The 144,179-nt window shown below is 41.4% G+C and overlaps 10 protein-coding genes and 1 long non-coding RNA gene across 11 annotated transcripts; 4 read left to right on the top strand and 7 right to left on the bottom strand.

Annotated features, from left to right (window-relative positions):
* Positions 1–9,867: 9,867 nt before the first annotated feature.
* LOC108162304 (mitochondrial import inner membrane translocase subunit TIM50-A) lies at positions 9,868–11,125 on the bottom strand. The gene has a single exon (XM_017296972.2). It carries the CDS (start codon positions 11,068–11,070, stop codon positions 10,021–10,023), a length of 1,050 nt encoding a protein of 349 aa, XP_017152461.1. The 5' UTR covers positions 11,071–11,125; the 3' UTR covers positions 9,868–10,020.
* A 26,546-nt stretch (positions 11,126–37,671) lies between these two features.
* LOC108161205 lies at positions 37,672–38,640 on the bottom strand. Its single transcript, XM_017295426.1, has one exon. It carries the CDS (start codon positions 38,638–38,640, stop codon positions 37,672–37,674), a length of 969 nt encoding a protein of 322 aa, XP_017150915.1.
* A 1,031-nt stretch (positions 38,641–39,671) lies between these two features.
* Positions 39,672–40,732, top strand: LOC108161206. The gene is made up of 5 exons (XM_017295427.2): positions 39,672–39,783; positions 39,854–39,919; positions 39,983–40,177; positions 40,228–40,386; positions 40,447–40,732. Exons 2-5 carry the CDS (start codon positions 39,875–39,877, stop codon positions 40,723–40,725), a joined length of 678 nt encoding a protein of 225 aa, XP_017150916.1. The 5' UTR covers positions 39,672–39,783; positions 39,854–39,874; the 3' UTR covers positions 40,726–40,732.
* Positions 40,733–46,312: 5,580 nt separating this feature from the next.
* LOC108162302 lies at positions 46,313–48,390 on the bottom strand. The gene has a single exon (XM_033393952.1). The coding sequence runs from the start codon at positions 48,263–48,265 to the stop codon at positions 46,406–46,408; it is 1,860 nt and encodes a 619-aa protein (XP_033249843.1). The 5' UTR covers positions 48,266–48,390; the 3' UTR covers positions 46,313–46,405.
* Positions 48,391–51,544: 3,154 nt separating this feature from the next.
* On the bottom strand, positions 51,545–52,439 carry LOC108162305. Its single transcript, XM_017296973.2, has one exon. It carries the CDS (start codon positions 52,337–52,339, stop codon positions 51,566–51,568), a length of 774 nt encoding a protein of 257 aa, XP_017152462.1. The 5' UTR covers positions 52,340–52,439; the 3' UTR covers positions 51,545–51,565.
* A 2,180-nt stretch (positions 52,440–54,619) lies between these two features.
* Positions 54,620–57,418, top strand: LOC108162301. Its single transcript, XM_017296967.2, has one exon. It carries the CDS (start codon positions 54,841–54,843, stop codon positions 57,334–57,336), a length of 2,496 nt encoding a protein of 831 aa, XP_017152456.1. The 5' UTR covers positions 54,620–54,840; the 3' UTR covers positions 57,337–57,418.
* A 17,094-nt stretch (positions 57,419–74,512) lies between these two features.
* LOC108162307 lies at positions 74,513–75,458 on the bottom strand. The gene is made up of 2 exons (XM_017296975.2): positions 74,715–75,458; positions 74,513–74,644 (listed from the first exon to the last, which is right to left on the bottom strand). Exon 1 carries the CDS (start codon positions 75,308–75,310, stop codon positions 74,876–74,878), a length of 435 nt encoding a protein of 144 aa, XP_017152464.1. The 5' UTR covers positions 75,311–75,458; the 3' UTR covers positions 74,513–74,644; positions 74,715–74,875.
* Positions 75,459–80,718: 5,260 nt separating this feature from the next.
* LOC108162306 lies at positions 80,719–81,389 on the top strand. Its single transcript, XM_017296974.2, has 3 exons — positions 80,719–80,883; positions 80,943–81,171; positions 81,223–81,389. The coding sequence occupies exons 1-3, from the start codon at positions 80,746–80,748 to the stop codon at positions 81,357–81,359; spliced, it is 504 nt and encodes a 167-aa protein (XP_017152463.1). The 5' UTR covers positions 80,719–80,745; the 3' UTR covers positions 81,360–81,389.
* Positions 81,390–113,055: 31,666 nt separating this feature from the next.
* Positions 113,056–115,036, bottom strand: LOC117188565. Its single transcript, XR_004472656.1, has 2 exons — positions 114,087–115,036; positions 113,056–113,307 (listed from the first exon to the last, which is right to left on the bottom strand). It is a non-coding gene; the product is annotated as an uncharacterized LOC117188565 (long non-coding RNA).
* Positions 115,037–128,932: 13,896 nt separating this feature from the next.
* Positions 128,933–129,658, top strand: LOC108161207 (ER membrane protein complex subunit 7 homolog). Its single transcript, XM_017295428.1, has one exon. It carries the CDS (start codon positions 128,933–128,935, stop codon positions 129,656–129,658), a length of 726 nt encoding a protein of 241 aa, XP_017150917.1.
* Positions 129,659–129,721: 63 nt separating this feature from the next.
* On the bottom strand, positions 129,722–138,618 carry LOC108162300 (protein teashirt). Its single transcript, XM_017296966.2, has 3 exons — positions 138,128–138,618; positions 130,130–133,583; positions 129,722–129,905 (listed from the first exon to the last, which is right to left on the bottom strand). Exons 1-2 carry the CDS (start codon positions 138,178–138,180, stop codon positions 130,646–130,648), a joined length of 2,991 nt encoding a protein of 996 aa, XP_017152455.1. The 5' UTR covers positions 138,181–138,618; the 3' UTR covers positions 129,722–129,905; positions 130,130–130,645.
* Positions 138,619–144,179: the final 5,561 nt, after the last annotated feature.

Genomic DNA, 144,179 nt, shown 5'->3' on the forward strand with positions numbered 1-144,179 from the left:
AGCTATTGATGGATGATGGCCTGCTGTCATTTTTGACAGATCTCTATGCTCCACAGCATAGCACCTCCCCCCTCGATTTTCCATCAATTTCTGTCTCTTTTTTTGCTGGAACCCGCAGCTGTAAAATCAACATTTCAATTAACTGCAAATTTTAGTAAACTTTTTCTTGCAACTAGACGGAAATTTCCATGGAAAGGCGGACGAAGTTCGTCAAAACCGAAAACTCAAAAGTGACGAACTCTGCGGCGACCCCTTCATCTGCGCAACGCCTTGCAAAAAAAAGGACAAGAAAAAACGCAAAAAGGAGAGAGAGAAAAGTCCACAGAAACCAGAAGGAAGAGGAGGGAGCAGAAGGCCAAGAGCTGGAAGGCAGAAGGTGGGAGGGAACAGGCCAAGAGCTGGAAGGCAGAAGGCGGGAGGAAACAGGCCAAGAGCTGGACCGAGTTGAAGGATATGCTGACGAAGTACAGGCACAAGATGGACAAATGGAAAGCATAAGGAAAAAGGGCAATATTGGACAAGTCCTACCCGCCGCACACATGCAACGGCAAAGGCTAACGAGTGGAGGTACAGGAGGACGGTCCTGCTGGCAGGAAGAAGGACTAGACATCCTCTCTGACGAGATGTGAAGCGACAGAAGGCAGCAGCAGCAGCAGCAGCCGTTGGTTTGACTTGAGATTGAGTTGATGACGAGAAAGATGACAAGTTGAAAATATTTCTAATGAAGGACCTTTTCCCAAACACAAAGGACATTCAGCCAGCCTCTCTCTACAAACACACACACACACAAGCACAAGGGTTTCGAATGGTATATACTAATGTATATCTGAACAGTTGTATATAGTAGTTCTCTGATGAGCAGCAGGAGGGTCAGAGGACTAGCGCCAGGAATCACAAGAAATAACAATAATAAGAGTTGATTAAACAACGAATGGGAAATGCTCTCAAGACCTTAAGAGGATGGTACTGAAAGATGAACCGATGAACGATGCTGCATGACCCGCGATTCATGCTGGAAAGACAAAATACTGAGTCCGTGGATTCAGACTCGGACTTTCGAATATACCTTAGAAACACGACAAAATACCAGAAAATACTAAAAACACCAGAAAATTTAAAAAAATACCAGAAATACTAAATAACTATTCTTGCTTACTTGGTAAAACACCTTAAAAAACGAAAAATACTACAAAATACTATAAATACCAGAAAATACAAAAAATTACCAGAAATCTATTCTTGCCTACATTGTAAGGCACCTTAAAAATACGAAAAATAATCCCAGAAAATACTAAAAAAATACCAGAAAATACTACAAAATACTAGAAGAACTAGAAACGACGTGAAGCAATGGAATAATAACAGAAAAATTTATTTAGTTGATTTTTAAAAAATTTCTGTATAAAAGGCAGTAAAAATTACCAGAAAATACTTAAAAAAATACTTGCGAAATATTTATATAACTGATACCAGAAGGCCATCATTTTGCATAACTATACGGCCATGCCCTCCTCTAAAATAAGAGCAACAGAAAACTAGAGGCAGAAAAAGTATAGTAAAAGAAAGCAAAGAAAGGCTGACGGCCGGCCGACTGAGCGACCAGTCTTTCGTCTCTTGTCTTGAGGGGAGACCTCACTCTGAGGCATGAGAAATTACAAAGTTACTCGCTCGCTCGCCTCCAGTTGTCAATCCGTTGAAGGATCTTTGTTATCTACTCCACTGAACATGCGGGTGGGGCACGGGGGGCATGGCGGTGGGGGCATGCCCACGCCCACCCTAAGACCCAAGGCAGGGCGACGTTTGGTTTGACGAAGTCGCAAGAGATGTGCAAGATGATGTCGCCGAGTGGATAGATAAAGGATTTTGTGATAAATGAAAAGCAAGTGGCGTATGAAAGCAAAAACGTAAAGAAAAGATGTATATGTGTGTGCCTCGGAGACCTTCTTGCCATCCTGCCACTGCCTTCGTGTAGTGTCCTTCTGGCCTCGACATCCCGTGCTGACAGCTTCGTCAACGACAGAGCTCTGGCGCTCACTTAACTTTGATGTGTCTTTCTCTCGCTCTCTCTCGCTCTCTCGGAGAGTATCTTTTGTCCAGGTTGCTCTAGTTCTTGCGGTATATTCCTGCCCTGGAGAGGGGTACGGCGGATTGACCACCTCACATTGGAGCCTGCATATTGATTGTGTGGGTTTTATTAGAGTGCTCGGGAATTAGTCGAGCAATTTGTAGGATGCTTCTCAATGGATTTCGTTGGGAGTTTTAAGATTCAATACTCGGGGTTCTATAGATAGGTATAACTGTTGTGCAGTGTTCGATTACGATACTTATCGAATGTCACTCTTCGATAAATTTAGTAACTTTTATTTATCATCGATACTTATCGATTAATGTAGCTTTTTCTTTTATAACCTTTAATTGCGATGCTTATCTGTTGACTTGTATCGATAAATAATAGATTATTCATTCGATTTCGATACCTATCTATTGAAATTAATCGATACATGTCTTTTCTAACACTTTATATCGATTCATTTGCCATTTATTTGGTTTTTATGTTATTTAAGCGTGGAAATGGGTTCAAATTTTCACATTTTCACCATCACCGCTTGTTTAAATCTACCTACCCCCAAAACAATTGTTCAATAAATTGAAATAAAAGCTTTTTAACCGCAAAACGAACGACATTTACAGATAAATATCCCGGGCATCTTCAATTATTATTTTCATTGGTTTTCCCTAGAATTTTTCCATCACGACGGAAGTCTGAAGAGTGTTGTCGAAGCCTTCAAATGTGTCTGCGACACGCGATGAAATGTTCCGGTTGCATCCTCATCCTTCCACCAAAATTTGTCCCATACTTTTCTTTTCCCTCTCTATTGTCTAATGCCATTTTCTTTTGCATTTTGCCTATAGCTTGGAGCATTTTTCACGCCTTCGTTCGAGACATTTTTCGTTGTCGTTGTTTTCATTGTCGTAGTCGTCGTAGTCGTAGTCGTCGTCGGCGGCGGCAGTTTTCTTAATTTCTGATTGAACTTTTCTGTTGACGGAATTGAGACACCATTTACCTCCACTTCCTACCGCATTTTCCTGCCTTCCTTCTGTTCTGTCTGTCTGGCTGGGGGAACAATTGTTTGAATGAGAATTTGTGGAAAACAGATGTGTTATTCCTCTACTGTTTCTCTCACCGCCAGAACATGGCAATTGTCTGAAAAAAACCGAATAAAAAGACAATATGGTCTGACTCTCATTCTTCTGTACTTTGTGTGGAAATGGAAAAAATTAAAGCTTGTAGAGACTCAATTTTGTCTACATTTTGGCCATTTTATGCAAATAAGTTCAATCACCATTCGCTCAATCAGACAGAACTCAGATGCGGCTCTTAGATCCGGGGATACGGACTCGGACTGGACCTTATTCCGATATAAGTAAAACAAACAGCAGGACAAGAGTTTGGCGAACTCTCGAAGGTTTTGATACCCTTAAATAGAGTTTTAATATATTATATTACTATATAATACTATAAAATACTACAAAAATACAAGATAAAATACCTGAAACAACAAAAAAAGTAGTTATGGAATCGACGTTTTTAAAACCCATGACCAGAGTTTTAACAGTATACAAAAAGTCCGGAAAATACTAGATAAAATATCAGATAAAAGCCTAAAAGTAAAATAATAAAAATGAATACGAAAAAATACTAAAAACTACCAGAAAATTCTGCGAAAAATATTAAAAAATACCAGAAAACTATGATTTAAGATTTAAGTATAAATTTTTTGTGAACAGACCAGAAAATGTTACAAAAATATAACAAATATCTAAAAATACTAGACAAATTATGAAAATGCATATCAGAAAATACATAAAATACTTAAAATACTAGAAAATACTGAAAATACTATAAAAATACTGAAAATATTAGAAAAATACTAGATAAATACTAGAAAAATAGAATGTGAAAATTGTCTTCCATTTATTGTGCAGAAAACCCTTTTTCCCAACCGAACGAGGGGCACAGCCGCATGTCTGCTCTCCATATATTGTATGTATCTGATCAAAACCATTATACCCTCCCGCAAAAGAGTATAAACAACAGAAGGCAGTGTGGCAGCTCTCGTCAATTTTTGTTCTCCGCAGCACTTTCAATTTATTTTGCTGCCAACCCACCAGTCCACCCAACAAGGAACCCAACCAAACAACCAACAACCATTCTCGCATCCTCCCTTCCTCCCAGCCATCCACCTACTTCTCTTATTTACCCTTTTGCCGCTGTCACAATCTGCAAACATCCATCTGGCTGATGGTCAGAGTCGTCCCGTCCGAGTGGGTCGCTGGTCAGTGCTCTGGCAGAGTGCGGAGCGTAACGAGAGTTCGTCTCCGGTTTTTGCCCAGGGACCCTCCTGAAGGATTTTCAATCGAATCTGTCAAATATCAGAGAACCTTCAATCAAAATGAAAAGCTTGGCGTCTCATTTTTCTTTTGATGCTACTCCCCGATGATGATGCTGATGATGATGGGGAAGATACTGTTGTTGGGTTGGCAGATGATGAAATCACCTTTTACCTCCCATCTCTTCGTTCCCCGCGCTGTCTCTCCCATCGGATGCGACAATGGACGTGGCTGACAAGAAGCGTACAAATCGTCACAGACACAGAGGACCCTCCACATACTCTGAGACTCGTGGAAACGCAAGGATAAATCATTGATGGCTAGAGAGAGAAAGTGTTCCAGACCACGATGTCAACCTTCGATATATCATATTTTCAATTTATTTTTGCAATTTATTCTAACTCGGCGGCGGCAAAAAAGAACAATTTATCGCTGAAAAAACTGGTCAAGGATTGGAGGATGGGTTTCAGAGATATTTTAGTATTCGTATTTAGTATTTTGGTATATCTGAGATTAAGTATTTCTTGGTTCTGCATTTGGAAATAATATATTTATATTATTTATATTTTTCTGTAGAAGAAATTAATGAGAAAATGTTATACAAATCTAAAAATACCTATCTTTGGCATTAATTTATATTTTTTAGTATTTTTCTGGATTTCTTACTAGTATTTATATTTTTTAGTAGTTTTGCCATTTCTGGGATAATTTCTTAAATATTTTCTGATATTTCAATGGTATTTTCAAGTATTTGCAGGTATTTTATAGTATTTTCTGGTATTTGCCACTAAATTCGGTATTTCTCTAGTATTATAGGACCATATCAATTCATTGAAAATTCTTTGTCTTGTTGGTATTTTCTGGTATTTCTTCTAGTATTATCTGGTATTTTTCTGATATTTCCCTGGTATTTTCAAATATTTTCTGGTATTTCTTCTAGTATTTTCCTAGTACAAATAAACATATTTTCAAGTACTTTCTGGTATTTCTTCTTGTATTTTCCTTGTATAAATAACATATTTTCTAGTATTTTCAAGTACTTTCTGGTATTTCGTCTAATATTCTCCTGGTATGAATAAAACTATTTTCTAGTATTTATTTTTAGTATTTTCGTAGTATGAATGAAGATATTAATGAACTTATTTCCTAATTATTCGTATGTTCTGAAAGTTCCTTCAGTTTCTACAATGTACACTCAAAAAACCTTTCCATTTTCTCATACGATCTCTTTACAGGCCTATTCTTTTAGATCTGAAACATTTTCGCTGATTTCATACGAAACTCACACATCTGCTCTCCATTCTTAGCTGTTTGTCATGGATTTCTGATTGAAAAACAGTCAAGATACAAAATATATCTGAGATAAACCATAAATATCTGGCCACAAATTCAATTTACGATCAACAATCAATTTGTTTCTTTCTGTGGTTTTGCCTCGACGATCGAAACGAAACGAAACGAAAAGATCGTTCAGGTTGACTTCAGTGGCCCCCATTCGTTAGGATCGATCGGTGGAACTCCTCCAACTCCTCCTCCACTGGCATATTTTTCAATTTGTTTATTTGCCGCAATGCCAGTCCGAAACGAAACCTCAACTTCTTGACATTGCCGGAGGTGAGTTTTGATTTCCAGTTCCCAGAGAGACGTGGATGGGGTTTTGGTTTTGTTTTTGGTTTTTCTGTCTGCGGAAATTGAAATTTGCTTACAAAGTGAAGGCGGATCGATTGCAGGCAACAGACACACCGACACACACGCGAGAGAGGGCCAGAAGACGCTTGGTTATCTTGGCACACTTGACAGGCACCGATCGTACTCGTACCACCTCTTGCCTCTCAAGAGATACGTACCTCTTGCCACACACACACAGTGGAGGTACTGCCTCCTTTGGGCTGCCTTCGATTGGGTGCAATTTTTATTGTTGGCATTATTATCGTCACATGTCGCTCACTAATTGATTTTTCTTGTCGCCTGCCTGCCTGCAGTCGTCGTCGCAGTCGTCGATCGTCGCCGCTGGATCGCTGAATGATTGCTGGGGTTGCAACTCTTTGGCTTTTTGCAAATTTTGTGCACACACATGACACTAACCCACCGACGACAGGCAAACAACATCAGCGGGCACTGCCACAATGTGTCAAGCTGTGGTTGCATTTATAAATTTCATTTCGATCACTCGCGAGGGGGCAACACTCTATCGATTCCCCCGATCCACCTCTCTTTTTTCGCGTTTGTTGCTTGTTTGTATTTGACATTTTGTCACTTAATTTGTTGTTGGAGCTGCCGATGCTGTCGCTGTAGCGTTGCTGCCACAGGTTGTGGTGGCTTAGAGCGAGCGACTGGGGGACTGAGGACTGCGGACTGGGTCTGTTGTGGCCCGATCGTAGATAGGGCCCCAGCTTTAATTGGACTTAACGGAAACTGGAGACCCCAACTGGAGTCCCCAAGAGTCCAAGAGGCATGCAACAGCCTTCCAGCTGCTGCTGCTGTGGGGAATGTCTCTTTTTCTGTCCGACTGTCCCGCCTGTCTGTTCGGTTTGTGGTGTGTCTCTCTTTGTAGGAATCACAGCGGTAGTGATTGTAGCTTGATTGTAGACCAACTCTGATCCTGAGAACTGATCAGTCTTTGACATGGACCTCTCCACAGAAGAACAGATCGTGAGAAAGAAAACTTTTGTGTATGCCAGTGACAGAAATATATTTAAAGTTGTTCTGCAGGTTGTATTTTCGGGGTGAACGCTTATAGGAATATTCATATATTGAAAGAAAGTACCTGGAAACCCCTGGGTATTAATCCTTTAATTTCATATTTCTAGTATTTTTCTGATATTTTAATAGTAGTTTTTGGGATATTTCTTTTTAGTTTGGTATTTTCTTTAGTATTTGTCTGGGATTCTTAAATAAAGAATATTTGAGATTTTTTTCTGGTCATATTTCCAGTATTGTTCTAGTATATTTTGTATATTTTCTCGTAATTGTCTGAGATAATTTAGTATATATTTTTTAGTATTTTCTTGGTTTTTTATAGTAAATTCCGGTATTTTATAGTATTTTCTGGTATTTATAGCATGTTTCTGATATTTACATAGTATTTATAAGATACAGAATTGTTGTTTTTCTAGTAATTTTTTAGTATTGTTAATTTAATTTTTGTTTTTTAATTTTTGTGATATTTTTGGTATTTGGTTAGTATAGTTTATTTTTAATTTTTTTTTTTACTTATTTGGTATTTTGTTCTAGTATTTTTGGTATTTCTTTCTATATTTGACTGAAATAATTGAATATCTGCTAGTGTTTTCCTTTCTTTTATAGTATATTCTGGAATTTGTCTGGTATTTTTATAGTATTTTTCTGGAATCCCACACCACCAAGGGGTACCATATAATTTTTTCACAATTTGTTTCCTTTTTTCCAATTTTGCATACCCTCTTTTCTGACTGTTCAACGCATGTCCCATCAGTGCAATCCCTTGCCATGATTGATTCTCCGCTTGAAACACTGTAATCTAAACTCTTTCGCTGCAACATCGTCTTCAGCGAAACACCTGCGTCATTATTTTACGGTATTGTCGCATATAGTCGCGCATATATTTCATTGATAGCCGATGCCCCCCGATGTTGCGCTGTCGCCAGCGACATCGATTCCACTCATATGCCCCCGACATGGTACACACACACACACACACACACACACACAAGACAGAGTGCCACGTTGTCGTTCGTTCGTCGCTCGTAGTTGCACATTTCTCAGACGTCACGAAAACTCCTGGCCCAAAGCCCCCAACCCAAATACTAAACCAAAACTAAAGCAATGCATGGCGATGGCGATGGCCGTTGGCCTGGGCGTCCCAGCCGAGATGGGAGACGATGGACCGATGCCTGGGATCCGGGTACGACAGGTCTTTGGTGACTTATGTTTGGCTGCCGCTGCAGCCGGCACATCCATCATCTATCAAAGATGAATTCATCTGCGTCAAGGCGGCCAGGGAGCAGGGCTGGGCATGCCCTGAATGTGCGGCAAACAATATTTATGAATAAATTGCATATACGAACGGGTCGAACACCTTCGATGGGTCTTCCAAATATAGAGTTGTCTAGTTTTCGAAAGGAAAATCTGTGAGTTATTATATAAATCCATAAACTATCGGTATATATAGATATTGTTGGTGGGTTGCTTGGGAAATATGGAAAAAATTATGCAGAATTGATCTCTGTGTCTAAATAAAAATTTATCGAAAACTATCGATAAATATGAGGATCTTTTTCCATTTTAATCCTACAAATGATCGATAGTTCAAGTTATCAATACGTTAGCACTGCTGGCAACCCTGTTTACCCACTGCCTCCTCCATTGATTTCATGCCCAAGCAACTTGTCAAACCATCACCTGGTCGCGCACTTTAGGTGGAGCAGGATGGAGGCTGATGGAGGAGCACATTCTGCCAGACGGACAGGCCAACGATGGGGAAGATCATTTGCTGCCGGCTGCAGGAAATTTCAGATTTATTATGGCACTTGCCATTATTTATGATTTGTGCAAAATGTAGTCGTATATCAAAGTCAACGACTGTGTGACATTATCCCGAATCGAAGCCTCTAATATCGACAATAATTATAGCAACTAAAATGGAAACCAAAACCAAATATAATTCCCATCGAAATGGCATCTTTCGATACGAAAACTGGGACGAAAATAATTGAAATGCTGCCCCCCATTATGGGAGGCGACATTCAAGTCGGAGAAAAGACATCAAAGTGCCTTCAATTGCATTGCCATCGAAACGATTCCGAAGCTAGCAAACAATTTACTATTGCATTATACTCTGCACCCAAATCGCACAAACATTCAGCTATACTTATGGTAGATACATACATATATACTGTATATGCCCGTGGTAGATGCAAGTTCTCTCACATAATCATAAAATGACTTGGAATGGAAAAAGGGGGCCAAAGGCAGCCCAACAGCAAAACGAGACCCAGAGAAGAAGTTCCAGCGACAGATTTATGCACTTGAGAAAAGCTTTTGCTTCGTTGCATTTGCCTCCTGACTGTGGGCTCCTCCTTCGTGGGGTCCTGTGCCTCGTTCTTGGGGGCCATTCCATTGCTGAAAATGTGACGGCGGCGCAATCGCCTGGACTTAGTTGCAATTATTTTTAATGTTGTTTACTTACTCTCCAATTGATGATGCCAATAACTGTTTCAAAAACTTTTCGTCCCAAATCGAAGCGAGGGAAAAATCTTCGGTATGGGGTACCAGAAATATTGCTGCAAAAATTGGCTAAAAAGCGAAGTATCTCAGAGAAACGTTTATGGAAAAAATACCCCATAAAAAGGTCTGTAAATTCCGTCTCCTAAACCTGTTATTTTTTATCGATAACATCAATTATCGATCATTTCTATGGCAAAAGCAGTGCGTAGAGAATTTCCACGGTTCTATTTTATAGTTAACTACAGTTTCCAGTGAATTAAAATGAAGAAATTGAGTTTTACAATCATAGTCATATATTTATCGATAAGTTCCAGAGAATAGAATCGAAGAATCAGTGTCATCAGTGTTGAAAACATTAATCGTCTAACTTCACATATCGATAACGAACGAAAAAGAAAAACATCAATGAATTTTGAGTAGTTTCTAGTTGTCGGTACCTCTATATCGTCCCAGAAGGCGGGTCGTCCAGTAACGTTGGGTTTGAACCGTCTTGACTGTGGTCTTGTCCTCGCGTTCCAGAAGCCTCCGCTGGTTCTCCCCGAACTGCGCAATGGGATCCTCGAATTTGTTATAATACTTGAGGATCTCTCGCACATCGCTGATATTTTTGCTGGCCAGGAGCTCCAGAAACGCCGTCAGATCGAAGAGCTGCACATCGTCATCGTTGCCCAGCCAGCGGGTCATGACAAAGGTGTTGTCCGGATGTTGGGGCGTGGCATTACGATCCCAGTCCACGACCACCACGCGACTCAGATTCCTGTTGAGATTCTGGAGTTTCTTCACGTGCTGCCCCTCCACCAGCTCGGTGTCGCCGCGCACCAGGCGATAGCTGATGTAGCCATAGGGATCGAGGGCGTCCATCAGGGGAAATGCGATCATGCCCTGCTCCGAGGTGTAGACCACGATCTCAAAGTATTTGCTGCACTTGCGCAGAAAGAAGTCGACGCCGGGCCGCTTCTTGAAGCGCCAGCCCGTCTGATAGGTCCAATCCAAGTGCACCAGAATGTCGTTGATCTCCAGGACCAGGGTGTACGGTGGCTGGATGTAGGGCGGCGGGAGTGTGTCCGGCAGCAGCTTCACGGGCAGTGGCTCTTCCAGCATTTTCTGATAGTACTGCAGGGAGTGCCACATCCTCTCCAAGAACTCCCGCACCCAAGGCAAGCCACTAAATTGATCTTCGATGGGGACACCATGCTGATCCATCTCCGGCTTTCCCAGTTCGTAGACGGCCCAAAGCACGGCACCGGCGAGGCTTCCGACCACCAAACTGTAGACGGAGATTCTCCTGATCCGCCTGAAGGTATTTGGATCTTCGTTGGCATTGGAGCTGCTTGTGGATTGGAGTTTCTGGCGGGGTTTTTCCTCTACAGGTGTCTTGGGTAGGAGGTTTTTCCCGCTGCAGCCACGGTAGATGTGGGTTGTTCTCATCCATAAACGTAACCCTCGCAAACAAAGGCCTCCATAGCCAGCCATGTTGAAAATTTTCAGTTGTAAATGTAGTTTTGTACACAATTTAGGTGTTTATAAATGGCAGATATTTCGAAATGAAAATATCGAGCATGCAAGGTGGTTTTGTTGGGGAATCGCACTAGCGATTGTCTAGCGGAATGTCCAATAACAGATTGTATGTCTTGTGCATGATTTTTTCTCAGAAATGGATCGAGATTGGGTTCCAAGCATGGGTCTCGGTCTCTGGCATCAATTTGGTCTCTGTCATGCAAAAGCAAGGTGCTTCGTTTTTGTACTCCTGGGACCGACTTCTGCGCGTGTATTTTGTTGCTGGGTTTTGCGGACCAAAGAGTAATTATTTAGATCTTATAGGCATTCTTAAGGACAGAAGAATGTGTCTTCTAGTCAGTCTTTTCGAAGCCTCGCCAAAGACTGCGTATATTGTTGTTGGCTTCTGGGGACCGACTCAGCTTCCCAAAAGCATTGAAGGACAGCCGAAGCTCTGAAGGTCTGTTGCGAAAGATAGTCCTGGTCTATTATGGTCCATCGAATGCTTACGGTTGGTTCTCAACCTCCCACATGATTTCTTCTTCTTTGTATAACAGCTATCCCTCTCGTTCTCTTCGTTTGATTTCAAAATTCTTTAAATAGTTTGAAAACCAAGAAATCTTTATGCAAAAATGCCAGAGGAAACGCTATAAGAATCATTGCTATTCGCATCTATAAAGTACACTATCTTTCCCCATTTTTTCCCAAGTTCATTTTCACTTTGGGAACTCCATCGTTTTTTGGGTTTAGCTTGGCCTTCGTTTTGCCTTTGATTCGAAAGTGGATTCGGAAATCTTCAGGGGACCCACAGCCAGTGCCTCATACCGAGGTCCTTCAGAGCAGCCACTATATATGTGCAGTACGTGTGAATTGCCTGGCCAAATGTTGTCGGTGGCATCCCCATTCCCATTCCCATTCCCATCCGTGTGTGTGCCTCTCAAGATGTGATTCCGATGGCTGGCTGGCTGGCTGCATCAGCCGTCAGTTTTCTCCTCCGCTGGCACTTGCCTCTTGTTATGCTCGACGCGCTTCCATCACACGGGGATGCCTCCGCCATTCGTTCGTGTTGCAACATCACGCACACCAATATACAATAATATCCATCCCATGTCTGACTCCACTCGGGGTCTTACGCCTCCTGACGTGTCAGGCATCGCAGGCGTCAAATGAATGTTTCATACCCCAGGAACGTGGACTCGAGGACTCATCTGTTCAGTGACATTTGATTACTTCCATCTATCCTGAAGTCTCTCTTGTCCTTCTGCCCAAATTGGTAATTGACAATCCAAAGAATTGTGATGCGTGCGGGATTATTTATGAAACATCACCCATTCCATGGCCCATTTCTAGTTCTTTAGGAATTAGTGCCCCGAATCCTGGGAATAGAGATCTATCCCTGGTTCCCCATCACGGATGTGTCACATCCCCAAAACATAAACAAGGCAAAGTTATGCCACAAACGAGTCCTGCTTCGCCACCGAACAGGAGACAAAGTTTGCAGCATTCGGGGAAATGATTTGTGCAGTTCGTGCGCCTGGCATTGCACCTAAATGGCGAAAGTAGACGGAGACCTCTCTCTGATAAACGTTTCGTCCTTTGGCCCCACAGTTGGTCCTAGTTGTTTCGCACCTGTCTGCTCTCCCCCGCCACCCCCCGCTCCGCTCTCAATCTGCCGCATAAATAGCGGCAAAGTCAAGAGCGAGACAGACCCCAACGGGCGGCATCATGGCCGATGAAAAATATGGCAAAGCGTTGGGCGGTAATTTGTGCAAATTATGTGTGTTGCTGCCGCCCCGCCAGAGTTTTCATCGTTCTCTACAGTGTGTGCACGTGCTAATGGCCAGTGGGGGGGCAATCATCATCCGCCTCGTTGGACGAGTCCTTCAAATCAACTCGAAAATGAAATCTCAGCGGCGCCAGCGGCCGCGCGGAGCCATTAGCATTTTCGGCTTTGGAATATTTACGCCCTGAGTGCGTGATCAGATCGTTTTACGGGGATTTTCGAAGGGTATTGACATGATTTCGTCATCATCAAGTGGCAGGGCAAGGCACACAAGGAGCGGGCATACCGAAGGACCTCGTCTTTGGGTCCAAAATTACTTTTAGCCAAATTTGAATATGATTTCTCAAGGGATTTTGCTTAAGAACTTAAGAACTTTATTAAAAGAGCTAATTTGTATTTCTTCTAACATTTCAGAGAGGATTTTTAATCGCGTTCCGGTGAGTACTATATCTTTCCTAAGAGATGAATTTTAAAGATGAAAAACTTATTTAAATTTGTGGTAATTTCCAAGTAAAGAAACCAATATTTTTATGATATATAATATCAAGAAAACTCTCCCTTCCTTTTATATAAATATTACTCGATCCCCAGATTTTCTATCGCGTTCCATCTCTTTCCTAAGAAATGAATCTTAAAGATTTAAATTTGTGGTAATTTCCAATTAAAGAAACCAATATTTTTATGATATATAATATAAAGAAAACTCTTCCTTCCTTTTATATAAATATTAAGCGACCCCCAGATATTTTTTGTGCCCCAAAAGTCAGAGAAAAAACGCGTCGCAATTGGTGTCTGATGGCGACGCATCGATTGTCGAAATGTCAGATGTAAAATTTTATTACTTCAATAACTTTACCGTTATGAGGACTTAATTTATGAGTCGCAGCAGCAGCAACAATGACATGAGACAGAACAACGATTGTGATGGGGGCTGGGGAGGGGGGAGGGGAAGGGGAAGGGGAAAAAGCAACTGCTGCAATTTTTGCCACCGTGTCCAGGACCTCTGTCAGTGTCTCTACTCCGAGTGCCTCAGTGTTTTTGTGTCTGTGCTGTGATAATGTCCTGTTTAAATGCAATAATTTCCACTGCAATTTTCCGCGGGCCACAACAGGACACCCTGCAGGACCTTGCCAGTTTACTACCACGTTTTGCCCCCCAAAAACCCCCCACCAACCATTCGTCCGCCTGCTGTCTGCTGGTGGCCCGTGTGACGACCAAATGACTGCCAGCTTGCATTTATTTATTGCTGACTGACGTGGCCCCCTGGTGCACGTGTACGGCCCATTGGCAGTGCTGTGGAGGTTTTTGGCCTTTTTTGAAGGAGGGTTTGGCGGGAAAAGTGCCGCGGGAAAGCGGAAAAATATAAAAAAATAGGTGGAAAGATAGATCTATCTGTGGATAGGAATTTTCATTGTCAACCTGCTAGCATCGGGGTCACCAAATTTCATTTAAGTTCTTGTTACTCTCGAAATATGGAGTCCCCGTTGAAATCTAGCTTGATTTTCCCACCCATCCAGTGGCACCTCTAACCGGGTGGCCTCACGATTCACGACTGTGGCACACGCAGGTGGCAACCCCACCGCCGCGACCTGCGACTGGGAGTGGACTCTGCCTGCCGCGTCACTCTGTCTAGTTTGGAGTCATAAAAACGAAAGTTATGACAACGCTCGTTGGATTTATGGGCATTTTGCAAAATTATTGTTATTTATTTTATTGATGTCTCGGCTTTATGCAATTGCAAAAATATTTTGCTGCATACATTTCAACGCCAAAGTGGAGGAATACTTCAAAAAGGGGACAGGAGAAGGAACAGGAGAACACTCTACGGCGGAGGATTTTCACGAGTGATTGCACCAAAGTGTCAATGTTGTGAGGCGACGCGAGAGTCGCAAATTGTGAGTATTTTGACGGAAACGTGTCATAAATATCACTGCATGGGGTCCTAAATCGTAATGTAGACCCTAAAAAGGGGGAGACTCTTGGGTTTTATAGGGAGCTTGTGACTGGTTTTGGGTTGGAAACAAGACTGGACCTCGTTTCCCTTCCACTTTTTAAATGTAATCTATTTCCATGCAATCGAGGACACAAAAACCCTTATTGATGGATAACAAATTGCAGGACTCGAATGGAGAGTGAGAGAGAGAGAGAGAGAGATATATTTCTAATTCTGAAACAAGAAGCAATGACACATTTCGACTGTTTGTCGCGTGGTATGCAAAAATCTCAACGAGTTGGCTGGCCAATAACTTTGCCCAGCCAACGCCTGATAAATGATGTGCCTCGGGATGTGTAGAATTTCCTCTCTATTTCGGTCAATCGCAGCTCTGACAGAGGACATGGGCTTGGGTGGGGAGGGGGAAATGAATGTGCGGGAAATTCCATCGGTTGACAGTATTGTGTCCTCGGCGACAAGCAAAATATGTGGCCAAGATGTCACAGCAAGCAAACGGACAAAAAAAAGAAACGCAGCTACAGAATCAAGAAAGAAATCCAAGGCAGAGTCCGAGTCGAAGACGAAACGATATGTGGCCCAACCCTTGATTCGTGGGGGACCCCCCATCGCGTTTGCCTCGCTTGATTTTTGCATGTTTTCTGTGGCACTTCTCTCTCTGTGTCGCTTTGACAGCGCGGACTGTCGGTCCGACCTCACTTTTTGTCTCTTATATTGTTTGGCGTTTTCTTCTCTGCGTTGTTTTTTTTTCTATCGCTTTTTTTCCCATCCATTTGGCTTGCTTTGACAATTCGTGAGGGCATGGGGCAGTCCGCGCCACACATTTGAATTTTATTGGCCTGGCTGTCAAGCGATGAGAGAGAAGGAGTTGAAATTAAGGAGACAAAGATACTGAAAGATTGTTTAGGAAGAGAAGAAGCTGTTTCTATAGTGCCTATATAATATAGGAACTTTAACAATCATTTCTATAAAATATCGATAAAATATCATTAAAGTCGATAGCATGTCGGTAGAATATTAAAGCTTTCATTCATGGTGAAATATTCCTAAGTTATTTCTAATAATTGAGAGTAAAAAAATCATTTAAATATCGATAATACTTCAAAAATGTATCGATATATTCTAAGCACTTGCATTCTCGGCCAAACAGAAAGATACTCTACCGTTTCTCGAATAGACTTATATTTTTAACTGTTTTTTTTGTCTTTAAACACTCATCGGGGTCACCAAAAGCTGTTCTATTCTCTCTAAATCTATAGTTTTTGGCCAATCAAGTCGGAAAGTCTTATACCTCTACTATTATCCATAAAAATATACGGTTAGGGGTCCCAAAAATGAATGAAAACACGCGATCAATTGTGTCGGGGTCACCAATTCGTATTTATCATCACTCTGAGTCGTTGAATGGTTATATTAAAGTTGCTAATTGATTTCTCGATCTCTCATAAGAGTAAAAATGTATTTCTTCTCCAAAAAAAACTCTCCCACGCTCTGGGGAGTGGAACACCAGTCACACTCCAGTGGGATAGTATCGTGGCAATCGCATTGAGAGATCTTCTCGCTTCTCGTCTCCCATCGAGAGGCAAGCGGATTGTTCCAGTGTGCCACCGCCTGGCCTGTCAGTAGCCCCCTCCTTTTGCACCTACCACAAGGTTTTCGGTTTTGGTTCCTCCAGCACTTTTTACAAACAAAACTTTTGTCACCCGCATTCGTATTTTTTGTTTTTTTTTTTGTTTTTTTCCGTTGTTCGTTCGGGGGAACATGTTGCAATGTAGGCGTTGCAAAGCCACCGGTTCCTGCCACTGTTACAAGCGGCAGCAAATTCGTAGCTTGTTCTTTTTGTCTGTTGTTTTTGTTAACAAATTTGGTGGCTGTCATGTCTCGGTAAGCGAAAAGACAAACAGCGGAGTGTGTGGGTGATATATCATTTTATTAGAGGTCCAACTGGAGGCAGAAATCAGGGAGAAAAGAAGGTAAGTTCTGTTTTCCAAATGATTTTCTAATAAACATCGAACGTACCCCCGTTTCGATCCGAAAGAACAACTTTTTAATCAACTTTCACACTGCTCGGCGGTGTTTGTTTGCTGTGTGTGAGTCAATTAACTCGAATGATTGGAATCGTTTTTGGGGCTGGAGAAAATACCACTTAAAAAGCTTCTAATAAGCGGAGCAGCAGACCAGCAGTCCTCGAGGGCAGGACAACCACGGCGGCAGAGACAACAGTAGAGAATGGGGAGGACAACAGAAGCAACCCTAGGGCTAAAGGAAGGACCAGGGAAGCATTTTGCATCATAGTCCCATTGTCATTGGTGCCGGGGGGAGACTTCTGGCTGTGACTTTGGCCTGGGCCGTGGCCGTGGCTGTGGCTGTCGCACCCATCAAAGTGTTGTCACTGTCAGTGCGAATGTCACAGACACATCAGGGATTAACGCGATGCGAAGGAGGCGAAGGAGCAGCCCGGAAGCCGGATTTAAGGGTTTATGCGCGGTTGACAAATACTCCGCATCGGTTTGCAAGGGAAAGGAACCGAGGAACAGAGGAACAGAGGAACAGGAGCTTGGAACGCTTGGACAGTAGTCGTTGGAGACGAGGAGCACCTGCCTACCGCCCACAATATTATAAGCGTTTGCACTGAGAGAACTCTGAGAGAAAAGGCTAGAAGAAAGTTGTGCCTTAGAATATTAAATCGCTTTATTTTTCAGAAAATGATATAAGGCCGTGAAAACGGTCTAGGGACAAGGCGCTTATTATTTATATTTTCGCGAACTAGAATAATATATTTAGTATCCGTATACTGATTACACTGTGATTAAACACACAGCAAAATGTATTTTAGGAGATTAAAAATACTTTGTAAAAGAAATATTTTTTTTTATTGCACAAAACATGCTTAAAAAATCCCAAAAGTTAATAAAAAAATTAGGGCAATCGAGGCACCTATTCAAAAAAATTTTATTTCCTAGATTACCAGGATAAAAACTAAAAAAATAAATTAAAAAACGTTTTCGTCGGGGCACATATACAAAAAAATAGTATTTCCCGAATTATTAGGATTAAAACTAAAAAAATCATTAAAAAAAAAAACGTTTTTGTTGAGGCCCATATCCAAAAAAATTCCATGTCCTAGATTACCAGGATAAAAACTAAAAAAAATAAATAAAAGAACGTTTTTGTCGAGGCACATGTTCCCAGAAACCTTATTTTACACAAATTTCCTTCATTTTTAGTGGAATAATCGCTTGCCGCAACAGTCGCAACGTTTTTTTCTATGCACACGCGTTCTATCGTATCTTTTGAACCGTAATTTCTCTCAGTGCTCTCTTCGTCATGTCCTGTAGGCAAACAAAACGATGTCAACCGCAACAACAACAACAATAATGAGGGCAAACATCAACAACAGACAACTCCGGCGACGTCAAAGGATTGTGAGGAGAGATGGGAGGGCATGGGCTTGGGCAAACGATGGGTAGCACGTCTAGTGCCCATTTCGTCATTACTTCAACCACATTTACATGTGTCAGGGCAGGCAGCAGAGGCAGCGAACCTTTGAAGCATCAACCGGGGCCAGGCACCAAACGATGTCAACGCTGGGCCAACGCCAACGCCAACCCCTGTCTGACCAGAGGAGAGAGTGGGAGAGGGGGAGAGGGGGTAAGAGGGAGAGCGGGCGAGTCCTTTCCATGTGCCACCACCCATCTTGTCTATCAAAGTCGCTTCGCGTGGAAAGTGCTTTCAACTTACGGGGCAAATGCCGAGAGCCGGGAAGGCATCTTCTCTTTTGATGCCACGCATCAGAGTTGCGCCCATAGGGTTATTGCCTCCTGCCTCCTGCCACCACTGCCACTGCCGACTGCCGACTGCCTGCCTCCTCATTACGAATGTCCTGTGGCATTGTCAACATGTCCTACGCATTATAAACGAATTACTGTCGTCTCCGTGGCTGGGCTTCCTTTGCTCATGTGGAGCTTGGATTTGGATGTGGCAGAGCGCCGGGGAGTGTGGCAGTGTGGTGTGGGGTCGTCTGTTTTGAGCCAAGTTTGGTTAATCGCCGGTAAATTTAATTAGACATTGGTGTGGGGCTAAATGACGGTAAATAAATGTCTGACAATATGCAGAAACCGTAACGGAATGAAGGGATGGAGGGATGGAGGGTCACCCCCTATAAGGATGATGGGTCCCTTCCACTTTTAAGCCACTCAGAAAGGTAAATATGAGGTAATGAGTAGTCATGGGACATTTATGAATACTTTAAGGCAGCGTCTTTCATTAAATATTCAATGCCTGATTAAACACCAAAGAAACGATTGGTTAATCATTAAAACCCTGTCATGGAATGTACGAGCAATTTCAAAACACAAAACCAGGCGCCAACCAAGAAAATTAAAAGGAAAACCATTTGTGGAGTTACCTGAGCGATAAATAAATACATTTCAGATAAATAGCCAAACATGAATGCAGTCACAGAGTTGTGCGTTCTACAAGATTGAAGACACCCCGACGCACCCGAACCCCAAGCCGAACCCCGAACCGAAGAAAACCCGATATCATGTTGCGAATTATGAGTTTTCCCCCCCGCCCGCCTTCACACATGCGCCTCTCGCATCGCATCGCTTTTTTATCGCCCATTCGCGCACTTAATAATTGAAAAGGAAGCAGCGATCCGGTTCATGCCGCACCGTTCCTCCTCCTCCATGAGGCAGGGGCACCTCCAAACGTCGCACAGCACCAACCAAATGTTTGTCGATAAATTTGCGGATGTGCGAGTGTCTTGTGCGTCGCGCTCTTGGCGGATGCCATCACTCGCCCGATTGCCAGGCGCCGTGCCAGTACAGTGGGGCAAAAGCTGGAATTAGGGGAGTGAAAAAAAGAGATGGGACTGCAAAATGGGCTCTTTTTGTTGGAGTATTTATTGAATGCAGGGGTAAATTAATTTCAAAAAATGTTTGCATATTTAAAGCAATTGTGCCTCCAAAAATTAACGTTAAGGGAGTTCTTAGCGAATTTCTAGAACGAAAATAAACTAAATTTATTTCCATTTAAGATATATTATCCCATGAAATACAAATTACTCCACTGTTCATGGTGGATCCCCTCTACCGGCCGCTTTTGGGGCATCGACATCGTCATCAGAGCTCTCTGTTGCATTCTGCAGCATGCGGTTGCTGCTCGTTTGGGAAATTTGAATTTGATTTTGTAATGGGAGGAGGCGGCAGAACAGAACAGAACAGAGAGCAGAAAGGAAGAAAAGAGTAGACTAGATGAGAGAGGGGTGACGAGGGGGGACGAGAGGGGCCGACGAGGAGAGGACGTTGGGCAATCTGCGCGGCGGCGTAAAAGTTATTGACAATGGGATGTATCTGTCGGGTTGGTGTCATTAATGGCGAATGCTTTATGATCGCATTGCCAATGCAATTTTCAACACATTTTCGCGCGAGTTTTTCCGCTGGCCCACCCCACACCCCACACCCCCCCTGTCCCGCCACACCCGTCTGGCTGCCTGCTGATGATTTTCATGTTTATTGAAGTGTAGATATTTTTATCTATTTTAGAGGCGCAAGTGTTTATTTCGACTGATTACATGGCACCCCTGCATCTGCCTTCGGCCTCGGTCTTTTTTTCACTCAAAGAATGTTTCACTGATACAATTATGGGTCCACAAAATGCATCTCAAGGCGTCAGAGATGTGCGGCGGTTCCTTTGTCCATACCATAAATTCTTCTTTGTAATGGAACATTAGCTAAATTTAAGATGAAAACAGATTTCATTTGATTCGTTTGTGCTTGGGTTTCGCCGAGTTCTATTCAAGGTTAAGCGTGGGTGAATGATTCACAAGAATTTGGGGTGGAAGTAGTTCATTTAGAGGTGGGAAATTGTATGGGATTATGCGAAGGGGAGATTGTAGCAGTAAAATTGGGAGAAATATTTAATAAAATATAAAATATATATAAAGATGTGTACACATATTATAAAAAAAGAAAATTACAAAAATTAATTATATTAAATTATATATGTATATATAAAAAATATATATAAAAAATATATAAAAATTAAAAATAATAATAATACAAATAAAATAATGATTATAATAAAGTAATAATATCAGCAAAATAATAGTTATAATAAAATAATACAAAATACCAAATAATATACTAAAAACTACTAATAAAGAAGAAATATTTCTAAAAAAGACCAACAAAAATTAAATTAAATTTAATACCAGAAAAATACTAAAAACACAACATTTTCTTCGGGTTTCTATTCCCAAACCACATTTTATAAACATTATAAAAAATAAATAAATAATAAAAGTAAAATAATAATAAATAAAAATAAAAAAATAACAAAATAATAATGTTAAGAAAATAATAATAATAAAAATAATAATATTAAGAAAATAATAATAATAAAAATAGTAAAAAAAATACCACATAAAATACTAAACTCGACTAGTAACGACGAAAACATCCTAAAAAATACCTAAAAATTTTAAATAAGAATAAGAATACGACTAAGTATACGGCTAAAACACCACTTAAATACCAGAAAAATACTTTAAACACATAATCTTTCTTTCGAATTTCTATCCCTAAGCCACATTTTATAAACATTATAAAAATTAAATATATACACAAATACATAAATAATAAAAGTAAAATAATAATAATAAAAAATACCACATAAAATACTAAAAACGACTAGTAACAAAGAACAAAATCCTAAAAAATACCACAAAATTGGAAATAGTACTAAGAAAAATATTAGCGACTAAAATACCACTTAAATACCAGAAAAATACTATAAACACACAACCTTTCCTATATATTTCTATCCCTAAAATGCACTTCTCCTCCATTAACTCAAAAAAAAAACGAATCTTAAAGAAAGGGAAGCTTCCATCCAGATGCAAGGTGTTTTACGCTTGAGGCCATGTGCCATATAGCAGGGAAACTTTTAAAGAACTCACATTATGGATAGTAGATACCTCGAACCCAAAAACATTCGCTGATGCTGATGCTGCTTCAGCTTCTGCTCCTGCTGCTCGCTGCTTCCCAGTGTCCACATGACTTTGTTTGAAGTAAGTTTTACAGGGGCCAGGGCATCAAGTAAACAATTTACGACAACGCTGATGATGACGTTGCCAGAGGGAATGATGCTCCTGCTGCTGTTGCTAGAGCTCCTGCTTCACTCCGATGATGAAGACAACTCCAGCGGACGGACAGAAGGACAGAGAAGCAGCTGTTGTGCGTCCGGAGAGTGTCCATCGCACTTAGCACCCAAAACACTTTCCACGCGCGCTGCACTCTTTCTCTCTCTCTCTCTCTCAGCTGCTGGTGGAAACTATGTAGTATTTGGAGAAAATCCTGCGGCGCTTTGTGTAAAAAGTCGGATTCGTTTCAACGCCTCTCTCTCTGGATGGCTATCCCGTATCTTCCACTGAAACGTCCCTTGGGGGTCCGGTCCTGTCCGTCTCTCTCTCTCTCTCGCAAAAAGCATAAAAGTCAAATGCACTTGCCGCCTGAGCCGCATGCCTCCGCCAATGATGCAGAGTTGTTGCTGTTTCTGCTTTAGCGGTTGCTGAGGGAATCATTTTTCAACACTTCATGCATTCGCCGACATAATGAAGTGGCCGCCGCCATCCGAGATCTACCAAAACTCCATTCCTCTGGCCATTCCATTCCATTCTCATCTCCATCGCATCGCATCGCAGCCCAGCATCGCCATGCCATCATCATCGTCATGAAGTGCATTTAGCCACAATATCCCTTTACGCGGATTGGAATAGCCTCGAAGTAAAGGGGTATTATGATTTTGAGTGCGGCTAAGCGACACTGGGAGAGAGCAGAGAAGAGTCAAGCCTGCTTATGTATTACTTTTGAAAAGGGAATGGAAAGACAATAAATAAAGAAGAAAAAATACTACAAAAATAATAGATACTAAAAAATACCCAACAAAAATAAAAACGACTACAAAAATACCGAAAAAATACCGTACAGAAAGGCAATAAATAATGAAATACAAAATACCAGAAAAAGAGGAATACTAAAAAATACCGAACATCTATAACAAAAAATAAAAAATAAAATAAAATACTAAATATACATAAGATTTACTCCGTCTGGAAGAGTAATATAATAAAAAATAATACTACTAAAAATACCACAAAAATGAGAATACTAAAATAGGCCGAACAAAAATAAAAACACTAAAGAAATACAGAGCAAACATACCATAATATTCTACAGAAAATAGCAAAAAAAAAAACTAAATAAAAATAGGACTCCAGACTCCATTTGGAAGAGTATCAAAAACTTCAGCCACCACAAAGTTCACCTTTCCAACTCGCTTTTTTCCTCGTTTTATTTTTGTCCTCGTTTTTTTTTCTTTCGCACTCTTTGCTGACTTTTATTATTTCACTTTGCCTGTTCTTGTTGCAACACTCGGGAACTGTGTCCATCTGTTGGCTTCATTCTTTCGTTCCTTCATTCCTCAGACTTGGCGGCAATAGATCATTGCGGTCGGCTGAACTTCTCAGCCTCCAGCCACCAACGACTGGGGGTCTCAAGTACTCAAGAGTCGACTCGCCCGCCAGTTCCTTTCGTTCTTCTTCGCTTTTTGCCTCAGAATTTCTTATTCAGTATGACATTCGCTCTTGGGGCGACGTTTTTTTTTATCCTGGCACAATTTTCACAATTGTTTTGTATTTATTTAGGTTAATCCTTTGCTTTTTTTTTGTCATCCCACTCTTTTCTGTTGCATAAATCCGCTTTTTATTTCAAATATTTGCACGCTCCGGTTTTTTGTGTATTTTTTTTATGGCGAATTCAAAAATTGTTGAGTTTTTTCCGAGCTTTTGTAATGCAATGTACACATCAAAAGTTGAAAGTTGAGGATGAATTACAATTAGTAAACATTTCACAAAGATTTCACACACAGCCATGACACTCATGAAAAGCAGACAAAAGCATTACGCTTTTGTCCGAATTGAAAACGGGTTTAGTTTTTGATTGGAATGTGTTTTTGAAATGATGGGGGATTTTATTAGTTGATATTTGGTTTAACGAAAGGATTTGGAGTTTAAAAGTGTAAGAGACAGATCTTTTGGGATAACTTTTGAGCTTTTTCTAGTATGAATATTCAATGAATTGAAGTAGGTTTTCATTGGCTTTGGATTTTGAGAATAATTTCACTCAATATATTCACTCAATTTCACTTATATATCGATAAAAATGAATTATTGATTGATAATCGATGATAATAGCTTATAGATATCGACAACTAATTGGTAATTCGCACTAAAATGTCGAAAAGTCAGTCAAATTCTGCATCTATAAATCGAAAAATCGAGCATTTGTTGAAAATATCAAAAACTTATCGATGTACGATAAAACTTAGTGCAATTTTTGTATCAATAGGTCAAGATTTATCATCTTTGAAAACTCTACTCTACTCTTGTAGATTATTCTGATATCCCCATTCCCCTTTAACAATATTCAAGACAGAAGGTCACCGCAAAGTATGTATAAGTCGATAAGTCGAATACAACCCTGAAATGCTCACCGTTAAGACAGAACCTAATCTCATTCTGCAAAAAACAACTCTTTTTCATTCATGTATATATGTCTTGTACATTTTTTTTTAACTGAAGTCATAATATAGTAAGGAACAGGTATTACCCCCTAATTTCAAGTCAATGCCAGAGAAATGTCAAACCCATGGGAAATGGAGGGAAACACACAGTGACAACAACAAAAACAACAACAAATGGGGAAATATCTCAAGGAAAAAATGAAAAGGGGGAAAAACAAGAACAACAAGTACAATATATAAAAGAAAAAGCCATGAGAACGAAGGCAGCACTTCTGACAGTGACATGGACATCACTTACAAAATGGAAGTCGTTCACCTCCACCTCCACCTCTCGGATCTCCACCCGTCCCTCCACTCCGTCCACTCTTGCGCTGCATCCTAGGGATACATGTATAAGTGCAACCACATCGAGTGAGACAGAGACAGAGAGGGAGTGTGTGTGTGTGTGTGTGTGTCGTCCTCTGCTGGACACTCTATTTGTATTTCCTCTGAAAATTTATTGTAAAACTTAAAAGTTTTGATGGAAAAATGAAATAAATAGTGACATCACTAAAAGTAAAGAAATTATAAAGTGTCACCGGGGATGATAAGTGGGGCTACAGCAACAACAACAGCAGCAGCAACTGAAGCAGAGTGACATGCAACAGCAACAACAACAAGAACCAACATCCAAAGTTGATGCAGGAACCGTGAGGACTTTAATAAGGACACTGGACAAGCGAACGAAGCGGCAGGAGGAGAAGACATCGTCGACATCAGGCGAAGCTGTGGCACATGGACATAGACGTAGCACAAGTAGACATAGAGGTGGACATAGACGTGAACGTTGGACAGATGGGGCCAATGGACAATGCGGCTGAAATGGAGGCCAAGCGCACATAAAGGAAAGACGGCCATTGCTGTGATCGAGTGTATCGAATGTAGGGAGTGATTAGATAAGGTTTTACAGAAAGAACTCTTTAAGAGAAGAAAGGAAAAGATTAAAAAGAAGAGAAGCCTGAAAGTGTTATCGATGTTTATCGATTTGTTTCGATTTCTCAATCGATTATTTATTTAAGGACTGACACGAACGCGCCAAATATTTATCGATTGTTTTCGATTCCACAATCGATTATTTCTTTAAAATTGATATCTTGTATAAAACTGATAAAAAATGATAAATATTTATCGATTTCACAATCGATTTCGACGGAATCGGGATGCTCAAAATTGCGCAGAATTAAAAGGTTTTCTTCCCCATTTCTAAAAATTCAGAGCTTCCAGATCATTCTTATATGACAACAGGGATGCCACCCCTGCCAAATTTTATTATATATTTATGAAAATTTTCCAGAAATTACACATTTATTTTCAAATGGGGTTTTCGTTCCAATTATATACGTATATATATTATTTTTAGTTTTCGTGGAGCATTTGCCCACAAAATAATGCACTCTTCTGGGGTGGCAACACTGGTGAGGCAGCAAATTGACTGCTTCAACGAATCTAAACGTCAAAAAAAAAGGGAGAGAGAAAAATAGTTTAGAGAACTATTTAAAGTTTTTGTCTATTTCCAGAAAGGTTTTTGTTTTATTTTTCTGCCGTTTCTTGTATTCTCGAGCTTAACTCTTGAAACATTTCAACTTTCACATATCCTCAGAGGACATCAAAAAAATAAAATGCAGGACATTCGCTTAAAGTTTTGTCCAGAGTTTTCGTACGTTCTTCTCTCGTTGCTCTTTCTCTATGGTTTTTTTTTGTTTTATTTGGTTGCAACGTTTACTTTCCATCATTATTTAGCACAAAGGAGAGGCGAGAAACCGCAAGGGACAGGGAGGGCAATGATGAACGGCGACGCGTCTGCTTGACCAAGGGACCAAAGCCCCTAAAAGAAACCCCTGAACTACCACTCTGACAGCAAAGCGTCTAAATTGTACGTATTTAAATGGGTTTCTGTCTCAGGCAGTCCATAAAGGTTGTAAATAGGGAACATCTATGGGGTTTCGATTAATTTACTAAAAATCAACTCACAATTTATTCAATTTTCTATATTAAAACTTTTTCTGATAAGCTTTCAAAAAAGTAATCTTTATTTTATATAAATTTCCTTGACTTTTCATAAGCTTTCGATAGGAATTCATTAGAAAAAGAGGAAAATAAACCTCAAGAGAGGAGGAGGCCCCAACCCGAACGCAGTCTGAAAATTCCAATGGTCTATGCTCTGACATGTCGTGTGATTTCGATGGGCAAAAGTTTAAAGCAGACAGAGAGGACTTGTCGGACGAGGTCTTCCCCTTCGAAATACTTGTCTACGATCTAGGAAGCGTTGTCCGTCTGTACGACATTTTTCACTTAAGCTGACATTTATGTAGTCCTCTGTAGTCGGAGAGCAGAGCCCTCACATGTGGGGCCACACCTTCGATTGGCTACGATTTGGGGGGGTTCCCCTCAACTGTCAGTCATGAATGACCGTTTACCGTTATTAAAAAATTACATACTTGAGCGAAAAGAGAGAAAAAAAGCTAGAAAAAGCAGAAAAATAAATTCAAAAGTTTTCACATGCATGGGAGTCACAGGAGGAGGAGGAGGAGTTTCAGGGGGGGATACCAGTGGGAAGAGGAGTGCCAGGGGGAGAGTAGTTCCACAGGATGGAACGGGACATTGGGGAGTATTGTGACGCTTGACATGTCACAAGTTTATAGTGGCTTTTGACAGCTTTCGGACACACTTCTTCGGCTCCCTCTTTGGCTCCCTCTTTGGCTCCCTTTTTTGACATGGAAAAAAAGTTCTTGACGTTTGACGTTTTATATTTTTCTTCCTGTCCTGATCTTTGGGAGCAGCGCCGCACTAGCACTCCACTCTCGCTCGCAGGTACAGTCTCGTCTCGCCTTGTGCTCGTTCCATTGCCACTCATTCCCCTCTGAAAAGTTTTGCGCCTCAACTCCTTGATGATGATTTTGCGGTCACTCGTGTTTAATCCTTGGAGACATGTGTCGAACACGAATTTCGTTTGCACTGGAATATAAATAATAATTTTGTAGCCATAGGAAGGACCCACACGAGGGGAGCACACGAGGATGTGTGGGGACCTGAGGTCCTGGGCCATATTTGCCACAGACAGCTTGTCGATCTTTATAATGTTGTAATTGAAAACTTTTTCCTCTCCCTTCGTCCTTCGTCCTTCGGCTCTTGCTTTTTTGTTTCCCCTAGAAAAAACATTTCTTTTAAAAATATTTTATACTTTTGATATGTCATGCTGGCTGAAAGCTGTCGAGTCGACTCGAGAGTCCTGCCGAGTCCTGAGGACAGCAGCAAATTTTGTCCGAAAAATTTGTTGGTGCGGGGGGGCCTCACGGCTCTCAAGTTCGTTTCGTTGCGGCGTTTGTGGAGGCTTCAGGATTTCCCACACAAATGGGTGAAGCGTTCTTAATTGAAATTAAGACATTTTTTCATTATTTATTTAAGGAAATTTGTAAACGGCTGAATGTAAATTGAGAACGAAGGCTTCGAGCGGTGAAAACAAATAAATAAAGTGGATTTTGATTGTCTAAAAGAACTAGTTCTGTTCGGTACAGAAAATTGTCCTTGAAAATGAGGTTAGAGGGTTTTGAACTAGTTCATAAGATAATGAAGGGACTGTAAGTGCTTAAGAGTAACATTTTTTAGTTGCGAAGAGAGGAACACAACAATTTCCGTGAAAAGAAGTGTAGAAAGGGCTCTAATTTGCTTTGTTTCATTGCCAATGGTTAACTTTTCACCATTCCCTTGCGAACTAGTTCATTAAGAAGGAATATTTTCTTAGAAATTGAGGCCGAAAACTTCCTTTTCTAACTCTAAATGATATTCTCTACCTCTAAATGCTTAGCCCTCCACTTTTAATGTACTCCAGATCAAGTGGCTTTTGAACTAGTTCCACATACATATGTATGTTTGAGAGACAAGACGTGGAACGAGTCGGAGTCAGAGAGACACGGAGACACTTGTACAAATGAACATTTTGCCGAAAAACAGTTTGTCGGTTGAGTGACAGTCGGCAAGACAGCCAACACAATGTTCAGTTTTCGGTTTTTCAAATGTTAAGATGGCAAATGGCAAACCCACACACACACACACAACACACACACACTCGACGGGAACTGCATTCGAAACTGCAGTCCAAACTAAACACGTTGATATGTCAAAAAGTATTTTTAGATTTTCGCAAGCAACACAAAAACTGCCAATAAATGCTGTTGGCGGGCGGATGCACATTTTTGGGACAAATGATGGAAGGGAGTGCGAGCAGAGGTTGCCCAGAGACAAGCAACATATAGAAAATACTTGTAGGATATTCATCTGGAAAGGCACTCTTCAAACGGAGTTTGACCCGCAGGAGAAGGAGTAACCCCTAGAGGCGGAGGAGGAGTAACCGAGGACGAGCCAGGAAGAGGACGTTGTAAAAGGAAGTTCATTTCATGCACATGCTAGCATCCGAAAGATTCTGTGTTCCATCAATGGCCCGAAGTGTGGTATGAAATGAGCAAAAGTCTAGAGTAAAATATTTTATTTCATTTGTGATTCTCAAGTGACCGGAGAACCATAGAGGAGGGACAGATAAAATCCCTTAAAACTCTTGTACTCTTGAAAAATAAAATAAATATTTGACATTTTTAAACATTTGAGGCTGTCACTGGGTCTACCCTCTCACTTCCCGGTCTAGTCGTGAAAATGACAGGCCTACAAATACATTTAATTGTGGGTCACCCAGGTTCTTGGGGTCTTGTTATCTTTGTGGGACCCGCAGTCATTGATTTTCAAAAAAAAAAAAAAAAACCAGACTTCCACTGACTGATGGACTTGACATTATAAAAAGGAGTAAAGTTTTCCACACACTCCCCGCTGCCGAGTAGTGAAAATAATCACAGACTAAAGGCACCGAAGACAACGACAACGAATCGAAGTACATTTCTGGGTAGTGGCTGAGATTTTTCGGGGATGCAGAGACTTTAGACGTTAGACAGAGGACGATGGCCATTCGGTTGACTGCAGACTGCAGCAGCAATTAGATGGGAAAGTTTCAATAGACAGCTGGACACTTGAGTGCCATTGCAGGAGGCAGCCGGTTGGATTGATGGAAAGATACTCCGTTAGAAATACAGATTGATGGGTGAGGGGATAGAGTGGGTGGATGCTTGGATGGATAGACAGTTGATTGCCAAAGGAATGAAAACAAATGGACAGGATTTTAATATACAGAAAAGGTACCCTACAGAGTGTGTGTTATTTATCTATAATGAAAGTAGTGGACTATAGAAATATCTCTTAGAGCCATCGAAAAATATGATCCAAGTCTCAGCAGAACGTCTCGGTCAGGCCAGGCCACCGATTGTAATGATTTTGGTCTGTACACTGACCAAGATGTTCCATGAGGTAGCAAAAAGCAGTTCCAGCCTCTTCTCTGTCTTGGACTCCTGAGTCGGTCCCTAAGATTCCAACAACAATGTAAAGAGTCTTTGACGAGGCGTAGAAAATACTTACTTTTCGGTTCGAAGAATCCAACAACAACATACAACGCGGAAAAGTCGGTCCCAAGCAATGTGCATTGCTTGGGCATGACTCCTTCAATTGAAGACTCGAATGGTTCGAAACGGAATAGCCAACAGTACAAGAACAAATTCTATGTCTTGGGCAGAACGAGGCATATTTTCTCAGAGCCTGGGACCGATAATCGGTTCCAAGTAACCCTAAAACTCTATTAAAAACTAGAACTATGTGCCTTAAGTTTTAGAGAGTTACAGGGCCGTGCTCCATGCGCTAGATCTGTAAAAACAATGAGATCCCTTGCGCATAATATTGTTTCCAATTTTAAACTCTGTTGGGAAAACAAAGCCCCAACTCTTAATGCGATTAAAATTGCAATTGTGTGTGGGTGGGTGTGTGTGTGGATAAAACCCCTCTATAAGCCACTCCCCACAGACTCCCATAATTTGTGCCTCCACGCGAGAGTTAAAGCCTCATCGAAACATGTAGGACATTTGGTTATTAGTCCGGACGGTCGTTTGGTCGTTAAATGAGCGACAACTTTCGGACTGGCGGCATCATTACCGCGGCATTAATATATCACATGACCAAAAGTCGTTCCCCCCGACCCGCACCACCCCTCTGCAATTGCGGTGGGCGTGTGTGTGTGTGTGGGCTCTGGCTTTGGCTCTGGCTCTGGCTCTCTTTTTTTCGCGCTGTCCACCATTATTGGCAAAAATTAATTAAATATTTTCCAAATGAATGATTCAGCAGCGTTACAGCAGCGGCATCGCCCCCCTCCCCCCTACCCAGAGGGCAGGTCGTTGGTTACCCACCGAACCGGATAGATGGGGCGGGGGGGAACCAGGGTACCCACAGAATCATCAGATCATCAGAAGAGTACTGTGGGCGGGGGGGGAGGCGCCTCTCAAATGCAGAACTGCATTTGAATTATGTCAAATCCATTTTGTTTTAATGAAACGTTGATTGTTTCGCAATTAATTTCTCTATTGTTTGGACAGTAATTATTATTATATTATAATTTTCCATAGGATAACAAAATCCCCCACAAAAATACGATGCAGAGGCAGATAAATAAATAGCAGATATTTATGTGTGGTAGAACCAAGCTCTACAAACAGGTAAAATATTACATTACATTTCTTTGAATACCAGCAGCCATCTTCCATATTTTGACCATTGAGGAGACTGGCCTCTTGGCCAACGCCATCTTTGAATACAAATTCCAGGAATATGGGGCCCATAAATCGTTTACATTGGTTCGTCGTTCGTCAGTTAATTTAAAACATGTCAGACAACCCGGACAACTTTGGACAATTGATTGACGTTTTAAAAGTTTAGGAGCAGCAGCAGCAGCATCAGCCGAAGAGGAGGCGTTCTTGCAAAACAACTACATGCTACAAAAAGCTGCACACACACTGCAGCACAAGTGGAGAGTGGAGAGTGGAGGCAGCTACAAGACTCTATCAAACTGGACATCGGCCAACTGTTGGCCACTCCTGCCCCCTGCCCCCTGCCCCCTCCTGACCAGAGACCAGACACCAGAGAGGAATATTCGTATATGTACAGTGACGTTTTGGAATTGCAAAGAGGCCGAACGAACTGCGAGGCCGGGCAGCGGGGTTTGTTCGGGGGGCTTGGGGCCGAAGTAATTTATTTATTTTCCATTTGTCTTGACGATGAGCAAACGAGCCAAGTGATGGCCCCGGCCACGCTTCGATGAATGGCGTTGGCGTTGCCATTGCCTGAATGTGGATGTGGTTTAGGCTTTTGATGCACTTAGTTAGGCTTTTGGGCAGCTAAAACGAGAGATATCCATGGTTATAAAATGGAAAACAACAAAAGGTCTATTTATAAGAAAAGGAGACTCGAATACTCTGGGGATGATGCCTGATTTCTGAAAGGAAACATCTTTAGTTTGCTTTAAAGCATCCATCTATCTGGCCATCCCTCTTGACTGTTTCCTGCCATGAAAGGACCTGCCTACTTCATCAAAATCGAACATTATTGAGAGCACAGCAGTCTGTGGCGCCTCCTCGTTGAGGAGGAGGAGAAGTGGGGTAGGATGTGGCGCCCTCAAGCCATCACACACACATCCATCCATCGTTGAGCAGGACGACAGCTGCAGTAGATTGCCTGGGCGAGAAATCGAGAGAGGGTAAGTCCAAGGACATGCCAAGACGTTGGACGATGGATTAGAGGATGCTTCCGTGCCTCGATGCAGAGAACGAGAGAGAAACGCAACGATGCGAGCGTCATCGTCATCAACTTGGACATCGCCCCTCGCGTTATCCTTTCTTTTTTGGATTTGCTGTTTTGTTATTTTTCATGTCAGTCAAAGAATTGGCAACGGACATGGCCGATGAAATATGCTATAGACTATAGATATATCTCGAGAGAGAGAGGGAGAACGAGGGACAAACTTTGGTCCGAAGCACATTGCATCAATATTGAAACGTCAACATCAAACTCTTGCCCAACGGCCAAATGGCGCACACATAGAGACAAAGGACGAGAAGGACGAGAGACCCCAAAAAAACGAAAAACCTGATGAAGAGTTCACATTTTTCTTTGTATGATTTGACGAATGAGGCTGTCATCTTGCATTGGAAACTTCTACTTCTCTGTGTATCTCTTGGATGTATCTTCTGTGTCCACTCTTCCATCTGCTTTTCTTTTGAGAAAAAATGTTGACCATTTCGTTTGATGCTTCGTTGAGAGGCATGATGAAAGAGTCTTCAACAAAGAGATGAATCTCATTTGAGCTTGTGGCAAGAATAGATGCCTAGTTTCCTAGTGCTTTCGGTATGGGAATGTCTTTAAAAGCTTTAAGCCACAAGTACAGTCAGACAAGGGAATATTTCCCTGCGGAGTATGACAATTTCCTCAAAAAACTAAAGTACAGTCACCACGAGAGCCGTACCTTTTGTAGAAACTGTACCTCTGGTGTAACCCTTCCTCCTCCTCTCCTGATGCTGTCGATGGCCGACAAGGGAAACATTTTATAAATGTCTCAACATTCATCAAGATTCCTTCGGAGCGCCACTCACGTACCGCCGCCTGACCCGCGCTGATGGCTACCCATGAATGATGCAATAATTTTTGTAACCTTCAGACACGAAGCCAAGAAGAAAAATCAAGAAAAATTTGCCTTGGGAATTTAGTTTGTTGAGCAACAAGAAAGGATGCGATGGCGCATACGTTTTGTTTTTTTGAGAAATGCTTGGGATGCTGATGCTTGGCTCCGTAATGTATGACGGCTGGTCATCCCACGGACGGGATGGGGCTTTGCAGACCGGGTCTAGGCGTCAACCGACCCTCTGTTGTGTTGTCCTCCACTCGCGGAGCCGTGGAGCCGTGGAGCTTCCTTCTCGTCAACTTTCGAGCGCGCGACCGTCCAGCCCGTCAGTCAGTGGCGCATCTCGGGGCTCTGTTAATGGCTTCGGTCCATTATCTCGTCATGTTTGTTACGAAATTTAATTACTCTTATTTATTTTTCACTGCCGCATCGTCGTCGTCACCGTGGCCCCGTCCGCGCTTATGATTTTCCGGTCTTGATCCAAAAAATGTGAGCGCAAAAATTAAATGTGAACAAAAAAAAAAAAAAAATGAAATTAAAAACACTTTTTGCATAAAGAGAGTGTTCTGTCGTCCTTCACTTCCGCCATTCTCAGTCTAATGTTTCGTCAAAAGAGGAAGGACTCGCAAGGACAACAGTGCACTTGACCGTTAACCCCCCCCCCTCCCCCCCACGCAGCGAAAGTCGAGTACTTTTGGGGATGGAGTGTGGCTGTGATTTTGATTTTTTTTGGAAAAATCTAATAATATTTTGCGGCAATTAAGTGTTTTCCATCGTTCCCATCAAAATGCGAGGTTAAGTGGAAGGAAATTAAGGGGAACGATGGGAATGGAACACAGATAAAGGTTGACTGGAATTAGAGGTGGAATAATGTGAACTCTGGGAACATAAATTTAGGGTTAAGGGGAATGAAATAAATCAAAGAAATGGAAAAGAAACACTCAAGTCCTTGGTTTTCATTTTCTTGACATACTTTTCTGCTCAAGACTTTCCTTTCGTAAGTGGAAACTATAGAATATAATTTAATACACAGATCCTTTAATTTTGCTGTTGCCTCAATCTCCATCTCCTTCTCCCTCTCTGCACACCTCCCACCGTTTATGTTGATTGCACAATCCTTTTGAAATTAAATGCCCAAGCCACGATGGAGATGCTGACTAAGGAAACTGCCGCTGCTGCTGTTCCATTGACCAACAGAGTTCCGTAGCCCCGTGTCCCGTGTCCCGTGTCCTGGACATTTTCCTCCGCCGTCAATCTTCTGCAGTCTCTCTCCCGTGCATGTCCATCATTTGCTTTTGTCTTTCGGTTTTGTTTGCACACGCCATTTCTTGCACAAAATCCTTGCAACCTTCCAGTGCCTCATTCTGCCAGCTGCCACGCCCCCATAGCCCACCCATACAACGCCCACTGTAGTCGTAGCCGAAGTCGTCGTCCCTGCAGCTGTCAGTCAATGTGTCGTGTCACAGTGTCTCTCCATCTGTCTGTCACTTGCATGTCTGTATGTCTATTCTACGTGACATCAGGCGAGCGAGCGAGCGAGCGAGCGACTCTTCCTCCTTCCGTGAATCCTTCTGTGAATCCTTGGCTCCTTGCTTACGGATCTGCCGTCTTGCTCAAGTTTTACTTAGCCCGAGAGCACGACGGCAGCAAGGAGGTCTCGGGCCCCGGAGAGTGAAGGATGCTCTGCAAGCGATGGATGGATTTTTGGATTCGCAACTTGCACTTGGATTACAAGTCTGATTTTGATGCGTACATGTTTGTCCCGCTCTCGGTGCTGGCACGGGGGCGGACCGGAGTGAAGCCCCAGGAAATACATATTGCACTTGCAACCGGCACAAGGCAGGAGCGGAACCCCTTACCCTCCCCATCTCCGTTATGGGTCAACCTCACACAAACATAGAGCGAGCAGTGCCAGAACGGGAGAATGGGTAGAGAGAGCTCAAGTTTTCTTATGCTTTTGTCTTTGTGTCCTTTTATTATTTTATTCCCTGGCCTTGTTATGCTCTCTGAAGGAGAGTCTCACGATTTTCACAAGTGGTTTGTAGGGGAGAGAAAATTCGACTACACGCGTTATGCCACAGCGCCCCTCTGCTTGTGTTGATTCTCTTTTCTGCAAACGAATCTGCAATATGCGTCTATGACATATTTTTTGGTATTTTCTAGTATTTTATTTAGTATTTTTCTGTTGTTTTTCTAAAAATTTGTGTTTTAAGAAACTTTACTAAGATTATTTTTTCTTTCAAGATTTTACGGTAATGTCTGATTTTTGGTAGTATTTTGTAAAGAATCTTTTTGTGTCAGTGTTTTATTGGAATTTCTAGTATTTTATGGTATTTTCTTTTAAGAAAAGCTTTATGTTCCAGTATTTTATAGTAATTTGTAGTATTTTTGGTATTATTTTTTGTAGGAATCTTAATTAAGAATTTTCTGTTCCGGTATTTTAAAGTAATTTATAGTACTTTTTGGTATTCTTTTTTTAAGAATCTTTATTAAGAATCATTTTATTCCAGCCTCTAATAGTAATTTTTAGTAAATTTTTGGAATTTTTTGTTTAAAGAATCCTTAATAAGAATCTTTTCGTTCCAGTATTTTATAGTCATTTCTAGTATTTTTTTTTTAAGAATCTTTATAAATAATATTTTTGTTCCATTATTTTATAGTAATTTCAAGTATTTTTTTGTATAATTTAAAAAAAATCCTTATTGAGAATCTTATTGTTCCATTTTTTTATGGAAATATCTAATATTTTTTGGTATTCATCTAGTATTTTTCTGGGTTTTTTCTATAACTTTTGATGGTATTTTGTGGTATTTATTTTTGGCTGTGTTTCCTTTTCCTTCCCTACGAATGCTGTTTCTTGAAGTGCATCTAAATCTTCGGCTTCGCAAAACCTATCCTGCCATTCTTGTTTTAATTCACAGCGTCTGCTCTTGCCGCGTCATCCTCTGGGCTGGCATTCTTCTTGCCCGAGACTTTGTCTTCGTCTACGTCCTGGTTCTGGTTCTGGTCCTGGTCTTGCTCCTGCTAGTAGTCGTCTCCGTCTCCGGCGGCAACATTGTCTCAGAATGTCGCATCCTTGGATGCTAGGATGCTGCTCACTCACTCACTCACTCACAGACGACACTCACACATGGTGTGTGTGTGCGAGAGATGAGATGTGATGTGAGTTCGGAAGCCTGGAAAACTCTGGGAAGCTCTTGCACTCTTGTTGTTGGGTTGTAAGTGACATTTGCAATTTTCAAAACTATTGAATGAGTGACAAGTTCTGCAGACACGATTGAAAATGACAGTTAACTCTAGACACTGGCAAAACGAGTGACTCGGCATTGAATAAAATTGGAATTTACATACAAAATATAGCTGGTAAAGGAAAGCAGACCGAAAAGATCGCTGAGTATTTAACACTTCTAAGCAAATTAGGGAGAGTGTATAGTTCTAATGAATAATACCAATAAAATAACACATTTAATACGAAACGACACTACGGATGATGACTCACTCGACCATTAACAATTTCATTTCATTTGTCGCATCGAATGAGAGAGAACGACACCGACCCGCTCTGTCTGTCCGTCAATGTCAACATCAATGTCACACCCCGTCGCTGGACACAGGACCAGACATTTGTGACAAATAATTCAAACCGCATTTTATAATGAATTTCCACAGCCAGAGAGACAGAGAGAGAGATCCAAAGCCAGGGCCAGAGACAGAGCCAACGCCAGAGAGAAGGGTGTGGCATTGCAGTTGGAGGACTGCTGCTGCACCTGATATCAGCAGCCCCCATATTTGGATGACATTTGCAGCGAGATTTATGCGAAATAAATTCCAGCAAAAACTGATAATCACATTGATGAGCCTTGCTTTATTTTTGGATTCGGTTTCGGGTCTTAAGTGCCGGCCGTCAGAGCGTCACTCACACACTCATCATTCGGCCATAAAGTGATGGTTTTATGGTCCAGACAGCACCACACATTGCGTCCGGCTCTCGGTGGTGACTGTTAAAGGTTGAGCCATCATAAATATTGCCTTCATGGATCTGGCATTGTCTCGCGAATCTCTGGAGATGGAGAGGGTGTATGGATTGATGGACTTTGAGTTTGTTTTATGAAGATTTGATGATCAGAGAATGGATTTCAAAGATCATGGAATTGATATTAATAACTTATAGATTGTACCCAAAAATGTACTGAATAAATAAAGGATCGATAAACTCTTTAAGGATGTACAGTACCACCCAAAAGGGGTTTTCTAAAGAATAGTACTTTTAAGGACTATTTAAACTTTAAAAAGTACAGCACCTCCCAAAAGGCGTACCCTACACTATTCTCAATCTATAGAAACATCAATCAATTATTACCCATCACAAGGAAAAATACAGTACTGCCCAAAAGCAGTTATCATCAGAGTTATCTTCATTTAAAGCTTGATGCAGCATTAGTCACGGAATGCCATTGGTTTTTTTTTTTTGCCTGCAACAGGTTTTTGTATAACCCGGGATTCGGATACATTAAGACGACCCAAAAACAAACAGAAACGCAAAGAAATATGATTATTACTGATGACAGGTGCCGATCATATTCGATTAACATGTAAATAAAACCAAAAATAACTTGAAAATTTTTATTGGAATTTATATTTTGGGCAACAAAAATCGATTAAGAATGAGGAAGCCTTTTAGCTGTCCAAAAAGGAGATGGGTGATGGCTCCTCCACTTCGACATTGGCCTCCGGTTTCGGGGCTATATGATGGACCAAGGGGAAGACAATGGTCTTGAACTGTTCGTAGATCTTCAGGGCTTCAAAGTGGAAACCATTATCGATTAGGGCATAATTCTCTTCGGCCTGGAAGTACTGGTCGATCGGCGACAAGTCCACATTTGTGCAATTGAAATAGAAATGTGGAGAATTGATGGCAGCCACAATATCGAAGGCGCGATCCATACCCTCGTTCCAGATGGAAACAGAGCCGAAAGGTGTCGGGTCCCTGGCGCATATATCGATGATGTTCTCGCTCTTTTTAAAGGTATGCAGCATGATGACACCATCGGAATACACGCCCAACTCATTGGCATTACAGTCGGTGAGCAAAACGGGGGTATTACCCGATGGATCGATGACATCCACTTTGGCAACGAACTCCATCTGCATCTCATTCACCACCTTCAGGGAACTCAAATAACTAGGATGCACCGTAAGGGGTGCCTCTTTCTGCAAGGGCTGCAACTCCGGCCGAAGGTGCTCCAATATATCCGCACGAATGTGCTGCTCCACAAAGACCGTGGACACGGCATTCGATTTGAATGGATTCCTGATCGATTCGATGAGGAAATGCATGGCACTGTTCCAGTCGCCGTCCTCAAAGATGATCATCAAGTGGGGAGAGTGCCCCAGCTTTTCTTTGCTCTTCTTTTGGATCTCCTGCTTTTCGGTTATTGTCGATCGTGTGGTCCATTTGGCGATCTCCCCGAGAGAATCCATCTCCTGAGCGTGTTCTCCATCTTCGGCACTTGTATCGCACTTTAGATTGAAGACCATATCGTAGGTAATTTTTATTAGTTCATCCGGCTCTGTGGGCTCTGATGGGAGGGATGTTTCCTTAAAGGAATCGATTGATTGGGCAAAATAATTTATTTTATCCGACATGGTTTTGGAATACAGAAAGCAAAGGAATATTTGAATGAATGAATTAAATGTAAAACAAATAATTCAAAGCATACAAAAGCAAAAAAAAATCATGCCTTCGAGACTGGGGACCGAAAATGAAGCAAATTCGAAAACAAAATACGTGGAAGGGTTTTTTTTGCTTCTTCGATTTGCTGTTGAACGAACCATAATTATAGGGGCTCTATCTAATGCAATTAAATATAACTAATCGCAGCCTTTGGGCTTTGGAAATACCTTTCAATAGAGCTTTTCTTTTTCTGTGGGCTCTTTGGGGTTTCGGTTTCGGTTTAGCCTGGTGGATATTATTTGTTAATCGCTAAATTTATGATCAAATGTGACAGTAAAATTAAAATATCACAAACAGATACAAAAATTGACCAAAAATACACAAAACATACAAAGCCCAGGGAGGATGCAGAGGAGGGGGGAGGGCGGGTATGGAAGCTGCATTTGTGGATTTGTACGAAAAATTAGCATTAAAATATTATAAATATTTTGGCAAAATATTACCCCCATACACGAGGACAAAGAGCATGCGATTATGAAACAACAAACAGCGCATGTAAATTACAACGACAATTAAAAACATTTAAAACCACAAAAGATATATCCTTTTTTAGGGGAAATCTCCCCCGTCCCACCCCACAAAACTAGTTTGAGGGACATGCATGGACCATGGGACATCAAGTGCAGCGGCAGCAAACAATACGAATACGAAATTCTGCTAACGATTCTGCCATTTACATATATCAAGAGTAATTATAATAAAATGCCGAAAATAAAATTAAAATTAATATAGAAAGCCGATTATAAAATCCTGTTTATACAAACACATATCCTCCCCCGCCGCCACCCCTACCCGTATTTCGTGTGTTGCAACAACGACTGTCAAAATCTAGCAAATCCCATAAATCAACAATGAAAATTGTGCACAAAAAAGGAGACACAGAAATGGCAAAAACAAATACAAAAAAAAAAAAAAGAACACAGGAGGCCAGGCCTGAAATTTGTATGAATAATTGAAGACAAATACATTTTGTGTAATGTTTAAAAACGAATATCTGCACAGTCGATACAAATGAAGGAACAAATCAGCGATGTTTGGGGATAAACCAATGATTAGTAAGCTACGATTTTTGTTTCCGAATTGCTTTGCAATTTCTGTAAGTCTTTAAAATATTTCGAATTCAAGGATTTCAGAGATATTCCAAGAATGTATTTCAAGACGTCTATGAAAATAGTCATGGTAGCATTTGCGGTGAGTCTTTCATTGAAGAAAACAATCCCCTAAGCAAACCCTAAGAGGAGCTCCACTTTTCAGTTGCTTTTGGCCGTGACATTTCGCATAACTCTGCCTTGGATCCTTCGACTGGATGGTATAATCTATCTGCAGAACTATACCGCAACTGCCATCGAATTTTATCTGGCCATCACAAGTCTTATTGCGATTATCATAATACTATTTTTAGTGAGCTTTCTATTGCTAGATTTGACGTCTGATTGGATTGCTTTGTGGGTAGGTTGAAGTGGATTTAAGACCTGTGTTCCATTTTTAACTGAGAGTAGTACATACCGCTGTCAATGTGGGCCATGTATTGGACCTATTGCACATTTTTAGGAGGCCTCAAAAAACTCCAACTTAAGGCAGACATGGAGGATCTAGCGGAGAAATGGGTGAAATATATCAACACAAATGACACCTACTGGACGGAACTTGAATTGAAGGTAGTAGTACATGTATTACTTGTGAGATCTTCTGGTAATGAGTGTTTTTTTCCACTGTAGCTTCACTGTTGTGGCTTTGATGGACCCCGCTGGTACATGCATTACCTGCGTAGGATCCCCCAATCGTGCTATAAACCCCATCTTATAACTCAGGGGTGTCAAAGTATACTCCATGGCACATTTGATTTGATTCACACCATCGCCTTTATGCTGTACATAACTGCAATCTTTCTGGAGTACTTCATTCTGGTTTTTTATGTGGGTTTTCTGTTTAAAAAGAGATTTTCGATTGTGTTTCAAAAAAAACCAATGAAATTTTTAGGGAAATTAAAAATATAAGAATATTCATCTATGATATGGTATTATTTTTGGTATTGGGAAAGGGGGATGAAGGGCGTCATCCAGCAGCATTCATCGGTCCTAATTTGTGAGCGATTTCCTTTCCACCTTTCTGCCATCCTTCCATCATATCTTTCAATATTTATGGGATTTATGTTTTTAGAACTCCAATTCTTTTTATCTATCCCTCGGAGTGTTCGGCAGGAACATAAAACATTCAGATGACAAATAAAATAAATTGAAATTAGCTTCCTCTTTTGTTGTTGAATAAAATTAATATAAATTTTCGCACATTTTTAATTAATAAATGTCAAATATCGTCGCCCCATCGCGCCTTTATTTATTTATTTGTCTGATTTGTAAAATTTTCCTATGCATTTTTTCTGCGTCTCTGCTGTGGCATTTCATTGGAAAATTGATTTTGTTTTCTCTGCGTTGTAATGGGGCGACACATGATAACAAAAATTTTGCTGTGTGAAAAATTGTTTCGAAAGAAGAGCAGAAGCGGAAACATACTTTTGGGTCGTACTCTTTGCAGCGGAAACGGAAGTCAATATTAGTAGGCAGAAAATGTGCATTGGATATTCCGCAAAATTTCCACAAAAACGTACGCGAACAATTTTTGACAATTGCATTCGCAATTATTAATGGTCGATCCCCCCGAACGGATTCTTGTGTTGTTTTAGCTATTTTATTTATATAGATGATATCAGGAAATCAATTTTGGCTAGAATTTATGACCCAAAAGGCAATGGCATTGCCGGTCGGTATGCGGTTTTTGAAGGTAGATAAATGGAAATTGCTTTCTGATTAGGTGCTATAACAATTGCTGAAAATAAAATTGTGGTCACGGGGGTGGTTTGTAGAGTATTTTTTTGGTGTGGAAAATGAAATTTTTAGGGAATTTTAAGAGATCTGGAAAATTAGGTTTTAACGAATTTCGAAGAACCAATCGATTAAAAAATTAGAAAAATATTAGAGATCTTTCTGGTATTTTTCTAGTATTTTCTAGTATTTTTATAGTATTTATCAAAGCCGGTGGAGGAGTATTTATCTGGTGTTTATTTTTTGTAATTTCTGGTAATAATTTTCCTGTTTTCTCACATTTTCTGATTTTTTGTTGAGTCATTTATAGTTGGTTTCTAGTATTTTATGTGTTTAGTATTTTTCGGTAGCTTTTCAGTATTTTTTTAGAATTTTCTGGTGCTTATTAAGGGTTTGTTCTATAATTTTTTTTTTTTTTTGTTTTTCTTCTAGCTATCATCTAGTACTTTTTCGATTTTTTTCTAATATTTTTTTCATCATTTTTCTGGTAACCTTTCCTAGATAACTTATTTAATCTTGTCCTAGATCTCAGTACATATGTATAATGGGGACACTAAAATGGTTAAGCAGACTCCTTTCAAAGTTCAACAGATCTCAAAATATCCACAAAGGGTTTCCATGCCACTTTTCGCACTTTCCTCCTTTTCTAATCCTTTATCGAACCCTTTTTACTGCATTGACAAATTCCTGTAGCCACTCTCGCTATCATTTTTATGGGGGATACAACGTCAAAAAGTCAGTCATTAAACACGTGAACGATCCGGGCCAAAAGCGACGACTTTAACGACTCCAAGACGATGTGGCATTCGCTTTGATTGATTGCCCGATGGCCCCGCGATTTGAAGACTGTTAACTCGTGTCACACTTTAAATTTAAAAATACTTGTACACCGCATCGTGGGCGATAAGTAAGAGGGCCATAAATACATCAAGCGAAAAGAATTTCTTATAAGTTGTAGAATATTTTGTTGATGTGTGTGGCTGGCAAGTGTCAAACATTGGACGACAGGCAGGCATCAAACGCGTGGAGAGACTTATCATTTGCTCATAAAAATGTCAAAACTATCCACACACTGACATTGACTGATGACAGTGCGCCCTGCCCTGCCCTGCCTCCCACACATGCCACCACACACATTCCATTCCATGCCATGCCATGCCATCCACTTGGGTGGAAGGTTCCTTTCCTTCCTTGTGTGGCAGGATGCCAATGTTAAATGCTTTCTGTCGGTCCTCTCCTTTCCACAATGTCACATATTCCAGCAGCAGCAGCAGCAGCAGCATTGCCATCATTCAACACGCATCCTCATGTTGAGTGATTCCCATTTCATCCTTTTTTTGCAGGACTCTTTCTGCATTCATCCAACCAACCAACCAAGCAACCAACCAAGCATCTATCCATCAATTGAGTGATTCAGAGAGAGAGAGAGAGTTGAAGCTCTCTTGAAGCCCCATCATCAACCATAACCAGAGGGGGAAGAGTCGGGCAGGGGTCTCCATGTCTCCATCTGTGTGTCATGATTCATGGCTTCGATTGAATTTTGATTGACAATATCGCAAGCATTTAAAGTGTCTGTTTCCGCTTTTCTCCGTGTTCTATGAATATTTTTTCTCCACCCTGCAAGGAGCCCATGGAGCGAGGAGTGGAACTTTGACGAGGAAGCCTTTGGTTGAAGTGATTTTAAAAATCATTTGTCATTTGACAGATGAGCATTTGATTGACTTGAATGACTGTGGATATATCACACAAGTTGTGTATATTAGTCGGGGCCAGGGATAACGGGATAACGATGTGGATAACAGATCAATTAAGTGAATGATTGGATGCAAAACTGGGTTAAAATAGATAGTTCTTTAATTTACTAACCAATAATGGACTTTCCCAAGTAATCTCTTATTTTGTTTGGGCTTTTCCCCCACATAAGAAATACAACCCTTTTGATATGTGTGTCATCTACCCCCCCGCCACCCCCCCACCCCCCCCCCCCTCCCCAATCCCCCGTACACATCAATTAGCGATAACATCCACACCTACAATTCTGCTCTAGCTGTGGGGACCCCCGATTTTGACTTATTTATGAGGCGTTACCAATTCTAATACGAAATCAGAGCAATTTGAGTGATTACCTGTTTGACAATTTTGGAGATTTATGAATCGATAAATACCGCCTGATAAGAATAAAAGAAATATTGTTTTAGATAGAGATGTATGTGGAATTTCCATTCGTCAGAGCTTCTCTAATGAAGAAATTCCATCCCGGTTTGTCTCAAAAACTCTTTGCTGTTTTCCATTAATCTGCGATTTTTTTGTTTGGTTTAAATCAACATGTTAAATTCTCATTTGAGCAAAAATTCACTTGTCAATTGCCACCACAGGCGTTGTGTTCATGGCTTTATTTTTTTTCGCAACAGTCACGCACTTTTTCGGGGGCATGCATCACGAGGCGGGCATTTCAATTTATTCCTGTCAACGGCGACGGCGACGGCGATTTTCGGTGAGAAAATGCTGTCCATTTTAGGACATTTTTGCATTAATTGAAAGCGAGTTTCCCACGCAGCAAACCAAATGGTTTTTAATTATTTTTTTTTTTTTTTAATTTATAATTTTTTGAAACAAGGATCAGGCAGGAGCCCCCACCAGTCCCCATGGGTTCCGCAGGATTGTCCGCAGTTAAATAAATTGCAAATTATTACGTATTTTGGTGTTGGTTGTTCCTTTGTGGCATTTATTTTAATTTTAATTCAATTGCATGTCGCTCATCTGCGACTCTCTCTCTCTCTCTCTCGCCCTGTGGCGCCTCACCTTTCTCTGTCCTGTGGCGCCAACGTTCGACCGTTGGACTCTTCAAATAAACTGACATTTTGACGCAAATTATCCACTGCGGGCGATGGCCACGGCCAGGAGCCCAAAAGCATCCCTAGACTGACTTTGAGGCTTAATCATTTGATTAATGAAAAAGGATTTTCCACTCTTCTGTATTTAATTTTCATTCAGCAATGCAAAGGCATCAGGAAATTATGGAAGTGCTACGAAATTTAAAGCAAAATTGGAACGTAAATCGTAAAAAAAAACAAACACAAAAATTATAAACCAAACAAAAGAAGAGACGAAACGCCAAATGAAATGTCATAAATTCCATTGAACGAACGCCATTTGATGACAATAAATATCAAAGCTCATAAACTCCAAAGCTAAAGCCAACAACAATCGGGGACTGGGGGAAATCGGGGCATTACGCCCGACAACAGATTTAGATCTAAAAAAAAAGGCCAAACCACCAGCGGTCCGGAGGAGGTGGAGAGCATCATAAACCATTTGACATTTTATCAGTTCGTCAAAATTCGTGAAATGAAACTGAAACTAAATCAGAGAATGGGAGGGGGAAGGGAACGGGAACGGCACTATGTGGAGTAAATAGAGATGGTAGAATGAATATGAATTATTTCCAGAGTCAATGAAACGTCTCCCTAGTTTTACCTGTATATTAATAAAAGAATATCAGGGTTTCCTTCCTTTCTTGCTATATAAACATCTCATAAGCGAATAGATATATATTTCGAATGAAACGAATATAGAGTATATAGATCCGTCAATATAGCATTACAAACATACGTACATTTATATTACCGATTATATATAAAAAAAAAACAATCTATTGCAGTGATTCTGGTATTTTTAAAATTAAATAAAGCTTTTCGATATTTCAGAGATTATTGTTTTTTTTTTAAAGCCAAACGGCCAAGAATTGTTTTAATAATGTAGCGTTAATGTTTACTTTACGATGCAATTATAGAAATTTTTATTTTTAATATTTTTTAAAATATTTCGTACATATTACAGTTATTTTCAATGGAGACATCGGACTAAATGGATTTGAGTTTGAATCAAATTGAAAAAAATTGTTGAAGTTCTATATAATTATTATAATTATTATAAATAATAATTAAAATTAAATATTTTCATATTTAAATTAAATATTTTATATTTAGACTCCATATATTTTCTAAAAATTTAATACATATGTATATTAAATATAAATAAATAAATTATTATATATTATTATTATATAATTAATTAATACATTAAGTAATATATATATTAATATATTCAGGCGGGTTCCGTTTTTTACCCAAAACGTTTCGTTATCGTTTTAAGGTGTTGTTGTTGTTGCCCTGGACAATTTTTTCCGAGCCAAATTTGAGATTGGGGTAAATTAAAATTATTTATAAAGAAAGCAAAAGCCAAATTACCCTGATATAGGTGTCAAGTTTATGTTAATGCATCAATAATTCATCTATTTTTTTTCCTTTTCGTTTCGTTGTATTAAAAGCCGTCAACGAAAATATTTTATGTTTTATGTGTAATCAAAAGTAAATCGGGAAACTTTTGGGAATGTGAAAAACGGAGCCTGGCTGATTATATTATTATATATTATTATATTAATTAATTAATTAATCTATACAATTATAAAAGGGTAGATTAAGTAAGTCATATCGGATATACTAGAAAAAGTCAATCGGAGCTAATAGTTTGTTCAAAACCGGATCTAAATTCTCTCGAATTCTCTTCTCCGTCTCCGTTCCCCAATCCGGAATCTGGACCCTCTACTACAAAGAGCACAGCTAATGTAACTCTTCGTGACACGACTATCAATACACGCTTCCATCGCTAATCTGAAACATGTTTTGGATGGCTTTTGTGACTCGTTCTGTTCAGGTGATAATTTTGTTGCTTACGGAAACACCAAGAAATTTTGAAATGTTTTATTGTAATTGCCGCCATGGAAGATCCCCAAGTATTCACAGATAAAGCCTTTCAGAGTTCGACCAATGCTTTTAATTGATGGAAAAGTTCTTTAGTTTGGACAATAGCAATACATTTTGATGCTCGTCTCGTTGACACAGAAGGACTGACTGCGATACTCATTCACTCGCGTGATGGGTCCCGACAAGTGGAAGGTGTCCGTGAGCCGTGCCGTGCCCTCGAAGAGTCCATCCCCTGGGATGGTGCTCACCCGCAGCCGCAGCTCGTAGACGAAGGAACTCTCGCCGAGATCCACGAAATATGCAAGCAACACCTTGTAGAGCCGCAATTGTTGGCATTTCGCGTGGGGAGCGATAATTTGATTGATGGAAGCGATCAGGAAACGAGCAGTACGCAGCACAATGCCATCGTCGGTGGGGATTTCCGTGAGATCGGTGCAGGGGCAGTAGTGCGATGGTATGCCAGCCGAGTCGCAGTTCCGGTTCAGGGGCAGCGGCAGAAACAGACTCACGCCCCGGGGCACCTTCTTGGGGGGATAGCCACGCAGTGTATCCGTTCGATTCTCCACATGCTGGTCCTTCAGAAGATTCAGATCCATCACATCCTTGAGGGTAGCATGCAGATCAAAGGCTGTGACCAGGCTGTGGGCATTCTGCTTAAAGTTGTCCATGGCAAAGGGATATTTGGCCTTTAACCAGTCGGGATATATGGCCAGAAGAAAGGGCTGCGACTCCTCCCGCATGCCACTGTACGTCAGGCGATATTTTCCGGAACGCAGTCCATAGTCCGACATGAGGAGCACCAGAGTATTGTCTAGGATGTCCATCTCCAGGAGACGCTTCAAACGCTTCACGTAGTCCATATCCAAGCGCCGGGCATAATGATAGTAGTCCTTGACGCCTTGCGAGTGCCAAAAGAGCGAGAAAAACGGAGCAGTTTGCATGTAAAACGATAGTTTATCGATGAAATCGTTCAAGACATCGAAAAACTGCCGCCCTCCCGAGCAGTGGATGAGCTCGCTCGCATCGATGCTGTAGCGCGTGTGCTTGTCCATTTCGAGCAGCACGGGATGCAGATAAAAGTCCGTCGGTTGATTCCGGAAGCCAGCTCTTCCATCCGTGAAAATGCCCTTGGCGGTGTCCTCTCCATAGAACGTGGAATAGCCAGCATCCTTGAACTTCTCCCAAAGAAGGCCGCACTTATCGTATGTTGATTTATTCGCCGAAAGACAACGTTCCTCCAGCTCATCGCTGCGCAGCCCACTCAATAGGGGAACCACATTTTCATAGGCATCCAGACCCAAGCGACTGTACCCCAGGAAGAACGTGTGCGGCACGTAGTCCAGGAAGCTCGTCAAATGTGGGAAATTCCGTTCGAAATGCATCTGAGACAACGAATCGATGCCCAAAATCATGACAGACAAACGTTCGGGTCTCTTTTCGTATGGTCGGGGTGTCTTTTCCTCTTCGAACGGCGGTGGAATAAAGAATATAACATCATTGTATTTGACGACATTCTCCTTATTCCGGCATTGTATGCGATACATTTGATGGCCGGCCTCCACTTGAATGGGTTCGTTTTCATCGCGACTTAGATTGAACTCCCTCTCCTGATGGTATTTATTCGAGCGATGATCCTGGCGTTCTATTTGCCAGCATTTGCACTGCAAATCCTCCTCTATATTGCTGGCCTGCAGGTAGTTATTGTCATCTTCATATAGCGGAGAGATCAACTGCGGTCTGCTGCAGCCCAGGACGTGTATGGGCTCCACAAATGGCACGGGTTTCTTTGGATGTGCCAAAACACGGACTCGACAGCCGGGCGTATTGATTAGAAAGCGATTGAATATGACTTCTGGTTCCTTGCCGAAAATATCCGCGAGATATTCCAGATTGAACAAGCACATAAAACAGACCGCTATGAAAACCCAAACGAGGCGACGAGGAAACATTTTATGTTGTCTGATTACTTTTTCACTTTTGACTGAGAACTGGATTTGTATTTGGGGAGAAAATTAAAGGAAAAATTTAAGATAATTGCAAAATCAAGGCCTACTACACTTGGAGAAATTTGGAAAATTTCTAAAGAGAAAACTTGAAAATAATGGCATACTAAACTAAAAAGTTTTTATGGGAAAATTGTGAAAGAAAACTAGAAAATTCCGGCCTCTATGTCATCAATTTTTGTGAAATTTTTGATGCTAAAGAAATCCTTTTCTTAAAGAAAAAACCTGCAAATAAATATCCCCTAAACTTTTTGGGAAATTTGTGACGCTTTAGAGATGGTTTTAGAGGTACCTGTGCATCGACAAAAACGTTTCTTCTAGTGTAAATCCATAGAATTCAATAGAATTTGTGCACTGCAATGCATTTTGTTATTTCTTATCAATTATAGGATCAATTAGGAAATTTTTGATGCTGAAGTAAGTCTTTTCTTATAGAAAAAACTTGCAAATGTATGACGACTATCCTCAAAGCTTCCCAGGAAATTTGTGACGCTTTAGAGGCAGTACCTGTGCATCGAAAAAAACGATTCTTCTAGTGTTAATCGTTGGAATTCAGTAAAATTTGGACATTGCAATGCATTCTATTATTTTCTATCAATTAATGCAATAATTTCGAATGCATTCTGCCATTGAATTAATAATTTCCAGAACAAAAGCTGGCCAAAAAAAAATTACATTTATCCCGAAAACCAATTAAAAATCCCCCAAAAATGATTAGAAAATAACAATAAATAAATTAAGTCAAACAATTGTTGATCCCACATTACGATAAAGGCAACAGCAGAAAAAGAAGGGAGGGGGGGAAAGGCGAGCAAATAAATTAGAGGAAAAAATTCCCCGTTTTTTTTAATCTAAATAAATAACGAGTGGGAGAATAACGGTAACGTTAGCACATGGGAATTTTAGGCGCCATGTAAATGCGTGGCCTGTTTGTCCATTTAAATTATAAAATCTAATCACCTTTGTTTAAAATTTAATGAATGCAATAATTTTAGAGGATTTGCAGTCGGAAACCATCAACGATGCGGTGTAGGGGAGGGATTTGAATGTGTGTTGGATAATTGGCGACAGACGCCTAAAAGGGCATAAAAATTAAACAAAAACAAAACAAATAAAAACGGATTAAGCGTAGAGAGAAAAACAAAAAAAAAAGATTATGAAAAAGCATAACAAAAGAATTTTTGAGTTTTATTTGTATTTATCGCTCGCGTACATGCAAATAACCAGCCAACAAATATTTGAATGGTTTCTCTCCCAACCCCCTCACCCCGCAAAATATTCGTATAAAAATCGAGCAATTTATTTAACAAATTATCCATTTTAGCGGCGCTATTTCGCTTTGTTTTGTCAAATGAGGTTAATTTGTGTTTAACCTGACATGTGTGCAGGTCCTTTCTCCCTCTCTGTGGGCCCTCTCGTCCTCCTTCCGCCCTTTTTGCGGTCTGCAGTGTGGGTAAACGCAGTTTGTGCTTTTGGTCCCCATTGCCAGTGTGGCCAAACGGCAGTTAGATGGCCGTCAACATGCCGCCATTTTACACAAATTGGTTGGCACAATGGAGTCTATAATGGAAAGGAGAGAGAGGCTTACAAGGGGGGCTTAGAGATCAATAAAATAGAAGGGTATCTGTGGATTGTAAAAATGGGCATTCCTGTCTTGGGAAAATATAGTGTTTGGTAATATTTTGTACAGATAGAACCCTTATAGGTATTCTAAAAGTGATCTAATCGAAGTACTTTTAAAAACTTTAAACAACTTTATTATTTTATTATTATTTATTAAACTTTATTACAGCTTTTATCAGTGAATTTTATTAAAAAATGCATTATATTGATGGAAAATAATGTACAATTTTTGTAGAATTGCAGAAGATCAAGAATATCCAAACATTATCGTTATTTAAACATAGATAGTGTAACCTTAGAGTAAAATTCTTCACCAAAAATGTACATCTTCGTAGATCCAATGTAGATCCATTTCTATAAACGACACACATATCATTGGATCGTTGAATCTAAGCTTTGTTTGCTTTTTACAATAATTTCCTAAATTTAACCTCCACAAAACAGACATAGTTTTAGTTAAAATTATTATATTTTCAATCATATCTTTCATAAACCTTCCAAAACACTTTCCTTTGATTGTCCAAAGTTTGTGCCTCGACAAAAACGTGTTTTTATACCCGATACTCAAAGAGTCGAGGGATATATAAGTAAATCTCAATATTTTTATATTATTTGGAGATAGATCGCGGTCTGCATTGGCTGTCCTACCAAAATAAAAATACCAAAAGAAAGAGAGAGCATAGGCGGCATATCGGCGCCGATAGAGCCTACAACCAAATGGCAGGAACTATATATACATATACATTGATTTCTACAGGTATATATACATTTATATACATTTATCCAATCCAAAATAATTGCAATGGACATGCCAATGGGCGCCCCAGAGAGTCCATGAGGTCGGAGGTCGGTAGCCTGAGGCCTGAGGTTGAGAAGGCGCAGGTTTTGTTGTCTGGTGTGACGGTGCGTTGACGTTGTCATCAAAATAAAAATTAATTATGCATTCTATGCATTCGCGTGCATTTGAATTGCTTTTGTTGTGTGGGTTTTGTTTGCTGTGTTACTGTCATTTCCCGCACTTTTTCGAGTGCGTTTTTGTGCGTGCGGCACGGGATTAATGTGGCATTAAAGCACAGTGCAGCGTGTCCACCCCGCCCCGTATACAGTACTTTTTAGCAATCCCGGATTGTGGGAATAACTGTGGGGCAAATAAATTACATATATAATAATTAAGCAACAGCAAACGCCACCCCCCCCCCCCCCCACACACACACTATGGCGGCGGGGGGCAGTGCAATTTTTGGGGGCACACACACACTGTGGTGGCGCCACACTAAAATGCATTTGTGCATAGGAATTAATTACGCATAATGACAATTTGATAAAATTGAAAAATTACATTTTATTTCAATTGATTTATTGTAATTAAAAATTCTATGAATGCGGCGCCCTGTTTTCTGTTCTGTACAGAATACTCGTACAATTTTATCAGTTATTTCCATTTGGCAGCATTGTTATTGGATGATTTGTAACCCCCATTGATTAGTCATTGGACAAAAGTATTCGCATAATTAGTCAAACGATATATTCATGGATATATTTATCCAATTTATTCGTTACAGAGAATCAACAACAGAGCAGGCGCATTTTAAACATCAGAAATCAACGAAAAAGTAGTCAAATTTAATAGAAGAAAAAAATTTGGGATAACTTCTCTTTAAGCCATTGAAAGAAGCCGTACTTTTTGGGTGGAACGACGTCCACAGGAGGCTCAACCTTGACCTCCTCCGGCTCCGACGACTGCTCCAGCTCCTGCTCCAGCTTCTGCTCCAGCTTCTGCTCCTCCTTCTGGTCCTGCTCTTCCTTCTGATTTGGGGCCTCCTTTTTCTGAATGGTAGACTCCATATCTATGCAAAACGAAGCCGGCAAGTCCGTTGGAGTCACAGCATCGGCCATGGGTGGGCCACCATCAGTGGCGACAGTAACCTCGTCCATCTCTTCTATGGCGCCCAGAAAGGCCTTCAATGCCATGGGATTCTCGGGCTTAACGCTGACGCGGATCTCCCCGCCATAGCCAATCTTCTGGCCATCGTAGCTCAAGGCTATCCGACAGTCCACGGTGGTGTGGTACTTCAGATACATGACGTTCGTCTGGGTGAAACCTCTGTTCTTGATCGGGCCGATGTCGTTGAAGAAGCGATAGACCCGATAAGCCCGTTCCAAAGGGTAACCGCTGATGGCGATCCAGAATTTGTTGAGCTGCTCGCCGGTGTCATCTTTCTGGTCGGTGTCCTCTGTCTCTTGAACAGCAACCTCCTCCTTTTGGGGTGTACCTTCTGGCTCCTTGAGAACCTCGCCCAACACTGTCTCCAGCTGCTGGACCCTCTCCTTGTTGAGTGGTGTCAAAAACTCATCATTGGAAGGACTTTTCTTTGCTTCCCCCGAAATGGGATTCATTTTTTAAGTTTTTTTTTTATTTTAGTTTTTTTTGATTAGTAGAAATTTCAGTTGCTTATGCACTGGCAGTACAATATCGAATGGGGCTTAGTGGGTTTTAGTTGGGAAATGAAATTTAGGTTTAAAGAAAAGGTATATTGATGGGGGAAAAATATTTAGAACAGACTTTCAAAAATAAAACAAAATTTCTCACCCAATTAGGAATTCTCTCACATCATGTAAAATAATTATTACTTATGATTTTCCATTTACTTTGATAAGTTCACACCAGAAAACAACCTGACAAAGAACGTATAAACGATCCCTGTAAATACCAGCAAAACCAGCAATTTTCCATTTCCCATAGATAGATCACAGATCATTGGTTTTTATCAGGTCACGAAATGATATAGATCTTTGATCTGGAAAGATTTCCACAATTCGCGGATGATTAACACCCGATGGATATCCCGTTTTTAAAGGAAAGGATGGAAGATCACAATCCATCAGTTCGCACCTGAGTTCAATAGGGGGTTCAAAGGGCAGCCGCTGGCACTACTGGCACTACAACAAACAAATAAACAAATTAGAAACTCATTCGATTGTTAAAATTATGATGAGAACCAACAAAGAGTACAGGTTCGTCTCCGTTTGAAGTCTCGCCACGGAAGCAGCCGCCTTTAATCTTCGATCGGCTTTATTGCCCCCACAATCGTTGCAACTGAAAGACACTTCCGTGTCGGCCTCCTTTGTGGCACGTTGTGGGTGGCAACACGCCCGGCAGCGGCGCCTCCAAGTCAAGTATTACTTGTATTTATATCATGGCTAATTTTTAATATTTTATTGAGACTTCTGGGCCTTTGAACTTCGATTGGTGTATCTTTTCTTTTGGGGTTTCTGGAACCTCTAAAATTTATGTACAATCCGAAATACCTTTCCACAGACGCTGAAGCGATGCTCATAAATTTTCTAAAATTATGCGTAAATAAAGCAAAACCTCGTGTGTGTGTGTGTGTGTGTGTGTGCGCACCGCCGTTTGATGTTGTTGTTGCAACGCTTTAGTGGTTCTTTTATTTGAGTGGAGGTGGGGTGTGTGCTGTGTGGAGCGTGTGGTGGGGTCTTCTTTGGTTTAACCTAAATCATATATTGATATTTAGTATTTCCTCGGCAATTGAAGAGTTTTCGTACACAAATTTTAGGAAGAAATTCATCGTTTAATAGAAAATGGAAATTTCTTAATCTTTAGAAGAGTTTAAAGAGCTGAATAGCATCGGAAATGAGTGGTACCCGGTACACGGGAATTTCGAATATTTTCTTATATTTTCACTCCCATAAAATTATAAAATTCTACATTTTATTTGGAATAATTAAATCAAGCACCTTCTAGCATTCGAGACTCTTTTTGTTCATGCGGGGAAGAGTTCTTCCTGGTGCCGAGTGGAGGGGGGTGGGGAGTGAAGGTTGGAGGTCGTACGTCGAGTTCGACGTTGGCGTTGGCGTCTCTCTGCCGCTAATTTGCCGGCAAAAGTTGCATGCATCGCGTGCTCCATTCTGCATTCGTGCGAGAGTGTGAGTGTGTGTGCTGCTTTGTTTGTGTTGGAGCGCGCGCGAGAGAGAGAGAGCGAACGTGAGAGAAAGAGCATAACCAGAGAGAGAGAGAGAGCGAGAGCAGGCTGTTCGCTCTCGCTGTACTTCCCCTTTTGCAGAGACATCTGTTCCATTGCCAGTTTGTTCCACATATTGCCCCGTTATTTCCCCTTATACAGCGTCCTACGCTGATGGTCTCTCTGTGTGCGCTCGCTCTCGCTCTCTCGCTCTCTGTGGTGCGCTCTCTCTCGCTTCGCTTCGCTTCGTTTTAGTTTTGTTTCTTTCCCTTTCGCACCACCGTAGATAGTGCTGTCTCCCTTGTGCACCCAATCGTTGTTTCTTTTTGTTTTTTTATTTGTTTTATTTTACTTTTGCTTTGCTTTTGTGTTTGTGTGTGTGTGTTAATTGTTGTTGCAGCAGAGGGAAAGGCGGCAGGGGGTGTGCGTCCCATTGTCATATTTTATTCGGGTTTTATTTTTTGCATTCTTTTATTTTTTACCCTTTACCTATTTTTTTCTTTCTTTCTTTTGGCATAATATCATTGATGGAGGGTCAGGTGGATTGCAGGCCTGTTATAAGGTCTATAGATCAAAGATATCATGGATCTCTGTTGAAGAATAGATCTTCCTCTTCGGACTTACATATATTTTGTAATAAATTATCTCTTAAATTGTATAAAAAGACTGTCAGAAAAATGTCAAAGGTTTGACAAAACAACAGAAAATATGGAAATTAAATTAAATATTAATTAAAATAAATTAAAACAATCATGATGTTAAGGATCCACCAGCCAAGACCTTGGAGATTCCCGTCCGGTAACATTCCCGGATATCCTCACACGATTTAAAACTCCATAATTCTGTATTTTATAATCATTTGGGATGACAGGTTCGGTAAAAATACGTTTCGACTCTTTTTACTAACAGAATTACAAAATGGTTTCCACGAATAAAATAATTGGCGCCCCCGAAATGTTCGATTTGGGCCCTTGCCTCGAACGATACAAGCCCACGCCGGCCGCCTGTCGGTGTCATTATCATCCAGCCGTGTGGCAAGTGCCTTCACCGAACATCCGAGCGCCGATTAAGAAAATGAATGGAAAACTGAATGAGAATTGTCTCACGGACAAGCAGCGTTGGTTTCTGATCAATCAAAGTATTATCTCTGCTCTGGGCAAGATCCTCGGACGACCGGCAGATGTGGTCTGTGAGTTTCTGTACTCCCTGACGCTGCAGAACTTTAGCAAGGTCCTCAATCCGGTTGGACATCCATGGAGTACGTGTCACGTGCCGCTGTCGAACTATGACACGTGCGATTACTACATGGGGATCTTTGATAGCCAGGGCAACCTAAGGAATCCCTACCATCCTGAGTCCCTCAAGAAACTCATCCAAATAATGCAATCCGTATTGAGAGAACGACCAGATGCGGATAATGGGGCACATGACGCGCTCTTTGGAGATGTAATCATGAGACGAAGACGTGGGAAAAGCAGAGCAAAACGCGCCGGCATCGGTCCGGAGAGCGCTGCCCAGGACAGGGGCCAGCGGAGGATCCAGGAATCGAATGAAAGAGCTCAGGAGTTGGCCCGAAATCTCAACAGAATTGGCACACATTGCGATTGGTATGAGTTCCGGGAGCGCAAGCCCCCAGAGTATGGAATTCCCTGCTTTGGAACACCCTTTGGCCCCCCAAATGCCTTTGGACCGGGCGCTGGGATCCTAACGCCCGACAGGGGCGACCCTTTTGGACTAAAGGGCTCGCCGTGGGGCAGAGGAGGACTCAACGGAGGACCCTTTGGGGCCGGAAGAAGACTGTCCGAATCTTTTAGTATCCCCTTCGATGAAACTCTTTTCAAGGGACCCGACGGCCAGGTATTACAAGCCGATCAGGATGGTAGCGGAAGAGGATTTAGTAGGGACGAAAAACCAGGATCCTCTCCTCGCGGCAAAGAGCTCTCCTCTCTGATCGATGGCGTGAATAAGAAGACGAAGCTCACCAAGGACTTGGACACTCTGATAGATGCAGTGACAGGTCTCGACGTGGAACCGAAACAACAGAAAGATATTACCAAAAGCAAGCGCCTGCAGCGTCGCTTATCGGATGAGTATAACGAGATTACGAATCCATCAAGCAAGGACCTCGAACAGGACCTCGAGAAGGGAAAGGGAAAAGCTACGGGAAGCACGAAAGAGGGCAAAGATAAAGCCAATGGACAGCAGAAGAGTGGAAAAGGAAAACAGAAGGAGGGAAAACTGGAAGGCTTCTCCAAAGATGGAAAAGATGCAGCCGATGGTTACGCGAAGGATGGAAAAGGGGCAGCCGATGATTACTCGAAGGATGGAAAAGGGGCAGCCGATGGCCACTCGAAGGATGGAAAAGGTGCAGCCGATGGTTACTCGAAGGATGGAAAAGGTAAAACCGATGGCTACCAGAAAGATGGAAAAGGCAGAACCGATGGCTTCTCGAAGGATGGAAAAGGCAGAACCGATGGCTTCTCGAAGGATGGAAAAGGTAAAACCGATGGCTACCAGAAAGATGGTAAAGGTGCAGCCGATGGCTTCTCAAAAGATGGAAAAGGAGTAGCCGGTGCCTACCAGAAAGATGGAAAAGGTGCAGCCGATGCTAGTCAGAAAGAAGGAACAGATGAGTATAACGATATTACGAATCCATCGAACAAGGACAAGGATAACCTTCCAAAAGGGGAGAAAGGTGACAAAGGTCAAGCAAAAGGCCGACAGAAGTACGGCAGTCAGGATAAGAGTAAATCGGCTAAAGATAAAGCCATTGCCAAAGGGGATCCCGGTAATCCGGCGTACCCCGAACAAACGGATACAAACGTAGATAAAGTGAAAACGAAAGCCCACTTTTCATCTGTAATTAGAACATCGCAAAGCAAATCCATTGGCCATCAAAGTTCACAGGACTACAAACGGAAAACCCCATGGCCCGACAGCGATAATTTAGACGATTTTAAGGAAAAAGTTAAAGCGAAAAAACCAAAGACCAATGAGGGAGGGGCCACAAAGTCCAGTAAAGCTGCCGCAAAGGCCAAAGAGGCTGCCGCAAACATGCCACAGATTATCAAGAAAAAACCAGGAAAATCCGGCAAAAGATATTACTACGGAGAGCCAATACCCGTGCTTGTGCACGAACCCTTTGATGTAAGCAAATCCTGGACATGGCTGAGGCGCCACCCGAAGCCGAAAAGAATCGGTCCCGGTGGTAATATCGGAAAATCCGGCAATATCCATCGCTATCGCCGCAGTTCCGTGGAGAAGCAGATGGCCGCTGCCAAGGCCCGGGTCTCCGTGCACTCGACATATTCCACCTACAGTGACACGTCGTACGGTACCCTGCCAATGTTCGGGACGAGTGTCTCCAATAGGAGTTCGAATTCAAAACAAAAACGTAAAGGACATTCGAAATGAAAGAAGTCCGCATTAGATTTGCAGAGAATATTGATATTTTTAACACGATTGTTGACCATTTTGTACATCTGTCAGTGAAACATATACAAATTATTAAATTAAAATTAAATTAAAAAAAACAATTTTAAGAATTTTATAGCTGCTTAATAAGCGTTAAAAACTGTTTTAAAGCCACGATTTTATTACTAATTATTATTATAATTATTATTTTATGATCTAACTGATTTCAAAAATCATTGGGATGGAATAATTATTATAGATAGAATGCCGCAAAAATATTTCCCTAAGAGACGGACATTTTTTTTTAGTTTATCAAACGACTGATTATAATCAATAATTATATTAACTTTAATGATCTTAATAATAATCTTAGATTATCTCTTTCCCAAAACAAGTATATGCCCTTGAAAGGACATTTTTGAAAAGAAATTAAATTTATTACAAAAATTTAGTTTAATTAATTTTTAATTTAAATCTAATTAGTTTAAATCTCATATCGGTTTTTTTAAATTTATATTGAAATTCTAAGACTTTTTACATATTTGCGTATTTTATTGCATTTAATACATATTTTGGTGAGTTTATTTTGTATAATCTAAAGGATACCCTAATTTACCTAAGAAAATTATGTATCTGTGAGATACGTATACGTATCTTTACCTTTTTTTTTGTATTTTAGAGGTGTCTTGGACTTTGGTTTTGTATCTGTTCCCTATATTTTAGTATCCCATATATACTTTCAGATCTTAAAATATTTATGCACATAAATCTATGCGATTGCATTTCTAAAATTTGTTTGTATTTTTGAGTGCAACAAATGCATCCACAACGTTATCTGTGGTTCTATCTCTCGTGTTTCCATTAAACCAATTAATCAAATCTCATAATTCACGAAATGGAAAAGCCCGGCAATAAATATGTATTTCCATAAACAACAGATCACACAATTTTTAAAAGAATATTCCAAAAAGTGAGAAAAACCCTTAAGGGCTTACATTCGGGACACACAAAATGGAGAAAAAAAGGCACACTATAAACTGTTGTTGGGCTTTAAATTTGTAATAAAAATGCATTTACACCTAAAAAAAAAAAAAAAAACTCCAAACAAAAAGAAAGCGGAAAAAGCTCATGGAAAAGCGGATAAAAATATAGAATAGAACTGGGGAAAAACAAAAGGCAATCCAACACTAATAATTCGCTTTTATTGAGTGTTTCTGGTGCAATAAAAAACATTTTTCGGTTGAGGATTTCCCTGCCTTTTGGTTGCTGCCGCTGCCGCTGCCGCTGCGGGTCGTAAAAGATTTTTTCGTAAAGATTTTATTGACCAGCAATGCAGGCGGTGGGCAGCCCCCCACCAAAAAGATCATGCAACGAACGGGTTGCACCGCAACGAAGAGGGAGGCCTCCTATTAAAGAAACTTAACGAGCCAACAAATTACTACACGTCATAAAAATCAAATCACAAAAATATACACAAAACACGCGGTGCTCGGGGCTCGGGGCTCTGTGGTTTGTGCTAAAAATATAAACACCGATGACTCGATGACTCTCCAAAAAAAAAAAGGAAGGCGACACGGCATGTCATTATCAAAATGATTTAAAAGCACAGTTGCGGTGGCATTTAAGGGGATTTCCCAGGGACGGGAGGCAAAAAAAGAGGTATTGGAGGTCACAGAGCAGGAGGACGCCACGCTGGGAGAGAGCCAGGAAGGGTAAGCCACGCTGGGAGAGAGTGAGGCTAAGCCACGCTGGGAAATAGAGGGAGGGTAAGAAAGAGTGGTACAGAGATCTTTAGATATTTAAATATTTTAATTTAAAAAAAATATATATAAAAATCCCTAGATATGTATCTATCTATTTGTATCCATTCTATCTATGTATCTTTTGAGGCTAAACTCTAGAAATCCGACAACCAATAAACAAAGTCAGCAATTGGACGTAAACAAGATCATAAAACACCAGGAAACCAGCCACTACCGACTCCTTTATCCGTTGAAAAGTCATAAGGAACGACACCATCCTTTCAGAAACTTCTAGCTATTCCTATCATGCTTTCTCCTGTCAAAAGTGAACCCTTTGCCACACCCACATCCTTTCAGCGAGTCGCTCTATCCACCGCCAGCGTCAAATGTGAACGAGTATGTCGCCTGTCAGCCACTGACATCATAATAGTGTCATTGTCATCAGCCAGAGAGGACTGTGCAACCAATGCAACATACAGCAGCACTCAAATGCCACCAAAAAGAAAGAAAAACGCAGCCCAAAAACAGAGGCTCATAAATCAAAAAGAGCGAGAACCAAACAAAAACAATTAGAACATTTTTGGGCAAAACCTAAACGCAGATCCAGAGATTCAGCAGGAGGATATATGCCCCATATGCCCCATATGCCAGGCATAAATAAACGATGATGCATGCAACCAACGAGAGAGAGAAAGGACACGCAAGGACAACGACAACGACAACATTTCATCAACGCCAAACGAGCGAAACGTTTATCAACTGCTCAAAAGGCCATTAAACGTGTGTGTGTTGCAACATCAACGCCCCCCAGGGCAGTGGGGGATACCACCAGGACGCAGGACACCACAGAGTAGCAGGCAGGACGAGGACTATCTGGCAGGACATTCATCAAACGATAAATTGAGTGAATGACTTCATGATGGCGCTGCAAAAGGGGCGCACTTCCCGTCACTTCCGCTCAGACAGACACATGGAGATGTTGCACGCCACGCCCACTCGCACAGTGCCACCCATTTTGGTGAGTGACTGTCGGACTTAAATTGCCATCACATCCTCGAACGTCCGGCGTCCAGGCGTTTGGCAATTGTTTCTCTCCTACGATTGGAGCTTCGCCTTGTGCCTCCCTTTTGGCCGGCTCTTTTTGGCTGATTTTCGCCTGCACTTTTGCACATCCTTTTGTCTTCAGTCCTTGTGCAGCAGCCACGTCCAGGCCAGCCTTGTGGCAACATTCGTCCATCTATCCTCGGCCGTTCGTCTGCTCGTCCGTTCATCCTTGGGCCACATTCATCATTGGCCGCTTGACGTGACGTTAGTGTTTTAATGGACTCCCCACTTGTCTGCTTTGATCACTGCAGGACCCACATATCCTTCTGCTGCTGCTGCATTGTTTGTCTACGTGTTTGGTCTGTCAGTCAGAGTGTGGGGGGTTTTTTATGGCTCACAGAGAGTCATTTGCATCTTTATTTGGTGTCCAAGGCGCCAAGGCAAAAACGATTGTGGGAAATTGCATTGAAGTGGAGGAAAACAGAAATATTGGCAACAAACTTGCAGTGGAATCCTTTCATTTAATGAGCTTATATTCCATCAACACATCATTCGCGACTTCCGTGACATTAAACCAGGCGAGACGAGTCGCCGCATTCGATTTTAATCGCTGCTAATATAAACTAAGTGGCATACTTAGCCGTCCCCCTCCCCCTCCCCCCGCACTATTGGAGGCTATAAGGCCGTAAGCAGGCTGTATGCATGGCATCTTCCCATCAACGACAACACACGGCCTGAAAATTATCTAATGAATTTTCACTTAATCCAAATCAAAATGTGCCGCACATCTCTTGCATCTCTTGCATCTCTCGCATCTCTCGCATCCGTTTGCATCTGTTGGTAGGCATCTTTTGCTGCTGCTGCTGCTGCTGCTGTTGTTGTGTCGTTGGCTGTCATAATCCGATCAGCCAGGCGGCACAGGCGAACATGGCCCCGTCCCAGAGGGGTCCCCAGAAGAGGCAGGCAGCCACATGGAGCAGCAGCAACAACATCAGACGATGACTCTCTGTGGCTGTTGGCACCCAAAGATATGATCTGTGGCGATCTCCTCCGAGATGCTGGGATGCTCTCTCCTTCTCGTGTCTTCTGTCTTCTTGTTGATATTCATTTAATTTCTTGCTTATAATTCGCATGACAGATATTCAGGCATAATTAGAGATTAATTGTTCTATTCATAATTGGTCTTGAGTTGAGATTTCTGCGGACACGACGAAAATTACAGTCAAGGTGTGGGGTGACTGGGGTGAACCCAACTGTCAGAGGGCCCTCGCCGAATGACAGCAACAGTTGCCTATTACGAATCATATTTAATGTGATACGAGTTGTTGGAATTAGTGGCAGAAATAGTCAGGAGAAGCTACAGGGGAGCTGGAATGAAGTGGGCCTCATTGAAAACTTTGAGGAAGTTCCATTTTTCAGGGAAATATGCACAATGATGGCATATGAGGTTGGATGAATGAAGCAGAAGATACAGGAAAGATTTTCATGTGTGCCTCGACAAAAACGTTCAGGTTTTCGTTGAAATTATTAAAGGAACTTCTAAACTTGTATCTAGAGATCATTTTATTATTGTGCCTCGACAGAAACGTTTTTTCTTCAATTACGAATGGAATTGGTACACTTTTTCTTCGAAAGAACAACCCAAAACTGCTTCTTTAAACATTTCAAGCTGTTCCTAAAATCGTTTCTCAAAGGAATAAGCTGCAAAGCGTGTCTGTGCCTCGACAAAAACGGTTTTGAATGCATGAGCTTCAATTTTGTATAAAACCTAAATCTTTCAAGCACTTCCTAGTATATTTTTTACAAGAAATAAGTTCGCAAACCGATGTATCTCTTACTCAACAATTGCATTTCCAGAACACTTTGTAGACAACAAAATTGACAAGACAAGACATGAACATGGACATATCCATAGGATATCCTTGGCCAATTCCTCTTTGTGTTCTTTCGTTGTGTAATTTGTGTTATTTGCCCATAAAGTTGATGGTTCCATCGTTTGTTTGACATTCCGCAGGACCGAACAGGACAGGACATGCCCAAAACGAAGCGTGGGGGGGGGGGGGAGAAAGGACTCTCGCAGCAGTAGCATATTTTATTTCTCCTAATGACACAGTGCCCGCACAAGGACCCCGAAGGACCCAAAAGCCAGACGAAGGAGAAGCGCACATAAAATGTGAAATTTATGCTCGGGCTTTCCTTTGTTTTTACTCAAATCGTACATAGATTATACAGGAATTATGACGAGCGCGTGTCTATCCATCGAGCAGCAGGACAATGGACGCTACAGCGACAGCTTGGAGGACGGTCCTGTGTCCTGTGCCCTGGGTCCTGTGTCCTGCGCGCAAATAGTTTTCATAAATTAATTTTATTTCGCTTGTGGAGCCATCATCAGAGGGAATGTCCTCACAGGACATTGCCGGACTCCTCTGTTTTTCCAGACACTTCAATATTTCTTATTCCTAATTGTGCGACAGTTTTCTCTCGTTCCTCGTTTCTCGTTTAGCTTTTCGTCTTTTTTTTCTTGCCCCCCAAAAAGTTGACGTAAATTAGAGCACTTTGCGTCGATTTGCAACGATTTTCGGGAGACAGGAACGGGGAACGGGAAAGTTATGTTCTGTATCGCAAAACCATAAATATTTATATTTATGGCAAGCAGGGAATGGTTATAAATTGGCACAGAATGGACGGAATGTGTCTAGAAGTTTTTGGGGATCGGTGTATTGGGGGATTCGGGGATTGGATTGGGGATTCGGACAGCGTCGTGTATCTCTGGATTTTGTCATTTTTTTGTGGATACGTCAGCGAATTTTGAAGAAATGTGTGGCAGACTGTGTATATAGTCGATGATCTGTGGGGGGGCTACTGTGGAAGGTCTATTGGTACTCTTGAAAGAATGTTTAGAAATAATTTTTTTAGAAAACCTTAAAATAAAGCACGAAACCAACTTACTCCTTAACCAATTTATAGCTAATTTTTGTGGATCTTATTTTTGATAATAAAGTTTGAACCTGACGAGTGGTGCTGCTGCATGACGCGCGACATTTTATATGAATAATTAATGAGGAGAATTAAATCTAAGCTTAAGTAAATGAGCTGAAAATATATAAAAATTAATCAAATCTACTTCTTAGTTTTAACTGTATCTTAATCTTAGATTTATCTGGTATCAGATTCATAAAGCCTATCGAATAACGTTTCTTGTCTATTACTGATGATTGTTTATATAATTTATAGTTTATTTATCATTAGACCCCTTTAAAATTTAATATATAATGTTTCTAGCAATGTAATGTCAAAAAATATATAAAACATAGCCCTGTCTAGAATTTCTGTATTAAATATTATAAAATGTTACCATATTTGACTTTAGAGCGTGAATTAGATACAATATCCAACGCAAAGTCTACTATAATTAAATCATAAATACATTTTTTACTAAAGTACAATTTATTTCACTCTTTTTCAACAGTGTTCCAACTATTTTTCCTACAAAAAAGTGTGAAATTTTGAGATAAATCTTAAGAAGATACAATAATTGATGTAAGTGAATAAAAACCTATTCTATCAACGTCTTACACGATTTGAAAATACAAAATTTGTATTCTTTCCAACACTAGAAAACTTCCACTAAGATTAGGTCTCCTATAATCCCCTTCCATTTTAATTATTTATATATAATAATTATAAAATTTAAAGCTTACAGAAAAATGCAAGATTAGATGCTATTATTTTCTTCTCCGATTTGTGTTTTAAAATGTATCTTTAGCATCAGTATAAATACCTTTACCGTGGAATAGTTACCCTTAAAATTAGGTGACAATTTTAATACCCATTCTGGGGGCTGCGTTCTCCCAAATCTCGTATCGTAAAAATGAATTTCTAGTGCCTGGATATACCCAAAGCGATACTCGTAACAGTGGGAGCTGTTGGAGTGGATCCGAAGAGCAGACCACCGGGCAAAAACCATCATTTCAAAATAACGTATCGTAAATTTTCAAGTTAACATCAAAATTGTGAAAATTATGTACAATTTCCCAGTAACAGAAAGCGGCAGCCACAGTAGCAGCAGCAACGAGGGGCAGAGAGGGAGGGAGGGAGAGAGGGAGAGAGAACATTCATAACCAAATTTATTGCAAATAAGAAAAATGTCCGCCATACGATAGACGGACAGAGAAAGAGGGAGACAGAGAGGGAGAGGGAGAGAGACAGAGCCAGAAGATAGACAGGAATGTAAACGAATGGAATGGGGGCGAGAGGACATGGACATGGACGACACGACGACTGGGAGCTGTGGACATCGTAGTCCTCACAAGTGGCCAAGGATTCGAGTCCTCTTGCGTTGTAGTTTTCCCCTCCCCCCTCCCGCTCTGCGGTCAGCAGAAAATGTAGAAAAATAGATGAAAAGCAAAGCATAAAAAACATAAATTCCATAAAAAAAAGAAGAAGTAGGGAAACGCCACAGAAAAAACAACAGAAACAAAAAAATGATGAAAGACAAACATGCGCCACGAGGATAATGGACAGAAGGCAGAGTCAGCCAGCAACCAGCAACCAGAGGAAACAGACAGAGAAAGAGAGATAGAAAGAGAGAGAGAGCGGGAGAGACAGAGAGTGGGATAAGGGGGCAGAAAGTATCGGGGACACTTTTGTGGGTGTTTGTGTGATGTGCGCACAGGACCAAAAACTTTCAAGGGGTCGGCCATCGGGTGGTTTCCATCAAAACAAACAACGGGGCCAAACACTTGACGAGCGAGCACCGAAGCTACCGCCACCTCCCGCCCAAAGGATGTACAGAGTCCTTTCCTGGGGTTGACCCGAAGTCCTGCTAAAGTGTGCTGGAATGTCCAACCCCTTTCCCTGGGGTGGAAATGGTTTTTTGGAAAGCTTCTCTTAGCTTCTATGTAAAGGAATCTTGGAATTTCTAGAGAAAATATATTTGAGATTGCGTTAGGTTAGGTAGGGAATATCAAATGGTAACGCGTTGAGTACGGTATACATATGTTTATCAACTAAAGCCAGACCTGCAACAGACCTATTTTCATTATAAAAGTGTTCGAAATTACACTACGATAGAATGAAAGACAGTCTGTGAGCTAGAGAAGCTAAAAATATATTTTTCTAAGTGCATAGATACTTTTTAGTGTGTGTTTATGTTCAGAGATACTTTTTGATACTTTCTAAGTGCGTGACTACATCTAAAACTGGTTTAAAGACGGGCAATGATCCTCCCTTAGAGAGTGAATAAATTAAGTTCTATGCAAAAGTTAAGGTTTCCAACTCCAGGAACCCCTCAGCTATACAAAGACCCCTCAAAATGACTTAAAGGTAAGTTCCACGTTACTATGATCTATTATATTCCACACAAAGATCTTTCTTGAATATCTTTCTTTACAAAACCTTCACATTTCTTAACTTTAAGATGTCCCAAAACGTATCTTAATCCCACACCCCCAGTCAACAATCATATCTTTAATAATTCCCCCTTTATTTCCACACCCAAAGTGAGCCAACACTCCATTCAACTACAAACCCAGATGAAATGTCAAATTAAAAACGCAAATCCTGGTCCTTCCCCCCCATAAGTAGCCTTGAACCGTACAAAAGGGATGATGGAAAGGGCTGCATAGGGTGGCTAAACAATGAAGTGTCGACCGTAATTACACGTGCCACGCCCACCACTCTCAGACACACACACATGAGACTACAGCCCATAAAAAGGCACCTAAATGAAAAGCCCTCGAAGTGACAAACAACGGAATTGCTATTTTAGAAACAAACCCACAAAAGAAAAAGAGAGTTGAAATTTTTTTGCAGATTTTTCAGCTATATCAAAAAATTGTCAGCACAGTGAAACCCGCCCCACAAATGCCTCCCAGAGTGCCCCCCAATGCTACATGTCAGGGGGAAAATGTGAGTTACATTCTGCAGCAAAAATTTGACACTTGATATTTTGAAAATTGCCAAAATGGAAATGGCCTTTTGAATTTTGAGTAGAGCACATTGCCATCAAAATATGTATAATACGAATGGCACACAACCATTTTCCGATTTATTTCTAATTAGAGACAACTTTTTGTTTTGGACATTGTCAGCGTTTGTATTTGTGGGGGTTGGCGGGGGGTTGGGGGGTTTTTGGTTGTTTAATGAGTTTCAACATTTGCTCGCAGCTGAAATTATTTGACAGTTGTCATTTTGACAGTATCTAAGCCAGAAATTAGAAAGTGAAAAGCGGTTTAAATTGGCCAGAAATTAACGAAAGGGGAATGCTCTAATATTTAAAGGGGGACGAAAAGGGAAAATTGATTCGATAAATTTAGGGAAAGGCGAAGGAAATTAGTGGATTGATCATACTTTCTTAGTGCGTTTCTATATAAAGACCTACAAATCTAGGAGAAGCGGAGTAAACGAGTCGAAATCGATATTTTCGATAATTATCGATTAATTAATCATTTCTTAATGCTACCTGTTGGTATCCATAGTTATCGATAAAAGATATTTTATTTAAATATAATTAATAATAATAAATCGATAAATATTTAATCGACCATCGATTATTATTGATGATAAATAATTATTATCGTTTATCGTTACCAATTAATGATCGATAACACTAGATAATGAACGATACATCTTCATAATTATTCTTAGGAGCATATAATGATCGATAATTATCGCTACAACGATAACTCTCAAGTATAGTGCTTCACCATTGAGTCATAAGTTTCCTTCTCTTTCTTCCGTTCTGTCTTTGTCGCTCTTTGGTCCATCCGTCCGATCGGTTCTTGAGATATCTTTTTTTCTGTATGACAAAAGCGCCGAAAAAGCCATTAAACATGTTGTACCCCCATTAAGATCCATTCATTTAGCCAAATTAATTAACTTGTTGTTCTTAGCGACACCAACAATTACGGGGCTCGCGAGAGTGAAAAGAACGCTTCCATCATCATAAAATATTTGCTCGATGATGCGTGAAAATTAATAAAAATTATAAAAAAGAAAATATTGTACATTTTAAAAAGCATTTCTTGGTGTTGGATGTGCTTTTCTCTGGCTCTTTTTTTGGACCTGCCATTAAATCATAATAAAAAACGATAATTGCGATTTTCACCCGAGAAACCATAAATTAAGTGCCACGCATGCGACAAGAGAGAGTGTAAGTCGTGATTCAAATTGACGTGTCAACAATTAACATAACTCTCTCCAGAAAAGCCAAAGAAGAAAATGCAGCACCCACGCCTTTGGATTTCCGCATTTTCGGGGTTCGCGGCTCTTGAGTTCGCGATTCGTCAATATCTCTGTCGGCGCCTTCGTTAAAATTCGATGCCACAGTCAGTGGCATTAACCAGCAGCTGCAGCAGCATCGTCATCCTCGACATCCAATGGTTCTGGATTCTTGTTGGTTCGAAGACTCTTCGGTTTTCCTCTCCGTTGACAAACCATCCGTCAAATGCGTGGGCTGTGTGCCTTCACTCTTTGGCATTTCTCTTGTGAAATGAGTAAAAATATTTGAAAGATAAATAAACCAATAAATCATTATGTTTAAATTGGCATAATATTTATTTTAGTGGTAGTTCTCGCTTGAAAATTCAAATGGAATGGTAACATGTGTTATGTGGGAAATTCTAGGGGCCAAAATCGTGGCATGTTCAAGTGTCAGAATGTTGAAAGTTTACACGGGATTTAGTTGGGATAGACAGCTGACTAGCGCGGGATTCTATAAGAAAATACAACAATATTAAGTGGGGGATTTTGTATATAAATAAAGCATTTTCCTTAAATAAACTAATAAATAAAGTGGGTAATTTTTTAAGAAATATTTTTAGAGTATTTATTATGAATTTGTGTCTATAATTTTTCCCTATTCCCACTTTATGCCCTAGAATTTTCCTTGATTTTCTTTCAATTTTCCCCCCCATTTTATTGCCCATGATTTAATGTTCTGAATGGGGGGTTTTGCCTGCCATTCAAAAAGTGGGAAATTTTGTATGCCAAATTTAATGTTATACTTCAATAAAAACTTCTTGAAGCCAGACGGCTGGCTGGCTGACTGGCTGGCTGTGCAACATGTTGCAACGTCCGCATTCCTGCATCGAACATTAATTTACAAAATATTAACAACATGAAACAGCAAACAAGACCGATGCAGAGATGCAACAACAGCGCCAACTTTTTATTAATTGCAACCAAGCGACACACACAAAAATATTCACAGCAAATAAACTGTGTTGCCCCGAACGGAGGAGAGAGCGAGAGAGCATGGTGGGGCATGCAACACATGCTAATTTTGTGCCTCAGTCAATGACAAGTTCTTGTCAACCTACAGAATGGGGGAGCAGCGAGCGCCACTGTCGCCGAGTGGGCCAATAAATAACGTAAGTGAAAAACAAATGGAAAATATTAAAAACTGACGGATGCCTGCGTTCGCGAGCAGCAGGAGAAGAAATGTTGCACAGAGGTTGCCCCGAGCTGGGGGCATGGCACTGGGCAAGGGCGAGGCATAAAACAAAAGCGAAAGAAACGGCCAGGAGGCGGCCAGGGAGGGCCCCCAGAAGACAAATGCGAACAAGCTGTGCGCATCGTTGGAGGCGAACAGTGGTGCAAGAACCAATGAAAAGTGGTTCAAAGACGAAAGCTTGAAAAGGCTAAGGAAATATTGAAATAATGCAAGAGTTTTCTGGGCAAAAACTCCATGCCTTGTCCCACTGTTGACACTTGGGGCGCAAAGCGTTTTTCCTTTTGCTTTCTTTGCAATTAATTTTGCATGCAATTGAGAAAAATAGCATGGAATGGCTTTATTAGTGCACTATCGAATGAACATCGAAGGCAGGCAATGGCCAGAGAAAGAGCCACAGCCAGAGCAAAGGAGAGACCTAGGGAAGGGGTACACAGATAGAGCCAAAGTCGATGTTTGATTGCCGCATATTTGAATGTTGATGAGCATGCAGCCCCCCTCGCCCCCAAACCCGGGTCCATTGATGGCCCGTGAAAGGCATTTTACATAATAAAACGAACAGATAAACAGATCGCAGGGGCCCCCCCTCCACACTTCTCTATGGCTCATCTGTTGGGGAAAATTTGAATAAATATCCAAATTGCTGTAAATCACAATCAAGACCCAATCGAATCGTTCGATGGAGAGACGACAGACACCCACTATTTATAAAATATCCATCTCTTCTTTTTGGGGACCCCGACGATGTGTCGCCGCCGCAGTGCCGCTGTGCCGCTGCGCCGCTCTGTCGTTTCGTCATTGAATTTTCTGTTGCTTTCTTTGGGGCCGAAATAAAACGAAAACTTAACATATTTATTGCCGCGTTTCTGTCATAAATTTGCTTTATAGAAGAGCATTATCAAATTGACCGAAAAACATTTCATTATGGGTATCGAAGGCAGAAAAGAAACAAACTAACAGCTCGAAAGTATCTATAAACAAAAAACTACTAAAGCAATTAGTTTGAGTATCTGTAGATGTGGGCTGTGGCGCGAGATACATCTTCAGAGATGGATTGTCTGAGAGATGCAAAAGATACGAGCATTCATTCTGGCGAATCATTGTCGTCATCTTCTGATTGCCGCTTGGGGACTGCCACTCTGGGGCATGGGTTGCTGCCATCCCATAAATAATCCCACAAAAATAAATGCGACGACACAATTTTTTGGTTTTCTTTTTTTCTTGGGTTGGTTTGAATTTAAAACAACTCATAAATCGAATGGAAAAATCGTATAACACGGCATTCGCCTGCTAAGAATTCATCAAAAAATGTTGAAAAATTGTGAAACTTTCGCGCTGCGATCATGTGGAAATGGGATTATGTTGTGCTAGAAATATATATATTAATAATTCCATGATTTATGGTGAAGGGGAAATGTATATTTAAAAAGAAACCCCATCAAAATGAGTGGCATTTAGGGGTCTGAATGATCGGATAGATTTTCGCTGTTGAAACATAGAAAGGTGTGAGAAAATCCATCTACTTTTTCTAAAATATAGGTGAAGATCAGAGAATAGGTAATGGATAGTAAGAGACTTTAGTTCTGTAAGAGAAATTTATCTAAAAAGTTCCTCAAAAGTACCAGAATATCTCTGATCCATTTCTTAAAAGCTTTTTAGAAGAGGTACATATGAAGGAGTATCCATAGCAACTCGACTTCCGTTCTTTTTTTTGAGAAATTGTTCATAAAATGTATTCTTTTTCGAGCAGAACATCTCTAGGGATTGCACTGATCTTCCAACTTTCTATCATCTCCCCAAGACTTTCTCGTTCATAAACTTTTTTGGCAGAAATTTGTGTGATTCAGCGACTACCGAATGCCCGATCGAATCGTTTCCAAAACAAACTACTGTTCAAAATCCCCACATATCATATCGAATTTCATACAAATTTAATTTTGTACGGGAGCTTCTGTGTCTGCCTCGAGAGGCTTTTTGTGAATTCAGTGAAGCAAATTAAGTCCCGAAGCGACCATGTGGTGGTGCGGTGGTGTGGGAAACCAAATTTGAAATGCCGCCACAGAGAGCGAATAATACAACAAGAAAAACAATAAAATTAGTAGTAAGAGTGAAAGGCAAATCAGATGATGAAGAAGTGTTCCTTAATACCCATGAATCTTCATCTCCGGTTGGGGTTTTGGAGGCCCAAGAGTCTCCAGAGTCTTGACTCTTGTCTTCCAGACGAACTGACATTCAAATTAAATTGGATTAGCCGAGCGTTCCCTTGTCAAAAGAGCAAAGCAAAAAAAGCCCCAAAAAAAAAAAAAAGATCCCCTAAGAAGAAACTGCAGAAGAGCATACTCCAAAAAGTGAAGAGAATTCTGCAGACCGACGACTCTGACAGTGACATATTTTGTGACAGCTGATGGAATATGCTTTGGAGTTGGGTTCCGTCTCGCTCTCTCGTGGAGATTCCCTCTGAATGAATGACTGATCCATCATGATGTGGCTCTGTGGCTCTGTGGCTCTGCAGCTTTTACCAGTGTCAACTTTTTTATACTGGAAGCTGATGTGTCGGCACCATTTGATCGCATCGGAGCTAATCCTTTTCGCAATGACTTGACAGCAGATGCTCTGCCGAAGCCGAAGCCGAGGCCAAGGCCTCCTCATTCTCTTGCTTTGGTTCTTAAATTTCGCGGTGCCATCAATCAAGAACTGGATGCTGGATGGATGCTGGATCGTCGCGCTAATTAGTCACTCAGGCATTCAGTCCGTCAGTCTCCGTCATTCATTCAGATATCAAATTATACCACAAAAAGCTCTGTGGCCTGTACTTAGTCGCACTCTAGTGATCAATCAATGATGATTAATGCAAATGCAAGGTCAGCACAATCTCCCTTTCCCTCTCTCTCTGCCTCTCTCTCGATCGATGTCCGGTTGCAATCGCCACACACATCAATCATTCATTAGCCGCTCAAGTTGTCAGGTTTTGTCGCTGATTATAAAATCGTGAGAAGAGATCTCTCCTGCTCGCTGCTAGTTGCCTGTCGCTTCGATTGCACTTTTGATCCGCGTACAGTCGCTGCAATCATTTTATGCACACCACAGCACCAGATCGAAAGATGGAAAGAGCCAAAGATCGTTTCCTCATTGCAATTAGTTGCTCGCTGGCTGGCCTGCTCGTGGACCTGACTCTAAGATAGGCTTAGCTAATTAATTTGATAATTGAATGGACATTCTAGCGGCATCCGATATGATATGATGGACAGATAGTCAGTGCCAGTCGCAGGCCACTCTCTAACTGAAGACTGAAGACCGTATAGAGTTACACGAGATCAAAGTCAATGAGAATTTCCATTTGAGAAGAGTGAAGGCTGTGAAGGCTGTGAAGGCTGTGAAGGATGAAGCCACATCTTTGATTTCTTCGCAATGATCTCAACAGCAGCGAAGTAGAAAGAACACTGGTTTTCCCCCTCCTTTAAGATCTCTTCTCAAAAGTGTAACACATTTTCCTTGTTAGCCTCTCTGGGGCCCCCCCCCCTCTAGGGCTGACTGCCTGCCATTCTGCCATGTTTCGCATATCCCAAAAAGTCCGAGATTTATCTTTTGTCCTGCCATTGTATGGGATCCAGTTCTGGAGATCTCATAGCCCCTGTGTATTGTTCCATCATTTTGGGTAAACCCTTTCGCTTGTGTCCATCCATAATATTGATGCTCTCTCTCTCCACTGATGATGCTCCACCCGTGGCATTGTTGCGGCTGTTGTTGACATTTTTGGCGAGCCACCATTCCACTTTTGAATATTGCTGTCCCCGCTCTGGGGCCTTGACTTGGGGAGTAGGTGCCTTTATTTATGTTTATGGCTTATGAGACACGACGACACTGCATTGCATTAGCTAAGGTTCCACCCGAAGCCTGATCCAGATGCTCCTGCTGCTGCTCCTGCTCCTTCCATGATCCAGGCTCCACAAAAAATAATGGCGCACAATGTGATTTTTCCCCGGGATGACATTTTGGTATTTGCTAAGCGCGCGCGTTCATGTCTCATCAGCTTGTTAGGGTTTACAGAATGCCCTCAACTTGTGATAGAGGTCCAGGAATTGGTTACTGGAGATGGAAAGGTTTCAGTGACACGAAAAGACACGAGGGAACCGATTGTGGCATGCGTGAGGGGAAGCTGATGACAGAAAATGGGAAGGATTTATATTTTGGAATCCAATTTATAGAATTTTCGATGTAGAGGATTTTATTCTTCACTACTATCATATAGATCTAAGCGATTTCTATCGTTTGTCATCGATTATTCCACTTAACAATCTCTAACAGGAGTTGCATGTTTTCTAATAGCGTTTTAAATTTTATATATTCTAAATTTGTATACGAATTTATATTGTATTTCATTTGATTAATTTTTAATCGATAGATTTTTTTAACTTTTCGATGAATTGGTTATTCCAATTTCCATTTTATTGCTAGATTTACTGAATTTTCGTATGTAGGATTGTGCCTCTGATCCCATTTCTCGATTGTTATCGATTACTTATCGATTTTTGCTAGATTACTCCTTTCTACCATCTCTAACAGAGGTTATCCCTCTTGAATTATATTCTTCAATATGTCTTTAGCTTTCTCCTTTCCCTACATTCAATCCTCTAGCCCCACTTTTACAACAACCTCCGTGACTGTACTTTTCACGCTACCATCTCTAGCAGAGTAATTCGATCGATTGAGACCAAATAAACGAGCAGGCAAGCGGGAGACAGAGAGACAAAGAGAGAGATGTCCATCGCAATTGCTGGGCTCTGGTGGTAACTGAGTTAGTAGCTGCCTCTGCCTCTGGTTCGAAGAGGCACCCGATCCTCCCGATCTCGGATCCGCAATGACAACCCGGCAACGTCGTCCCCGGAGCCTCGTTGTTGTTCCTCGCACGCGTGCGCATTTAACGAAATTTATTGGAGTCTTTGCTCTGGAATTTTGGGCTTGTGTTCTCTGTCTGTCTGTCACTCGATGGCTGCCCGAGAGCTTCGGTTTTATTCAGCAGCCAGCAGAAGCAGCAGCAGCAGCCCAGAAGGAGAGCAAGAGCAGCTCCCATTGTTTGATCCGATCGATTCCTGAGCCTGAAAACGCATTCGCCAGAGCCAGAGAGGCAGAGACTAGAGTTTTTGTGTTTTATTTGTTTTTTTTTGTGTGGCTCTCTGCGGCTGCTGCTGTCCTGTCAGACGCTGGCAGCGGTTAAGGCATCCCCGTTGAAGTTTTTTAAATATTTTATCAGTCGCTTTCGGAGTTTGGTGGAAAACGCTGATAAAGATCGCGCCACTTTTTTGTGGTGCCCCCAGGCCCCAGGGTCTTTGCGGGCTGCCTGCCTGCCTGCTCTCTCACGTAATGAGTTTGTTTCACAGCCTTTCGCGAAACACACAAAAAACAACAAAAGCCCCCAGAAAATGAGGGGCAAAAAAAAAGTATTGTCAAGTATTGTCAGGGCGAGTCGTGTGTGACAATGTGATTAGTGGGCGCTAAAGAAAGGATTTTGTGCATAGAAAATCAATTTTGATTGGGTTTAAAACGGTTTTAGATTTTTGTTTTGATTTATTATAGAGTTTGTTAGTTGTAATCGATATTGTGGCCTTTTTATGGGGTTTTAATCGATTATTGAAAATTGTTCTCTATATTATACAGATTTTTGTTTTATTTTTAATCGATATTCTATCATTTCTGACAAACATTTTGAAACGGAACTTGATTTTGGGTTTGATTTTATTTATTTATTAATTATTATATTTATTTATTATAGATTTTATTAGTTTTAATCGATTTTTTGGCAATTTTATTTTTGTTTGCCTTTTTTATTTTTAATCGATATTCGTTAATTTCTGACAGAACTTTTGAAACTGAATTCAATTTTTGTTTTAATTTTATTTATTTATTAATTATTATATTTATTTATTATAGAATTGATTAGTTTTTAATCGATTTTGTGGCCATTTTATTGGGTTTTAATAGTTATTTGTTTTTGTTTTATTTTTAATCGATATTCTGTAATTTCTGACAGCATTTTTGAAACGATAGAATAATCGATATTTTACAATTTCGGCTGAAAATAATTTTTGTGTAAGATTTAGTTATTTTTTTAGATTTTTCTATGTGAGGTCTCTCTACCTCACCTTTATTCTCCATTTCAGGATTCACTTTCTCTTTTTTCTCCTTTTACTTCTTTCCTGCCTTTCTTCTTCTAGCTCTCCATCCCTTTATCGAGCTACGTTCTTCTATCTCTCTTCTTCTTGCACTCGTTCTTCTCTGCTTCTTTTTCTTGTCTCTATTTCTTCTAATCCTCCTTCAAGTGGGTCTTCTCTGCTGCCTTTTCCTGGTGCTCTTGTTCCTGAGACTCCATCTTGTCGGACCCTTTCTCTTCAGGCAGTTGCTCTTCCTTCTTCTTGTTCTCTGCTTTGGTTTCTATATCTTTTTGCATATTTAATGCTATCGGAATCGAAATCTTGGATATTTTCTCCCCTGGGACCATCACATCTCCCCTGGAAATGGGCTCCTCTCCCTCGTTCAGGAATGTGGCACAATCGGAGAGTATTAGATTCTGATCACGGTCCGTGCAGCTAAGGATTCCAATGAGAATGAGCTTATCCTCGAGCACCACTCGAACGGTCTTGCCCAACAGTTTCTTGAGGAACTCCCTGCCCGGCGAAGCTGTGCCCATGGTCTCATTGGTGAAGGATGTCGGATGGAAAGCTTCCTTTTTGTTGGACATTTTCAAGCGTTTGAGGATGAACTTCGGAAAAGATTTGCAATGAATTTCGGAAAAGGTTTGGAATGAATTTAGGTTTTGGTTTTGTCAAACGGAGAAATACGAATCCAAAAAGGGTTTTGCTTTGATTGAGAAACAGTTTCTCCGTAGCCTACTGCCTGCCTGGCTGCCTCCTGCCTGCTAATTCCTTGACAACACCCCAAAAGGCATCCTTTTTTAGGGCAACGTCTGGCGGGATATCTGTCTACAGATCTCCTGCCTCAGAGCTTCTTCTGTTGGGGACAATGGACAAAAGCGCAAGAAAAAGTGTCGCCATCCATTTTGGACTTGTAAAAGTCCATGCCCCATGATCCACAACACGAATGCCTATACACAGACATATATATGCTGCATGCTGCATGCTGTATGCCCCCGAGAGTCCGATGGTGTCCGTCCTTTGATGACCAAAACAAACTGAAAGCCGGCACAAGTCCGCAGTCGTCTGCGCCACAGTTCAAAGTTTTTGAAGGGCCTGCTGCCCGCTGCTGATGCCACTGCCACAATGCCACAATCTTGTGGCGCGTTAAGGTAGCAGCAACACAAGAACGAAACGAATCGCGAGGCAAAACAAAAAGAAATCAGGCTCCACAAACAGATCTGTGATCTCTTCGCTGGCAAAAGTTTCTTGCAAGTTTTCGCTGCCGTCTGAATGTTTTGCCTACACTTCTTCGAGGCCATCAAGGCAGGCGAGGCAGTGCCACAGCCACAGAGGCAGCAGCAGCAACAGCCGCAGCAGCAGCTTTGCGTTCGGCACAGATCAAATTGGATTTACATTGCTGGAATGGTAAGGACGGAACGGCGGAGGCTTCCGAGACATTGGCGATCGATCGCATTTGATATATTCGGCTCCTCGCCGAGGCCCATAGAGAGCTCTGCTCTTGCAGCATGTGGTGGCAATGGCGATGGCGTCGTCGTCTCCAGTTTGGCTTTGTTGTCCATCCGCTGGAGGGGGGTGGGAAGGGGGGGATTGCACGTTGCAATACCAGCAATTGCTGCTGCTGCTGCCTGGCTACACACCTCCTCCACACAGAAAAAGTCTCTGGCGATCATCGCCTTCTCGTGCCTCGCCTTTGCCTTTGCCTTTGCCATTGCAGTGTTTATGTCGTTTATGTGAAATATCAGCTGCTCATGTTGAGAATGTTTGCTGCCGTTGCCTCTTGTTGCTGCTGCCACTTTTTTTGTGGCCAGCAGGCAAAAACTCAGTCAACGTTTTGTTTATGGCATTGGCAGCCATTGGTCAACCGATTGCTGACTGCCTGCCGCTTGAATTTCAAATCTTTAATCGGCCATAAAGTAAATTATTGTGGAAAAGCTGAGGAAAATTATATGCTTGGAAAAATCAAACTACTTTTTTATGCATACATTTGCACTACATTTTGCACTCAATAAAGGATTTTCCACATCGATATTGAAGGAGTGTTCAGTCGGGTGTTGGAGGGAAGTCTTTGATTTGCATAGTTCTCGTGGAAAATGGGGTGTGCTTTGGGGGCTATATCTTTAGAGACTTGCAAAAGTGAATTTTGGAGAAAAATATTCAGAATTATATGGCAAAATGTTTTATCTAAGATTTAACAACATTTTCCCAAAGACACAGAGATTTTTGAATAATTTTCAGAGCAAATAATATTATTTTATAATATTTTTTCCTTAATCACAAATTTCCACGCCACTAATCAGCTAATGCCCCTGTACCACCCACAAATGTTGACCTTCTTTTCACAAAAACATGCCCAACCTTCACTCCAAAACCCTCTTAAGTTGCCCTAATTTCGGTGTAAACAAAACGCCTCTTTCAAGAAGCGTAGCCGTGAAATCACTGCAGAAAAGTCAGCAAACTACCTGCCACAACTTTCACCAGGCAGGAGGCTGAAGTCTCGTCTCGCGTTAATCCGCACTAATCCATCAGCTACAGAGATACTTTTCTTCGCTGGCCGATGTCAATGTCAAAATATTTCCCTCCGCCGAAGTCCCGCCGTGAAACGTGTGTTGGCACAACAGTTGCACATTTGCATGCCGTATCCGATGGACAGAACAAAAAGATCCACTGAGGAAACGACAACTGATTTATGAGCTGCAGGATTTCACTTTCATTGCAGGGCCGGCCGGCCGGCCTGCAGCCCATCAGAAAAGGGATCAGGGCCTCCTGTTTAGAGTTCTTTCCTTTTGTGTGATCCGTTGTCTAGTCCTGCCTTCCGCTTTCCCTCGTAAATCACTCAAACGCTAAGTCTGCCGGCCGCCTTGACACTTTCCCATCAAGACAATGGCGAAATCTTTGTCCAGAGTTTTTCCTTGGGCTGCTACCGAAGTGAAAGTGATGTTGACGGGACGTGGGCCCTGACTAATTTAAAGGAAATTCTATTGTGGCATTTGTTTTTGGTAGGTAATTGGTATGGGTTTTGGTTTACGGTTTTGTTAGGTAAAGTTTCGTCATAGAAAAAGAATTGAGGAAAAAACTAAGAAGCGAAGAAAAGAAAGATTTTGGCCTGCAATGACTGCAACTTTAAGTGGCCCAAAGGGAAATCGTAGTCGAAAAAAGCATTTTACAAGTAAATCTCAAGGAAAAGAGAGAACTACCTCCCAATCCAACCAATGAAGGACTCTGCCATAAGGTAGATAGATCTCTAGGGGTTTTTTTATGTATCTCAAACTGAAGAAACTCTAAAAATTCTATATTCTGGATCTTTTTATCGGTAGAAATGTAGAAGATTTCCATGATTTGTGGTACGGGCGCGAGGCGTTCTCTTTTGGGCTTTCCTTGACCTCAGACCACGGCTTCGTCAATGGTTGGGTCAGCTGAGTCGGTCCCAAGAATCCAACAAAAAGTAATTCTCTTCTCCTTTGGGCTATCCTTCGCCTCTGACGTCGGCTTCGTCTGTTCGTCAATGGTTTGGGCAGCTCAGTCGGTCCCAAGAATCCAACAACAATATACACAGTCTTTGACGAGGCGCAAAAAGGAATAACTATAAGCCATGTCCTTCTGTCTATAAAGAGGCCTTTATCTCAAAGACTATGAAATCTAAAAGCTTCGAATAATAATAGATTTTTATAAAGAATTTCACATAATTTTCCCACTCCCTAACGTTCCCATAAATCTACCTATAAACTGTTCCAATTGTTCCAATCAAACACCATTTCATGATAAATATTTTCCACCTTGCATTTTCCATATTGGGGAGGTGATTTTCTCTTGCACCTGTTGTTGTTGCGGCTGTCTGTTTGTTTGTTGGTTTGGCCTTTTGTTTTTGCGCGTGTCTTAAATATTTTTGACAAACAATTGCCGGCGGTTAATTTTAATTGGATTCTGACAAAACACCGAAACCGAAACCAAAAATCAACAGAAAGAAAAATCCTTTTAATAAAATTAAACATCAAACATGGCGATGGCGATGGCGGTGGCGGTGGCGGTGGCTGCTGGATGGTGGATGATATTTTTTGTCGTATTACCGCTGACAGGAGCAGGATTTAAATTAAAAACCCGCCAAGTCCATGGGCCAAGATCAAAAGGCATCAAAAATTGTTATATGCCAAGAGGCAGAGAGGTGGAAGGAATCGCAACCAACGTGCCAGCCCGCCCACCCACGCACCCATGCGTCCGGCCCCCACCGAAAAATACAAAACCAAAAACTTTTACGTCGGCGGCAGTGGCGGCGGCGGCGGCGAAACGGAAACGGAAATCGACGCGCAAAAGGTTGCAGGTGTCATGTGACAAGGTCGAAGGGTAGTGGCTGCTGCTGGGGCATGCCACGCGCACAAATTTGCGCGCAGATTCACGAGAATAGGTGGGAGGTAGCAATTGATTAACGCGAATCGTGTGCCTCCCCCTCAAAAAGAAAAAATATATACAAAAAAAATAGAAGAAACAAAATCAAATCAAAGTGTTGAAGCGGTTAAGATGCTGCAAAGGGTTAAGGGTTGCTTGCTGCTCCTGCAGGTGAAATGGGGTTAATTTGTTGCGTCTCCCAGGCATATGGCGCCGCTCGTCTCTCTCCCTTTCTTTGGGAATCCAAAGAATTAGTCCCCAAGGCCCAAAAAACAGAAATCATTAAAAAAGTTCAACGAGTTGTCTGGCCTTAAATTAAGGACAAGTGAAAGAGGGAGAGAGGGGTGGAAAGAGCGAAAGAGAAAGCGAAAGAAACAATTGAGTCGAAAAGCCAGAGGCTGCTGCACGTGGGGCAGCAGTCGGCTGGGGAGGGGACAGTGATTGGGAGATGGAGTTTGAGAGGGCGCCACATTGAGCGCCATTTACGAGTGACAGCGATGCCATCATTTTATAATGGTAGATTCTTAGGCGATTGAAAGGGAAGGCATAGAAGAGGCGGGAAAAGATAATTCGTGGAAAAGAAAGTGTTGGTAAACGTCCTAAGAAGAGAAATAAAAGCTCTAGAAGAAGAATAAATATAACGCTTATCGTGAGTTAAAGAAGAACAGATCTCCAAAAGAAAGAAAAAGCCATCAAATATAAAAACAGTGTTTGTAAGCATATTACAGTGTTGGAAAGAAATATTAAAATGATTGGTAAACATTCAAGAAAAGAGAAGAAAGGTAGAAAGAATGAAAGGCATACAAATACCAATAAAAGTGAGACAAAAACCATGAATAGAGGAATAGTATTGGTACGCGTCAATCAGTGTTGAGGAGAGAAAAAAACAAAAAGAAGTGACAGTAGAAATGGACAATAAAAATGAGACAAGAACCATGAATAGAGGAATAGTATTGGTAAGCGTCAATCAGTGTTGAAAAGAGAAAAAAACACAGTCACAGTAAAGGAAAGACTAAAAGTATATGTAAACGTCATTCACTCAAGTATCCTTCAGTTTTTTAGGTCTGGTAGAGGAGGGGGTAGTACTCGTATTCCTATATATTTTTGTGTGGTTTGAGGGGTCGTCTTGAGGGTTGGCATAAGAGAACTATTAAAGTGTTTTATGGTTCTCGAGACAAGGCGAACCGAACGAACGAACGTACTAGCAAAGGGCTGGGGCTGGGGCTGGGGCTGGGTCTGGGTAGAAATAAATGGCAACGGGGGACCCTGCCCTCCATTAGCCCCCCAATAGGTTGAGGTAGCGTAAGATTTAGAGGTTTACCTTCGGCATTTCTCCTTCTTTTCGGGGGTTTTTCTTTGTGGTTTTCTTTATCTCTTACAGACAGCCAACCTGAAGACTGATGTGTGTGTGTGTGGGTGTGTGGGTGTGGGCGGATTGCAATTTCTAGCTGCAGTTTCAGATACAAATTTTTGTCGCTTATGAAAGCCAGACTTTGACGGGGATTCGATGGGCGAATGGAATGTTCCCCCCATATGTTCTTTGTTTTGCCACCACAAAACAGATGCTCAATCGAAAGCTGCAATTTCCACCTCAAATAATCAGTACCTCAGAGACACTCCAACCGAAACCAAGTAGGTCATGAGAAAGTCTTTAATTTTATTCGAAATTTTAACAATATTGTGCCTCACGCATGGCCGAACTGCCAAGAACTGGCGTCAGGCCATGTACGATGGCTGTTTGGAACCTTTACCCAACAAAAACCTAGATATATGGCGTGTAAGAAGAGAACAATTTATGGTAAACTAATCAAAATATAACACCCTGTAATTAAATAGCTGCCCAAACACTGGCATCGCCAGTATACGTATCCGCCGATCTACATGAATACCGTGTGTCCTGCAGAAGATAGTTATGTGTATTTGTCGCTGGAAAATCTAGCCAATCCCCCATTGAATTATTTTCCCCTACTGCCAGTACCATTTTTATTGTGTACGGACTACAATCATTATGCGGTTTTGGTGTTTTGTTATGTGGAGAAAAGGGAACAGGATTTTCAAGTGTTTTGTGAGTGATTTCCGATATACTGATGAAAGTAATCCTTCATTTTACTTGTAGATAATCAATCCATGGTCTTGACTGTGGAAAAACGCCCAATGGAGTCGATTATCAAAAAAAGCCAAATATGTCTGAAGCAGTTTCCGGAGTTTAAGTTCTTTCAGAATATGACCAAAGTTCGGTTTTTAAACTGCTAGGAGCTCAAATTAAATTCTTCTTTGAGTGTATTTTTTTTGTGGACATTATCCTTTGAAATAATTCATTATGCATCACAATAATTTACCAGGATCTTTCGTACCAGAGAAGGAACTCCCTCTTGTGGGGGGCTAATTCATTCCGCGAGGCAGCTTTCCTTTTGGGTTTCTTTGGCTGCCGTTTCCAAAACATTTAACAACAGAACCTGAGCGGGGAAAAAATAAAAATAAAAGTGTTGCTGCTCATTTAACCCCAAACCCTGTAGCTGTAGCTCACTGTAGCAGCGAGGAGCAGACACAGGACCCAGGAGCCAGCGAACCGCATTGAAAAGTACCTTCAGAGCTCAATAATTTAACGGATTTCGGCCGGAGGCAAGAAGGAAGGACTCTCCACAATGAGAAAATTTTTGGGAAAACATTAACATTAGCCTAAAATATTGTCCCATAATTTGCCGCGAGCGCAGCACTGTTGATGGTGACAATGCCACACGGGGCGGACGGCGGGCGGCGGGCGGGCGGTGGCAAGGACGGTGAAATATTTCCAGAGCCAGCAAATGAAGCCACTTGCTGGCAGCCCTAGAGAGAGTGGATGGGTCGTTTGGGTGGATGTTTTTTGGCGACAATTTTAAAATGCCAAACGGCGGCAAGCGGGCGTTTATCAAGCTGAACGACAACAACGATTTGAAGGAACGAACTGCCACAGGAGCAGGACTGGCTGCGGCAGCATCAACCCTCGAAGCACATTTCCAGTGTGCCCATCACTCAAGTCACAAAATTAGGCAATTAAAAATATGCCGAAGGCGCTTCTCGGTCGCAAATGAATGGTCTCTCAGGCGGAGAGGAGACATTAGAGATAGCTTAGTGGGGGGAGGGGGAGTGGGGAGGTCGGTTTTTGGCACGAACGGAATGGGACATAGCTTTAGCATATGAATCATCGGCTCAAGGATGTGGTGTTGGGAGTTGGTGCCTGCATATGATGCCATCCCATCAGAAGGGAGACGAAAATTGCCAGAAATTTGTGGTCTACCTCGGAGACAGCTGTGGGGAATGTTTGCGGGGGAAAGAATTAGAGATGGCAGCAGATTTTGATAGACAAATTTCTTGGGAACTAATAGAGTGGAATGGTTACAGATTATAGGTAGAAAGAATTGGAGTTTTTAGGAGAGACAATTATGAAATTTAGGCAGAAAGATCTGTGGTGTGCATCGACAAAAACGTTTCTCTAACAACAAATGATGCAATAATTCAGCCTAGAACATAACTAGTAGTCCTGATTGCTCTCCTTCCTTCTATTTTTTCCCCTATCTCATGTTAAATGATTGAAAAATTGAGAGAGATCGGGATCTACCGTGCATATTCGTACAAAAAACGATACCAAAAGACAGAGAGAGAGTGACAGAGAATGATATCATGCGCTTACGTATAAATACGGATAAAATTATGTATATTTTATAGTTTATCAGTTTATATATCATATTACATATGTATATACTGACTGGTTATGGGGTATAAAAGTAGAGCCGCGGCTCTTGCCGTTCAGTCCACAATGCAGGATCATGGTCCAAGCTAAAGCTTCTAGATCAAAGATCAAATCAAATTCAAGAAGTTTTCTTAAAGAAGTTGAATATTTCAAACCACAACTCCATGGGGTCTACTTCCAGAAGACCTAGGACCAATCCCAGACATCGCCCTATCACTAAATGTATCACATCTAAAACTGCTCCCTATACCGTCTCTACTACTACTATCTGCCCCTTAAATCAATCTAAGAATACTTCCCTAAATAATCCCTTACATCAAACTTTTGCCCCCTATATAATCCAATTTAAGCTGGGGTCTTCCGGTTCCCGGTTCTTCCCTCATCTCCCCCCATCTAATATGCAATTTGTGGAAAGTACAAGGCGCAAAAACTTTTGGATATTGAAGCATTTCCAGCATTTCATTTCGTGCTGTATCAACAGAAACCTCCTCAAGGAGAGACGTCAAACACAACGTCATCTTGCGTTGACTGCCATCAGGGCCAAAAAGCGTCAACGGAATGGGCCATAGAAACTAATGGGGTTTACTTGGGCCACACCCACACTTTCAGACCCAATTCCTTGGCCCTGCCTGGCCTGGCCTGCCTGCCTGCCTGCCATTCCTTTAGCAATCCCCTACTCTAGCAATCCTTTTTGTTGGCCAAGAAGACGATTCTAAATTTTCGGCTGTGCTCCGTCACAGCTCTGGCTCTGGTTCTGGTTCTGGTTCTCGTTTTGGTTTTTGGTCTGCTCTCGTCAATAAATCGTGGAGTGCCAGTAATGATGCCAGGCTCTTGGCACAGCTCTGGGCATAGCCCTCCACTCTGCGATAGCAGCCGTTAATGTCAGACGAGCGAAAATATATGGGGCCAAAATGTTGGTGTGGCCTGTACACCCACCTCCACCCCCCACTACACCCCCTTCTGCGGAGCGTCTTCAAAGTTGTGAGGGGTTTTCCGTCTTGGGCTTGGGCTTGGGCTTTTGCTTCGACCAAATGATGACTGCGCTGATGATAATGATGACGAGAGCAAAGGCAAAGGCACAGCTCCTCCTCCATTCACTTCACCCTCCTCTCGTTCCTTCGTTGATCAAGTCAGGAGGTCCGTCAAGAAATAGCACCCTCCCTTGTCATCCTCTTGGGGGTAGGTTGATGGCTCCCTGGATTTGTTTTATGCGTCATTCGACCAAATATTTCCTGCTCAAAGACCTAGGAGGTCATTATGCCTGGAAGCTCTCGGCTCTCGGACTTTTCGGACTCTCATCATTTATATAAGGCACTGAGAGCGGAGGAGCCATGCCATTCCCGTTGTCAGTTGTAGAAGGATTTACGCTAGCCAACGGAAGACGTCCTCCTCTGTCTCTCTGTCCCTCTCTCTCTCTGTGTGTGTGTCTGAGTGAATTATGGCTTTTGCTGATTTCTTTTTCGTCCTTTTTTTGGTGCAACCTCCTCACTGTTTCACAGTCTTTCACAGGACTTTGGTTTCTGTGTGCTGTGTGGCCCACACAGTGGCAAATTTATTGACAGATATAATTTCTTATGCGTATAATTATAAATTCGGCAATCATTAGGCGGCCAGCGTGCATATATCACGTTAATGGCCAAACTGCCTTTCCACACACAAAGATTGAATACACAGCCAGTCAGCCCCCAAAAGAAAAGGCTAAAAAGGAACCCGAGAGATAGACAGGCAGGCGGATGGATCGACAGATGGATGGGAAGAACCAAACCAACGCCAAACCAAAGTTATGTCCCCAAAAAGATTTATCGTTGGAGCCAACCAAATGGCTGCCCAGATATCGATTACGGCTGCTGCTTACGTCAGAAATATCAGAATAGCATAAATATTTATTAACTAATGACCATTCTGTGAGGGCAAAGGGGAGTCCCTTTCCCTGGGACTCTCTGTATGGTTTCTCTGGGGGAATTTGGTCACTTTTACTATAGGAGAAGGCTTTCCTATAGTCTTGGAAGGACCCTAGAATGAATAGCTTATATATCATAAATGTTTGAGGAACTAGTTCCTTGGATAACTTTCTAAGGAACTAGTTTCTTAGATTTTATTGAGGAAATGAAAGCTTCCAAATATCTTTTCATCGTTCAGCTGTTTAGATATAGTTCTTGCTACGGCAAGTCCTTACAGCTGATTCGATTTCTAACCAATTCAGTAACTCTTGATCAACGAATCATAACAGATCTTAACCGATTTAATATCGGCACATAATCGATCCATTATAACCTATTTATAGGCTACATACAACCGTTTGATAACCGATATACAGCTAAGCGATTCTCATCTTATTGATAACTAATTTATAACCGTTGATTAAACAATTAACAACCGGACTATGTCCTATTTATAGCCGATTCTTACCACTCCATAACCGATTCATATTCGATTCAAAAATATTGCTTCAAAAATTATTATAAAATTAAAAATAAAATTATAAAAAATTATCCTAGATCTCGATTAGCAAAAACTTTGAATGGAAAATTAATATAAGACTGTATTTCTATATAAACGAGGTGGAACGTTGTGAGTTGCTGCGGAGACCGCAACTCTACAGTTATACCCGATACTAAGTCAGTATGGCTTTCCTCCGGCAGACGCCGCTAATATTAAACGACACGACAAAGAGTGCGTGCGAGAGAGACAAAAAATCAGTCTGAGCGTGACGTCGGGCGCTGCGTAGCCACTGCAAATTGATTTGTTCCTATTGGCTATAAAAATGATCTGATCTGATCCAGATTCAGCAATCTGATAGATATGGTCATTATCTACGATTCTGCGTTTTTAGTTTTCTCGAATGTGCAATATTGTGGATGCAACAGATTTTCGTCCTTTGTGGGGGCGGAAGGGGGTGGGGCGAAATTCTGAGTAATACGTTTTATAGTGAGATCTAACAGAAGTGCGGATACCAAATTTGGTTACTCTAGCCTTAATAGTCTCTGAGATTTGTGGATGCCCCAGATTTTCGTCCTTTGCGGGGGCGGAAGGGGGTGTGGCGAAATTTGGACACGAAACGGTCAAGGTCCGATATCACAGGAGTGTGGATACCAAATTTGGTTGCTCTGGCTCTAATAGGTTCTGAGATCCTTGAACTCATATTTTGCAATTGGCAAAACCGACCATGAAACCTGTGTGTTAGAGAGAGACAGAGCGAGAAAGAATGAAATTGTTTTCTTGATTCTGGCTATAATAATTATACGATCTGGTTGAGATCTTACATTCTAAAACATATAGTCATCCTCTACGATTCTGCGTTTTTGGTTTTATCGTATCTTTAAAAATGTGGATGCCACAGATTTTCGTCCTTTGTGGGGGCGGAAGTGGGCGGGGCGAAGTTTTGAAATATTTTTGTAGCAGTGACATATCACAGAAGTCTGGATCCAAAACATCGTTGCTCTAGCTTTTATAGTCTTTGAGCACTAGGCGCTGAAGGGGACGGACAGACGGACGGACGGACAGACGGACAGACGGACAGAGAGACAGGGCTCAATCGACTCGGCTATTGATGCTGATCCAGAATATATATACTTTATGGGGTCGGAAACGATTCCTTCTGGACGTTACACACATCCACTTTTATCACAAATCTAATATACCCCAATACTCATTTTGAGTATCGGGTATAAAAACCAACAGCTTATACAAATCGAATGAATCTAAATATATTTATTTTGTTTTCCATTGCCGCTGTGTTATGCAGCAGCGCCCCTCGGTCGTTTGTCGTGTATGCCTGAAATCGTAACCGCATGAAGGAGTGGGGTTTTGCTCTCTGTTTTCATGCGTCTTTTATATATCTACATTCTACAGATCCCATTTGAGATCCGAAAGTATCTTTCTCTCATTACATACCATTCCAGCTTATCCGCTGAAATCAAACTAAAGGAATTCCTTATATCGCCCATACATCACACAATTTTATGATCTAACCCAAACATTCGCTAATTGTAACCCTCCCAAATGCCGAAAAAAAACCAAGCTAAAATATTCATTACTCACGAGCATAACTCACATTGAGGGTATTTACGATTTAAGCTTCATTTTCCATCAAATAAATAAAGCAAAAACGGCTCCAAAAGGGAAAGGGAATGAGACAGAAAGAGAGCAAAAAAGAGGGTGAGAGACAATTACCAAATTTGCATTCACATGAAATGGCAAAACAAATAAATAAATTCCCCAAACAGTAAAAATGAAACATAAACAAAAAATTCGAATATATATGAGTACGAGTATATTCGAATATATGTATATGTATTCATTCGTTTATGTATGTGAGTGTGTGCACATACGGAATCGAATACATTTATTTGATTTAACAAATGTCAAAAATATGAAATGAAGATGAGGCTTTATCGTATGTAAGTTTTCAATGAAACTACACTGAGAAAAAGTCTTCGGCTGTTATTAGAAAAATATTGTGAAAAGTTTGGGGAATTTTTTTTTAAGGGAAAAAGGTTAAGAATTTTATAAGAAAAAAATTATGAAATGGTCCTTCTAAACATTCCAGAAAATATACCCATATTCACATAATAATTTTGAAGTTTAAAGAGATTATTCTAGAACTTATATTTGTGATCCTTTGAGTAATCATTCGATTGAAAAAGTATCTATTAGGGCACTCCCTCTTCCTTCAACCAAGAGATAATTCTAGTTCTAGTTTCAATTTCTAAATATTCCTGAAAGTAGAACCACAAAGAAATGTATTCTAAAACGTATATTTATTTGAGATCCATTGATTAATATTTCCCTTGAAAAAGTATTAACCCATTTTTGAACCAGTTTTCATCCACGATACACTCCTTTTTTTGGTTCATTATATTGCCCCCACTTTCTCTGTGTGTATTAAAGAACTCATCTTTCTACATCAGTTTATGGTGGCAGCAGCAGCAGCAGCAGCAGCAAAATGCGATGATGAACAAGTTGTGTGGGGCATGCTACATGCTACATACGTAAGGAATGGGTGGTGTGGTGCGCGCAATGTATTCTACATACGAGAAGAGAGTACGAGTATACATAAATAATATTTATTAATGTATTTTTATGTGCGCTAAGAGTACACAATGTAATAATTTATACAGTTGCCGTCAACGTTGCTTCATGTTGTTGCTGCTGCCGCTGCTGCGGCTGTTCTGGTTCTGGTTCTGCCTCCTACTACTACTACTACTACATTATGACGTTCACAATTTACTGTACCATGTTTTTTGTTATTGTTGTTTACTCTGATGATCATCATGATGATGAGGATGCCTCTCTGTGGGGGTGGTGGGTGGTGGCTACTGGATTCTGGGTTCCTGATTCTGCACTTGGGAAAAATGCAGATTCAATTTGAAGGAAAAATATTAAATAAATAAAAAAAAATAAATAAAAAAAAATATAAAAGCCATACAAATAAAAAATATATAAAATATAAAAGAAGCAAAAGCAAAGCAAAAAAAAAAATAAAAAAAAATAAAATAAAATATAAAAACCATAAAAATAAAAAATATATAAAATATAATAAAAGCAAAACAAAAATATAAAATAAATAAAATATCAAAATAATAAAAAACAAAATATAAAAAAATTAATTTTGATGTGGTTCAAAAAACGAATGTAATAATTTTGTTTTGTATTTTATTGGAATATTTAGGCAATATTTTGTACACATCAAAAATATACCTTATTTTTCTCGCTCTGTGGTTTTTGGATCTGGTGACAAACTTGCTGGATTCTTGTCGCTGATGAGGGCGGTGGCTGCCACACCAGCCGCCCATTAACTCTGTGCCACCACCGGTCCACCCATCTGGTGGCCCTGTGACAAGCCCAAACATTTCAAACGGCCCCAAAATGCCAGCACAAATGCGGCGGCGTGCAAATAAAAATGATTAATGATGATGCCCCAACTGCCAGAGAAGAGAGAGTCAGCTGAGGCATGCGACCAGCAATGGCCGCCTCTCAGTCGCTGAAATGTTTTGTAATTTACCAACACTGTGGAGAAAGAAAGAATGAGAACAAAAGCAATGGCGATTCCTCCAACAAATATTCTCTAAAATTTATCATATACTAGTTTATTGCCTAGTTCCACTAATTACCTCCTTTAATACTTCCCAAGAATATCCTCTTTGACATCTTTGTGGGGTGCACGAAATAGGCCACTAGAAGTTTTTGTTTAATTTCAGCAATTGCTAGGCCATGGCCCCCCAACCATGGCACTAAATCCAGGCAACGTAACGCGAAGGAGATAGGTAGAGTGTGGCAGAAGGAGAGGGAGGGGGAGAGGGAGAGGCACATACAAAGGTTAATAACTGCCAGAAGATGATGCATAGCATGACACGGGCATAGAACACGGTTGACAGTTGACTGGCAGCCCAGGCGGCAGCGGGCTCTCTGGCTCTCCTCCTCTTTGGTATGGCAGCTGGCAGCCCCACGGTTCCGGCTACAACTCAGGGTACGGCCATGTTCTCCCGCTTCTTGGCAGCCATTTTTATGCCTTTGGGCGGCCAATGTGGAATTTGGCCAAGTTTTCTGCCAACGCGGGATGGGTTTCGGGGGAGAGCGGGGGGAACGGGAACGGGAACGAACAGCAGTCGCGATAATCGCACCTTTGCACCTTTCTGCCTGTCAGACGGAACGGACTCTCGACTCTCAGGTGTGCCACAGCGCATACACAGATACAGATACAGAGCTACAGAGAATGTATCTATAGAGGCAGGAGGCAAGAGGCCAGTCAGCCAACCAGCCAGCCAGCCAGCCAGCCAGTGAGAGAGAACTCAACTCTTGCCAGCGGGGTGCATTTTCATTAAGAATGAAAAATGATGAGCAATCAATCATTTAGCCCGGGAGGGGTGTTTCTTATGCGGCAGCGGCGGCGGCGGCGGCTACTCCCCATCGTAGTAGTATCTCTCGGCAGGCCAGCCATCCCTCTCCTTCCAGCACACACTGCAGTTAGAGCGAGCGAGAGGGAGAGTGGGGCAGTGCATCTGTTAGATACAGAGCTTGTAGATTGATAGCATTACGAGGTACGAGTACCTGCCTCTGGTGTTTGCTTCATTCCTTCCATGTTTCTCTCCGGATTGGGGTCTCTGGTTGGTCAATGCCTCGCTGCCTCCACCTCCTCCTCTCACATTTTGTATAATTTACATCTTCATTTTCATGTATATAAATTCTTTTGGTTTTATTTCGCTTGAGGTCTGGTTCGGGTCTGGTCTGTGTTTCCTCCTTCTTTTCGGTGAATTTTTATCGCTCTCTGAATATATTTCACCCTTGATTTGTGGGCTGTTCTTCGGGAGAACTCCTCCAACAGAAGGAGAGAGGATTGGGACTTCAATATGGCTGGAGCAGTGTTCTTAACGTCTTGTTGCGGCTGTTAGACAGATGATCTTGAAAATTTAGTCAAATTAACACTGCATTTTGTATGGTCTGCGGTCTAGAGGAGAAAGAGATGATTGAGAGGGAGCCATTGGAGGCGCATCGATGGAAAAGTGTGGATTGGGATTAGTTATGGTTTAAAAAGAAACCCAAAAAATGGTATGGAAAGAGCCTAAGGTATGCGAGAGGGTCGGTTATACGTATCACGCGTCTTGCAGCAGCGCCCCTCGATCGGAGATGCATTGACTGGAATGGAACCCCAAAGAAGGCAAATTATGAAGTGGAAATACACTTATTTGTACGATAGGTTCGGTAAAACGTGTCACGCGTCATGCGGAAGCTCCCTTGGCCAGAGAATGTCCTTCTAGGAGAGAATGTGAAACATATGTTGAACTCATCCCCAAAACACGGCTTTAACTATCTTCCACACACCCAAAGGTATACCATCCTTCACTTCAGACACGCCTTCTTGATCCACTAATCATCTAATTAACAATTCCACCAAAAAGACCATTCAGAGCCCACAACAATTTGGAGAGAGATTCTCAGAGATATAGAGAAATGAAAGCACAGATCCCCGAAGATAGAGGGAGATAAGACCCCTCGTAAAACAAAAATCCTCTAGACAGGCACAATAAATTCATAATTCGTTGGGCTCTGGGGTCTCCGACTCTCCTACGACACCAATGGACTTCCTACTTCGTAGAGCCGCGTAATTTACATAAATTGTAGCCCCACGAGAGAACCCAAGATGAAACGGTTCCGTCGCTCTCGGACCAATCGAATAATAACCAAAATGTCAGATGGATCGCCATCGCCATCAAAAGCGGCCAACAACGGAATCAATTTGGAAAAAAGCCATTGAAAATATACACAGATACAGACAGCCACAGCGCCTGTCAACGGACAAATGATTTGTATTTTTGTTTTAGTTATTTATGTTTCATAAATTATCGGATGTATCTTTTAACGATATTAATTTTCGTTGGTGGCTGTCCGTCCCCCAAACGGATGCCGCTGCTGCTGGTCTGACGATCAAGATTTTATTTAAATGGAACTCATCAACGCTCATTTGGTGGATGGAGTCGCTGTCTCGCTGTCTCCAATCCCATGATGATGGAGCTCTCTACTGCCTTTTGTTTCGGCCTTTTTTCGTCTCTCTCTCTCTGGGGTTCAGGCTTTAATTATAGAGGTCGCCGGTCGTTGGTCGTTGGTCGCTTGCCGCTCGTCGGTCGATTCTGTCTGTCAACGTCTGTGTCTTCTGCCTCTGCCTCTGTCTTCGTATTCGTCTAATTAATGGATTTTGTCGTATTAAACTCATTAGTTTGCTTTCGGGGCATATTTTTAATTAATCACTCAAAAAAGTCTACGCACACGCAAACCTACAAAACCATAGAACTTGTAGAAAACGTGTTTCCCCCCCCACCTTATCGGAGTAAAGTTTGCATATTAAACGACCCAGTGGCTACCTAAAAACAGACAAACACAAATCGCGAAATCCGTATCGAAAAAAATGCCATATTTAAATGAAAATTAAAATTCGCTGAAAATAAAAAGATCGACAGATTCGTTCGTTACTCAATCGATTTTTAATTTCAAAATGAAATAAATCAAAATTAAGAGAAGAAAAAAAACATACAAAAAAGAAACTCGAAACAAATTAACATTCGGCTGTGGCTATGCCTCTGAGACTGTGACTGTGACTGGGCCCCGCCATTCGATTCGATTCGATTCGATTCCATTGGATTTGATATATTAAACTCAAAATGTATATTTCATCATTAAAAAAAATCAAGAAAAATACAAAAACAACAACAACAAAAATCAAAGCTAAAAGCGAAGAACGAAGAAAATAAAAAAAAAAGATCAAGCATTGAAACTAGTTTTACAGGTACGGTCTGTCAAGGGGTGTCCGGGAGGGGGGGAGGGGCGAGGAGAGAGAGATCTCCTCCGATCAGATGCCACACGAGATTCGTCGTCCATCGTCATTGGGTTTCTCTGTCTCTCCCTGTCTCTCTCTCTCTGTCCCTCCTTCCTACTACCATTCGTCTCTCTCTCTCACTCTTTCGTATGATAAATAACAAATCAAACGCTAAAATGTCGGTAATGTATGTGGCATGTCAGGGGTTCTCTTAATTTATGGCCTGGATCAATAAGAATAACGCCCCAATCAGTGACTATAAATTAACGCAAAGACAAAAACAAAAACAAAACCAAAAAAACACGTATGAACAAATATCCAAAAAATCCAAAAAGACAGAATCAAAAGTCAGTCGATGAGGCTGAGAATATTTGTCGGTTGTTGTGCATTTCATTTCTGTTTCTGTGTCTGTCCGAGATGCTCGTCGGGTTCAAAAGTATCTCCCGATCTTAACCCTGGAGATTTGTTTGGAGCGACTAAAGCTGTGTGCGATCGTTGACTCAGGGAAGAGCTTTGCATATGAGAGATTGATATTTTGGGGATCAATATGGGTTGGATGTTAACACTTGAACTTAGGGATCAAGGTTGTGGGTAGGTTTTGGAGAGATGGCTGGAGATGGAGTATTAAGATAGATATTAAGACTTAGCGTCGGAAAAATCTGTTTTGAACCCCCAACAACATCCGCTGGTTATTGTAGCTTTATGAGGAAAAGTTTTAGCAGAGAAATTTGGTTTTATAGCTCTTAATCTTGGGAATTCAGGATTTTTAAGATTTATTGAGGGCATACCTATAAAAATCAGAGGAAATTATCCTTAAGGAGCTCCTAATCTTGAATCGGGGAAATATTTCCATAGCACTCTACCCAGAAAAAGTCTTAAATGTTGGAAAAACTCTTTGAAAATAACATTTATAAAGAGAACTGAGTTTGGTTCAAGATTTTCTTGATTAGACGATGGTAATATATTTTAATATTTAATACTCCTGAAATGTCTTCAAATGGGGAATATATTTATTGGTTCTGGATAGGAAATTCATTATTCAAAGAAATATATATATTTCTTTACTTATTTAATTAAATACTATGTGTTAAATATGGAAATATTACAAGCAATATTTTTAAGGAATATTTCAGGCGATAATGACTGCTGAAGGATATTTTAATTTTGACTCAAAGGGTTCATCATTAATTCTAAAATTTATTCAAGAAAAAGCACAAAAGTAGCCATAAACTCCATAAACATTCAAATCCCATTTTAATAAACTATATTCTCTTAAAGATTAATAGCTGTCCAACCCACAATTGATCGAATCCCAATCATAAGCCCATAAATTATATCCACTTACTTGTATTCCTCGTACGAACCACCTTTTCTTACGGATCAATAAACTTGAATGCCAAAAGGTTAATCAATAAATTAAATTACAATATTCTTGCAACTTTCATCACCCGGCGAAACACCCGACCCGATGGCCGCTCCCTGGAATTGCAAGCCAAGTGGAAATCCACAGCCAGAGAAGGGGAAAACAACGACCGGCGAGTATCTGTATCTCCGTCCATTGAATTGCACAAGAGGCCAGTGGGACACAAATGAAATTATCAAAGCGCCGTGTGACAACTGTGTGGCAGGGAAACTGACACGTGGACACGGATACCGTTGCAACACACACACAAAGAGCGGCACGCACTTTGACACACGCACTTTTCCACCTGTTTGGAAGGTGCCCTGCCGCCCCACAATTGCCTCCCCCCAGATGATGTATGAATTGCTTTGAATTTAGTTGTCAGCGGCAGAAGCGGAGACACATTCATAAATTGTTAAAATGTGTCCAGCATTTGCACGGAAAAGCGCGAACAAAAAGAGTGCATACAAAAAGAGAGCACAACTGTACCTGAAATGACAGGACAGGCGGTGGGGGACAACTGTCGAACGGCAATAGAAAAGGAGTCTCATGCCACAGGAAAGGGCAACAGCAGAAGCAGTGGTAGAAAAATCCAAATCAAAACAATTGCCAGACAAAAGAGAGAAAGAGAAGGAGAGAATACTGCTGATTCTCTGGGAGAGGGAAGGAGATTCGGAGACTTTGAGAAAGAGAGAGTGTGTGTGGGGGCATGTGCGTTTGATTTGCAAGACAGCCGATCCTTTCGCTCTGTTCGAGGGTTCAGGGTTTTCACACCACTCACGTGGTCTTTAGCAAAGGCTTAAATGTCGTTCTCATTCGTGTTTTGGAACTACAGTGGTCTACGTTTTATGGGTATTAGGCATAATTAATGTAGAGTGATGAAAAAACTTTAAAAAAGTTCCCATCAGTCAAACAATCACCCATAAAATCATTGAGATATTGAAAAAGAAACTTAGACAATTTTTTATAAGTGAAAAGATAAACTTCAATAAAGTTCCCATAAGTGAATAGAATCATCATTAAAATGATTAAGAAATGTTCCATGTGTGTAAGAAATATCATTGAAAACTTAGCAATTTCTAGTAAGTGAATAGATTAAAATTGAAAGCATTCAACATCAAAAATGGTCTTAAAAGGGAAAGGAATCATCTATGAGATCATGAAAACCATTAGGATATATCTCACAATTGAAAGAAATATTATTAAAATTATTAAAACTCTAAAAATGTTCCCATAAGTGAAAGGAAAATCATTTAAATCTGTGAAACTTTAAAAAATTTCTCATAAGTGAAAGGAATATCATTGAAATATTAAAAATTGATGAAGCTGTACCACATATCAGAGTAAATATGAGATAGTTTTTTAGGATAACATAAGAAAGTATCTGGAGTGATGGAAATTGATGAGAAAAAAGCTTCAAAATATTCATAAGATTATAAAAAAGGCTTTATCTAAAGCTTAAAGAGCACATGATTCCTCTAAAAAATATCTACAAAGATTGGTAATCATATAACAAATATTCTGAAAGAAGAACAGTCGTAGAATCTCTAAAATTTTTATGGGAAATATCATCCATCAAAGCTTCAATCCCATTTCATGCCTTTCCTACCACTGTGCCATGTCATTAGATACTCGTATCAGACTTCATCGTCGTCTTAGTGGTCGCAGTCGTTGGAGTCGTCGCATTCGTCGCTGTTGCATGTTGCAGTTTGCCTTTTGCCATCGTTGCGATTTGTAGCCAAGTCGGAAAATGCATGTTACCAACAAATGACACCTTCATGTGCATTGGCAGCAATCTTCGCCTCTCTTCGGACTAGCCATTCCTCTTGCCAGTACTCCGTCTTGCCGTCTCCTCCTCTCTGTCTCATAACTTGGCCAGCAGCTGAGTTTCGGCCTTAACATGTTGCCAAAGGTGGTTGTTGTTGTTGGTCCGTTCGTTGGCTCATTGTTCCATGGGACATTTCAATGCTTCCTCCATGTGCGAAGTTGCATGTTTTATTTTTCCAAAACCGAAACCAAAAGGAAACTTAAAAACTTAAGGCCTTAAAAGGCCTACACTTTTGCCTGCTCATTTGGCCAAGCGGCTCGAACGCACTTGGCCAAAAGAGCGCGCGAATTAACCTGTTGAATGTGCCCGCTGCAGCTGCTAGCTCTGCGTTGGCGTTTTGCCTCATTCACCAGTTATCCATTCCCAGTCCCATTGCCAGTCCCCGCTCTCACGTTGACGCGTTTCATGTGCATATATGGAGCACACATGGGCATGTCCCCTGTCAAAACAGTAGCTTACGGCACACACCGCCAAAAAATTTCAATGGGAAACAGATTCCACAAATTATTTTGGCTTACATTTCGGCTTTTCCCAATGAATGAATGACGGCTTGTAAAAGAAAATGTTGCTGGAAAATGTCGCTTGAATGGTAAAGAAATGCTTTGAAAATACTTTGGGAGTATTTAAGAAGTAATTACAGATGGATTATGGGTAGATATAGATAGATAGGTTTTAGATGGATAGCTAAAAAATTATAAATTTATTAGAGATTTTATTCAAGATTTTAATCGGGCTTTCAAGGGCTTCAAGGGTTTTTTGAGATAAATAGATATTTATAAATTAAAAATAAATTCAATAAATTAAATAAACAAAGTAGATTGTGTATACGCTAAAATTGCAAAAAAAAAATTTTTGATTTTTAATTATTTCTATTTATTATTTCTATTATTTGTATATTGAACTGAGTTTAAAACAGAGCTTTACTCTTTAATAAATGTACATAAATTTGTTCAAAATATAAGCTTTCGGGTTTCTGATAGATCATTCTATTCATTTTATTAAAAATACTTAAAACAAATATTTCCTTATAAGTTTGTGTTTTAGTAATTAAAAGAATAAAGAATATTTATTAAACATAAAATGTATACGATTAATTATATTTATTAAAATATCTTTTCATCTGTATAAACTATCTATCCTTTTCCATAACTCCATTTACCATTCCTCTACATAAAAAACCAGTAAATATCCATTGAATCTTCATCTTTTCTGCAATCGAATTGCAAATATTCTACCGAATCATTCGCGTTTCACACTTTTGGGCGATAGAACCGCATTATTCCGCATAGAATCTAAAAGCCTGACACTATCTATTGCTCGTCGTTTTTCCACCAACAATTGTGTGTGTGTAAAATAATTAAAATATTTGTGCAACGTTAATGAATTTGTTTACATGATCGCGGCGCAGTGCAATTTTTCATCTTAGTGGAAAATCCAGTAAATCTACTGGAAAAGCTTTATGCAAAAAGAAGAAAGAAAAAAACCATTTAAATCACACGGAGAAAAATGTCGCAGGGAAAAACCAGTTTAATGATTAATAACACGACAGTGCGAGCGGGAGAGAGAGAGAGAGAGCGCGAGATCGCGCCAAGCGCGAAACAAATGTCAGAGGCAGCGAACATCAATCTCCAGCGGCGGCCAGAAAGAGGCAAGAAACCAGGCAACGCGATCCAAGTGGCGGCCACATGGCGGTGGCGAAGCCAACGAGTTCTTTGGTGGCCACAAAAGGAAAAAGCATTCGCCTCAAGCCTCAAAGCCGCGCTCCGAGACAGAGTGGGGGAACGATGGGAAAACCGGCTAAAAGGTGGCCAAATGCGTTAGCCATCGTTTGGTTTTTTTTTTTTTTTGGTATTGTTGTTGCCGTCTGCCAGTTGCTGTGGTGCAACGTTGCAGCAAACTACAGTTGGGTTCATAACCTCATTTCAAATTGGCAAACAGGTGCGACACAAATCGTGTATGTCCACTCCACTCCACACCACTCCAATCCACTCCACTCCACGTATGTCTCCTCTACGCTGTAATGTGAGATGATGATACGCTCAGGCGACAAAATTATAAATAACCAAAGCACTTAAAGGGGTTAAAGGAATCCTTAAGGTGTGTATGCAATGAAAAGAACCTCAAAGAACATAAAAAAAGTTGTTAGAATAATCCGTAATATAAAATTTAGTGTGTGGGGGAGAAGGGGCAGAAGCTTTGATTGTGGATAGATCACTCCTTAACTGACTCTGCGGTACCACTCCCAAATACACCCCGAGAAAAAAATTAACTTAGATTAAAAAGTATAAAATAAAAAAAATAAGCATATAAAAATAGACTGAAAATTGTATAAAAAAATTTTACCACTAATACAAAATTATTTGATCAAAATATACATATATTTCATAATTAAAAAATATATATTTAATATTTAAATAAAATATTTAGCTTAAATGTATTTCTTAAAAATTTAATATGTCATATTTATTTTTCATTTTTTAATACTTATATTAAATATGAGGCCAATTAACTTAAATAAATAAAATTTTATTGAAAAAATATATTTTTAAATTTAATTAATTTAATTTAATAATATTTAATTCACTTTTTTTGTTTTTTTTGTTTCCTTTTACCATGCGATTTAATTTAAATAAATGAAATTTAATTTATATAAGCTATTTTTAAATTTAATAATATTTAATTTAAATATGTGTGTGTTTCTTTTTACTATGCCAATTATCTCTGAGTGTATAGACGTACATATATTTCCCTGGGAAATCCATCACGTATCGCTTACTCCGCTCCGTCCAGTGTGCTCTCATTAAATGGAAAACCAATCAAACTTCAAAAGCGGATAACTTTTTTTGCCTCGACTAAATTGCACCTGTCAGACAATCGAATGTGCTACCTTCCCCTTCCCCTGGCAGCCCGGCTGCCCCTGCTATCGATCAGGCACAGGTACAGTCGTCGTCGTCGTCGTCGCAAATCATGACATGAGTTCAATTTGTGACAATTATTGTTGCAACATTTCAAAAACCGTAGCACAATTTTGCATACGACGGCCTCTCAGGCCTCCGGCTAGTGGCCGCCTCTCCGGACAGTTGTGCGATTTTTATCGTTTTTCATTCGATTTGATTTCAGTTTCAGTCTGTTTTTTTTATATATATATTTTTTTTTTTTGTAGAGCTTTTGTGCTGCTGCTGCTGCTGCTGCTGCCTCCATACGTTCTATTTTAACAAGCCGCCATATGTAGTATGTAGCATGGAAAACGTGGCTGCAACTCGCTTTCCGCTGCTACTTTTTTTTTTTGTATTGAAAATTAATTGTTGTGCATTTTTCAAACACACACATCTGTATCTGTGTGTGTGTGTCTCTATCTGTCAGCGTGTGTATTGGGCGGTCGTTTAATAATTGCATTTTTATTTAATTTAATTTTATTGTCTCATTCAGTTTTATTGCCTCAAAAATTATTATTTCTGCATTAGGCATCGATTGTATTTGTATTTAATTCATTTATAGAATATTTCAATTGCAGATGAAACGGAAAATAATACAGCAACAAAACGTGGGATTTGATTTCCTGACTTGATTGGATTAAGCGTATCTTATTTTTAGAGTAGAAAAATATATAGAAATTATGTATATTTGCCTTTTGGGGAAACATTGGCCAGAAATCAAGCGTTGGAAATCTTTTTAATTAAGATCTAAGCCAGGGATCGTACGGCATTAAAAATTATAATTTTTCTGATAATTATCAAATACAATTTTATTCAAATCAGAAAAAGCTTTTATTTTTAATTTTCATGATAGTATATATGATATTTTTAATTAGAAATAGCTTTTCTTTTTAGTTTATATATAAACAAAATTTTAAATCATTTTTAGTTTGAATTAATTTAATTTAAATATTTTTTTGACGTTATTTTGTTATGTAAGTAAACGAAAGATGCTTTTATCCCTCAAAAAATATTAGCTTCTCATAATTTCAGCACCTTTTTATGCCTCAATAAAGTTCTTCTAGATCTGGCCCATATAATGCCCATTATAATCCTACAATTACAAAAGAAACCTAATTACCAAAGAACAAATATAATCTTTATCCCCGAACGAATGACGTTTGTACCATTCTCATTACGGGTTTTATCTCCAATTTTGATAGAATTTCCATGGGGGATTTCATGTGTAAATATTTTGTCGAATGGAGAAGCTTTATGATATTCTAAATACTGTATAAATATGGCAGGGGAGAAGGCAACCGGAAGGCGGTCATAAAAGCGTAAGCACCACCTGGCCACCCCTCGAATAAACACAAATTTTTCAACAATTTTTCAGTTAATTAAAAAGACCGAAAATATTGCAAAACCATTGGGAAAAGTCATCGCTTAAGAGATCGGAAAATATTTGCAGACTGGTGGCGGAGAGAGGGGGGGGGAGTGGGCAAACAGCGAGGGGGGGAATGGGTGGCTAATTGGTCCGGTGGTTGGCCCCAAAACGAGATCTCCTCTCCCTCTCCCTCATGGGTGCCGATGGCGATAGTTCATTTCTTAATTGTTCTGCCGTTGCCGCCACAAACACAAACAATAATTGCGTTGCGCGGAGATAAAAATGTATCCGGTAGATACAAAATTCCAGCAGGCGGGGGAGAGAGAGAGGCATTTCACAAACAAAAAATTATGGAAAATTTATTAACTTCTCGAGTTCAAAAGAATTGCTGCCCATTGCGTGGAGCATTTCCTCAATTCCGTTTGACAATTAAATGTGTATTAGAAATTTGTATCTCTGGGATTCACTGCCAGTAATCATCGCACAACACACAGGTCTCTGGGAACATTTCCCCGTCAGAAGAGAAGATCAAAGAAGACGACAACAAAACTCTGGCATTCAAGTGGTTTTCCCACTTGAAAATCGAAAGAAATTAACTTTAGATTTGTCCACTGTTTAGTCTACAAGGATTTTTCCCGAATTTCCCACAGTTTTCCCCATTCGAAAATCCACTTAATTATGCGCTACACAAAATGCTGGGTACGGCTTTGCATAAAGCAAGATTTTTCCACAGATTTTCCATAGATTTTTCCTATAAACAATAAACCAATCACAGCCACTCCTCTACACGGACAGACACAGCTCTTTCTTGCCTCAAAATGTTATAAGCTGCAAAAATTATGTACCACGTCCAAATGCTGTATATGTTTTGAAAAAAAATATTATGCATGACAAGCTACATGCATCAAACTGTGGCACCACCACTGCTGCTGCTGCTGCTGCTGCCGCCAGTGCCGGTGCAGCACCAAAAATCTAAAAACGAATGCCATAAAATCAAAGCACAAACCAAGAAGGCGGCGGGCTCCAGAGAGGGGTAGGGGGCAGTGCTGGTGTTGTGGCAAGTGGGGTTGAAGTTGTGGCAGGCTCCAGCGCACAGACACGGGGTGTGTGTCTCGGCAGCGGCCATGGCAGAGAATGGCAACCTGTTGCACGTAGCAACGACGACGCACACACACACACACACATACAGGCGGGTAGGAAATCTTTTGAAATGCATTTCATTAAAAGACAAAAACAAAACCAAACAAGAAACCCAACAAAGTTCAAGGAAATGAAAGCCGGGAAGGGAAAATATTGTATATTCGAGGTGGGGAAAATTTCTTAAAGGTTGTGCCCGAAAGGATCTAAATAAAGGTCCTTCTGTTCTACATTACATCCTATTTTGAATATTTATACCTTAAGGAACTTTTTCTTCGTTTTAGAGATCTCTGAAATCATCTAAAAATTTTCTCTAAAAAGATACCCCCTCCATATCGTTTGCGACTAATTTGTGGGGTGTACCAGTCGGCTATCGAGCCGCCCAAGAACCATTTGCACTTTAGCCTGCCCGCCACAAGGCCCAAGAAGAAGGCCAAGATGAGAGCGAAGTGCAGGAGGGACTCCAGCAGCAAGGCTGTGGCAGCGAAAGAAGAGGCTGTGGCAGCCGAAGAGGCAGAATCTGAGGCCGAAATAGAGGAAGACGACTTGCACCTCTCGTCTCATTGTCCGTCGCATTGTTTCGGTCGCATTGTCCGAATCAATTGTGGGAAAACGACGCACAGGAATAATCTGCCACTTCGCTGGATTCCCGCTTAAGGTGCAATTGTATGAGTGTGTATCTGTCTGTGTGTGTGTGTATCTGTCTGTGTGGGTGTGGGTGCATTTGGGTGGGTGGCATTGGCCGCGCGACGACGCAACGTTTGTCGCTGTCAATTAAAGCCGGGCATCGGGCAACAGCCAAAGCCAGCACGACAGGAACTGGAACTTGTTGCACAAGTTGCAGTTGCAGTTGAAGTTGCACTGTGTGCTGCACTGGCACATGGCTGTGCCACTTTTCTATGCCTTCGTGGCATTTTTTGACACTCTGGCGACGTCGTTGCAGCAGCAGCAGCAGCGGCAGCAGGAGCAGCACCAAGAGCAGCTGCTGTGGCAGCTACGCCCCTCGCTTGCCTCGTTTCAGCCGCCGCCGGGCAACCAGAGCCGGGGCCGAGCCCTTCCGCTTCACGCTTGCCACCAGCTGCATTGTCTGTGTCTCTGTCTCTGTCTCTGTGCTTTTGACCAACTTTGGTGTTGCATGAATATGGGTATGGGGCTTGGGGATGGGGATGGGGATGCGGACAGGGGGAGGCTGCTCCTCTGATATCGGTTTTCTGTCGAATGATATATTGACAGCCAGTGAGCCAGAACAACTACTGAAGGCAGCTTTTGAATGCCATTTAAATGATGAGGTACTTCTTTTTGTATCGAAAAAAAGACGGATTGAATATCTTTGGATGCATCTACAGCTGTTGGACTCATTTTTTGGTATGTAGATACAGAAAAACTGGTTAAATATTAACCATTTCTTTTGTATCATTATTTTTGAGATATTTTTCTATCGATTAAGACCAAGAAGTCTTAGATTTGGTGGCTCCTAATGGTCTGTAATCTAACAAATCTGTCAAGAAGCTAGCAATTAAGTATCTCTCCTGCAATCGGGTATCTGTGATCTCCAAAAAGATACTTTTATATCTCAAAATTTAAAAAATATGATGTATCTTCCTGTATGTAAGGCCTTTCCCGTAATGCCCATTCAACAATTAGATACAGATACTTTTTTCCCTCAATTGGTAAGAAGTTCTCCTCATGCGATCTCTTCTATCATCACTTTAGATAATTCTGTATCTCAGGGGTGCCTCTTAAGTGAGTGTAGCCGTATCTGATGGCTGCACTTATTTCCTACTCACAAGGATAGATATTGTATCTGCCAGATACAGAACCACCAAGTGCGATCATCATCATGAGGATCAAACAGGCAGTCGTCCGATGACGATATAAATTTATGTGCCCCAATCGCAGGCAACGCTGCATGGGCTCTCCGTCGACCCAAAGGTTCGCTGCGGTGGAATGTGGCATGTCCATCATGTTGCATCTCCCACTGTGTGAATGGCGGAGGTGGCAAGTGGCAGCAGTTGCTCAACTGAAGAGGGACACTCTGCTGTGCGTTGATTCGTCGTAATTCAAGCGATTGTATCTCTGTGCAGCAGCGGCAGCAACAGCAAGCCAGCAGCTTCCATGTTTATGGCTGCCACTGACAGCCGCCAAGACAGAAAAAAAAAGATGATGATAATGATGTTCCCTTAACCATCCACCATCCATCCATGTATCGAATCTCGTATCTTCCTCTCTCTCTCTGTGTGTGTATCTGCATCTCTGTCTCATTTTGATTGCGTGTTTCCGAAGTCCAATCCCAAGGCGAAGACTCGAAGACGCGACGACGACTCTTTACCTGAACATCAATCGGCCATAAATTAGCATTTGAGTAAATTGCTTAAATTCGTTATTCGGAATTAGGCTCTACCTCTACCGCTCCCTCTCCCTCCCTCCCTCCATCCCATTCTCCACTCCCCAGAGAGCAATCCATTGGGGACATGCCAACTTTTTTTTTCTTTTATTCAATTTTTATTTCATTGATTGATTTATTTTTTACTCGTTGAAAATCTTCTTTTAATGGTGGACATCTTATTTTTGCTTCTCTGAAAAATTACAGCAATTATTGACAGTGTGAAAGCTTCTTGGGGCTAAAAAGATGGTTAAGGAAATGGTTTTCTTATAGAAAGTTGTTGTAGAATGTGTCTGGGAATAAATTGAGCTTGGGAAATGAAGATTTTAGGTGTTGAAGTAGGTTGGGAGTGAGAAGTATTGAAATTAAGCTAAGAATCCATTAATTAGGCAACACTGTAGGGGTAGCACTGAAGGTACAGACAACCAGATGGGCAGCACTGTACAATTAGATCTAAAGTTAAAGAGAATTAGCATTCAAATCAGAGAAGGCATCACTTTATGTGTTTATGAAGACGTTTATGGACAACACTGGTGTCCGAGAAAAATACCATTGGTAGCAAGGAGGAGTAGGAGTAGGGCAGCACTGAAGCCGATGAACAAGCCCATGGGCATCACTGTTGTGGTAAGAATTAAGCCAATGATCGAAGAAGTGGGTAGCACTGTTGTGGTAACACTTGAGCTGTGGATCAATCAACACCGTTGACAGCACTTTATGGATAGCTCCGATATCAGAGAACAATCAGATGGGCAGCACTGTACAATTAGCATTGAAGTCGAAGAACAACCAGGTTGGCAGCACATTCAAATGCCCCTCCAAAAGCCAATACCAATTCTAATAAATTTCGAAAAACTCCAAAAAGCTTAAGCCGTTTCCGAAAAACGAAACCCCTTTTTTGATTGCAGAGACAATTCCACACCACAGAAAAACTTTCAGAAATCCAAAATGAATAACAAATCCATAAACATTGGAAAAATGCCTTCATAAAGACGTTGAACTCTTGAACTCCAACTCTGCCTTCAATCCACAGACGACGATGGACGGACTTCCAGCCGCGTGGAACGATAACCATTCGAATAAATAAAACTTTGAAAAAATCAATTTCAAAAGGAGATTTTTTCTGAAGCTGAAAGTCTGGGCTTGGAAATTACCACGAACTCTATAAATCAATCGAATTTATTGACCAAATGACAAAATGGACAACAAATGAGATGAGAGAGAGAGACAGAGACAGAGACAGAGAGAGAATAAATAAGAGAGGGAGAGAGCAGAACGAAATTAAAACAAACGAAAAGGCATTAAGAAGGAACCATGAAGATTAGGCGAAGGAGGAGGAGGACCTAAAAATCGATTAAAACGAATGGAATGTCAAATGGAAGACCCAGAACGAGAGGCCATAAAAATGATAAAAAATAAAACAGAAACCCAAATAATACTTGGGGTTCGCTGTGGCAACTCCTCACCTCTAAGGCGCAGCTTTTTTTTTTTCTTTTTTTTGTATGTCTATGCCACAAATCAAATGAGAGACACCGAAGGATGCAAAACGGAACAGAACGGACTGTCTATAGTATATCTCTCGGGGGGCTTTGGTGTTTCTGTTGCTGTCGCGGTTGCTGTTGCTGTGTTTGTGTGTGTTGTTGTCTCTGTCTGAGACTTCTGTCTCTGTCTGTTGGAGTCTGGGGCTTCTGTCTCTGTCTCTGTCTGTGGGCCTTGAAGTTCCTTCTGGATCTGGGGTAATCGGCGCGCAGATCGGAGGCCCGCTGCAGGGCGTCCAACAGCAGCGTCATAATCACACGGCTGCTGCACTCGGCTTAGGAGTGGGGCAAATGAAGGGGCAGGAAGGGGCCTCAGGAGTGTGGCATGGCTCTGTGGCATGCAGCTTTTGAGCAGCTCCCTTCTCCTGCTACTCCTCCGATAATTATGACGGGAAATAAATTGTGTATGATTGCTTGATTGGCGATTTATTGACTCACATTATTGGAAGCTGCCGTCGCCATCATCCTGCGAATGCGAATAAGAATGTGTGTGTGTGTGTGTGTGTTAGTATCTGAGCCCCAGTGAGTGCATCCCATGAGTGTTCATAATCGATGCCTCCTCTGACAGCGTATTTATTACCAAATGCGTATAATAATTCCACCGTTTTCCTTCCACCGGGCACAGTAATAGGATGATGATTGAAATTGCGAATACGAGGTAAGTATCTGGCAGAACCGGAAGCTATTAAAAAAAAAGATGCAACCTGCTCAAAAAGGTACCTAAAGGCTTTTGGGGAATGTATCTTAAGGCCATTAAAGTCATGGAAAGCTACGAATTCTTAAGGATAAGACTAAAGATTTTCACTAAAGATACATTGCATGTGAGAATATTGGAGTTATTCTTATATTAAGATACCTTCTTAGTCATACAAAATACTGTATCTGTTTTTAAAATATCTTTTTGCTTGTGCAAAATATACTTTTTCTTCCTTAAACCATCATAAAATTCTGCTATATCTTTCTGCTTTACCATCAAAATATCTCCATTTCCCAAAGAAATAAAACATTGTCTATAAGAAAAAGTTGTAATATTTATTTAAGAATCATTAAGCATAAATTAGCCATTAAATGAGTCCTAAAACGACTTCAATTATGTTAAACCAAGACTTTTGTGCATGTCCATTGTATCTGAAACTATGCATTTACCAGAACAAAGGTACACCTATTAGATTGATTGGAACAAAGAGTTGATGCGATGGAACCCAAGAGTTTAGCTGAGCTTTGTCTTTGCTTTTGTTCCGCAACAACATTGATATGCTAAGCAGATGCTGATGGTGATGGAAAAGAGACAAGAAAGAGACTCTGAAGATGTGGGGAAAGCAATTAACTAAATCCCCAAAGCAGAAGCGGAGAAATGGAGTGAAAGAAGTGAAAGTGGAACTAAGAAAACAACCCTTAGGAAAAATCCAATGGTTTAGTGGTCTTTCGGTCTGGCATTAAAATATAATTGCGACTATTTAATGCCATTAAAGTCACTGCAACGATTAATGACTAATGGGGTCAGAGGGTGGCTCTCTAATCGTGGCCTGTGTGTGGTGTGGTGTGGTGTGGTGTGGTGTGGTGTGGTGTGGTGTGGTGTGGGGGGTGTGTGGGTGTAACTCGTGCCTGGGATTGATAGAATGATTTAATGTCGCCAATAAATGGACACACAGACGAGGCACAACGTGCTAGACATGACCCGCATGGCTGATAGCATTTACGGGGGATCTTAGAGTCCACAGAAAAAACATGGCTGCCTTTTCTCGTTGCATGCTCGCATGACATTTAATGTGTCATATAAGGGTTACTCCCACCCCCTTCCCTCGTCATCATCATCATCCACTTTCTTGAGGCCTCTGGACAAACTCCCGGGTGTAAGTTTTATGTGAAATTGATATCCCATCGACAGGGGTCCTTTCTCTCTGTACAGTTTTTTCTATATCTATCTCTTTCTCTTGTGATATCTGCTTTTCCTGCGTTTCACTGTGCGTGTGTCTGTGCGTACATAAATCTGTCAGTTCTGGGGTTTTTCTTCTTTCTCTCTTCGTTTTTTTTTTTGTCACTGCTCCTCCGACTGTCAATTCACACAAAAATTATGATCCTGAAAAGTAGATTATCCTTGATTTATGGCCGCATCATTCGAAAGTTGAAATTGCCTTTCCCCCCCTAGAAAGAGAGTAAACGAGAGATGGATGGACACATGTGCACACACGATGAGTGGAGTGTATCTGTGTATCTGTATCTTTTGTGTGCCAGCATGTGTCGTCGTGTGCATTTTCATCTGTCTGTCAGTCAGAGTTACGACACTTTCGGCTTTCTTTTCTCCGGCTGGAAAACCTTTCTTCTTCAATCTTTGGACCTTTATTTATTACGGGTTACCCTCATGCACCATGAATGTATCTGGTTCTAGGTTCTGTGTAGATAACAGGATACATCAAAATCATTCTCTAACATTTGAGTGAAAGTCTCTACCGACTGTTGGAAGGATACTACATCTCTGAGTCACACACAAAGGATATGGCACCACCATCATCCCCGGCATGATAATAAATAAAATTAAATGTGCTTTTGTTTGAAGCAATTGAATTATGTGCGTGTGAATGCCTCATTTTTCCATTGCCATTGCCATTGGGCCTCCATTTCCCATTTCCCATTACCATTTCTTTTTCCTGTTTTTCTGTTTTTAAAACTCTCGCTGGCCAGTCAAATTTTATTGCCTTTCCATCGCATTTTCCCATACGAAATGGCTTTCTTCGCTCATCCGCACATCCAATCCATCCATCCATCCATATATCCATCCATCCATCCATTCATTTTCAACAGCTATTCTCATTTCATGTGCGACATTATTTGGTGATGATTTTTGGTTTTGTTTTTCTCTCTGTAATGATTTTTATAGCAGAAATTCTTGGAACACTTGTTTTGGAGCTGGGATTTTTTTTTATATTTTATTTTAATAATAAAGGCTTTGTATTAGATTATAAAATAATAATAAAATTTGTTGTTTGCTGTTTTTTATGGCAGCAAAAATTATGATGCTTTAAAATTAAAATTTAAAAAAGCGTTTGATAACGCGGTCGAAGAATTTGGAGGGGGATATTATTTGGTTCAATTATCTGTCCAGGTTTCTAGGGTTCACGCCCTCTTTTGAGGATTAATTTACAAGACAATTTTAAACGAAAATTTTTTTTAAACATTAACAAAATTTAATGTTTTTGTTTAAACATATTTTTAATAAGCCATTTAATGTCCTAAACACTAAAAACTGGAAAAACAATGGACACGATTACAAAATTCTAATAAACTGTCATAAAATTCTCTTTTGAACCCATTTTCGATATCGCAGCTGAAAATGCGGTGATTTTTTTAATTTCTTGTAAATATTTTGGGACTAAATAGTCAATTCTAAATATAAGGTCGTGATCTACTCCTCCTGGCCTACAGCCCAATTTTTTTCTAGTTCAAAGTTCGCTCAAAAGTTTTCATTTTATGGCACAGAGTCATTGGAAGATTCTTACAGATATATCTTTAAAGATATATGTATATATCTTTAGCCACATCAGATAGATACAATCAATTGTTTTTCCTTCCCAAAAAGTTTATTTCTGAAACGTTTTTGTCCAGGCACCACATGATAGTCCTCCCAATAGTCCATCGCCTTAGAATTTCTTCTTAAACCATATTGCCCCTTCAAAACCCCCGCCCTAAAAAAATATTCAATCAACTCTTATTTTGGAGCCCCCATCAACGTTAAGAACTCTCATAAGAACAGCTCTCTCTCTCTCTCCCTTTCCCTCTGTAGCTCTGTAGCTTTTATGGCATTAAAAGTCCTGTGGGCGTGTCACCTAAGTGACAGAATATAAAATATATATTCCAAGAGACGTATCTTACAGATACGAAAAAGTAACCCCTTTCGTTTTTAGATTTATGGATGGGCGGCATACGGAATTGCTTAAGAGAAAGGGACGCGAATGGTGGCAGGATGGACTCGACTGCGTGGCAGAACAAAGAAAAGACCAGACCAGACCAGACCAAGTATCGAATCGGCCACTAATCAAGTTTTGACAGTGGAAAATCCACCATCTCAAGGGAGAGAGAGAGTGAGGGAGAGTGAGAGGCAGCTGAAGTCCGAAGAACATGGCCGCTGATGATGGCGGTGTATCATCTAATGAAATGTGCCACCATATCGGGGAAATTAACACACACTGAAGGCCTTCAGTGCCGTCCCGCATTGCATCCATCCATCCCTCACTTCGATGGCCATAAAACAATGTCACGCAATTTAAAATAAAAAGCCAGAGCCCAGAGCCCGAAGAAAACGAGGGAAAAATGTCAAATTTTGAGTGATTTACAGGGGCAAAAGGGAGGAGCAGCAGGGCAAAGACGGACGTGAGTGAGAGGAGTAGTTTGGAATTTCCTATGAAAAGTGGAACATAAAAGGAGTTCATAATTTTCCAAACTGAGAGATAAGAAAGTTGGGAAAGTGACTGTGACTGTGTCTGTGACTACGGGTGGCAGCAGCAGCAGCGACCCTTGACCCTTGCCAGCACATGCTGCGCTTTCTCCCTGCTCTCTCTCTCTCTCTCTCTCTGTTTGAGTCCTTGTAAATTAGGCAAAACAGGACACGCCGGTGCCGCCACAGGAGCGCTGGGCGCTGATGCAATGCTGAAGTCACGAAGACAGGCCCTGGGACATAAATCACGAGGCCCACTAATTTGGCAGAACGAAATCGAACGCGTTGCATCCGTCAGATGCACAGACACACACACAGATACTTTTGCGCAGGCGCGCAGCTGCGCAGAGGTTCTCCTCTCGAGTCCTTGTGGAAATATGAAAATTATGAAAGAGAAAAACGACGGTTTTTGAGAGCGTGTGCCTCTCAAATCATCTGATTTACGAGACCTTCGACAGGCCATTCCATCAGATACTCAGATACTCTCTTACTAATGCTCCGGAACGACAAGGTCCTCAGGGTTTTATCTTTCCACAAAATTGTTAGAGAGCATTTCTCTGATTTTCTAATATTTTTATGATGCACATTTCCGTTTCGTTTCGCAGTTGTCTTCGATTTTTGAAGTGAAGTCAAAGATTTATGTTTTCTCTGTTCGATTATGTAAGCGGGGGTTTTTCCTTTTCTTTCAGTCCCATTTTCGTTCTTTCGTTTTCGGCTCATTTGTGTGGAAAGTCAATTATCAAATTTATGATCTTTCAACCATGAGACGGCGGCACTTTTCTTTCGTTTGCTCGGTTTCTGGCTCTTTCCCATGGAATTTATTCTTAGATATCGTATATTTTAGTTCAGAAAATGCATCGCATCTGTTAATTTTTAATTTGTTTGTAATTTTTAAGTTATTAGTCATAATTTTTGGTATTTTCAGGCAATCGCTGACAGCTCTGGATATTTGATTATATGGTTTTTAATCAGGCTATGGTTTTAAATTGGGGTTCTATGGGAAAAGAAGGTTTGTTTTTGAGGAAAGTTATAATCAAAGGTAGGTTTTTCTTTAAAGGAAGTAGGGATATCATTGATTTATAGGTTTTAAAAGGTGTTCTTTGATTTTTGTTGGAAAGAAAGATGATTAAAAAATATTTCAGAGGCAGTTTTGTTGCGTCTTTAATTTCTTAACAATATTATAGAATATTCTATGGTTTATCATCATTAATAGACTCTCAAAAACCCTATTAAATATCGTCTCCTAAATGCCCACAATTATTTTCTATCAATTTTCTTTAAAACCTCCCAACCTTAATGACTTTTTGGAATACAAATTCCCTTCTTTTACCCACTGAAAATATTTATCTAAGAATTTTCCCCAATAAACTTCCCTCAAAGCGTAACCAATCTACCCAAACTTCAGCTTTTCCTTAACCATTTTCCCTGTTTTTCCAAATGGATAATCGAAAAAACACCCACACTCTGCCATTGAAGAAAATTTCATTCATTTGTTGCCTTTCGTCAAAATTAACAGCAGAAGAGCGGCGAAAAGTTTTTAATGAAAAACCCGCATTGGGACACCCCTCTCTAACCCCAGCAATACAAAGAAAACTTTGAAGAGTTTTCTTCGGAATTAGAGCAAAAGAGAGGGAAGTAGAGGGCACGCGCACACACACATAGAGACGATGATTCCATCATGGCCGACGAGCGACGAAGAAGAAGGGAACGACAACGACAACGACTACGACGACGACGAACGACACGACGCCTGACAGCCTGTCAGTCATTCCAAAGAGGGCAGGGCAATGGCCATGCAGCAGCAGCAGCAGCATGTGCGGGCTCTCTCTCACTCTCACTCACACCCTGTCTCTGCTCTCTCTCCTCCACTTTTCCCACTCTTTGTGGAGGGGGGAGGGTGAAGAGCTCTGACGTTTTTCATCCACCATTCAAAGTCGGGGTTTTCTGGTTTTTGGCAAACGTTTCCTTTACGGAGGATATCCGAGAAAACGACCCTTATACTCGTATATTCCGCTCTTCTGTTGGACAGGCGGGTAGTCATAATTCTTTTTTATTTTGTGACACGAATAAATCACTCAATTGTATAAAATTAAACGCAAAAAGGACGAACTGAATGCCAAAAGGGGCACACACACACACTCTGCCACTCGGTATGTGGCAGGAATGAGGGTTGTGGGGCAGGACTCGGGAGTTAAGTCACTCGCAGTGTCGCAGTTATTTAGGGCTGTGTTTTCGCTCCGTCTTTCTCTCTCTTTTTGAATAAAATAATTCTGATTCGTGCGGCCGAATAAATCAGGAGATTGGACACAGATATCATAAAAATAATATCCTGTTCTGTGCGAAGAACCTCTCCTTGTTTGTCCTTTGGCAGCCGTTTGATGCGACCCTTCCGTGTCCTCGTCCTTTGGCCAGCCATCGCACTCGTAATTTTCACTAGTTTTTCCTTACATTTTCCTTTGCAGTTAAATGAGCATTTGGCACACATCAAAGTTTGTCTTTTTTTTAAGTAGTTGAAAAAGGAAATGGAAGATCCTACTTTATTGGATTGTTTTGGAACTTTTTTCGGTGCAAAAAGAGAAGGAAATGGGAAAGGGTTAAAATATTTGTATGTTTAAAGATGAGAAGAGACGCTGAAAGGTTTAAAACTATTTTTTTTAAAGATAATTCCTAAAGTCTTTAACGGAAAACATATATTTTTTCTTCCAAAAAATATTATAATTTTAGGATTTCTTTCGGGTGCAATTATGACACTTTTCCCTATTTCTACTCTTCTTATTAATAATATATTATTTTATAATCACAATATAATGTCACAGATCCATATTCGGGTGTGTTTTTAAATTTAAATATTTCATAAGAACTCTTCAATAAATTTTTTGGGGAATATTTGTAACAGAGTTCCTTTAAAAACTATAAAAAAAGGACCCAAAAGGTTCAAAACATATTTTAAAAGATTATTCCTCTGAATAGGTATAAGAAATTTAGCATATTTCATTTTCTATTTATCTTGAACTATTTCTTAAAGCAATTATAAGACTTTTTGCTGTACTTCCACAAAACTAATCAATCAATTCTTTTCTTTTTTCAGTGCATTCTGGTAAGTTTCTTACTTCAAAATATTTCTTTAAATTACAAATATCCTTAGAAATAATTGCCTTCTTTAACCTTCATTGACTCAATTCAAAGATCTATGCCAAAAAAAACCCCTCCCTTAGAGCATATAATATTCTCCATTACAAAACCCACTCTCCCCCTTACTTTTTTCGGCCATTTTTTCGCTGCTTTCTCCATCGCATGAAAGGTGGGTGGTGGGTGGATGGCTGCTAAGTATTTGGTCCATGGCCATCACATGGCATAATACTCGTAATTTGATTTGTGATGTTTGATAGCGGCATATGAATTATGGCTGGTGGGAGAGCGAGAGTGTGTTTGTGTCTGTGCAAGTGTCCTTAGTCCTTCCTTCGTGTCATCGTCATCAGCATTAAACGAGCGTTCATCTCCAGCTCCCATTGCCACTGCCACAAAAACCCCCCCCCACTCCCCGGCACCGGGCCCATCCACTGATGTGGCATTTAGCAACCCTTAGCACGCATAAATTACTTTTATTACCTGTCAGGGGTATTTGTACGCTGTTTTGTGTCCTGTGTCCTGTGTCCTCTGTCCTGTGTTTTTTCTCATTTGGTTTTTAGCTATATTTTAATTGCATATCGCGCGGGCCATAACTATTTTGCACTGCACTGACAGCAGATTGAAGATATTTATTAATATTAGATGCGACAGACACACAGACAGACAGACAGACACAGACACAGAGCATTGGACACACAGGTTCCATACCATGCCGACTTCTGTCTGTCTCTACCCCCAAATGAGTCGCATAATTCCGGGGGTTTCCATTAATTCTATTTTATTGCGTCACAGATTTTTAGATGATTTCGACTATCTATGTAGATTTGTTCCCTGTGTGCGTGTGTGTGTGTCTGCTATTGTTCTGTTCCGGTGTTACGAATGTGTTTTCTGTGTGCATTTTCATATTTCATGTCATTCAAAAAACTGTGTAAATGACATTTTCAGACCATCATTCGTTTACGGGGATTACTTTTAGAAAGGGTTATGCCATAGGAAATAATGGTTTTGGGATACTGGAAAAAAGATTAGAAAAAAAGTTGCATTAAACGTGTGTATCTGGAAACACCTGAAATTGTATATTTTTCTTACTTTTTCCACTACAATCAATGCAAAATAATTTTTTAAAGGTTTTGGGCAGGGCATAGAAAGCAAATTGAGGTTTAAGTATGTCAAAAAACTATTAAAAATAAAGAATAATATTCAGGAGCATCTCCAATGTATCTTTTTCTTGCCCCTTACTTTGTACAAGGGTTTTAGGCAAAAAGTGGAAGAAAAATTGCGGTTTTGGGGTGATACAAAATTGTTAAATATTCGGAGACATACAAATTATGTTCCAAAACGCCTAAAAGTCTATAAATTTCATGATTTTTCAACAAAAATCAAAGAAAAATTATAGAAAACACCTAATCAAAGCAAAAATACCATTTACTGCCACAAAAAAGTTCATCTTTAAAGATACTACAAGGTATATTGTATACCAGGCCCTACAATTTATCATCCAAAAGACCCACTTCATCAGAGAGAGAATCCCAACCTTTGTGCCGCAGCAGCAGGGCCTACAACTGAATTAAAGTCAGATACTCACAAGAGAGCCTCAAGAGAGATGTCTGCTGCTTTTATCGCTGAATTAATGGAGCTATTAATAAGTCTTTTGTAGGGGATCTTTCGATATCAAAAAAAGAAAAAAAAAAAAGGAAAAAGAGATATTCCTGGCTAACCTTGAAGATGGGAACCGACGAGATGGAGGGAGCTACAAATGTAAATCCTTCAGCAATAAAAGAAACTGATTTACCTGCGATGAAAGTGACATGTCCTCCATCTTGTGGCAGCACCGGCACAGGTTCCTGCTGCTGCATCTCCATCTTCAGGGGTCTTCTGGTCTCCTGCCTCTCCTGTTGCTGCTGCTGCTGCTGCTGCACATGGTGCTGCGCGCGGCCTGGAGACGACTTTGATAAATACCATGACAAATTCAAAACTGTCAGACATCATTTTTCAAATTGTAATTGCATTATTATCGAATGCTGAGTAGGATATACAGAGGAGAACGATGTTTTCGGAGTGTAGTGCGGGCGGTCCTTCCTCAAGAGGAGGGGGTGGGGGGGAACAAAATGGGAAATGGGGGAAACGATGATGGGAACAATTGGCGCATTAATCTCACAAAATGTCGCAGCGAGTGAAAAAAGGTCGCCCATCCAACATGTGTTTCGTCTTCTCTCCCTCTGTCTTCCCCCGTCCTCTCACTCTCACACTCTTTTCTCTTTTGAATAATTGAAATGTCAAATGTCGGCATAGAGCAACTATATAAGATAGACAGAGAGGTGGTGGCACGGCACTGCCGATGGTGGAGGGAAAGAGCAAGGTAGAAAGTTGCTTGAGTGCTTCACTCAATGAAGCAGAAACAGGTAGAGGGATACCGTAAGAGTTTGGTGGGGGGAGGAGGAGGAGGGAGAAAAGGAGTGCAGGAAAAAAGAAATATAGAGGTGGCGTAGGCGACAGAAGTTTTATCGTTTATGCGGTAGGAAAGCGGGATTTTATGTGGGATGGAATATGGGGAAGAATTTCACGGTTTTTAATAGGTGATTGTTTATAATGATGAATAATGAAACGGTAGGTTTTTCCATAGCTGAAACGGCAAATAACGATTTTAGTTATGTAAAATTATTAGAATCCATTCACACAATATTTATTAGTTTATTTATTTACTCTTTGAACTAAAGGAAAATTCACAAAATTAAGCATCACTTCTTTAAAGTACTGAAAGAAGAAGAAAATGTTTGAAAAATATTACTTTTTGGGCTAGCAAACTCCACATTTCTCGCAGTGCCATTAGATACCCTGAATACCGATCCTAAAGACCTAAAAAATTAACAAAATCAAATAAAAAATGTATCTTTCTTTTTAATAATTTCAAATTTAAATTTAATTAGACTTAAATTTTAAATAAAATTAAATTACAAGAATCTATCATCTTATTATGTGAATTATCCCACAAAAAAAGTTTACTAATCTTGAAAATTATCAAAAACCATATAAAAGCTGTCTCAACTTCCATTGCCTTTTCAAAGGAATTTGTATAAAAAGTGTCACTGAATGAACCCAATACTTATTGGGTTTTTAAACTCCACGTCTACCGCAAGGCCAGTAGATTCCTCGAGCACCAATCTTAAAGACCTAAAAACCTAATAAAATCAAATACAATATTTATCTTTCTTTTTAATCAATTAAAATTAAAATTTCATTAGATTAAAATTTTAATTATTATTAAATTATTAAGTCTATTATCTAATCATGTGAATTGTCCCTCAAAAGAAGTTGAATAACCTTTAAGATTAGCAAAAACCATACAAAAGATGTCACCATTTCCATTGCCGTTTCCAAGAAACTTTTATAAGAAGTTCCTTTTTCATCACGATTTCGTTCACCGCATAAACATATGTATGTACCATCCACCATCCCCTTCCATCGGCATTGACTTCCCCCTCCGCTCTCTCTTCTCTCTCCACTCTCTTTCTGGCGTCGAGTGAGTTGTGCTGCATCTGCAGTTTTTGGTGTCTGCTTAAAAAGGAAAGGCGCAAAGATTAATTGCGCGTGGAAACTCCTAATTAAATCATATCATGGTTTTTGGGTCGCCCGTTGGCACCTCCTCCTCCATTTCTCTGCCCCTCTGCCGCACTCCTCCGTCGTGTACCTCCTCCTTCATCATCTCCGCCTCCTGGGTTTTCTGGTTCTTTTGGTGCCACTTAACGATGTTTTGATGTGGTCGATTTTTCATTTCCATTACAATTTGAAAAATTGCATATTCAAGTGTCTCAATTAAGGAGGGAAGACTGTGGTTTTGTGTGTGTGCCAGAGAGAGTCTGAGGCAGGGTCTCAGAGGTATCTTAGAGGGTTTCTTGAGGCAGGTCCAGATGCATTTCCATAAGAATAGTCACCAAATAAAGTCTTTCCACTGTGTCGTAATGCCTGGCCTTTTGTTTAAGATACACCTTCCACATACAGGTTGCAAGTAGTAGCTGAAACAGAGAGATGTCTACCATTTTGTGTGTGTGTGTGTGTGTGTGTGTGTGTGTGTTGCATGTGAAATCTGAAATCCTTTCTTGGCCAAAGAGGCAGCAGCAGAAGCACCGACCTGATTGGTAGTTGACTGCTTCTCTGCTTTTCTGCTTCGTGCCTCTTCTGGCCAAGAGATTCCATCAGCCACAGCCACCAGCAGCAGCAGCAGCAACAAAAAGGGGCAACAACAGCAACAACTACAAGACAAACGAAAACGAAATACTGCCGTTGCTGCCGTTGCTGCTGCTCCTGAGACATGAAGTTGACAGCTCAATGCGCTTGAACACAAAACTCAAACTCGAACGAAGTCTGAACAATGCAGCCAGACAGAGAGGCAGATACATGGAGCGACAGGGACAGAGGGCGACCTGAGCGAGCAAGAGATGGCAGCACCAATACACATGAGCACAAAGGCGAACTGCAGAAAGCAACAAAAAGAAACTGCAAAAGCTGCAAGAAGAAGTCAGGGCTGGCAACGGCGGACAGTCAAGGGCAAGGAAATAGGAGCACTTTAGGAGGTGGGTCTATTTCTAGGGGATTTTAAGGGGGAGAAGACTGGTCTTGTAGAAGATTCAGTATTGAAGTCTGTTCTGTGGGTTAACTGAAGTATTAAAAGAGTCGAAGTGTTTAAAAAAACTAAAATGAATCTTCTCCATGGAATTTACTTGTGATATCAAAAGGTTTTTATGAAAATCATGAATATAAAGAGTAGATTTTCTGAGTTTTAGTACAAAAAAGCGTTTTCTTACTAAAATTAATCTTTTCTATGGAATTTACTTGTAATATCAAATAATTTTAAAGAAAATCATCAATATAATGAGTAGATTTCTGAGTTTCAGTACAAAAAAGCGTTTTGTCTTCATTTCTTAAACTAATTCCCCTTCCACTTAGCCCCCCCTTCCATCTGATCCTATTCCACTGCCCCCCACTGTCCTTGAGCTTCAAGCTAAACGAATCGCAAAACGAGCTTCGTTTACCTCCGCCTTTTCCTCCGCTACGGCCCTGCACAAGCCCTTCAGCAGCAACAACACACACACACACAACCACCCACCCACCCCACCCACCCAACTTCCTTTCCATCAACCACTGCCATTCCCCCCGCCCCACACACCACCACACCGCCCAGTGCACCGCATTGGAGAAGCGTTGAAGAAGAATCCATCAATTTTTATGTTGCCCTCGGTCGACATTTTTGTCGATTCTGTTTTTGCGCTCTCTCTCTCTCTCTGTCCCTCGCTTGCTCTCTTTGTGTTTGCCTCGTAAAATGCAAATCGAAATTCATATCTCACACACACACATACAACCCGATATCTGCTGCGTGTCTGTGTGTGTGTGTGTGTTTGTTGGTTGAACGATTCCACCCCTTTTCCTCATTGTTCTGTCCATCAAAAATGTACCAAGAAAAAAATGAGAGGAAGCTGCTGAAGGAAAGGGAAGCTTTGGGGAGTCGAAGATTTTGATGCCCTTTGGAGGCAGGTATTGGTAGGTCCTGTTCGATGAATGTCGGAAAGGATATCGGGTACAAGTCGGGAAAGGAGAGGCCTGTGATAATTCAGGCCAAAATATTCAGAAAAATGCCTAATAAATTTGTACTTCCCTTAAAAAATGGCAAGGGAAAAATGGCAGGCACTTAAGTGGTTTAAGGCTCGAAATTGATCCCAACGCCGCCCTTCATTAGGCCTTCCTTTAACAGGGTACCCAAAAGTCCATACACCCTGATTGTTCCCGCTGCCGGCTGTCGTTGTTGTCTCGTTTCGTTGACTTTTTCGTCTGCTGCTCCTCCTCGTCGTCATCATCGGCGTCTCCATCGTCTCCTTCGTTGTCGTTGTCGCTGTCGTCTCTCATTGTTCCTCCTTTGCTGTTGATTCGTCGTTGGCTTCTGCTGCGGCTTCTGCTTCGTCTCCTTCTTGAAAGCTTCGCTGCCAGCGTTTCAATTGTAGTTGTTATCGTTGCTGTTTCGATTTTTCTCATCGCTGATGCTGCTGCTGCTGCCCATTGTTGTTGCTTCTTTACTTCACTTGCCACATGCCACTGGAGATGCCCCCTCCAGCAAACTCCACTCCAAATGTCTGCCCCGAAAATGCCAACCCGCCCATTTTTCCATAGTCGACAGAAGCCGCTGGCTGGCTGAGAGAGGAGACATGTACCGAACCCATCCCCTGCCTCCCTGCCCTCATAAGACTCCCAAGATGCAGCTTCAAACTTCATTTGTGTTCATTTTTTTTTGGGGGGGAGGAGTGGGTTGGAAAATGGCAACATTTCAAACTTTTCATTCAAAATTGTTGCCTTTCAGCATTTTTGAGGCTGAGATAAAGCCTTGATGATAATGCCATAAAAAGTTAGTGCCAAAGATCACAGGATAGGGAATAGAAAGGAGAGATATGTATATAGAGAGAGTAGGAATGATATGATGATGGGGTTCCTTGGAGAATTTATAGAAATTGTAGAGAAAAATCAATTAAAGGACACTTGGTTTATATTTTCTTATAAATTATGGATAATTTGGAACATATTCCTTAATCTGCATCCAAAATGTAGGAAATCTCATCCATTTCCCTGGCATCCTGCAGCTTCGTCCTCTGGCATCGTCAAGCCCACATTGCCACACATTGAGGCACCGTAAAACTAATTGAGTTGCAACATAAACCACGCCCCCGCGTTTCGGGCTAATTTTCCAAACACAATTTTCACTTAACTACACTTAACATAAATTAGCTGGCGAAAATCATTTCCTTAAAAATAATTTCAAATTGCATTTGTGCATGAGACGAGAGGAGACGGCAGCAGCAGTGGCACAGGAGGCAGTGGCACTGGCACAGGAGGCACTGGCAGCAGGACCCACAGCAGGACATAAGTGGTAATTGCCATTAACGCGAAATAATTTTTGCGAAAAAGGCAATAAGAACGACAATTTCCAACACGCACGCACCAGCTACGATCCAGAACCCGAACTCGGAGCCCGTACTCGACCCACAACCCGTTCAGGACACAAATTGCAGGACAATCATCAGGCTCTGACGCCAGGGCCTCCCCCCATGCCATTAGCTGGTGGCGCAACGCATAAAATGCACTGCAAAAAGGACTAAAAGGATATGCCCCCCCCTTCCCCCGTGGAGCAGGAGCAGTGGCAAAATCCACTCAAATGAATTTGTATTTGTTTTTAGGAATAATTTTTCGCGAGCTCTCTCTCTTCTGCCTTATGGAGAGGCAATCAAAAATTGTTGACCCAGGCGAGTGGGTGGTTGGGATGGGGTGGGGTGGGCTCAGAGGTGGGTGCAGGCTTAGAGGAGGTCCGCCTGTCCTTCTGCTGGATTTTTATGCGGTAATCAACATTGGATTGTGTCGGTTGTTTTGAGTGCTGATATGTGTGTGTGGTCGTCGCTCTGTCGATATGGATATCCCCCAACTATAACTCCCCTCTGTCTCCCTCTGCCTCCAACAGAGCACTTTATGTGGCATCCTGAGGCTTATGCAATTTGGTCGAAATGTTTTTCAACGCCTGTTAATTGGCGGCATCAATTTCGATAGCCAGTTCGAAGGATTGGATAAAAGGATATTTAAGGACTTTAGAGAGCCATATGGTCCGCGAGAGTCACATATACATATATATTACATATATGTGCTGTGGGTGGGGGGGGGTATTATTCAGTTATTATGGCCTATAATGAAGCTGACTCATTAAATCGTTGATGAACTTTACTTCTGGAATGTTTACGGTTTATGGGAGAGCGATTCAGCAGACAAATTGGTTTGAAAGGATATATTGTGATTATAGAACCAGCTTTTCAGTTAAAGCGAGTGTGCAGGGGTCTTGCTTCCTAGTAATAAATAATCTTAATCCTCTATTTCATATAAATAATGAAAAATACTTTGATTTTATTGGGTTATAATTTCAATCTTTTTATTCACGGTCTAAGATATAATGATTATATGAAGAATATTCCTAAATTTTTCTTTCAAACTTGTACAATTTTCCCTGCATTTGTTCATATTTCCAAGTACTTTCCCATTAGTTATTCCATAAACCTAAAAACCTAATGAAAAACCGAATATATTTCCACCCAATTATGCTGCCTACTTCGAATCGAATAAAGTGTGATTCCCCAATCAAATATCATATGAAAACATATACCAAATGCTATTTAAAACCGCCATGCTGTATAGATATTTTTGGGGTTAGAGCTGGAACTCATCATGGGGCAAAAATCATAAATTATAAGCAAAAGAAAAGGCAGAACACAGAGAGGAACGGCAACAGCAACAGCAGAAAGAAACTAAATAACTCCCGAAGAATGAATTATGACAGTTCTAATTGACTGAAATATGGTGCGATGGCTGCTTTCCATCATCTGCGAGAGAGATCTTGAGAGAGTGGGAGAGATGCTTATGGGGGGAGATTGAAGTGAGCAAACGAGCATCTTACCAGATACTTTTGCTTCACTTTTCGTTTCAGTTACGCTGCTCCGCGCCGCTTGGTTTTTGGATTGGATTGGATTGGATTGGTATTTGAGATACACAGACAGACGGACAGACGGACAGACAGACAGACAGGAAAGGCTGCTGCTGCTGATTCGAGTGGATCTCTCTTGAAAACAGAACCCCCAAAAGAGACGGCGACAGGCATACACACAGGCCATAGCCATAGCCACACAGTATTTCATTTTCTTTTCTTTTCAGTTTTTGAAGTGCCAGTTTATGTATCTGAAAGATACGCTTAGCAAGCACACACACACACATGCGGAGAGAGAGAAGGAGAATCGAAGTAAAGGAAACGCCATGCGATGCTGTTTTTGTCGGGGGTAAAATGAAAGAAATGGATTTTTGACAGATTTATGACTATCGGAGCCGTCTTCATATTTTGAATTATTGCCATCGAAATAGACGAAAAATTTCGGGTTTTTCGTTTCGTTTCGTTTCGTTTCTTTCATTCTTTCTCGCTTCACTTCGCCTGCGGTTCGTTTTTCGGGAAATTGTGCCTCCTGCCGTTTTTCTCCAGGCCACAGAACCATTCGGATTGCTTTTTGGCAGCTCTGTCGTCGAAGGAGTAGCCCCTCAGCCCTCTCCGAAGGTGGTAACGCAAGGTTTTGGCTTTCGTTTCCTTTCAATTGTGGCTGAAGGTTCCTTATGTTTCACAGCCGGAAGTTCTGAGACGTGTGTGAGGCTGTTTTTTTATGATTTTTGTGCATTAAATCTTAGGGCATGGATTGGACCAACCAGCACTTGCTTGGAAAGTCTCTCACATTCTTCTAATTGCAAAAAAAAAACCCCCACCAACATGCACATTCCTCTCTTAACTACACATTCACCAATTTGTACGATGGGGGCATGTAAATGCCTTTCTCTCTACATCTCTGCATCTCTGCATCTGTGAAGTCTTTCTTTCTCTCGTTCGCTATCGATCTGCAATCGAGCGTATCGACAACTGTTTTCATTCGCTTCGTGACATCCCCTACAACAATATACCGAACAACCGTAAACATAAACATCTAATCGGAATCGCGGGGGGGGGGGGTGGGGGGTTAAAACGCGGTTTGATAAGAGAGACCCGAAAATTAAGTAGCGCTAAGAAATTAACCTGCAGGTCCTTTCGCCTTTTTTAGCGATAAAAACGATCTCATAAACAAAGCCAATTTCGGAGGGGAGGAGGGACGGAGGGGCAACAGCAGATCGAACAGAGAAAAACCTCCTCGAAAAAAAACCACAAAAAACACAGCAGCAACAGCAACAGAAGCAGCAGCTACTTTAAATGAACAATTTTATTTTTATCCCGCAAACAAATCTTGCCCCAAACGAATGTTTTACAATCCCACTGTGCCGCCTCCTCCCACTGTGCAGCCAGCCGCCTCTTTCTCCCCACTGTGCGGCGAGGCCGAATCGGAGGAATCGGAGGAGTCGGCGGAATCGGGAGTCCGCGGAGTTGCAGCCAGAGTCCATCGTCGTATTTAAGCAACATTATTGCCAAATCGTGACTATAGTTCCATGAAACTGATATGAAGGCAGCCGCTGCTGCTGTGGCATTGCGGCAGCCTTCGTTTTTGGTCGGGTGCCACGCCCCCGCGGCCACTGCGCTTGATGTGGTGGCGCCCTCCCTGGCCCCAACTCCTTTGCTCGCTTTTGCTTCACTTGTTGTTTGCCATACAAATTAAATTAAGTGCAAAATGCAGCGAGCGCCATTGCCCGGCAGCAGCAAAACTATTGGAAATCATAACGGTATCCCCAACCCCTCCCCACCCCTCCCCCCTTTGTTGCATGTTGCATGCCAGAGGGTCTTGCAGTCGCACTCGCATATGCTTAACTTTACATCAAATCCAGCCAAACAGCGATCCAGAGATCGTAAATTTCTGGCTTATAATCCAATATTTATAGATTCTTATTTAATTCCTGACGGCTTGAGTTCTCCTAAGGCTAAGATATGGGTTTTCTTGTATCTTTGGAAGGTTTTTGGAGAGCCAGATTCTTTGATGGGAAGTCATAGGTCATTCTGGCATTGCTTTTGGAGCATTTTAATTGAATAAAAAATTAATTTTGAATAATTGAATTCAGTGGAAATACTTTTACATTGAATGTACAGCAGACCTTTTAAATGTGTTAAAAAATGTGTTATATATCTGATATATCTTACCCTTTCTGATGATTACTTTTATGGCTTTATCCCCTGAACCTTGGAAGAAATGCAAGCCGATCGATCTATAGACCATATAAAATCCAGCCTTAAAAGCCATCGTGTGCCATAGAAATGTATGGGCGTTACTCATCCTACTATTTATACTATTTTTGGATGTACCAACCTTTAAATTATGATCCATTGATGGAGAACAAATAAAAAGACTTCAGAAAGCGACAGTTCCTAATGGACTTTACCTTCAAGCAAATCAAGACTTTATCCCACCAAAAGTTTAGTCTCGAATTGAAGCTCTTTTTAGTCCTTTCCTTCGAAGTTTCCTGGCTTCAACTCTTTCCTGCTTGTAGTTTTGTGGTTTGATCTGCTTCCTGCTTTTAGTTTTTTAGTTTGATCTCTTTTCGCCTTTAGTTTTTTCCTAAACAAATCCCCAAAGGATCCGTCCAGGCCTCGATCCCTCATACAAATATGGCTGTGGCCAAGCGAGTATCGATATTCGATTACAGATCTGAGTGTCACTCGTTGTAGTCACGGCCCCTCGGATTGGCCTTTTGGCCATTGCCAATCGCCAGAGAGTGGTCGCTGTTCCGCAGGCGACCTGTAGCCTGTAGCCTGTGCTGTGCTCTGCTCCCGTTGTACGAGTAAATGTTGTCGCCATCGTCGCCACAGACGACATCACACATTTTTGTTTTTTGGAACCCAACGGAGAATTTAGTGCAGTGCAGTGCAATCGTTGTATGCATAGTCGTAGTGGTCTTCTGCTGCAGCACGTTGTGTCTGCCCCGCCGAATGTCTGATTTACGAGGCAGAAGAAGGTGCATCCAGCAGCTGGAGGAGGAGGACTGCGATGCCATGGCCATGATCATTGGTTTGTGGTGCGCAGGTCAGTTCCATTATTTCTGCTGGCCAATTCGCCATTGTTACAAATGCTAATTTTGATATTTTGTATTTAAATGCAGGCGCTGATCCCAAAAGACAGCAGCAACTGCAGCAGCAGCAGCAGCAGCAGCCACTGCAGTACTTGCAACTCCAGCAGCAGCTGCTGATGTTGCAGCCAGAAGCAAGCATAGAACTTTATGGTGCACTGCAGCATTTATCCTTTAAAATCTAAGGTATGTGAGGAGAGGGTATAAGCAGTTTTCGGAATGGGTTTGTGACGTTAGAAGAGCTGGACTCAACCAAAACTTGTAGTTTTTTCCTTATTTTAGCCATCGATAGGGAAAGAATAACCATTCCGATCCTTGCATTGATCGATTAAATTTTAATTTTGATTATTTTGATATTTTTGTATCAAAATATTTACCGCAAAACCGTTTTTTATAGATCATTTATCTATAAATACGCTAAAAATAAGTCTTCATTTAATTTATAATTGTTTCATCGAAATACTTATCAAAAATCGGTTTTTTGTCCATAATTTATCGATAATTGAAGTTTTTAAAAATGGTTTAATAATTTTCCATTTTATCTATAATTTTTTTATCGAAATACCTATCAATAATAGATTTTTTGTCGATAATTTATCGATAATTTAATTTACAAAGTATGTGTTAAAAATGTTCCATTTAATTTATGATTGTTTTATCTAAATACTTTTAAAAATCGTTTACTATCGATATGTTATCGATAGTTGAACTTATAAAATATGTGTATATAATTTTCCATCTAGTTTTGTCGAAATACTTCTACAAAAATCACCTACTATCGATCTGTTATCGATCAATTTTATTCCAAAATATGTCTATGGAACTTTCTAAAATAAATAATGATTTTAAAAGAGCTTTTCGGACATTTCTGCTTATAAATCCCATTGATATATTCATTCCTTTTAATTATAAACTGAAAAAATACCTAAAAATACCTAGAATTATATGGAAAGGGCATACAATCTTCGTTCTAAAGTCTGCACCTTTTTCGCCAACAAACATTTCTGTACTTTTTCTAGTTCATGCAGCAAATGTGGCATTGAATTTCATATTGCTCTCGCCCCAGAGATAGCCCCAGCCGCTTCTTTTGCGCTTTGTGCCTCCTGCCCTGCACTGCCCTGCCCCCAATGGACTGGGGATCTTCCACCAAATCGCATTCACAATCGTAAGCGTCGTCGACCACGTCCTCAGCCTCATCCTCATCCTCATCGTCGTCGTCGTAGTCGTCGTCGTCGTCGTTCTTGTGGTCGAGTCGAGTCGATCGCTGTGTAATGGATGTTATGTTCTTGGCGGCGATCGCATGACAGGCGCATGTTGCAGCCGCTGGCATCCGCACCATTATGGCCAAGAGTCGCGCGGTTCTCGCTCTCTCGCTCGTTCTGTCCCTGTCTCACTCGCACCGCGGCCCAATGCATTGCAGCATTCCCGAAAAAGCGTGTAATCAATAAACAACAAGAGCCATCGCCATCGAAAGCGTCTCTGCCTCTCTGTTGCACTATCTCTCGTGCTGTCCTTCTCGCTCGCTGTCCTCGCTGCCCCCCTTGGACTCCTCTTGAGGCATCTCCTCGTTGCGGTGTAACCTATGGGAATGCCGTGGCGATTGCGCTCGATTGTATCTGTTTCTTCGCTCTTCTTGGCTCTGGGCTCTTGGCTGTTCGTTCTTCTCTTTTTGTTTTAGTTTTTTGTATCTGGATAATGATCCATTGTTTGCATCTTGAACTTGTTTTAAATGTGCCTGCCCCAGCCTCCATTCCATTCCATTCCACTGCCACTTCCATCTTGTGGTCGTCTGGGTGCCTGGCTGGCCTGCCTGTGCCTGCCTCATCATCGTCAATGCTGCCACAAGACCATATCTGGAACTGGCTCAAGTATTTCCACAGCAATTCCTTTAATTAAAAGTTATTTCTAAGCTTATTAGAATATGTCTCTAAGATTGCCAATGAAATTCCGAGTGGGCAAAGGTATTCCAACCGAAAGGCGCTGCTGCAGGACGCGTAACACTTTCAAATGTTATTGAAAAACGTTTCCCCTCCAACATCAGTTCTGGTAATCAAATTCCCAAAGATCATGGATCATGACTCAGAAGAACATCTCAACCATACCCTAAAAAGAACAGGGATTCCGTCTTCTCATGAACTGATCTGATCCTTCAGGGAATCTGAAAATGTGTTAAGATATGCAGGGGAGATGTCATCACGAACGTTCTGGTTTCAGAACGCGAACATTGAGAACGATTTTTGCATTTGGGGGCCAATAATTTCAGGAATTGACACAAACTAAATAAATCACTCAGGCAGCCGAAGCAGCAGCAGCAGCAGCGGCAGCAGAAGGATCCCATACCCATTCCAACAGGAGCATCATCATCCCCAAGGATCGTGCAATACTTGTTGGCTGTCAGCGAGGATGGGGATCGAACCACAGACCACTCCTAAATGACCCATTGTGTTGTGTTCTTCCTAAACAATTGTTTTCTCTGAGACTGACATTGGGATTGGGTTTTGTTTTTTGTTTTTTTTTTTTGGTCAAAAAGAAACAATCGATCGTTGGAATCGTCGCTGAAACCGATCCGATCCGATTCGATCCCTGTCGCTGCGACAAATATCACGCATGAATATTTAAAAGTTTCTCTCCCTGTTTTTTTCCGCATAAAACAAAAAGGTTTTCGAGAAATTTATGACCTCTACTGTTCCGCAAAAAAAACAACAGAAAAAACGCTGAAAACAATTCCTAGCAAATCAGTTATGAAGGGTCTTCAAGAGAAGGCACTGGAGGACGGGGGATTCTTATGTGCATTGATTTATTGCAGATAGTGTTCTGGTTTTCTGCGATAAAGCGATTGCCATCAGACGACCGACCGACCATCATCTATATAGTAAATCTCTGTGTTCGTTATCAGTCATTAAACGATTATCTTGCAATCGTTCAAATTGTTTTATTATGAAAGAAAACGATGAATAATACTCGCCACAGACCCTATAGCGATAGGGGGATAAGCCATATGGTACCCCCTTCCTTCCTACCGATTCGATTGTTTGCTTTGCTTTGGATTTATGATTAAAACATGACTCGTTTATATTCATAAATCAGTCATTAGCTATCAATTGCTGGTTTGATTGATTTACTCAATGCTTTTGATCTTTTTGCCTGGTACCCTGGTTCTCTTTTTTTTCGAGATTAGATTTCATATTATTTATAGAACTTTTATAGAAGAACTATAGTCTGCTCTGTGATAAGCTGTATAACTTTGTTGGACGTTGTGTTGGATCAGGTTAGTTTTATAGAGAAAAAGACAGCTTTGGCAGAGATATATGGGTTCAAGGGAATATGGAATGGATGATAAAGGTAAGAATTGTCTGGAAATCTAAAGGTTCTATGGCTCTGGAGCTTATATTTCTTTTAAGACCTTTTTTACAGCAGGGATTTGGAATTTTTAAGCGTCATGCACACGTAATGTATGTTGTTTGGCAAGCATTCTCTTTGCCAGCCTGTTCCCTCTCCTTTGAACATTTCTATAACTCCCATTGATCGATCCGCCATATCGATCCCCATTTAAAGTCCATCTTGAACTCGCCTTCATTCATTTATTCCACTTGAATTTCCACACATTTTGCAGTTCTAATCATTGGCAATTCTTTACCATTCAACGATTCATAGCAACTTAATCTACATCTAGTCGCAGACAGAAGCTCCTCTATGCGCCAGCGCTGCTGTCAATTGAGTGGAGCAACAGATACGATACAGCTACGAACAAAAATAATATCTACAGATACAACAACTCTGTTTAATGGCAGGCCACGACGTTAGAGATCGGCTCTGAGGGGCTCTCCGTTTGTAGAAATTTAAATACAAACAACTCCTCAAGACGCTCCTCAATGCGAGGCTGGCGCTAAATCAAACGATGAACACGAACATTGCCATAATGACGACACCGCTGCAGACCCCCGGAGCCCCCCTGAACCGGCAATCCTCTTCAGAGAAGTCAAATTATATTGGAAAATTGTTTGCGCATGCCCCCAGATACCGTTTTCCGAACACTTGTTGAGAGGATCATTCGAGTGCTACTTGCTACAAAAAAAAAAAAAATTACCATCGCTGGAGCCGTGATTCCCGCGACACAGAAGCAGAAGCCACAAAACGTTCATCAAAAAGTGCAAATTTGTGGCAGCTATTTCTTGGCTACCTCTCCTTTCATAGACCCAAACACACATTCCATACAATGTCTTTCTGCCACATACGAGTCGCGTACGAGGGATGTGTGCGCGGCAGTGTCTGATGGTTGAACAAAAGTCGCTTTGGTCACGACTCCTTCCCATAGAAGAGAAAGAAGTCTTCTGGAGGAGGAGGAGCAGGGCTTTTTCTGGCTTCCAGTGAGTCACTCCTCATGCAACAATTGTTGCGTTATAAAATGCGAATGATCGCCTGATCGTTTGGTATGTACTGAGGGGCAATCGACTACTGCGGCTACTGTGGAAAATGTTGCTTTGCCGTCGGGATTTTGTATCTTTAGAAACGATTTTTGGCTAGGCAGTGAAGATGGGAGATGCTTCAAAGAGAGAAAGATGTGAGTTCCTAGAAAGATGGTTGGAAAACTGGATGATTATGGGGGAAAGAGAAGAGATGGAAAAATATGGATGAAGAGTTTCGTAGGTACTGGCCACTAGATATGGATTTTCAAGCCTTAGTCCGCGGCAATCTATAGGTAGATATCTCGATAGATTGTACCTTTAATGGAAAGTTCCCTCGTTTGATAGATAGATCACTTAGTGGATAGAAGGACCTCTGAATTGTTAGCTAAAACTTCCCTTATGATAGATCTTAAAAAATATGCATTCTCCTACACAAAACTCAATCAAATACTCACAGATTTTAATGTGATTCAACATCACAGATTTCATAGCTTCTCTAAAGTCAGTAACGTCGAAAACGTAGCTTAAAGAAAAAAATTAACCGATTTTAACTAGAAATTTTTCAACAATTTTTCTCCAAAAGGAAACTTTTTTTTTTTTCATCAGAAAGTGAACTTTTGAAACGCCTTGCAAAATGCTTAAAATTAATCTGATTGTATTGATCTTGTATCTGAATCTGGGTTTCGCTGATGTGGTGCCAGTGGAGAATGAAGATGCCATTGCCGCGCCGCTGTACACCATCAGCGGATACATCTTGCCACCGGATCGCAAGTTGGGCCTGACCCTCCGATGGCTGTCGGAGATCACGCTGTCGATCAACGGCGGCCAGTACAAGGGATTCGTGCGCACCGATGGACACTTTCTGATCAGCGGAGTACCGTACGGGAGTCATGTGGTGGAGGTGCACCATCCGGACATCTACTTCCGACCCGTGCGAGTGGAGATCAATTCGCGGGGCAAGTACCGGGCTCGGGAGGTGAGCTATGTGGATCCCGTGACCGTTTCCCAGATTGCCTATCCACTGCGGCTGGCGCCACTGAAGCTTCGCAAATACTTCAGGGAACGCGAACAGTGGCGCTTCGTGGACTTTGTCCTGCATCCCATGAGCCTGGTTATGCTGGCGCCCGTCCTAATGCTCCTGATCGCCAATCACATCATCAAAGATCCCGAAACGAAGCGCGAGCTGGAGAAAATGCAATTTCCAAATGTCCCCAACAATATGCTGGACCTGAGCGACATGCTAACGTCTCTGCTGTCGGAGAAGCAACACCCAGCCCCACCACCACCCCCTCCAGAGAAACCATCACCCAAGAAAATCTGCAGCAGTCCAGCGACAAAGCAAAACAAGAAGAAACGTTGAAGAAACCCCCTGCCGCTGCTTTCTCAAATAAAGATTCCGTTTGGTGTAATGTTCATAAAAACTTTTTTCTTTTCTCTTTTTTTATTGGATCACAATGTTTTCTTTTTCTTCAAATTTCATAACTCTTTGCAGAGAGATGTGGCAGCCCTGACAAGGGCTTGTGTGGTTTTTCTCTAACAACAAAAACCCACCAAATGGTCAGCCATTCCAAGCCATAGTTTTTCAAGGATCCCAAGTTTTATATATCCTGAAATGAAGAGAAGAGAAAGCGAGTTTTAGTCGAGGGTTTTCATCAATAGATTGTTTTATATCAAAGATTATAGAATACATTTATAATGGAACTGCTGACTCTGTCAAAACCTTGTTCCATTTCCACCGATTCCCATTTACCCCAAAAGCAGTTGCTGAATTCCATTCCCACTCGTTCCTCTTGTATTCTATAATTTTTGCTTGAAATTCTCGAATAATTACCTTGAAAAAGTAGGCCTTAAGGCTTGCTGAACGCCGCGGGGGGGTCGTCGCCATACCCGCTGCAGGATTCAATCCCCAACTGCCGCCTGGTATCTTGATTGAGTGAATGATTGGACTATTCGCTACCTCCTCTCAATCATTGTCTTCATTATAATCGTTTCGTGATACCGAATACACATCTCCATATATCGGTGGTGTCCTTTTGCATCCTGTCGCCAAAGTGTCGTCCAAGTGGCAGTACTTTTGACTCCTGATTCTCTCTCTTCTCTTCTCTCTGAATGGTTGCCGCAGTCCGCCCCGCCCCTAAGAAACGCAGTGGCCGCCGCCCAAAAAGTGCATGGGGGTCTTGTGGGGGTGTGGCCGTTTCGGGGGGAGGCGACGTGTGGGCAACGCGCAGGCAAAACAAAAAAAATTTGTGTTTAAAATGCTTTTTGTTTGCGCGAAAACAACGAAAAAACGAGGCTAACGAGAGCGTTTTACGGAACGGTCCGGTTTGCGGCCGAGAAGCTCCAGCTCTTAGGCGGTCTTCTCCTTCTTCACGCAGAACTGTCGCAAGGCCGCCAGCGAATTGCTTGCGCTTAGATTCTCCGGAGACTCGCTCCCGCCGGCCACGGGCAGGACTCCCCCGGTGGCAGCGGCTGCAGCGGCGGCCAGCTTAGCTCTCGTATTGGCTGCGGCACCGCCGCCACTGGCCCCCAACGAATCGAACATCGAGGACAAAGCATTCAGGGAGTCACTGGGATACTTTTTGTTGCCCTCGCTGCCGTCGTACGACTTGTGGCTGGAGGCTGGAGACTTGGGTGTGGCCGAACGCTGGCTGTCCGCCGGACTACGCGGCGGCAGAAGCCTCGACTGCGGGCTCCCTGCCACCGAGGGGGTCTTGGGCGAGGCCCGCTCCACATTGTTGTTGTTGTTGTTGTTATTGTTGTTGGCAGCGGAGGAGGAGGTGTAGCTGCCGTTGACCAGAGTGGCCTCCATTTTGGGCGATGGCATGGCCGTGTCATCGTTCTGCTCGTCGCTGATCTCAGACTTGATCTTCATTTTGATGGGCTCCTCCTGCTTGATGCTGCTCACGGACTTGCCGGCCGAAGACTCCTCCATGGCGGAGGCGGAGGCGGAGGCCATCAGCGGCTGCTGCTTCTCGGGCGTTGGGGCGTCCAGACGTGGCCTGGCCGCCTCCGCACTGCACTCGCTGCCGCTCCGCTCGCTGCTCGTGTACCGATAGTGCTGATAGTACGGATCATTCGTGTCAATCAAGGGCTTATTGTAGTCCACCGTCTCATCGATGCCGAGGCGTTTCAGGATGCTGCTGGCCACGGGGGAGGTGTTCTTGGTGGACGAGTTGGAGGGACTGCTCGCCGGGAGGCTGGCGTGCCGCGGCGGCGTATCAAAGCTGGTGGTGAACATCTGCTCGATGGCACTCAGTACCGAGGAATTGCCTGGCTTGGCGCTGCCGTTCTTCTGCTCCAGCAGCTCGGGCGATTTGTTTTTGGCCAACAGCTGAGCGGCAGCCACCTTGGCGATCTCCTCGGGCGACTTCACTCCCGTTATGTACTGCCGCATGCGTTCTGCAAACAAAGCGGCATCGTTTTTGTCCCCTCCGCCCGGTCCGAGGCCGGGCTTGCCTTGAACAGCACTCTTTTCCGCTGCCAAATCGTCCTGATTGCCTGCCCCGCCGCCCTTCATTTCCAGGAGTTTCCTCACCGGCAGGGATTTCTCCCTCTTCTTGGGGGCCGGCCTCTTGCGGGCGCCCGCATTCTGGAGCAGCGGTTCGGCATAGTGATTATTTTTGGCCATGTGATTGCTCAGGTCTCCGAGACTGTTGAAGGCCTTGTCGCACACCTTGCACGTGAGCACGGCGCTCAGGGTGCGACTCTCCTCGGAGCTGAGGCTGTTGTTGTGGTTGTCCTTGGAGTCCGCATTGGCGTTGGCCTGGTTCTGGGACTTGATGGAGATGCTCTGCTCCTGGGAGAGGATGTTCGTGTAGTGCTGCGTCTCCTGCATGTGCTTGGTCATCTCGCCGAGAGAGCGGAAGCTCTCGCCGCACCGCATGCACTTGAGGATCTGCATGGCCTGCTCCACGCCCTTCCCCAGCCACACGTTCTGGCCGCGCACCAGCTTCCGGGGCAGCGGCGTCGGGGGATCGCCGCGATACTGAAACGCGTTCTTCACGTTCGCCGAGGGGGAGTGATTCGCCTGGGAGCCGCCGCCGCCCCCCTGCTTGCGCATATTCTGGTGGTTCTGCTGTGGCGGCGGTGGTGCCGGATGGTGGTGCTGCTGGTGATGCTGGTGCTGGTGCTGGGGGGGATTGTTGCTCGGGAGATTCCCGAACGGTGGCACATTCACGCCGCAGTGTTTGCTGTCCTTCATGTGGGTGGTCAGGGCCTCCAGGGTGGGGAAGCTCTGCTTGCACCACACACACCGGAAGACAGAGCTGGCCACGCCCTTGTTCTGCCAATGCGATTGCCAGATGTTGTGGCGGGCCTTGGTGACGCCGCCACCGGAGGCGGGTGCGGCACCTGCTGCTGCAGATCCTCCCTCGGAATTGTGGCTATTGTTGGATCCCTGCTGCTGCTGCTGCTGTTGTTGTTGCTGTTGTTGTTGCTGCTGCTGCTGTGCGGGACTCTTTGGCGGTGCTGACTGTGCGGGCGGTGTGGCCTTCGATTGATGATGATGATGATGATGATGCTTCTCCTTGTGTCCTTGGGCGCCTCCCTTCACAATGTCCGACATCTTCTCGAGGGGATCCACCACCAGATCGCTTTTGCCATTCCAATCGGGAAACTGTCCAGCGCGGAAAATATTGGCGGCCGCCACAGCCGCCAGATAGGGATTCACTCCGGGCATCAATTGGCTGGCAGTGGGCGCCGGCGCCGTTGGCGAAGGATTCGCCGGAGGACTCTCCGACTTGAACATCTTCTTCACCTGGATGTGCCCCAGCTGTGGCTCTGCGTCGTGGCCGCGTTTCCGTGTGCCCACCGACAGATCCAGGGGATTGTTGGCCCCGTCATCGAAGTCCTCCTCCTCCTCGGAGGCTGGCGGCTCGGCGGATTCCGCCCGGCCATAAAGATTCGTGCGAAAGTCCAGCGCCTCCGAGTGATTGCTGGAGGCCGTAGGCGATGCTTGCGGTGGCAGCTTGAACGGGGCCGCCGCCTCATTGGGCAGGGGCAGGGGCAGGCGGGGTCCTGCGGCCGCCGCTGCAGCCAAGGGGAAGCCGTACTGCTGTGCGGCCGCGGCCACCATATGCAGATACGCCTCCATGGAGGGGGGCTGTGCGGGCAGGTTCTGCGGCACGGCCGGGAATGTCGAGTGCATGGATGTGGCTGGCATCACACCCCCTCCGCTGTTATCCCCACGCTGTCCCCCATTGTCGGAGGAATTGGATTCGTGCGAGGGACACCGCTCGCTGGAATTTGCCGATTCCGTGGAACGGGGACGAGCTGTGGGCAAAGCGCTGTAAAGGCAAAGAAAGGCGGGGGGGAAATTAGTTAAAAGTACAATTTGGAGATAATCTAGGTCCTCTGGGGATTCTCAAAGAGTGTTTTAAAGAGTACTAATCATCATTTGAAACTATCTTCCTGCTGATTAAAACAATCTTCCATCTTTTGTTTCCCTTAAGATCTTCATCTCCTCATTTACATCATATCACTCATCAATCAATCTACAAAGAGCTTTCTCCTCTCCCCATCAGAGACTTTCACAAGCCCAATGGTTCCTCTATAAAAAAACCCCACCATAAATTGGATAAGCAATCAAGAGCATAATATTGGAAATCTGCCCCACATCCCCCCTCCAAATATGTTTATATTTTGCGCTAAATCATAAGCCCCACCGCAGGAACAAACCCCAACAACAATGGCAACAATGCCAAACATATGTCAACATTTCGATTTGTTATTCAAATCTCAAAAGGCGCCATAAACCAAAATGAAAACAACAAACAACAACAATAAAAAGCAAAAGAAAAAAATGAAACTGTGTCTGCCGTTTGGAACACAGCTGTGGGTTCCATCAGTCCATCTGTCCCTCCAACGACGAGATACGTTCCACTGTCCGTCTGTCCCGCTATCACTGATCTACGTTCCACTGTCCCTCTCTCCATCCACGTTCCACAGTCCATCTGTTCTGCCCATAGCCCGATATACCTTCCACTCTCTTGGACAAACCACCATTGCTGCGCCGCTTTATGTTCCACCATACGTTTGTCCCCTCTCCCTCGCCCATACACGTTCCACTGTCCACCATTGTCTGTCTATCCCTCTCTGATATACATTCCACTGCCTCGTACGTCCCCTCCCTCGCTCCAGCCGCCGCTCTTACGGTGCTCTATGGGTCGTAAAACTCTATATTGGAACAATGGCGTTTAATTCGAGATTTGAGGCCTGAGTTATGAGCAGAGACCAGAGACCGACCCCCGAGATGTTCATAATCGTAAGCATCTCCTCAGAGATCTGAGATCTGCGGCAATTATCATCATCTGCTTGGTTGTTGCTGGGCCACAGACACACATTCCGCATAACAGTTTGCATAAATTAATTGGCAATAAAAAAAAATTAAAAACCGAACGAAAAAATATGGAATTTGATTTCCTAGAGTATATTTACAATCGAAAATGGTAACACACATATAACAGTTTTTATGGCCGCGAGATTGTTTTTGAAAAAAAAAACATCATTTTGTGAGTCGGTGAATGATTGCCTTGATTGACTTTGAAGTATATGCAAAATGGTTATAAATTCTTTGATGATTAGGCACTGTATCTGTATCTGTATCTCTATATATAATATCTGTGTGGGCGTCTGCTGGCGGTGTGTGTGTGGGGCTGATTCCATGGCGGAAATCACTGAACAAAAACGGCGTTAATGTGACTTGATTTGAATGAACAAAATACTATAACGAAAATATAAATATGTTTCTTCTGATGTCAACAATTTGTCAGGTGTTCTATTGTTTAAGAAGCGATCGCTCAAACAGTAGAAAAAACAAAAAAAAAGACTTCTTTAAACGGAATTAAGTTGTTCTAAGGAAAACGTTTGTCAAAAGTTCCCTAATTGATGGATAGTACACAGAAAAACAAACGGCAGATCCAGACTATAGACAATATTGATTGGTTCAGTGTTCAGATGATTCATATAGGGGTACACCTATAAGCCCAGGCGGCGTTTTATGACAGCATATCATAGATACAGATACTTATTACACACCGATCGCTCACAGCTAATTAGCCATCCATCCAGATTGCATTCAACGATTAAGCCCGCATATTAAAGCCATTGCTGTGGCTGTTGTGTTTCTGTTGTGTTTTGTTTTCTTGGCAACAAGTTTTCCTCATAGCAATAGCATATCATAATCGGAAATCTCGTTATTCGATTAAGCTTAAATCACAAATGATTTATACGCAACTTCTCTCCTCTCGAGTGCAGTTAATTACAGCTTGGAATTGTCTCATTAATAATCGACAGAGAGAGAAAGAGAGAGAGTTACATGGTTGCATCTATGCAGCCATGACTTTCATGGGGAAGGAATGGGATACAGTGCGTAGAGTTAGTATATATACGAGTGTTTGGAGGTGATAACAGGGCTTGTGCCATGTTTTATTAGGAAAAAAAAGGATTTTCAATTGCTGCGATAACATCGATAATGCTTTTAACTCGATAAATAATTGATTAATTGCAATTTCAAGCAGATATAAAGCTCTAAAGTGCCCACTTTTATGATATTACAATGCAATAAATATCTACTATATTCTGACTATTGTATCCATCAGATTGCAGATCTATCAATCGCTTAATGTTTACAAATTTTCTGTTATCAATCGTTTGAATGCACATTCCTACACTTTTGTAAGGCACTGTAGTGCACTGTCTAAATGGGGGGGAAAAAAAAACTAAAACATGACTAATCCGTAAAGGTAACAAAAGTGAATATTACTACACACCGATACACAGATACACATACACTCACAGACACCACGCACAAATCAGCGGCAAATTGTGAACATAAATCTTCCCGGTAATAGGCAGACACACACACAAAGATACACAGATACAATGCCAGAGAGATAGAGAGGGAGAGAGAGAGGGAGCGCTAAGTGGCAAAGATACAGATACAGGCACCCCCACCCAATTGAGTAGAAGATGGCAACCAGAGCGTATCGTGAGTTTTTCTTCACTTTTCGCATGATTTATTCAAATTTTCTGGTACGTCATCGCCTTGGTAAAATATCTTGAACACATTTTCCTACCCCATCCTCCCCCCATCTACAAAGTAGACGAATGAAAAGGAGGCAACAAATATTATGTACATTTATTACAAATTCGTATATCTTTCGCAGCAAAACGAGACAATTTGTCGCACTTTATTAGTAATGCCACAGATGCAACACAGCACAGCCCCATTCCCCTGAACGGGAAAACCCGTTTTCAGATGTATCTCGAAACTTGTTTAATCATAATTTTCAGATACAGACACACACACACACACACAGCCCCCGAAAGATAGATCATTTTGGAATCTATAGCACAATTTTTGTGTTTAATTTTTACCCCCATTCCCCCAGCGATTACAAATCAAATTTTTCCGTATTTTACAACTTGATAAAAATTATTGTTCTTTTGGGGTTCTGTTTGTGGGTTTCGGGATTTCTGAGTTGTGTGTTTTATTAGTATAAATCAATAGTTTTTCGAAAACAGAACTGTTGCTCACGGGTTGCTGGTGCTGGTGCGGGGGTGGGTGTATATGCCCCTGATATATGGTGTGCCTCAAATATTGGCGTGGGGCAGAATTTATAACGACAGGTGTGCGACGTGCACGACGACGACGAGGACGCCAATCATCAATGATTCGGATGAAATAATCATTTCTTGGTGTATATTTATCTGTGCCTGCCCCACAGTCTAAAGTAATATTTTAATGGGCCATTGGCTATCAAAAATCAGAATTCTGGCCCCCCGAATGACGAGGCGAAATGAAAGAGAAGGTCTCTCATGTGATTAAAAACGTTCATATGGTTAGGCGACAGTTTTGGGTTTTATATTTGTGGATTTGATGAATGGTGGAAGAGTGCGCTATAAAATTATATAATTTTCTGGGGAATCTATCTGTGGAAGTGTTGCAGAAACCAGAAGGAAAGATATGGATCCAAGCAGAAGGTTACTGATAGATTTTAGTTCTTAAAGTATGAACACTTCTAGAGGATAATTTCTAACAAATTTCAAGAATCGAAAACTCGTTTTGAGGCTTCTCTTCCAACTTCCATCTAGAATAGTTATCACAGCTCCATGGACTATCTCCAGATGGATCTAATTATCTTTTATTATGGCTTATAGTCTTGTAATTACCAAGAAACTATATACGAACAGCTTTTGAACTAAAGAACTACAATCAAATCACTTTTAGAGGGTCAGAAACAATGTACTTTAAATCGGAACGAAATGATGTTCCTTATAATTGATAGGTTATTAAACCTAGATTACTTTTAACATTTTTTAAAAACGATTTTTGCGTACTAATAGGTGTCTTTTAATAGATAACATAGCTACATCTTTCCGCAATTTAATATAAATCTTTCTTAAGGCACATCTTTCTATTATCGTCGTCGTCACCCAAGGGGCTTGCCCCCTAGTCTTTCCATATATTCGCTAGTAAGCGTCTTTCAACTAGTTGGAAACCTATGAAAGGAAATTCCTATAGAAAGAGTTCTTTCCTTATTTTCAATAGAACTCTACACATAGTTTTCCCCTTCCAATTCTCCACTGAAGGGGTTTGCCTATAGTTTTCACCATACAATTCTCCCGCTATAGTTTTATGGACCAAGTAATCCTCCTCTTTCCAATCCCAACTATAAGAAATCTCCATTAAACATATATTCTAAAACTATTCACATCTATAATTTCATGTATTTCCAAGTAAAACCTATCAAAAATCTAGTCCAAATTTCCCCAAAATCCCTTTAGAAACCAATCTTAAACATAGCTCCCAAAAATGCCAAACACTTACCCGGCATTTAGCGCCTGTCTGTAGATCTCGAGCATCAATGCCTCGTGCAACATGTTGAGATTTTGTTGAATTTTGACGGTTTTGATAGAGAACTTTGCTGCAGTATGTTCTATATCCTGGCTAACAGGATTTGTCGATCAGAACTTATTCGTAATTTGACACAATATTCATAAATTTTTGTTTTGTTTTTTTTTTTGCACTTGGTACGTTTTTTTCGTATAGAATTTGTTTTGTTGTAGCGTATAACTTTGTTGGATTTTCCGATATATATATATATATTTGTTTTATTTTATATATCGTATGGCAGACAAAAATGTAGGTTTAAATATTTTTGTTTTTAAATTTAATTTAATAATTGCATTGAATCGTATACTTCGTTAAGGGTTTTTTGTTGTTTGTTGATTTTTACATTATTTTGTTGTTTGAATTTTGTTGTGAGCAAAATATTGTTAAATATACTATATATATTTTTGTAGTTTGTTTTAAGTTTTAGTTTAATAAATATATTTGTGGGGTATAATAATTTGTTGTATTTGTATTTGTTTTTGTTTTCGTGGTTTGTTTTTTACGTATACTTTGTTGAACCATTTGTTGTAGTTGTTTGTTTTTTTGTTGAATAATTTTGTTGTTGTGCTTGGGTTTTTGTTTCAGTCTTGATCAAACATTTGAAGCGCATTTCATGTTTGATGAACTTTTCAACTCAATTTTTGACTAGATATGATGGTAGGACTCTCTTCTTTCAAAAATACTCTTAATTATTATTACGTTTCGTATCACACTTGCATTTTTGAATATTTTTCTTGTGGCTTGAATGGCGTTCAAAATTCATTTTTCTCCTTTGCTTCTCTCGCTTTTCTGTTGTAATATTACTGTTAGATTGCTTGGGAACACGCGAGTCGCGCGTCGCGTGTACGTATACGAGATGTATGTTGTATGTGTGCGTGTATGAGTGTGTTCCGAGTTACGGATTCCTCGTCGTTACTCGTTTGAGAGTCCGAATTCGAATGAATTCTGCTGCCGCTTCTGCTGTCGGCCTGCCACTGCTCTGCCTCGCGTCGCGCTTCTTCGGCTCTGCTACTGCGCTGCTGATGGCCCTCTGTCGTGTGTGTGTGTGTTGCTCGGGTGAGTGGGAGGGGTGGGGGCTGTCACTCTGATTCAGTCAAGAATCAGACGCGTCGCGTCGCTCGCGTCGTCGGTTGCGTTCTTCTCTGCCCCCCCTCTGCCGCTGATTGATACCAAAAAAATGAAGTTCAAAGCGCGACGGCAGCGACGCGCACGTTTCGTTTTGTCTGCTGCGCGACTGTTGCTGGCGCTGCCTGCTGCTGTGCTGTGCTTCTGCTCCCTGTTTTGGAGCTGCTTGGATGCTGTGCTGCTCTGCTTGCTGCTGACTTTGTTTTTTGTTTTTTTGTTTGTTTTTTGACGAGAGACGACAAACGTTCGTTAACACGAAGCCCGCGTTTTAGCGACGGCAATTTTGATTCGATTTGCGTTAAGCGACGGCGCAACGCAGTCGGCGCAGTATGACTGTGTTCGTGTGTGTCGACAGCGCTGCGTGTTGATTACTTTTGCTGCCTTTTCTTTTTGTTACCGTTGTTCCGTTTCCACTCTCCTACACCACCCACTGAAAGCCGACAACTGACGTGAGACGTGATTAAATTGTGCGCCTATCTCGCTCGCGCACAGTAGCAGCGCTGCTCAGGGCTCTCTGCTAATTAATTACTGTTTACTGTGTGAAGGCAGCGACGTAGCGTGGCGTTTACCCTTTTTTACGTACTTTTCGGGCACTGCGATTGTGAGAGCTTACGCGCCGCAAAGCTTTTCAAACATGATCACGCTGTAACGGTCCGTTGTGGACTGAAGAACAACTACAAAAGCCCGCTTGATATTCGCTCTCTTTTGCGGCAGAGAGAGATAGAGAGGGAGCACAGCAGAGAGAGAGCACATGCAAGCGAGAGCATGCGCACCAGCAATATCAGTTTCCCCTTCGCACCAATTGGTGATAAATCTTCTCGAATGAATGGGAATGGAACGCAGGGGAAATGACTGGCTCTCTCAGAGAGCGAGAGAGAGAGAGAGGCTGTCTGTGTGTGTGTGTGTGTGCGTGTGAAATCTGTTTTGCCGCCTTTCGTCAGCCTTCCCGCTCTTTCGTATCACCCTTTCGTATGCCCTATACTCCTACGATTCCGATTCCATCACTCCGCCGCAATTAAGATTTATGACAGTTCAAAACAAATTTTCTCGCTCGCATGCGCTGGCCTGCTCACACCTCCCACTCCCCTGCCATACAGTTGTACAATACATAGACGAGAGGTATATACATACATATGTATGTGTAGGTGTCTCTCGTTCTAATTTGTTGCTGCGACGTCGCTGCCCTCTGCTGCTGCAGCTGTCGCGCTTTCGACATTTTGTCTCTCTGTCTGACATTCGTTTCGCTTCTTCTTCTGCTTATTTTTGCAATGCGCGGGTGCTTCTCTGTGTGTGTGTGTGTGTGTGTGTGTGGCCTGCAGAGGGAATGACAATGTAAAACAGCTAAATAAATAGCGGTAATAGAAGCGAGTGGAAGAGAGAGGGAGAGTGGGTCGAGGGACCAGCTTCCAAGTTGTTGCTTTTGAGCTTTTCGTCCTCGTCAATTTGAAGCGTGACTCTCTCTCCATCTCTCTCTGTCGTTCTCTTCTCGGATAGGACTGGCGGCGGCTCCTTCTGCATCTTGTTCTGCTGATTGTCATCCCCCATCCCCATCCCTTTCTGCAGTCACTTGACATGTCACTCTTTGTTTTGTCTTTTTTCTCTCACTGCAGTTTTCTTTTGTCTCCTTTTCGTCGTCGTCGCCGTCGCTCAAGGGGTGGCGGTTGCCCCGGGGTTGGGGGTGTGTTTTTCTGGTGCGTGTGGCACTGCACTTGGATGGAAAAAAAAACTTGAAGAAGTTTTTCCCTTTTTGGCTTTTGGCTGGAAAAACAATTAAATTAGCGGCACTTGGACTTTGGGCATGAGGGCTGTAATTTTCTTTTGTGAGGCAAAATCTGTAAAATGTTACATTTTTACGAGTTCAAGATGGATTCTACGGGTCGAATTTCGTTTTCAAAAGTTGCTGATGTGATTTATGAGGAAATTGTGTTTGAAATTATGCTTTAAATATGTTTTTTCGAGAGGAAACATCCAGAAATAGGCCTTTGGAGGGCAGAAGTGCATGGGTTTTCTTTAAAATTATGATGGGAAATGAAGAAACTCAGAAGCACTGAGGCTATTGCATCTTATTATTTTGCTACAGCGCTTCCTCCTCCTCCAATGACCATTCTAATTGTGTTTATTCTAATGGGTATTCCTCTATTCCCCACTCAAGACAATCCCCCATAATACCAAAATTATGATCCATTAAGAGAGCTGCTTGAAAAGCTTACATTTATCTGGGACTTTAAAGCCATCGAATGATGCCCGGCTTGACGAATGCCTGGAGAGCCATAAAAATGGATGCCATCGATGACGAGTGGAAAATGGTGGACAGATCTCGTGTGTGCTTCTTCAACGGCTGTCCGGTGTGATTTTATTGGTTGAGAGCGGGAGTCCTGGCCTGCTGACTGCACTTGTTGCTCCCAAAAGGAGCCATCGTCAGCCCCAGTCCCACTTAATGCCCCCGACGTCCGAGGGGCGAATGAATCGTAAAAGTTTTTACGATTTACCAATTAACCGATAATAATCAAATCACTTGGAACCCACTTGACAGACAGAGACGGGGGCTAAGGAAAGAGAAAGAGCACAGCACAGCCATTGCTTCTGACGGTTCTCGCCTGCCAACACTCCTGAAAAACTGAGAGAGAGAGGGAGAGCCCCCCACTGATGAGGTCCCTGGTGGTAATAAATACTTTTACGATTCTATAATTTGATTTGGGCATTTCCTTTTTTTTATTTAATATTTCTTCTTCTTCTGCCACTTTGACAGAGAGATCTCTCCTCGAGAAGGCCTTCGGTCTATCGCATCTTTTGTCGCCGCCGCCGCCGCCGCGGCCGCTCTGGCAGAACATTAATTTTTTTATGTGTTCGAGATCGTAAAATTCCGTTTGATAAATTATTATTTGGAATTCTTCTTCGATTCGATGCTAAAGGTATCCGCTGGATACGCAGGCATCTACGAGCATAATCTCTGTGTGGATTCTGCATATTTTAGAATGCCACAAATCTAGTTTTCCCCCCGTCCGCCGGGAGAGGTTTTGATTAGTAGAGAATTATGATGATTGCTTCAGTGTATAAATATTGTTCGAATAGAAATTGTGTGAAGTTTTCCGAACATTTGGGATGGGGAAAGCAGAGGAGGAAGCCTGAGAAACTAGATGAAAGTTTCCTTTTTCTTCAAGCCAAAAATTACCAAAAAAGAATCGAACAGAATTGCACGCTTTTATTTTTCAAATTGATGGCAGAACACAGACAATCAAAAAGCTTAAAAACTCATTAAGCAGATGCTTAAATGCATAAGGAAAAAATTTGAATATCCAACAAAAAAATATATACACAAAAAAGATCCCCGAGAATCGCGAACAAAACGTATTATAAAAGAGACTTTTTTGTGAACGGCATTCGTCATTGTCCGAGTGTCAACGCTTCCGTTCCAAGCAGAACCCAAGCAAAACCAGAACACAGATACAGATACAGATATACTATATCTGCAAGATACGTATCTGTCGCCCACGAAATGGCGCGGGCTATGAGTTATTTATTTGGAACGATCTGCTCAAAGATTTTGATCGCAGCATTGCCTTGGATTTATTTTTAATGGCGGATTTCATGGGGCCAAGGGATTAACCCGTACCGTTGAAATTTTGATTCATGAACCAACCGTAAATCTCCAGGCTGATATATCACAAAAGATATTTCTATATATATATATATTATTGATCCCCATAAAGCGGTGACACGTGGGGGCACTCTTTTTCGGGTTTATTATTAAACTAAAATCCAATTCCAAAACTCGTCTGCGATTGGTATTTATTAATTCGATAAATCAATCAAATAAATTACAATTAACAAAAACTCATAAAACTGAATGGCATACAAAAAAAAAAAAATCAATATATGAATATGAAGAAATCCAAGATCCAAACCGAAGAGAAGCGAAACGAACAACAACTTTAAGAAGTTGTTAATTATAAATGTGAAATTTATGGCGCCACTCAGAGAGCCATAGAAAAATTCTACAGATTGATCATTCCGCCGCTCTAAGCTCTCCCCCGACAATAAAAAAATTCCACAGACGGATTCTCTCGATGACATCTAGAAATCGAATCGAAAACGAAAACGAAATCTGGTTTCAAACAATTCAGATCGTAAAACATTTATTCAAATTATGACAAAGAGACGCGCAAGATCGCAAAGATTTCATTCCGTTTCGAATTTCGATCGGTGGCATTAATTAATGCACACACACTAAACAAAAGATCATTAAAAGACATATATCTATATAGTATTTCGTTTTTGGCCAGAAATGTGTTTCGGTTTAAATGGACGGACATTAATTTCCAGCAAGAAAGAGAGCGAAAGATAAACCTAAAGTTTCGCATAAACGGAGATCATTAAATAGAAATTTGTTCCAACTATTGGGTTTTTATGGTCCCCGAAATCGTTGCTAATGGTTGGTTATCAATTCACGATGAAATCGAGAAGGAATCAAACATTAAATGTGGGCCAAATGCTGAAAGGTAACTGTGGCATTGATGAATACAATTTTGCTTGACAAATAATTAAAATCATGAATAAATCTATGAAAAAAAACCGTTCTTGTCGAGGCACAGGTAAACTATTAAAATGTCCAGTGTATAAATGCTTTACAACCAATAAATTGATATATTTTAAGCCCTGGTTTTACGCCCACAATTAACCCAAAAAAAGCTTGCAAAATATGTAAATGTTAACCACGAAAATGACGACAAAAATCGACACGAACAAATGAATTATTCGTACTTTATGCCCCCGGCTTTAAGGTCTTACAACACGCAAAATGTTGACCAAAAAAATAGTAAAACCATAGCCTATAAAAAAGAAATATCCACTGAGCTTTAAA

Source organism: Drosophila miranda, chromosome 4 (genome assembly GCF_003369915.1).
Source record: "Drosophila miranda strain MSH22 chromosome 4, D.miranda_PacBio2.1, whole genome shotgun sequence".
NCBI lineage: Eukaryota > Metazoa > Arthropoda > Insecta > Diptera > Drosophilidae > Drosophila > Drosophila miranda.

What these genes read in the sequence shown, in the direction of transcription:
- LOC108162304 (XM_017296972.2), bottom strand. Translation starts at nt 11,070, where the DNA reads ATGGCTGGCTATGGAGGCCTTTGTTTGCGAGGGTTACGTTTATGGATG.
- LOC108161205 (XM_017295426.1), bottom strand. Translation starts at nt 38,640, where the DNA reads ATGTCGGATAAAATAAATTATTTTGCCCAATCAATCGATTCCTTTAAG.
- LOC108161206 (XM_017295427.2), top strand. Translation starts at nt 39,875, where the DNA reads ATGTATTTCAAGACGTCTATGAAAATAGTCATGGTAGCATTTGCG. An exon ending in TAGTCATGGTAGCATTTGCG is followed by an intron (nt 39,920 to 39,982) that starts GTGAGTCTTTCA and finishes TCCACTTTTCAG; the next exon opens with TTGCTTTTGGCCGTGACATT. An exon ending in GGACGGAACTTGAATTGAAG is followed by an intron (nt 40,387 to 40,446) that starts GTAGTAGTACAT and finishes TTTCCACTGTAG; the next exon opens with CTTCACTGTTGTGGCTTTGA.
- LOC108162302 (XM_033393952.1), bottom strand. Translation starts at nt 48,265, where the DNA reads ATGTTTCCTCGTCGCCTCGTTTGGGTTTTCATAGCGGTCTGTTTTATG.
- LOC108162305 (XM_017296973.2), bottom strand. Translation starts at nt 52,339, where the DNA reads ATGAATCCCATTTCGGGGGAAGCAAAGAAAAGTCCTTCCAATGATGAG.
- LOC108162301 (XM_017296967.2), top strand. Translation starts at nt 54,841, where the DNA reads ATGGTTTCCACGAATAAAATAATTGGCGCCCCCGAAATGTTCGATTTG.
- LOC108162307 (XM_017296975.2), bottom strand. Translation starts at nt 75,310, where the DNA reads ATGTCCAACAAAAAGGAAGCTTTCCATCCGACATCCTTCACCAATGAG.
- LOC108162306 (XM_017296974.2), top strand. Translation starts at nt 80,746, where the DNA reads ATGAGAAAGTCTTTAATTTTATTCGAAATTTTAACAATATTGTGCCTC. An exon ending in AAAACCTAGATATATGGCGT is followed by an intron (nt 80,884 to 80,942) that starts GTAAGAAGAGAA and finishes GTAATTAAATAG; the next exon opens with CTGCCCAAACACTGGCATCG. An exon ending in ACAGGATTTTCAAGTGTTTT is followed by an intron (nt 81,172 to 81,222) that starts GTGAGTGATTTC and finishes TTTTACTTGTAG; the next exon opens with ATAATCAATCCATGGTCTTG.
- LOC108161207 (XM_017295428.1), top strand. Translation starts at nt 128,933, where the DNA reads ATGCTTAAAATTAATCTGATTGTATTGATCTTGTATCTGAATCTGGGT.
- LOC108162300 (XM_017296966.2), bottom strand. Translation starts at nt 138,180, where the DNA reads ATGTTGCACGAGGCATTGATGCTCGAGATCTACAGACAGGCGCTAAAT. An exon ending in AGACAGGCGCTAAATGCCGG is followed by an intron (nt 133,584 to 138,127) that starts GTAAGTGTTTGG and finishes TTGCCTTTACAG; the next exon opens with CGCTTTGCCCACAGCTCGTC.